We start from the raw sequence: 134585 nt of genomic DNA on the forward strand, positions 1-134585 counted from the left end.
ACGTGTAGGGAAATCTTAGGTCGCATGTTTCACACACAGGTTTAGACTGCTTTCTTCTCAGGCATGGGGTTACGACGGCAAGCAGCCAAATCCCTCCATCTTGTTAAGAATTGAGCCACGGGTTTGTCTAGTTCCTGAATCAAGGTGAGAAGCTCAATGGTTTAGACTTCTCTCTCGACCTCTGATGGAACAGTTTCTCTATTTCCCCTTAAGTATTTACTGAATTCGAGGGAAGTCGAGCATACCAATGAAAAGCCAGGCCATCAATGGTTCAAACAAACTGACGAAGAAGGAGTCATCCATCAGCCGCTATCTCTCGACATGCTGCTTAGAAATGCGTAATATGCTGATGCGAGGATGTTGTACCATCGAACAGGGGAAGCTTCCCTTTTTTATAGCCCGAAGGAAACAGAACCAGATCAATATAGGAGGGGTACAACTTTTGGTAAAGCGTTGTACCCTGTATACCCGAGATTTGTCTGTTCTTTAGGTTATGGCTTACCATGGCGTCGATGTCTTCCTGTGAGACGGGGGGGTGAGGGACAGAATTGTCCTGTGAGACAGGAGGAGGAGGCTACCTTGGAACTGCATCACCCAAGTGTGCAGCAGATCAGTCAGCAAGGGCTCAGCATGCCCCAACTGAACTTGAGTCTTATATGCCGATCACGTGAGGATCAGTTCTTGACGGTCTTGGGACCGTGGCTGCTGAGTGGTCGGGTCATCTCCTACAACACTGACCACTGTGCAGGCTTCTTGTACGTCCTCTTCGGGCTCTGTGATTCGAAGAGGGTAGAAGGGATTCTTATGCAGGGGGTCACCGGGAGAAGTTGCCTCAACCGTCTTGGTTGCTTCTCTAGTCAGGATTTGTAGACCTCTATCGCGTTTAGCTTTGAGGTTTTGATGGACCTCCCGCCAGAACTGCGATTGGGACTGCGGCTGATTGGCTTTTCTTGAGCAAGAAAGAGTCGTCACCATCAGATGAAGCAATGAGTGCAGACCATGTACTAGGGTCAACCTGGGCCGGGGAGGACAAAGGACTTGATCTCCCATCAAGTCTTTGCCCCAAGCTCTCTTATGGGCTCTAGTGACATGACCGAGCTTATGAAGCTGGCTCAAGATGATACTCATGAGGAAGGTCTTCAAGGACCAAGGCTGGAGGTGCTTTTCCAAAAGAGGTGGGGGAAGGATCGACTCATGACAATGCCTGAGTCAGGAGCGAGGAGCAGCCTGTGAAGGTGACATATGTGTGCCCTTTGAAGAAGGATAACAGATGACTTGGGGGTCAGCCCGGACTCGAACAGGTGGTCTGGCCTTAGGAGGACGAGGATTGCAAGCAGGTGTCTGTAAGAGAACAGGTAGAAGCCTGCCCCTTACAGCGTGCACTAGTGTGTGGTGAGAGGGAGGACGAGAGGGTCTTCTTTCATGTACTCAGGTTGGCTCAACGACGGCGTTGCCCCGAGTGGTGGGATGCACATGCATAATGTGTGCAGGACCTGGCCCGAGGAGGCCTGACCCTGGACAGTGACTCGAGGTAAAATAAGGATTGCCCCAAGGTGTGGCTCGAGTGGGTAACCCACGAGCTTTTGAGTGTGTGCGAGAGGATAAAGCCTCAAGGTCTTTGCCTCGATGTGTCGAGCCTCTAATCATAGAGACTTAAGGTGCTGTAGGAATGTGGGGGGCAACCTTGCGGCGACCCACAGAAGCAACGAAAACTTCCTTACCTTTTGCAAAAAGGGACTGGGCAGCCTTTTGGCGTACTTCGATAATATGACCGGCAAGTGACTTGTCGGTGACAAGGTGCATGTTGAGAGTGGTAGCAGATGTGCTACCGATGCAGAGTTCTTTGATGAAGGTTCCATCATAGCTAGGAGATAGGGAGTTAGGGACCTTTAAGTCCCCTCGCATGCCAATCCAGGTCAAGACTAGTGAGCTAAACACATGGTCTTTGTTCAGAAGGAAAGTTGGGAATGAAGTTCGAGGAACTTGTTCTCAGGGGAAGCTCAGGGATGAGAAAATCCCTGATCCGGATATATGGGTTAAGAAACCCAGAAGCCATGTGAGTGCAATACAAAAAAATAAAGGAGAGACTAGCTAAACAAGGACGATCCGACAAAAGGGTAGTAAGTCCCCAGTGGAGTCACCAAGCTGGCTAGGTTTCTCGATCTCACCTTCCGTGTTGGGATAACCTGGTGGCACGTGTCTCAGGTTTCAGGGGAACCCAAGACATGAGACCGCTATCTCAGGAACCTTGCTACAAAACGAGGGCAGGTATACTAATCGATGAGAGAGGAATTTTAATGTGAGGCGGGACACTCCTTACCTGGGTCTGTAACTCACTCGAGCTGACTCACGTGGGAGCCCTCTTAGATCACGTCAGAAAGCCCCCCAGTCCTACAACTGGTTCGAAATCACCTCCCTTGACCTGTACTCTTCTATTTTTGTAGTAACACACACTGTTAACTTACAAAACAAGTGGGCCGAGGGACCCACCTTGTCTTGGAGTGAAGGAACACAAGCGTGCGCATTCAAGGAAGAAAGGGAAGAAATGAGATGAAGATTGGGGTGATAAGAGGTGAAGTGAGAAATAGGATAGGGGGGACAGGACGAGAAGAGAAGAAAGAGAATTTTGACCAGGTGGCTAGACTAACACAGTAGTTAGACCAATACGGTGCTTGACCTGACGTGGTAGCAAGACGGGCATGGTAACTCAGACCGGCACAGCGGCAATACTACTCAACGACAGAACCAACACCGACTAGCTTGGCACAATGGCTAACCTATCGTGGCAGCAAGACGGGCACAGTAACTCTGACCTGCACGACGGTAATACTGCTTGACGATGGCACTATCATGACAGTGTCAATCTTAGCATCCTTTGGTCTAACAAAAGACGAAGAAAGGAAGAAGAGAGAGAAGAAAGGAGCAAGAGAGAAAAAAGAGAAGAAAAAAGAGAGACAAAAGAGAAGAGAGAAGAGAGAGAAAAGAGAAGAGCGAGAGATTTGAGGAGAGAGAAAGAAAAGAAAGAAAGAGAGAAAAAAGAGAAGAGAAAGCAAAAACAAGCGAGAAAAGAGAGGAGAGAAGAGAGAGAAAAAAGAAGCGAGAAAAGAGAAAAGAGAGAAAAGAGGAGAGAGATTAGAGGAAGAGATAGAAGAAAAGACAGAAAGAGAGAAGAAAGAGAGAGGAGGAAGAGGGAGAAAGAGGAGAGAGAAAGAAGAGAGAAGAAAGAAGAAAGAGAGAGGAGGAAGAGAGAAGAAAGGAGGAAGAGAGAGGAGGAAGAGGGAGAAAGAGGAGAGAGAAAGAGGAGAGAGAAAGAAGAGAGAAGAAAGAAGAAAGAGAGGCGAGGAAGAGAGAAAGAAGAAAGAGAGGAGGATGAGAGAAAGAAGAAAGAGAAAGAGAGAAGAAAGAGAGAGGAGGAAGAGAGGGAAAGATGAGAGAAGAAAGAAGAAAGAGAGAGAGGTAATAAGCATGGATGGCGATGGGATTCTGTTGTCCATGACATAGGAGAGAGAAGAAAGAAAGAAGCATGGACGACGATAGGGTTCCACCGTCTATGACATAGGAGAGAGAAAGAGGGGAAAGCATGGATAGTGATTGGTCCCATCGTCCAAGAAAGAGGAGAGAGAGGGCAAGAAAGAGCATGGACGATGATAGGTTTCGCCATTCATGATAGGAGAGAGAAAGAGAGAACATGAACGTGATATCCCACCATCCATGATAGGAGAGAGAAAAAGAGAATATGGATAGCAATAAATTTTGCCATCCATGATAGGAGAGAGAGAAAGAAAGAACATGGATGGCGATAGGTTCCTCAGTCCATGACAAGAGGAAGAAGGAAAGAGAAAACATAGATGGCGTTAGGTTTCATCATCCATGACGAGAGAGAGTCAAGAGAGAGAGAAGAAAAGACACGCACGATGACAGGCATTACCGTGTGCATCGAAAAGGGACTTAGACATGACCCGACACACCACTTGGGAAAGAGCCCGATTCAATGTCCTTGTTTGAGAATAGGGAAGAAAATGTCGTAGGTGGCGATGGACATCACTGTGCACGACAAGAGAGACAAGGAACTCTAACAAAAGGCTCGGCCCGTTGCTCGAGTTAAGGCCTAGCTCACTGTGCGTGTTTCATAGATAAGAAAGGAAGGTGGACATCATGCTCGACGATGAGCATCGTTGTGCACGCCAGGAGGGACAAGGAACTCAGACAATGGCCCGGCTCGCCACTCAGGTTCAAGCCCGGCTCAACGTGTATGTTTCAAAGATAAGAAAAGAAGGTGAATGTCATGCTCGACGACGGGCATCGTCGTGCATGATTAGAGATGAAAGAGAAAGGAAAGAATAAAGAAAAAGAAGGAAAGACAGAGAAGAGAGAGAAAGGGAGACAACGAAGAGAAAAGAGAGAGAGGCACGCACAGCGATGGTTACTATTGTGTGTTTGAGGTAAAGAAGATAGACACAGAGAGAATAAAAAGAAGAGAGAGAAAGAAATAAGTGGAGAGAGAAATAAAGAGGAGAGAAGAGGAGAGAGAAGAAAGAGAGACACACACATGGCGATGATTACTGTCGTGTGTGTTTGAGTCAGGGAGGAGAGAAACAGAGAGAAGAAAAAGAAGAGAGATAAAGAAAGAAGAGGAGAGAAATAGAGAGAAGAGGAGAGAGAAGAGATGAGAGAGAAAAGATGAGGAGAGAGAAAATTACCTTCATAATGGGGTACCAAATTTTTCTTCTCTCTCTCTTGGATGTGCCCACAATTTTAATGTTAAACTCTCAAATTTTATTTATGAGATTGAAGCAAGAGGGAAGCCCTTTACAATTAGGTTTAGTATGTATTTATAGACTCTGGCCCAAAACATGGGTAGATGCCCAAAATCTGACCTACTTGATGATAATTATAATTTATTTAAATTAAAATAAAATCTAAAAATAGGGACAAAATGACGGTTTTGCCCCTTCCCAACAATTCATAAAATTCCAAAGCAGTCTATGACGCTGCCCTAGAATGTGTGTGACCTTCCATGGATGATTCGAGGTTTCTCCGGTGCCCATTTTATAAAAAGATAATTACTTTCTCATTGGGCTTGGCATGACGATCATTTTAGTACCAACTATTTGGACGTATTTTTCAGCACCTTGGTCCCTGATGAGAATCAGGTCAATAAAGCCTGCAACATGGTGGAAATTCTTGACAGTCTCAAAATAGCCCCAAAATTGGTCAAGATCTTCATTAGCACTTCAAAAGATCACCTGCCAAGTTTCATCTTGATCAGAGATGTCTCACGCAGTGAACACAAATAAACAATATCCACAAAAATGGTCTCCAACACTTGGAAATCTACCCTATAACTAGAGTCACACTTTTGGTGTGTCAAATAGCTGCAGAACCATTGTCATTAGATCAGTCATGGTTGAAAACCCTTATGGGTCAAGTTTCACCTGAATCAAACGCTCCAAGACAAAGTTATGGATAAAATACCGAAAAAGGGTAGGCCGCACACTATTCTCTTGTGGCCTAACTGCATGAAAACACCATTAAAGGTGGTTGTCTTTACAGTCATGGGCAGTCACTTTTGGGGCCTACATCTCACTCGTTTCAAGTTGGATTGCTCTCAAATTTTGTGAGCATGTTCATCTCATCGAGACAAGAAATTCGATATGTCGTATGCCCCATGACGACGCTTGAGCAGAGAAAAAAAGTAAATGAAAGTCGCTAATCCGTGAAGGAAGTTGCAAAAAATTAATTAGCAGCATGTCTCATTCAAGCAGCCATATCACAAAGCTCGCATACCCGATCGACACAAAATCAATTGTATTATGTGCGTGAGGCCCGAGGTTATCTCTGTTCCGAACCTCATGTACAATGAACGGTTGGATTTCACACACAAAGGCATCAAAAATGCTGCAAATTTTGGTAGCTGGATTTCACGATTCCGATCAAAACTTAAGACGAAAAAATCTTCATCCAGACAAGAAATCAAGCTACATTTGTTGCAACATGATCATGACAGCATGCTCAATGTGATTCAATGAAGAAATCATGACGAAACATCAAGGAATGAGCACACAATCGATCCACCATTTTTAAGATTCATCCAAAATTCAAGTCTCATGATCATGGCTCAAAAACATGGTTCATGGCTAAAAAACATGGTTCATGGCTCGAAATTGGTATCCAAATGATCGTCATGCCAAGCTCTACAAGAAAACAATAATCTTTCCATTAAATGGGTATTAGAATGACCCCAGGTCAACCACAAAAGACGCAAGTTCTCGGGCAGCAGCAGGAACTGTTCTAGAATTTCACACATTGTTATGTAGGGGCAAAACAGTCCTTTTGAACCCATTTTTTAGAATTTCTTTAAATTTAATTAAATTGTAATTACCTTTTGTACCCATTTTTAGAATTTTTTTAAATTTAATTAAATTGTAATTATCTTCATATCTAACTAGTTTTGGGCATACACCCACGTTTTAGCCCAACTCTATATAAACTTGCAAAGCTAAATTGTAAGAACCTTCGGTTCATTTCTAATTGATTCAATAAAAATTTTCATTCTTTATTGAAGTTATTGCATATGTCTTGGAGAGAGAGAGAGGAGAGAGAAGAAAAGGACCAATACCCTTTAGGTAAGTCTCTTTCTCTCTCCTCTGCTCTTTGTCTCTCATATTCTCTTTCTTTCTCCTCCCCTCTTTCTCTCTATCTCTTTCTCTCTCCTCCCCTATTTCTCGTTTCTATCTCTATCTCTCTTCTTCTCGTCTTTATCTCTTTCTCTTCTATTGTAGTCAGCGAAGCCTAACACCTGCTAGATTTCTCTCTCTCTTTCTCTTCTGTGTAGTCAGTGAAACCTAACGCCGATTGGATTTCTCTCTCCTTATTTTATGTTGTAATCGGCAAAGCCTAGCGTAGATTGAATTTCTCTCTCTATCTTTTCTATTGTAGTGGGTGAAGCCTAACACCGGTTGGATTTATCTCTCTCCTTTTTTGTCACAGTCGGCGAAGCCTAGTGTCGACTCGATCTCTCTCTCTTGCTTCTCTTCCATCACAACCGGGGCAAGCCTAGCACTGACTAGGTCTCTCCTTTTCTCTTCTTCTGACACAGTTGGTGAAACCTAATGCCGACTGTATTTTCTCTCTCTTCTTTTGACACAATCGATGAAGCTTAGTGTCAATTATGTTTTCTCTCTCTTCTCTTGACAGAGTGAAGCCTAGTGTCGATTGTGTTTTCTCTCTCTTCTTTAGGAACAGTCGGCAAAGCCTAGCATCGACTACATTTTCTCTTTCTTCTTAAGACACAGTCAGAGAAGCTTAGCACCGACTGTGTTTTCTTTCTCTTCTTCAGAAAAAGTTAGTGAAGCCTAGCATCGACTGCATTTTCTCTCTCTTCATCTGACACAGTCGATGAAGCCTAGAGCCGACTGCATTTTCTTTCTCTTCTTCTGACACAGTCGGTGAAGCCTAACACCGACTGCATTTTCTCTCTCTTCTTTTGGCACAGTCAACGAAGCATAATACCGACTGCATTTTATCTCTCTTCTTTTAACACAGTCGGTGAAGCCTAACACCAATTGCATTTGCTTTCTCTTCTTTTGGCACAGTCGGTGAAGCCTAATGCTGACTGTATTTTCTCTCTCTTCTTCTGACACAGTCGATGAAACCTAATGCTGACTGCATTTTCTCTCTCTTCTTCTGACACTGTCAGTGAAGCCCATCGCCGACTGTGTTTCCTTTCTTTTCTTCTGGCACAGTCGATGAAGCCTAACACCTATTGTATCTTCTCTCTCCTCTTCTCTGTATAACATAGTCAATGAAGCCTAACGTTGCCTGCATTTTCTCTCTCTTCCTTCTAGCACAGCTAGCAATGCTTAGTGTCAACTACGTCTTCCTTCTCTCTCTCTCTTTTATTCTCCCGCCTTTCATACTCTTCTCTTCTTTTCTTCTCCCTCCCTCCTTTTGTTCCCTTCTTCTCTTACTTCATTTCTTATTCTTTCCTCATAACCATCATTCTGTTACTCTTTCATTCGACTAAAAGGAATTGAGGTTAGCCTCTCATAGTAGTCCTGTCGTCTAGCCGTAATGTTGTTGTGCTAGGATTATTTGGCCCTCTTTATTGCCACGACAGACTAATCATCGTGCCTTGCTAGTTGGTACTGATAATGATGTCCAGTAGTAATCCTGTGAGCCAGTCTTAGTTATCGAGCCAGTTTTACTACCACGTCAGGTCAATTACTCATCTGCTTAGTCACCGCTTTAATCTTCCCGCTCAGTCGAATTCTTCTCTCCACCATCTTTCTTCTCTTATTTTTCTTTTTGAATGCGCATGCTTGTGTACGTTCATCAAAGAGGAAAAGGTTGAGGTCTGACCCACCTGTCTTATAACCTTTGTCATATGTGTGTGATTGCAGAAAATAAGAAGAATACAAGCCAAGGGAGGTGAATCCATACCAGTTTTAATACTGGGAGGCTTTCTTTGTGATCTAAGAGGGCACTCACGCGAGCCAACTCGAGTAAGTCCCGAACCCACCTTAAATTCCTCTCTCACCTGTTGGTAACACCTGCCCTCGTTTTTTAACGAGGTTCCCTAGAGAGCAATCTCAAAAATGTCCCGGGTCTTCCCTCGAAACCCAAAACTCATGCCACCCGACCCCAAAAGGATCCAGAGGGTGAGATCGAGGCACTTTACCAGCTTGGCGACTCCACTAGGGACTTACTACCTCTTAGTCAGATCGTTCTTGTTCAGCTAGTTTCTTCTTTTATTGGATGCTTTCATTATCCATTCACATTTTATTTATGGCTTGCGGGTTCTGTAACCCATTTATACGGATCGGGGATTTTCTTATCCCCGCATTTGAGAGTGTCCCTAGGGAACAAGTTCCTTCAACTTCATTCCCAACCATCCTCTTGAGCAAAGACCCCTTGTCTAGCTCCCAAGTCTTAACCTGGACCCGTGTGACTTGGGACTTAAAGGTCCCTCGCTCCCCATTTCCTCGCTTTGGTGGAAACTCCACCAAGGCGCCCTGCATTGGCAGCACTTTTGTTGCCCCACATAGCATGCACCCAGCCATTGGCAAGTCACTTGCTGGTCGTGCTCCTGAGGTATGCCGAAAGGCTAGCCAGTCCCTTTTTGTAAAAGGCAGAGAAGCTGTCATTGCTTCTGTGGGTCACCATAAGGCTACCCCCCACATTTCTTCACCATTGGTCTCTATCCCTAGAGGCTCAACACATCGAAGCGGAAACGCCACGGTCTCTACCCCTGACATACACCAAAAGGCTCGTGGGTTACCCACTCGAGTCACACCTTGAGAAAACCCTTCTGTTACCTCGAGTCCGTGTCCAAGATTGAACCTTTCAAGGCTAAGTCATGCACATGCTACTCATATGCATCCCACCGCTCAGGGCAACGCCATTGTTACGCCAACCCGAGTACACAAGAGATGACCCCCTCGTCCTCCTACTCTGCACACACAAGCGCACCCTGTAAGGTGCAGGCCTACACCTATTCTCTTATAAACACCTACTCGTAGTTCTTGGCCTCTTAAGGCTAGATCACTTGCACGAGTCTGGGCTGACCCTCAAGTCTCCTGTAATCCTTCTTCATGGGGCGCACACGCGTTGCCATCACAGACGTCCCCTCGCCCTAGACTCGGGCCTTCGCATGACTCAATCCTGCTCTGGCCCTCTCCGCCTTCATCGAGCAAGCAAATTCAGCCTTGGCACTCGAAGGTTTTCCCCAAGAGTACCATCCTGAACCAGCCCTGTCACTTTGGTCGTGTCTCTGGAGCTCACAAGAGAGCTCAGGGCATTAACCTGATGGAAGTTCAAGTCCTTCATCCTCTCTGACCCAAGATGAGTTTAGTTCCTAGCCTTCATCTATTGCCACACCTGTTGGAGACAACTCTCTCCCGTGCCAAAAGAGCTGACCAGCCGTAACCTAGATCGCAGTTTTTGTGCGAAGTCCATCAAAACCTCAAGGCTAAACGCGATAGAGGTCTACTAATGTTGACTGGGGAGGTGACTAAGGCAGTCAAAACAACCAATTCTGACGACCCTCTTCACCTGAATCCCTTCTACCCCCTTCAGACAATGAAGCCTAAAGAAGAGATCCATGAGCCCTGTGCTGTGGTTACTGTCGTAGAAGAAGACCCAGCCACGCAGCAGCCACAGTCCCCCCGCTGACTGACCTGCCACGTACGACCCGTCAAGTTCGTAAGCCCTCAGTTGCCACTAACGTTGACCTCCATAGAGAAACGGTCAGCGTAATGGTTGTAAGTGAGCTCGGTGATGCACAGGAAGAGTGCATGAACAAGTTTGAGGATATGATGCACGTGACGATGGAAAAGATCGATCATATCAACGCCGCATGCCAGTCGGCTAACCATGAGGTCAATTCTCATCACTTTGATGGTGCACCTCCACGGCAGCCCCCTCCTTCCACCTCATAGGACAATTTTGTCCCTCATCCCATCTCTCAAACAAACATTGACGCTATGGTCACCCATAGCCTAAAGAACAGACAAATCCCGAGGATACAGGATGCGACGCCTCATCAAAGGCCATACCCCTCGTATATTGATCAGGTCTCGTTTCCCTCAAATTATAAGAAAGGGAAGTTTTCCTTATTCAACGGAACCACGTCCCCAAACCAGCATATTGCCCACTTCTAGACAGCATGTCGAGAAACAAAGGTTGACGGGAGACTTTGTCTCTGACAATTCATTGAGACCCTTGATGGCGCAGCATTTCAATGGTATGCTCGACTTCCTTCAAACTCAATGCATACATGGAAGGAGATGGAGAAACTGTTCGATCAACGCTTCTATGAGGTCAAGAGAGAGGTTCAAACCATCGAACTTCTTACCTTGACTCAAGACCCCGATGAGTCCGTGGATCAATTCATATCAAGATGGAGAAATTTGGCTTCCTGCCATCCTAATCCTATGCCTGAGAAGGAAGAAGTCCAAACTTGCATGCGGAACATGCGACTCGAGATTGCTCTACATGTCGAGGCCTCTAATCTGACCTCTATGTCCGTGTTGATCTCTAATCAGTTCGCATAGAAAGTTTATCACGCGACCATGGTGGGACACGACAACCATCTACAAGCTCAGCAAACAACCGAGGCAATAGTACCTCTCGGAATAACACACGGGTACCTCTCGGAATAACACACGGGGCAGCCAACAAAAGGGGTAATCAGTGCAGCCGACATGATCACCGATTCAAAGAAAGCTCCCTCCCATACTTTGGACCTCTTTAAAGGGGTAAGCACGGCAAAAGTAACACCCCAGGCTGGCAAGCAACAACAGTCGTACAATCGAGTACCCCCACCTTGATCGGGGTGATTATTTCACCAAGCATAGGAACAAGGTCTATCCCTTCGAGAAGGAATGGGTCACTGTGCTGTTTCGGTTATTACTGGAATAGAATATTATCCAACTTCCAGAAGTCAAGGCCCCTAAGCAAACCTATCCTTGACACTTAGGCGAATTATTGTGCCTACCATTGGAGGATCAATCATCCCACAGATGACTGCTACACGCTTAAAGATATTATCGAGGCCCTGATTCACAAGGGTCAGATAAAGCTTGAAGACTTAAAGAAGGCCTTTGGGGCAGCCGAGGCCTCCCATGCAATAACCATTCAAGAGGAAGACAAAATGCCTGCCATCTTTTACTCGTTCTTCATTTTAATGCTTCAGGAAGGCATAATCATACTGAAGCAGGCAAGGCAACCTTGTCGCCTTGCTAAGGGGACTAAAGATTGTTGGTGCCCGTACTATTAGATAACCTGTCGGAATGCACAAGCTTCCTTGATATATTCGCAAAGAAAATGCGAGTGTCAGGAGATTTACAATCTCCCTGTAAGTGATCCCCAAGTCATTCCTCTATCAGGGCAAGAACATCTTACAAAGAAGGACCTTACTATCAATGACTCGGACTCCACCGAATCCTCAACTTCCTAGCCATGGATAGTCTACCATGGTCAAAGCAGACTCAAGTCCTTAAGGCGAGAAGCAATTCGCTAAGCTAGAGCTGTTCGCAAGCACAGCGAGACGAATCAAACATCACCTCAAAAAACTAGAAAGAGACGACCACCAAGGGCTACTCGCCTAAGAAACAAGACCGCTCAACCCACAGTCGAGCAGGAATTTCTCAGGAATCTTCCTCCACTGGCAACTTTACTAGACTACATCCATGGCACGTTCCTTCTTCCTTCTTCATCCTGTCAAGAAGACGTTCACGTGCCATCTCCCACCCAGCATACGTCCAATGAGGGTGACAACATTAAAAGCACTCCCCAACGGTCTAAGAAAGGGAAAGACCTAAAAGACCCCCTGCACCCGTCCATCCCTGGTGATTAAGTAAAAATCTGCCCAGATCCGTCTAATGAGGGGAACGACCTTAAAATTCCCCCACCTTCTAACCCTTCTCCTTCTTCTTCTTCTGCTTCTCATTCTCCCTTGTCTACGTTCCCTGCAGGTACAACCTTGATATGCCCAGACTTCGAGGCTCTCAACCGAGAATTCGAAGGAATCAATATAAGCAGGAGGCAGCGAAAATGATTGAGAAAGACCCTGTTACAGGCAGTAGGGTTCCTAACAGTTGCTGATGCCCTTGTAGCTAAAGCCAAAGCAGAGCCATCGTCTTCAAAGAAGCACAAGGCGTCGAAGCCAAAGAAACGCCAGTGGCCCCTTGAGCCTAAATTCGAGCAGAGACTAAGAGAATCAAAAGGGCGAAGCTTCTATTCTCAGGAAGCTTGCCATATGATACAAGTTTGTGAAGAACCAGCTTGCTCGGAGCAAACACTCCAGGCATCCGTACAAATACCGTGTGATTCATACGAAGACACTCTACCTCACCATCACTCAACCTCAGTTTCCTCCTAACTCTCCAGACAAGCTTCTCCAACCTGATGTGTTTTCTACATTTGGAGTTGACGTCTTCGTCACTCAGTTTAAGAAAAACGCAGGAAGCATGACCAACCCTGGAGCCCTAACAGAGACAGAGATGTCAAGGTCATGGGTCTCCATGCATGAAGTTGGTGAAAAGGCCTCTGAGAAAAACGAGGAAGAGTTGCAAGATGCCCCGGAAGAATGGGAAGAAGGTGGTCAGGACACAGCTGACAAACTCGAAGAAATAAATCTTGGAGACGAGGTGCAACCCAGACCCACTTTCATTTCAACGAATATGTCTCCAGAAAAGAAAGAGGATTTCACTACTTTCTTGCGAGCAAACGGTGACGTCTTTGCTTGACATTATCATGAGATGCCCGGCTTAGACCCTCAAGAAGTTGTTCACCATCGCGTCATCGATCCGACTATCAAACCCCTAAAACAGAAATCGAGAAGGTTCAGGCTTGACCTCGAGATGCAGATAGATGCCGAGGTGACCAAACTCAAACAAGCAGTCTTTATTCACGCAGTCAAGTACCCGAAATGGCTAGCAAATGTTGTTCTAATAAAGAAGAAAAATGGTCAAATCAGAGTTTGTACTGACTTCCACGATCTCAATACCGCCTGTCTTAAGGATAACTTCCTGTTGCCATTCACCGAGATGCTCATCGACTCAACAGCTCACTGTCAAATCTTTTCCTTCATGGACGGTTACGCCGGGTATAACCAAATAAGGATGATGCCTGAAGATGAAGAAGCCACTGCGTTCTTAACTCCGAAAAGGGTCTTCTGTTACACAATGATGCATTTTGGATTAAAGAACACTGGTGCCACATACCAGATAGCAATGACGACCATCTTCAAAGACATGATGCACAAAGAAGTGGAATGCTATGTAGTTGATTTGGTGGTAAAATATGAAGAGACGGATACTCACATGAGAGACCTTGAAAAGGTATTCGAGCATTTTTGTGTTCATCAACTTAAAATGAACCCGCTAAAATGCGCTTTCAGTGTGCGCTCCGAAAAATTATGGCGGTTCATCATCAGACATCGAGGGCTTGAAGTTGAGCCAGTCAAGATCAAGAAAATCCAAGAAATGCTGTCACCGACTACACTTCGAGAAATGCGCTTCGTAAGTTCATCTCAAACCTCTCAGGTCATTGTAAACCCTTTACACACCTGCTAAAGAAAGATACCCCATTCATCTGGGACGGAGCATGTCTGGCCACCCTTGAACCCTCAAGTACTATCTACACAAGTATTGGGAAATCCCCTCCTTGTATACGTGATTGCTTTAAACGAGTCACTCGGAGAATTGTTGGCACAAAACAATGAAGAGGGAAAAGAGATTGTGTTATACTACCTTAGTCCCAAGATGCAAGGGGCCGAGAAGAATTATCCCCCTTTTGAGAAGATGTGCTTGATCCTGATCTTCACAGTATAAAAACTCCATCGTTACTGGCTTAGTCATGAAGTTAAACTTATCGCGAAAGCTGATCCTGTAAAGTTTCTCATGACAAGCTCATGCTTGTCGGGACGCCTTGCTAAGTGAGCATTATTGCTGATGGAGTTCGACATCACGTATGTCCCACAGAAGGCCATCAAGGGTCAAGCCTTGGCTGACTTTCTCGCAGCACACCCCATGCCGGTGGAATCTCCGTTATCAAGCAACCTCCCCGATGAAGAAATATTTTGTATCGATCTTGCTCATGCTTGGGAATTGTACTTTGACGGAGCCTTCCAATCAGACCGAGGAGGCACTGAAATAGTCTTCTTAACCCTAAAAGGAGGAATATTGCTAGTTTCTTTCTTTCTCTCTCAAGCCGGTTCTCACAATGAGGAAGAATATCAGGCCCATATAATTGGGTTGGAAATAGCCATCGACCTAGATTTGGGGCAGCTTAAGATCTATGGTGACTCCGAGTTGGTTATCCAGCAACTCAAAGAGATCTATGATGTATGGAAAGACACTCTCAAGCCTTATCACGATACTGCACAATCATAAATAGCCCAGTTTGAAGATGTATCCCTGAGTCACATCCCCAGGAGTCTAAACTTGCAGGTTGATTCACTTGTGAAACTCGGCGCTACAATTCAATTGTCCTCATCAAGACCACGCTTGTTTGTGTGATAGAATAGAGACACGTCGAACTAAGAATTGAGGTCGATGTGGATGACGAGAGAAATATCTTCCTCGAGTTCCCTCCTTATCCATTTGGAGCACTTCTATCAGCCAAATAAGTAATCAAGACTGAACAAGGAATAGCACAGAGTCAAGGAGCTAAAAGTCGAAATCAAGAACCAAAATTCTTTGACCCAATATGCACAGAAATTGAGTAGGTAGAAGATTGGAGAGAGCCCATTACTAGTTTCCTAAAACATGGAAGGCTCCCGGAAGATCATGCCGAACGTAACAGCATACGTCGAATGTCCACCAAGTATACCCTCCTTGAAGGAGATGCTCTCTTCAGACGATCGTTTGACGGTATTCTTCTTAGATGTGTGGACATCCAAGAAGAAAATAAGGTGTTAGAAGAAGTCCACTCAGGCATTGTGGACTACACCAGTCCGGTCCTAAGCTCTATGAACGAATACGTAGGTTGGGATACTATTGGCCTTCCATGATCTCTGATTCCTTAAGCTACGCTAAAAAGTGCCAAGTATGCCAAATACACTCCAGCCTGGTTCACCAGCCTCCAGAGCCCTTATACCCTACAATTGCATCATGGCCCTTCTCACAATGGGGTATGGACATCGTAGGGCCTATTGACCCTCCTTCCGCAACAGGCCATGTTTTTATCCTAGCCGCAATATATTATTTCTCTAAGTGGGCCGAAGCGGTCCCCCTCAAGTAGGTTCTTAGGACAGCGGTGGCCTACTTTGTTTGACATCATATCATATATCGCTTCGGAGTGCTCGACCGGATTATATCTGACAACATTCCTCAATTTAGGAGTCATCACATCAATCGCTTAGTTAACCAATTCAGTTTCGAATGGAGGTACTCGACTATGTACCACACTCGGGCGAATGGATTAACTGAGGCTTTCAATAAGACTCTATGCAACTTTTGAAGAAAGTCAGTATCAAAAACAAGGAAGAGCTGGCATGAAAATCTTCCTGAAGCACTATGGGCTTATCATACTACCATGCGAAATGCTACTAATTCCACTCCTTATTCTCAGGTCTATAGGGGTGAAGCAGTTTTACCTCTCGAAATACAAATCCCTTCACTGCGATCACTATTCACTAAGAAATAACCGAAGATGAGAGAGTCATGCTCCGGTATCAAGAATTGGATGCACTCGATGGAAAGAGGGTAGAGGCTCAGCAGAACCTTGAACTCAACCAAGGGAGAATGAAGAGGGCTTTGAACAAGTCTGCCAAGATCCGCTCATTCACTCGTGGTGATCTAATCTTAGCTATTAAGAGGGTTATTGTTATGCAAGTCCAGCGTAAAGGGAAGTTTGAGCCTAAGTGGGAAGGTCCCTTTATAATCAGAAAGGTCTCGCCCAATGGAGCCTACATACTGGCACATCCTGGAGGAGAGGAAGCAATGCCCCCTATCAATGGACGGTACTTAAAGAAGTACTACCCATAATGCATATTCAAGAAAAAGAGACTCAACGCGAAAATAAGCAAGACAGTCCAAATAAGTTCTAAGTCTTTGTATTGCAGTAAAAATGAGTTATGAGTTATAAGCTAAAGAAGTTCAATACTAAGGAGGTTAGAAGTCCTTTGGGCAGGACCTGTTGTGACTATAGAGTCTTAAGACTCCTCTTTTTCAAGGCCTAAGTTTCCAGACCCCCTTAATGGTCACACGATGTCCAAGGGAGACGGTTCACCTCCCACGACAGTTTACGTCCCATGACGGTTCACCTCCCGCAACGGTACACCTTCCTTGCGATGGTCTGCCGTCAGTAACCATTCGTTTTCCTGAACCTTTCAGTTTCCGTCGGAACTCCCCTACTGTTCCCAGAAAACCTCTGAAAAATCACTACAACCCCCGAGAAACCCCTTAAAACTCCCCGAAAAATTCCCAAGACATGCGAAAATGCCTACCACTACACTTCCTGCCTTTTCCACCTTCAAAATACCAAGGCCGGAGCTCTTCCCACCATCAGAAAGTCCTCTGTACTAAAAACTTCCTCTGCAACTTCACCAAACTCTTGGCAAAGTTTGCTCGCCGAAGGCCTTCCCGACAAAAACCACCTGGAATCCCACTGTTGTCAACTGGGCACCCTCTCCTCACTATTAAAGAAACATTTTGTTCAAGTTTTTTTACCCTTGATGAAAAGTGAAGAAAATGGGGTCTTGCCCCCCTTATGTAGCCTACACTACCCTCGAACACCCCTCACAAATTGGGAATCCCAGTCGCATCCAAGGGAAGCCCAACGACGATGGGCCGGAACGAGTCAAACTCGGGTCATGAATCAAGTATCAATCCATGCCCAACGCCGGTTGACTTAGCGCCGGGTTATTCCAAACAGCCCAAACGCCGGTTGATTTGGAGCCGGGTGAATTTCAAATGACCTTAATACCGATTTACTTAGCGTCAGTGGTGTTCAAACGATGTCACGACACGTTCTCAGTGCCAGATGAGTTTTAACAACCCAGCACCAGTGCTGTTTTTGAGAACTCAGCGTTGGTTGAACACTCACAAGAAACAATTATTTCTACACCTGGCACCAATTGTACTTCAAGCCGTCTATTGTCACCCATTTCCAGCTGACGCCGCGACTTGTCATCCCCAGTGCAGCTGCACCCAGGCCATGGTACCTAAGCCGCGACTTGTCATCCCCAATGGAGTTGCACCCAGGCCGTTGCACCCAAGCCATGACCTAACATCCCTAATGAGTCAGGAGTAAGCCATTATTCCTCATCCCCATAAAAGTTCCGCCCATACTATAGCCCATTATCCCCAGTGGAGTTAGGGTCATTCTTACCTCTTCAATTCCCGGTGGGTTTGTCTCACACCAAGCTATCTTATCCCCAGGGAGTTGGGTTACCTGTCATAAGCCAATTCTCCATAGAGTCTCATCTTTCACCTCAGGGAGCCACTCTTGCCCCCTTAAGCCCTAGTGAAGTCCGCTTCCCATCCCTCGTTGGGCAACCATCTCCATCTGAGGCCTTTGCTTATGTACGGCCTTAATCATTTTATCCCCAGGGAGTTGGATTGCCATCCATAGACCTATTCCCCATGGAGCTCCACCTACATGGCGACCCAGTCTCGGTCCGTGCTGCATGACCCTAAATTGCACAACCTTGATTCGTGCTATACGACCCTAAACTGGACAACCTAGGTCCATGCTGCAAAACCCTAAACTGCACAGCCTCAATCCGTGCTGCACGACCCTAAACTGCACAGCCTTGGTCCGTGCTGCACGATCCTAAATGTACAGCCTCGGTTTGTGTTTCACGACCCTATACTGCACAACCTTGGTCAATGCTGCACGACCCTAAACTACACAGCCTCGGTCCGTGTTACACGACCCTAAACTACATAGCCTCGGTTCGTGCTACACGACCCGGAACTGCACAACCTCGATCAGTGGTGCACGACCCTAAACTGTACAGCCTCGGTCTGTGCTACACGACCCTAAACTGTACAGCCTCAGTCTGTGCTGCACGACCCTAAACTGCACAGCCTCTGTTCATGCTGCATGACCCTAAACTTCACGGCCTGGCTCCGTGCTACCTTAAAATGCACAGCTTCGGTCTCTGCTGCACGACCCTAAACTGCACAGCCTTGGTGCGTGCTGCACGACCCTAAACTGCATAGCCTTGATCCGTGTTGCATGACCTTAGACTACACAGGATCGATTCGTACTGTATGACCTTAAACTGCACAGCCTTGGTCTAGCTGCACGACCCTAAACTGCAAGCCTCTGTCCATGCTGCACGACCCTAAACTGCACAGCCTCGGTCCATGCTGCACGACCCTAAACTGCACAGCCTCGGTCTGTGCTGCATGACTCTAAGCTACATAGCTATGATTCGTGTTGGATGACCTTAAACTACACAACCCTGGTCCGTGCTGCATGACCTTAAAATGCACAGCTCTGGTCTAGTTGCATAACACTAAAATTGCATGGTCCTAAGTGTATGACTTTAGACTACATAACCTCGGTCTAATTGCACGACCTTAAACTGCATGGTCTTAGTTGTACGACTTTAAACTGCATAACCATGGTCCAAACTATATGACCTTAAACTGTAGCGAAGGTCTAGTTACACGACCTTAAACTGCATGGTCCTAGTTATATGACTTTAAACTGCATAACCATGGTCCAAACTATATAACCTTAAACTGTAGCAGAGGTCTAGTTGCACGATGTTAAACTGCACGGTCCTAGTTGTATGACTTTAAACTGCATGACCACGGTCCAGTTCTATGACCTTAAACCACAGTGCATGTCCTAGCCGCATGACGATAAACTGCTTTGCACAGGTCCAAGAGGCATGGCCATAAACTCGCCCCCACATACGCGTACATGCCTTTACATGCACTTTCACGCACGCCTTCCCTAACGTACCTGTTAGTGTGCACGCACCACCTTCATTACCTCCCCAATGTGTTCATTCCTTTCATCATCCTACATTACTCCCCAGTGAGTCTCACTCTCTCTCACAAAAAGGAGAATCATCCTGCCATCCAAACATTTCATACATTTCATATGATAGTTGTAAGATAGTGGGTCACCATTGTCCACTCACATTTCATACATCATCCATCTTTTATAGGTAGCCTAATGTCATTTCCCCAAGTGAGTCAAACTACCACCATACTCGCGCCATGTCCTCTACAGACTGCCATCCATCTCCATTATGGTTCAGCTGTACGGCCTTAAACCATAGTGTACGTTCTGACTGCATGATGTTAAACTATTTCGCATAGGTCCCGAAGGCATGACCTTAAACACGCCTTCACAAAAAATGATGAAATAATGGGCATGGTGTATACCTTAACAAGGGAATGTTATTAGTAAAAATGACGGACGGGCATGGTCACAAACCCATGAGTAAAAGAGTTTCGTGAATAAAATCGGGCAAGGTGAAAAGCCGAAAGGGCATCGTGAGTAAAAATGGATGAAAAGGGTGGACATGGTCGAAAATTCATGGGTAAAAGAGCCCCAAAACATAAGTAAGTTAGTGAAAACCGTTTGTATGGCACCGCTTCCCAAGTCTAAGAAAAAATCCACAAAGAACCCTTAGACCAATAAACAGGTTGATGCGGCACATGCCTCGATAGGCGACTTCAGCCCTCATTCAAAAGAAGAAAATCCTTGGTAACACAATGCCAAGAATCCAAAAATACAAGCTTCAAGGAAAAGATTTCGACAGCCCGAGTCTAGTTGCAAAAGGACTTGAAAGACAGAAGACTTGCCAAGATGGCAAGACCAGTCTCATGAGGAAGAACGTTGTTCCCATGAGGTCACAAACACACTTTAAAAACAAACACTACAAAGGTAAGAAACTGACAAAGCTAGGGTGAAACCTACCATAGACTTCAGCTCGCCTAGCTAACAGGCCTAGACCTTCAGGATCGGCTAATAAAATTGCCCTCGACTGGACCCGATAAACAAGACCTATAGTGGTACTCTGATCGTCAAAAGCAAATCTAGTGTAGCAACAAACAACACCAACCAAAAGCAAACAAGTGAACCTAGACCAAATGGGAACAATGCCCTTCAACATGGCACTCAATTGCCAGATGGGCTTAATTCTGACTGACGAGGTCCGTACAAAATCCTCAGCTTCATAATCACCAATAGTCTGCACAAGGTTGAGGACTTCAACAAGATCCCTCAAAAAATTCTCTTCTCCCCCTAAAGTCTCCACGGACAGACCTGCGAACAATGCATCCCTACGTCTGAGCATCTTAGTTACACCCTTATGTGAATCTCCTTGGCGTTCCCATGGTCCTGTGGCTAGGAAGAAAAATAGTAATAGCCGAAGGAAATTTTTTGAATGATTGTCCTTCTCGCTTCTCTTCAAGCACAACATTGGGGCAAGCTGTTTGAACCTATTTTTCAGCACCTTGGTCCCTGATAAGAAGCAGGTCAATAGAGCCTACAAAACACTGGAAATTCTTGATAGTCTCAGAATGGTCCCAGAATTGGTCAACATCGTCATCAGCAGTTCAAAAGACCACCTGCCAAGTTTCATCGTTATCATACATGTCTAAGTTAGTGAACACAAAGAAACAATTTTAGCGAAATTGGTCTCTAGCACCTTGAAATGGACCCTGTAACTAGAGCCATACTTTTGGTGCATCAAACAGATGTAGGATTACCACCATTAGATTCGGTACAGTCGAAAACCACTGTGAGTCAAGTTTTGACTTAATCGGGCACTCCAAGATAAAGTTATGGGTAAAATACCGAAAACATGTATTCCCATGTAACCTCACTGCATCAAAACACCATTAAAGGTGGTTGTCTTTACAATCATAGGCAGTCACTTTCGGGGCCTATATCTCACTCGTTCCAAGTCGAATCGCTCCTAAATTTGGTAAGCGTGTTCGTCTCATCGAGATGAGCAATTCGATATGTGGTACGCCCGGTGATGACGCTCGAGCAGAAAGAAAAACTAAATGAAAATCGTTGATCCGTGAAGGAAGTTGCAGAAAATTCAATAGCAGCACGTCTCGTTCGAGCAGCCAGATCACGACTCTCGCATACCTTATCGGTACGAAACCAATTGCATTATGTGCGTGAGGTTCGAGGCTCTCTGGTCCGAACCTCGCGTACGATGAATGGTTGGCTTTCACACACAAAGGCGTCCATGCAAAAAAATCTTTATCTGGACACGAAATCAAGCTACATTTGTTGCAACGTGATCGTGACGACATGCTCAATGTGGTTCAATGACGAAGGGTACAACTTTTGATATAGCAGGATCCCTCGTATGCATGGGACCTTGTTCTTGAGGCTATGGGGCCACCATAGCATCTATGTCGGTTTGGGAGACCCCGCGGGAGGTAGAACTGTCTTGGGAGGCTGATGGAGCATGTCGGTTTGGGAGACCCTGCGGGAGGTCGAACTGTCTTGGGAGGCTGATAGAGGAGTTTGCCTAGGAACTATGTCCTCACCAGTCAGGGAATCGATCGAAGAAGGCGACCTTGAGTCCTCTAGGTGCTCCATCTTTCCAAGGATGGCTGGCATCATTTCCTCAAACTTGTTCATTTGCTCCTCCTGACATCTTGGTCAATGATCACCATGACATTGACTGTCTCTTCTGGAAGGTCAGAGCCTGACGGAACGGTGGACTGCCAAGGTCGAGGAGTGGTGTGTGGCAAGTCAGTCTGGAGGGGTTGATCCTGCCCCGACTAGACTCGAGCCTTGTATGCCGATCTTGTGAGGATCGGTTCTTTGCGGTCTTGGGGCCGTGGTTTCTGAGTTGTGATGAACCAGCAATACTCTTGGACTCAGCCAGGCTCTAGAGTTTGGAGAGGGAAAAAGGGGTTACGAGGCAAGAGATCATCAAAGGTGGTGGCCTCAACTACCTTGGAGGCTTCTTTGATCAGGATCTGAAGACTCTCTTCTGCTTAACCCTGAGACGGCTGTGGACTTCACTCAAGAGCCAAGCCTAAGACCTGAAATGCCCCGCCTTCTTCGAACATGCAAAGGCCGTGTATATGAGCTGGAGTAGGGAGTGGGGTCCAAGGATGGAAGGCAGCCTTTTTACCTTGGAGGCTGGAGGCCTCTGTCTGACATTAGGTCATTGCCTCAAGTTCCTTTGTGGGGCCCGTGTGCATGGCTGGCCTAAGGCTGGCTCAAGATGGTACTCTTAAGGAAGACCTTTGAGTACCAGGGCTCGAGGTGTTTGCTTGGTGTCTGCAGAGAGACAGAGGAAGGAGCTGGTTCATGACTCCGTTTGAGTTGAGGTTGGAAAGGAACCTACCAAGATGATGCATGTGCACCTTTAGAGTTAGCCATCCGGGTGACTTGGGGGTCTATCCGGGCCCGGTCAATGGGTTTGACCTGAGGAGGTCGAGACCCACAAGCTTGTGTCTATGAGGGATGAGGCAGAAGCCCATCTCTCACAAGGAAGATGAAGTGGTCAACCCTCATGTGCTCGAGGTGGCGTAGAGCTAGGTTTGCTCCTGGCTGTGGAAAGCAAATGCATGGAGCATGTAGGGTTCGACCCGAGAAGGCCTAGCCCTGGATGTGAGCTCAAGGCAATGTGAGGGTTGCCCTAAGGTGTGGCTCGATTGGATGGACCACGAGCCCTTGTATGTGCGTAAGGGGTTGCCTTTCGGTGAACGTCAGGAGTGACAGCAACTCGCTTGCCTTTCGTGGGAGTGACGGGGGCAGCCTTCCAGCGTGCCCCAACGATATGACCAGCAAGATACTTGTCGGTAGGGTGTGTGCAATGTGTGGTGGTAGCTGTGCCACCGATGCAAGAGGCCTTGGTGGAGGGTCCACCAGGGCGAGGCAGCGTGGAGGCAGGGACTTTTAAGTCCCCTCTCGCATCGATCTAGGTAAGAACCTGGGAGCCGAACCGTGAGTCTTGACTCAAGAGGAGAGTAGGGAAGGAAGCTTGAGCAGTTCGCTTTCCTGGGACAGTCACGAGTGTGGGGATAAGGAAGTCCCTGACTTGGATGAATGGGTTGAACAACCCAGGTGCCATAGAAATTAATGCAGAAAGTAAAAGAGGATACTAGTCAAACAAGAGCGAGCCGACTAAGGTGTAGTAAGTCCCCAGTGGAGTCGCCACGCTGGTTAGGTACCTCGATTTCGCCCTCCGGATCTGGATGATCTGGCGATACGTATCTTGGGTTTTTGACGAACCCAGGAATTTAGATCGCTCTCTCAAAACCTTGCTCGAGAGCAAGGGAAGGTATACCAACCGATGAGAGAGGAATTGAAGGTGGGTTAGAGACTTACTCTGGCTGACTCGTAAGAGCACGAATAAAGCCCCCCAACTACTTTAGTTGGTTCGGAATTGCCTCCCTTGACATGTAATCCTCTTGTTTTTTGCACAACACTTCTATGGTTAATTTGTAAGACAAGTGGGTCAAAAAGACCCACCCTTATCTTATGGCAACGTATGTTCATGCAAGAGGGCGAGGAAGCGTAAGGTTTAAATAAAGATAGAAACGATAAGAAAAGTTGGCGAAGAGGCGAGACTAGCATGACAACCGAAAGGTTATCGACTCGGAGTGGTAGCAAGACGGGCATGGTTCTCAAGATCAGCACGGTGGTAATACTACTCGAAACTGAGATTGATATGGAGGGGTTAGGCTAAGTGTACCCTCAGTCAAGTGAAAAGAGACAAGATAATGAAAAGAAGAGACGAGACGATAGAGAGATGATGTCTCAATGACGTTAGGCGTTGTAGCTCACGACCGTGGAGTAGCAGTGTCACGGTCCTTGGGCGGCGCTCGACATTACTGATTATGGCTAGAGACTGAGGAATGAACTACGGACGACGCTAGGCATCGCCGTTGGCAACAGAAGAAAACAACACGCCCCCGCACGGGCGGCAATAGTTTCTAGTGAAGTGCGCGGCGGTGGTCATTTGTGAAGTGCATGATGGTAATCCTCACGAGGCGCACGACGATAGGCATGGGACACAGGAAGGATGGCGATGAACGTCGAACATGAGAAGGAACCGAGAGGACGGCGGTAGACGTTGCCGAGGCCTATAGCAGGCAACGATGGGTATCGTCGTCTACTATAGATGCGCAATAGGGAAGGACCCTTACGAGCGGCAACATGTTTCACTGTCTGGGTTCTTCACTAAGACGTCCAAGCTATGTCTGTGGACGGTGATGGGCAATGTCATCTATAGGCCCCACTGGATGAAAAAGATAGAAGAAAAGAAGGTGAAGGAGGCTTGCGCATAGCGTTGCCATCGCCATGCGCGACCTGTGTGACCTCAGGGGAGGCATGCACGACACTGCCACTGCCGTGCATGACCCCTGCGAGGAGCTAAGGCAGGGAAGAGGCAGAAGAGAGGAAAGAAGAAAGAGAGAAGAAGAAAAAGAAAAGAAGAGAGAGAAGATTTACCTCGAACCTATAGGTACCGGTCAAAAGTTTCTCTCACCTCTCTCTCTCTCAAACGTGACTCAACAATGAGAAGAAAGAGAAACTTGTATTAAGTAAAAGCTCTCTCTTTTGTGAAAGGTTGAGTCTTTTAGTGCGTACAATGCTGGTGCGTATATATAGAATTTACCCCAAACATGGGTGGATGATTAAAAGTAACCTTAATTGCTAGAAATTAAGAATAAATTGAATTAAAAGAAATTAAAAAATAGGATATAAAATGACATATTCGCCCTTTCCTAACAATTCGTGGAATTTCAGAGCAGTCCCTATGTTGCTCTAGAACTTGTGTGATCTTCCATGGTTGATCCGAGGTCGTTCTAATGCCCGGTTGATCGTAAGATAATTGTTTTCTTGTAGGGCTCGGCATGGCAATCGATTTGATACCAACTTCAAGCCATGGATCATGTTTTTAGTGTACGATCATGTGACTTGAAATTTGAATGGATCTTGAAACTTCGAATCGATAATGTACTCATTCCTTGATGTTTTTTGATGATTTCTTCACTGAATTACACTGAGCATGCCGTTACGATCGCGAGTCAACAAACACAGCTCGATTCCGTGCCCGAACAAAGATTTTGCAACTTTGGAATTTTTGTAGGAATCTGGAATTCCAGCAATAGAATTTGCAGTCGCTTCATCGGCTTTGTGTGCAAAATCCGACCATTCATCACATACAGGGTTTGGGTCAGTGATAGCCCGAGACCTTACACACATGATGGAATTGGTCTCGCGACGTCAGGCTCGCAAGCGGCATGATCTGGTTACTCGAGCGAGGCACGACGCTGTTAAATTTTCTCCATGGATCAACAACTTCTCTTTAGCTTTTCTTCTTGCTCGGGTATCATCACGGGACGTGCCACATATCGAATCGCTCGTCTTGACTAGACAAACATGTTCACCAAATTTGAGCACGATCCAACTTGGAACGAGTGAGATATGAGGGTTGAAATTCACTGGTTATGACTGTCCCTTCTGTGGCGTGGAGTTTCAGGGTGGCCGCATGGGAATAGCGTGCGGCCCCTCCTGTTTCACTCTTTTGCCTATAACTTCTTCCTAGAGTGTCTGTCGGCTTAAATTTGACCCTTGGGGGTTTTCGACAGTACCAGATTTAATAGTGGTGGTCCCATAGTGATTTGAGACACCGAAAATATAACTCTAGTTATAGAGGTTGTTTCAAGGTGCTAGAGGCCGATTCTGTGCCTTAGACATGTCTGACTACGACGAAACTTGGCTAGGGACTTTTGAGAGACCTTATAAAGATCTTGACTAATTTCAGGACTATTCTGAGATTACCGAAATTTCCATTGTTTGTTATCCAACACGCCTATAGGTGAAGTTCTACAGTACTTCACATGCACATCATCACCCTCCAAAGTTCATCATACGGTCATAGTTGTCTAGTACTATTTGAATTTTTATAATTATTTTACTAAACAGATTTATCTAAAATTTGGATCATGTGCACATATGACTAAGTCGTTCCAAAATAAAATATTAAAAAATAGTAGACATAAAATAAAATGATGAAATTACCCCTGAAAATTTATAGGGGTATTTTGCATAATTTTTATGATTCAAAATAATTTTTTTATATTTTATTCATGTGCTTCTCACTAAGGTGTACACACTTACAAAATTTCAAATCATTATGATTTGTAAAAAACATATTAAAATTCAAATGCTATCATACATTTGTGACCATGTGATAAACTTTGAACGATGATAAAGCTGTAGGTAAAGTACTGTAGAACTTTCACCTGTAGGCATTTTGTAGTGTCTATATATATATATATATATAGTAATGATCCTTTGAGACCCTCCCACACCCGTGTGTATAAGACCCCAAAGGATCACCATTAAATTTGGCATAGATATCTAGAAACATTATCACATGGGTGTGAGACTTGACTTTTCAAGAGATCTGTACCAAATTTAATGGTGATCCTTTGGGGTCCTACGTGCATGGGTGTGGGGAGCGTCTAATAGGATCATTGCTCTCAAATATATATATATATATATATATATATATATATATATATATATATATATATATATATGGTTTTGTTAGGCTACACCACTTGGTGGTGTACACCCTTAAAGTCCTTAGATACCTTTTTGGATACTTAGATACTTTATCCTATAGTGTAGTAACTTTTTATCTAGAGATATGTTAAGTAATTAGTCAAGGGTAAAATAGGAATTTTTAATAGAAACAAAAATATTTATTAACAATAATGGACAATGACATCACCCTACATAGTGTGGGACATCACCCTCGAGATGCATTAATTGTTTTTTAACTATTAAAAGAATGTCACTATTTTTTTATGAAAATATCTAGTCTACACTTCTAAATGATAAAAAATGCCCCTACTTGAAAATTTTCATATTACACTTCAAGAGTATTTAAATGTCCAAAAATGTTGAGGACTTTAAGAATATACACCACAAGTGGTGTAGCCTAGCAAAACACATCTATATATATCTATAATGATGCCATATTCAAAAACCATGTTAGAGCATTTATTTGAGACATATTTTTAAATGTACATTCTTTTCATTCTAAAGATCAATTACCAAAAATAAAATTTTGAAAAAAAAGCCCCAGAAATTTATTTTTAACATAATTAATATAAGCCATCTATTTTAGTGAGATGGTTAGATATTGGTATCAGAAGGATATTTTTATTTCCAAACGTTTATACATTATTATCATCATTAGATTAACAATGCAAAAAAAGAAAAAAGTGATTTTGAATTTGTTAAGGGCTAGATCTTGAAATTCACCAAATGGACAGCCGAGATTCATTGTTAGAGTGTACTAATTTTGACCATATCTAGAGTGCAAGTTGAATTTTGTTTTTATAGGATTGATTATGAGGATTAATAGAATGTGTGCGCAAAATTTGAGGTCATAAAAATGCCAAAAACATGCTTTTTTAGAGGTATGGTTACATTATACTACTATACAACTATTGTATGAAATTAATGCAACCATACCTCTGGAAAAACATATTTTTGGCATTTGTATGACCTCAAATTTTGCACACATGCTCTCTTCATCTCACTAATCAATCTAAAAATAATAATAATTTGCACCATATATATGATCAAAATGAGTCCCCTTCAACAATGAATCTAGACCGTCTATTTGATGAACTTCAAGATCTAGACTTTTATGAAACCAAAATCATTTTTTTTCTTTTTTAATATTATTAATCTAATGATAAAAAAATTATCAAAAAAATTTGAAAAAGAAAAAAAATCATTCTAATGCCTAGATCTAAGCATCTCACAAAAATGGATGGCTTATAGTAATTTAGCTAAAAAAAAATACTTTATAGGTTACGTTTTTTCAAATTTTTCTTTTTTGTGAATATTCATTAGAATGAAAACAGTATATATTGTAAAATTTATATTGAAAAATGGGCGTAATATGGTTTTTGAAGGTTGTAGCATTATATTACTATACAACTGTTGCATGAAATCACTGCCCTAATATATATATATATATATATATATATATATATATATATATATATATATATATATATATATATATATATATATATATATATATATATATATATATATATATATATATATATATGGGATAATTTAAACTTCACAACCCTTCAAATTACAAAGGTTAAAGATAGAGAGAGTTGTGAATGGTAGATTTACTAATATTGTAGTCCATTTTCTAAAAAAAAGTTATTTTTTGTAATATATTCATCATTAAGAAAGGGTAATTTTGTAAATATTATTACATGACAGTGGGTACCTTTGTCATAGCTGACAACTATAATAAATGTCCAATGGCCTATATTAAATCTGGGATGATCCAATAGTTATGATTGCATTTCATATTTTAATTTTAATTGTTTTTACAAATTCAATTCACTTGAATATTTTAGTATCTACTCTTCAAAAATAGGCTTATCGATTAAAATATTTAAAAAATTATTTGTATAAAGTAAATTGATCAAAATACCCCTATAAATTTTGGGGGTATTTTAATCAATTTATTTTTTTACGAATAAATTTGAGAGATAGGAGAGTTATCCATTATTCGTTGAAAACGAGATTTTCTCTCTAAAATATTTTTAAAAATAAATAGTGAATAACATGCACAATAATTTTATGTGGAATCACCTACGCAATGCCTATGGCGAGATGCTGCAGTGATCTCGCCAATAGGCCCATCGCCGTCCAAAAAAATGGATGGTACGTGTTTTTCGACTGACATGGACCTAGCATGTCTGTGGCAGTACCGTCACGGACATACTAGGTCCGTGGTAGTACCGTCACTGACATACTAGGTCCGTGGCAGTTAAAAACTCAAGCGGAACCGTAATGGACAGCATCCGTTGTGGGTTCATTCAATAAACTGCCAGGACGTAACAAATATGTGGTTGTCGTGAAATACTGTAACACTTCACCTATAAACATGTTTAGATTTTTCTATATAAATATATATATATATATATATATATATATATATATATATATATATATATATAAATAACATATATATATATAGATAACATATATATACACAGAACGAGTAAGGCCCATGGTCACACACCAACTAGAGAGGGATTACAAAGAGTGACATAGAGAGATTGCGAGGGCGAGAAGAGAAAAGACCGCCCTTTTTTGTCAAGGCCCAATGAGCTTTACACATGTTCTAATCCTTTTTTGTTTGTTGGGAAATTTGAGACAAATCTTTTTTTAGCCATGTCGGAGAAACAAATTTTCTGTTTAATGCTCAAAATAGAAAAAACAATTATTGTTAGAAAAAATTTATGCCCCAATAATTTGATCCAAAAGGAGAAAGCGCTCAATCTTTCCTAGTAAACTATATTTTGATAATCTCTTTTTAGAGATTAAAACAACCCCGTGTTTCCCCTTATTGCTCATATGTGGGAAATTTCTTAAGACCTGAAATGAATGGTCGAAGAAAAATGCGCAAGGAAGAGCATTTTTAGAGCTCGAAATCAAAATTTTCCCAGGCCCTTGCTTGCTGAGATGGTCAATGGCTCCGGACATTGAGACGGCAATTCTCCACGAGGTTTTCACTACAACATTAATCTAATGTAGATACTATCACATTAAATACATTTTATTTAGATGGTTTATATTAGACACTATCTTAAAACAATACTATCGTAAAAGGGTGCAATTTGTATAGAGACTAAGGTCTAAACAATCAAGTTAGTGCCTACTTTTAAAAAGTGTCGACAAATGTGGTTTTAATACCGAAAAGTTTTGTAGCAGCCTTAAAATATATTTTCATTTTTATTTATAAAGCTTAAATATTAAAAAAATAATATAGATCGATAAATCTATAAAAACTTAAAAATTTTAAAAATTGACGATCCAAAAATATATTATAAAATATATTATTTTCATAACTTAAAATCCATTTTTTTTCTATGTCCATGAATCTTGATGTCGAGATGATCATTTTGAGGATATTTAAGCATCAAAACAACCTCTTAAATAATTGAAGTAGGCTCTCCTTTGATTGTTTAGAGCCTTGACTCTATATAAACTTTTCCCATCATAAAATACATATTAAATCTATACTGTCTAAATTAAATAAATAGTGTGCAATATCATAATATTGTGCCCGATTGCAACCTTATTGAAAGCGCACCCCACAAATCTATACTCGAATAATTTTCGCGCACAAATTCTCTCATGAGAAGGGCATTTATGTAACCTTTTCTTTGACGTGGAGACAGTTGCCGACCATGAAGTAATAAGTAATAAATAGGGGCATTTTTGGAAAAGGTAATAAAAGCAAGGGGTAGTTAAGGGAGGAAAAGTGGTGGGGATGGATAGATGAAAGGCTCCTATTCCATCATATTTCTTTCCCATTTGTGGATGCTTCCTCTTCCTTTTGCTTCCCTCCCATTTGCAGGGAAAGCGGCGTCCGCTCTCTCTCTCTCCATCCAACCACGTAACCCAATAGAGAAAGAAGAGAGAGAAAATAGAGGATTTAGAAATCTGAGGAGCCAATCGCGTCGCTCCATTGCCGGGCATTTCTCAGGTACGGCAGCTCAGCTCTTATGAGGCCGCCCACTCACTCCAAGTTCCAGCCAATGGGAAACCAGAGATAATAAACCTAACGAGGAAACCCCTTTTTCTTTTTTATTTCTTTTGCCATCCCCTTCCTAAAATGGAACTATTTTTCTCCACACTCTTGCTCCCCCTGATTTGGAAAAATATTTAATTTGGAAGAAAACATATCAGTAAGACGAGAGAGAAGCATTGATCCATCACCCTCCCTAAAGGCTTTACTGTGCTGCTTTTTTATTTATTTTTGTTTATGTTGTTGCAGGAAAGAGAGATGGCAAGAGAGAAGATTCAGATCAAGAAGATCGACAATGCGACGGCAAGGCAGGTGACGTTCTCTAAGAGGAGGAGGGGGCTCTTCAAGAAGGCGCACGAGCTCTCTGTATTGTGCGATGCGCAGGTCGGAGTCATCATCTTCTCCGCCACCGGCAAGCTCTTCGAGTACTCCAGCTCCAGGTACTCTCTCTATCTCTCTCAAGAAAGAAAACGAACCACTTTTCTTGTGTTTCATTATTCTAGAGAGAGAGCCACCATTCTGGTGTAGGAATGGAGCCTGTAAAGTTGTTGTTGCCATAAATTTTCGTTTGAGAGAGAGATTTTCTCAGGTACCTTAAAACTTATAAGAGCCAAGCGATCCTTACTCTCGTCTGTGCACCTTTTTAACCTACAAAACCAGAAACCGTTTATTTATTCCTGCAACCTTGGTTTTGGTTTAAACCACCGTCCTTCTCTACAAGTCCAAGTCCAACTTTACGTAAGCCGTCTTTTTGAAGACCGTCTCTTTCTTCCTCCCCTCTCGCCCGTTGAGAAACAGTGCTCAAACCTTCCTCTCTCTCTTGATCCCATCGAGGAAGTGAGCAAGATTCTTGAGCTTATTTCAATGGGGTCTTATCAGCTTTGAAATTTGGATGTACTGTTCTCTGGTGAAGGATGGGACTTTCTTAAATAGCTTTAGTGGGCGATTACTTTATGGTTCCTTGTTTATTCGATGTCATCAAACAGAAGCATGTGAGCGCCTGCTTCCTTTTGTGATTCCACCCAACTGCTTCTTTTCGTTTCTTATAAGCCGTTTTAGAAGTGCATTTGTACAGTGGTTTCCATGGTAATCTCTCTATGGGATTTTGGCTTTAATATCTATGATGGATGGGGTTCTATATCGAGCTGATGCCTTCAACACAAATGACAGTAGATTCAGTTCTACTCCTTCATTTCATACATTGATTCTTGCTGGGGAAATTTAAAGAGGAAAGCATGAGTGAGAAAGGGGAAAAATACCAAAAAACAAATAGCCTCCACTCGATTATGCTGCTCTCCCCGCATCAGTAGTATTCAATACTTGATTTTCGGCTTTCATAGAACAAACAACCATGGTTTTGTTCTTTTCGTTCTGAAGAAAGAAAAATAAACCTAGGTGTTCTTACAGAAGGAAAACCAGGGTGCTGACAAGTGAATTACACCTATTTGTTTAGTGTGGATATTGTGAAAGAAAAGCTAGGGAGATGGTCAATTGGATTTTTATCATCTCTTCCTTGTGGTAAAAATTTGGCGTTGATGGAATAGTGAGCTTTCCAAATCTTAGATAGAACTATTTGATACAAAATGATAAGCATCTTACATATCATAGGCTTCAGGTTTGCACCCTTGCTGTTCATCAGTAATAGTTTCTTTCATTTGCTGAAAAAAACCCTTCGTGACGTTATTTGACAAATTAAAAAGAAAGAAAGAGAACTGATGATTTACAGGTGTTAAATGCACTAGTGTGCACGACTTTGCTAATTTGTTTGGGTTATCTAAGTATTTTATGTATTATTATTGTATAAGGATTCTTTTGTTTTTAAAAGGTAATTCGAATTTGTTTTTTGTGTAATCTGCTAGCTTTCTTATGTCTAGGTGAGAGTTAGATATGGCATTTGTCGGTGTAATGAAAATTTTCTCGTTGTTATAGTTCTCATCGTGTTGGTGTTTGAAAAGTCATAGTTGAGGGATTGAAATGTCCTAAGATTCCACGATGCTCACTTATTTAACAGCCATGCAATTGTCGATGCGCCATGATACTTGTTATTCTATTAAGAGGAGATTAATAATGTAAAACTATATAAAATTGAAACTATGGTATGTAATTGTAAATTATTTTAAAGCCTCAAGACTGATATATCATATTTTATTTGACTACTGAATGTGAATATTTGAAGATGTATGTCTGTAATGTATAATGGTAAATCGAATTAGTGAGATTAGGATAGCATTCATGTAATAGCATATCAACATATGCATGATGTAACTTTATACTATGTGCCATCTAAGATAAGTTAAATTATGCATCTATCAAATTTATGATTATACAATAACATGGGTGTATCCATAAATCATAAAGGAAGGATACACTTATTTTGGTCCTTGCCCTAACTTTTTGGAAAAAGTTATTTTACTATGATACCATGCAGGAATTTTGCATTAGTTCAAGAATGAAGGAAGAGGAGGAGGAACATGTACGTCATATTCCGAGGAGCCTTTGCTTTTGGATAAGCTTCCTGGCCATTCCGTTTCTAGGGGAGATTAGCTCTCAAACTACACAATAAGATAGCACACCACTTACTCGGGGAAACACAGAAATCTTATATTATACTAATATTGTATATCTATACTTATACTTATATTATTAATATATACTTATAGGGTGCGATTTCTATAAGGTTGCAACCTTAAGCAATCCAATTAAGGCGCACCTCCAAATTTTATCGTAACATGTAATTTTGTTGTAAAAAATTCTAAGGATTATCTTAAAATCTATTTTCATATCTAATTAGAAAATATTTTAAATTCCAAAAATAGTTATAATCAAGGAGATCTATAAACATATGCAAATCTTGAAAATGAACGGCCTAGACAATGTGTTGCAAGATGCACTATTTATGAGACTCAAAAACTTTTTTTTTATATATTCATACATCTCGATGTCAAGATGATCAAATAGAGGGTTTTTCAACATTAAAACAGCCTTTCCAATAGATTTTTGAGGTGCATATGTAATTCTACATTTTAAAGTTTCAATCTTATATAAACTTTTCCCATACTTATATTGTATATAGCATATTGTATATTAGAATAATATACAATATTAATATTATTAATATAATATAATATATAATATTAGTATAATATATTATTATTTAATATTATATATTTATACTTATATTATTAATATATATTTGTAATATATTATATTATATATTTATAGTATTAATATATATTTAAATAGAAGGAAAAGAAAAATAGATGGGTATAAACTTTGGTATACAGGAAAAATTAATAATAAAAATGACGTAGGCATAACTGTAGACAAAGATTTAAAAGATAAAGTAGTTAATGTTAAAAGAATAGGTAATAGGTTCTTATTAATTAAACTTGTATTAGGGAAATAGCTAATTAATGTAATTAGCGCTTATGCACCACAAGTAGGATTAGATGATAGAATTAAGAAACAATTTTGAAAGGACATAGATGGAATAGTTCAAGACATACCAAATGGAGCGATTACCTTTTTAGGAGGGGTCTTAAATGGTTATGTAGGGAAGGATAGTACAAGATATGAAGGGGTACATGGGGATATGGGTTTGGGGAATGAAATAAGATGGGTGAGGCTATTCTAGATTCTGTTATGGCTTACGACCTAGCAATAACAAACGCTCACTTTAAAAAGCGAGATGAACATTTAATAGCCTATAAAAGTGGATCACATAAAAGCCAAATAGATATTTTCTTAGTTAAGAAGGTTTATCGATCATCATATAAAGATTGCAAGGTTATCACAGGAGGGAGTTTAACTACCCAACATATGCTCGTGGTTATAGACATCTGCATAAAGACATAGAAGAGAAGGGGTGAAAGTAATGGATGTCAAAGAAGTAGGTGGTAGAATTTAAAAAATGAGAAAATAGACTTATTTAGGGATAAATTGTTGGAAATTTGTAGAAATGTAGATACAATAAAGTAGTACAGAATGATAGTATGGGTGAAGAGGAAGCAATATCACCTCAAGGATATTTCATTATTTCATTGATACAATAGGAATAATTTTTTATAACAAGCAAAAATGATGGTCTTGAGGACCATAACCTTCTCTTGAGGTTTCATTTTTTGCAATATTTACCCTTTATGAATCTTCCACGCTTCTTTTTATATAGATTTCTCTGACCATCATATGCACCGTCTTTCCATTCAATTAATGGGTCTTCTATGGTAGTTTTACACTGCCTTCCAAGAGCTTTCTTGGGCGGTTCTTACCACCGCCTTTCTATAACTTTCCATAGCTGTTGTTGTGCACTACTTTAGTTCGAATAAGAGATAGAGGTAGAGAAGAGAGGTTTCTAGAGAGAGAGAGAGAGAGAGAGAGAGAGAGCAGGAGATTGACTGTGTGATAAGGAAAATTTTGAATTTTAACATCCCCTTAATTTGTCACTCTCATAATATCTCTGAATTGAATAAATTTGTCAGTTGAAATTGTCTTCGTGAAGATATCTACAAGTTGGTCATTTGTGTTGATGAATTTTGGCTTGATTTCTTCTTTTTCTGTCAACTCCCTGGTGAAATGATGTATTTTTATTTGCTTCGATCAACTTTGAAATACTAGATTTTTTGTCATTGCAATGGCTGATATGTTGTCGCAGAAAATTGTTGTGGGGGTATTATGCTTTTGCTACAAGTCTGAGAAAAATCTTTTGAGCTAAACAACTTTACATGTCGCACTTGTTGTTGAGATATATTCGGCTTCTGCTGATGATATAGCTACAGTGTTTTGCTTTCTTGATGACCATGAAATCTCTTTTGTACCTATGCAGAATATATAGTTAGAAATATTTTTTCGATCATCAATAAAATCTGCCCAATCACTATCAGAAAATCCAACAAGATTAATATTATTTTCAAAAAAAAATTTGATACCATGTTTCTTTGTTCCCTGTAAATATCTCAAAATCCTTTTGCTACTGAAAAATGCAGTTTGCTTGGTTCATTCATGAACCTGGAAAACATACTAACTCCATGCACAATATCTATCATTTTGTTAGTCAAATAAATTAACGATCCAACCAAGCTTCGATAAATCGATGCATAAACTTTTTCTGCACCATCATATTTTGACAGTTTTTCATTTACTGCCATTGGAGCAATTTGACATTTTGAATCTTTTCAGGAGATCTTTAACATATTTCTCTTCAGAGATAAATATTTTTCCATCTGATTATTTTATTTGGATTCCAAGAAAATATTTCATGATTCCGAAATCAGTTAGTTTATATTCTTTCATCATGACTTTCTTAAACTCTTCCACCATTTTTTTGTTTGTACTAGTGTATATCAAATCATCCCCATAAAGGCATACAATTAGGGAGAAATTTTCATTTCCCATTTTCATATAAAGTAAAGGTTCACTTGGGCTCTTTTCAAATTCATTTTTCTGTAAATATTTATCAATTTTGTTATTCCAAGCTCGGAGCTTGGTTTAGCCCATGCAATGCCTTTTTTAATTTATAAACTTTTTTTCGTTTCTCTTTTCAACAAAACTCAATGGTTGTTCAACATAAACTTATTTTTCAAGTTCCCCATTCAAATAACAGATTTTATATCCAACTGAAAACTGGAATTTTTAATTGGGCATCGATGGCCAAAACAGTTTGAATGGTTTCTATTATGGCAATATGGGCAAAAGTTTCATTGAAATCTATTCCAAGTTGTATTTTAATAGATCCACCGGTCAATCTTTGTCATATTTTAATAGACCCATCTTCATTATATTTTGTTGGGAAAATTTTGCATAGAACCCTAATTCCTCATTTTATTTCATGGTAGACTCTCTTTCCGTTTTTCTTTTACGTAGCATAAAGAAATCCCTTAGGATTTCACCGTACCCCCTCATCTCTTATCTCCCTCTTTTATTAACTTTTGACCATAAAAATTAGCCCCTACCAATATTTTTATACCATTTCATCCCAAAAACGTTTTTAACCCTCTTTTTCTCTTTTCACCCATTAAAAAGGTTTTTGGGTTGAAACAGTATAAAAAAATTTGTTGGGGCTAATTTTTATGATCAAAAGTCAATAAAAGAGGGAGATAAGAGATGAGGAGGTATGGTGAAATCTTTAGGGGTTTTCTTATGCTGCTTGAAAGAAAAACAGACGGAGGGTCTACTAAGAAATAATATGAAGAATTAGGGTTCTATACGAAATTTTCCCTATTTTGTTTTGTAAAATCCATTTTAAACAAATTATTTCCTTTCCTTTTGGGTGATCTACTAATTCCCATGTAATATTTTTCTTTATAACAGAAATTTCTTCATTCATGTCATTTACCCAAGTTTTATCTTTAGCTGCTTCTTCAAATTTTGTGGCTCACTAGAAAAGAATGCGACATCACATGATTCATACGTATCTGAAGATTCCTTACCTTTCTTGGAGGCGTCTCTAAATCTGAAGGACTTAAGTTTGGACTTTCTTGTCTTGGACTTGAAGGGCTTGGATCTGAACTTGTATTTGAATCATCATTCTCTAAAAATTTTGTTTCTTGGCCAGAATTTTCATTCCAGTTCTATATAACATCTCTGAAAATTGCCAATTTATTTGTTTTTGGATTGAAAAGGCGATAGGCTTTTGAAACTTCACTGTATCCAATAAAGATATATTTTTTGCCCTTTTCATCGAATTTTTCTTTGTTTAGAGAAGTACTTTTCCCATAGGAAATACACCCAAAAACTTTGAAAAATTTTACTTTTGGTTTTCTCTTAAACCAGGCCTGAAAAGTTGTTTTATTTTGGAGAGATTTAGTAGGAGACCTGTTCAAAATATAGACAGCAGTATAAATGACTTCAACCCAAAATTTATTAAGAAGGTTCTTACCTTTCAATATACTCCAAGCCATTTTGACTATTGCTCTATTTTTTCTCTCTGATACTCAATTTTGTTGTGGAGTATATGTTGTTGTTGTTAACTCTCTTCTGATTCTATTCTTTTTACAAAAATTCCAAAAAACTTTATGTAAATTCTCCTCCTCGTTTTGATCGCAAGGCTTTTAATGGAAAACCACTTTGTTTTTCTGCATCAACTTTAAACTGAGTAAAAACTGAAAATGCTTTTGATTTTTGAGCCAAGAAATATACCCACATCATTATGCTATAATCATCAACAATTAAAAGAAAATATCTTCTCTTATTAAAAGTTTATGTTTGAGTGAGTCCACATATGTTTGCATGGACCACTTCCAATGGAGCTCTTGCTCTTCAAGATGATTATGAAAAATCTATGTAGTTTTTCATAGATACACCCTTCACATATTTTTCTTTCTTCATTTATTGATGGTAGTCCAATTATCATATCTTTTTGATTCATCAATTTCAAACTTTGAAAATTTAAATACCCAAATCTTAAATGCCACAAGTAAGATTTATCAATATTTTCATAACTCAATGTATAATTTACACATAACGGCATCAACATAGGAAAAACCTTATTTGAGGTCATTTTCACCTTGGCTATAGACAGTTTATGTTTTTTATAAAAAAATAACACATCCATCTCTGTTGAAATTGATTGAATACCCTTTTTTCATCAATTGTCTAAGTCTTCAAAGATTTTGAGTCAAGCCAGGAACATAAAGAACATCATGGATGAATTTAGGATTACCTCCTTTTGGTTTTACAACAATAACTCATTTTCTTTCAACATTTTGAAGCTTGCTATCACTAATCTTGACTTGAGAAGTGACTTTTTTATCTATCTCAACAAAATTGCTTCAATTTCTTGTCATATGATTACTACAACCACTATCTAGATACCATATATCATGTGAATTCTATTGAACATTCATACATGAATAAAACATATAGCCTGTATTATTATTTTTATCAGAAAAATGTACTTCATTTTTCTGTTGAAACCAACAATCTTTTGAGAGTGATTGGGGGTCTACATTTTTTACATCTATATCGGGAATCTCTTGATTCATGTCCTGATTTTTTGCGAATAATACAGTAAGATTCAGATTTACTTTTTTTATCTGGATTTTTGTGGCTGTTGAAATTATTTATTCCTCTTCCTTGGCCTCTAGAAAATTTTTGTCTTTGACGACCTCTTTGATAATTTTGAAATGTCCCATTTTCTTTATTTTCTTTCTTGAAACGTCATTTTTTACTAAAAGGCTTGTTCCATATTCTGATTTGAAAATCTGTTTATTCTTTGCTCATGTGCATTAAGAGACCTACTTTACTATCGTTCATCATCCAATTGTCAAATTCTCTCCATAAATTTTGGAGTTTTATAGAAATTACTTTTTCAAATCCTTGAAATTCATTTTTCAAAATATATCAACTTCTTTTGATTTTGAGGAAGTTTTTATTCTAGGAAAGATAAATTTACTTACAGCTCGCTGGATGAAGAGAAGGGCTTTTATGTCTCTCTTTTTATTTTCCTTGTATTCATTGTACTTTGCTTGTGATCACGAATCAAGTGTTGCTACATCTTCTGGCATTGGATGACCTTCTCCAACAATATCCCACAGATATTGTGAGATAAAGAGTCTTCATTTGGAGATTCCATGATTTATAATCTTCTCCCTCTAGGATGGGTATTAGGTTTTGGGTATAATTCATACCCCGAGGTTAATGGCATGAGTAAAAGTTTTTTTTTTTTAGGAAGCACAAATTAGGCTCTGATACCAAATGTTGGAAATTTGTGGAAATGTGGATATAATAAAATAGCAAAGAATGATAGTAGGGGTGAAGAGGAAGCAATATCAACTCAATGATATTTCACTATGTCATTCAACGATAGGAATAGTTTTGATAACAAGCAAATATGATGGTCTTTAGGGACCATAACCTTCTTTTGAGGTTTCTTTTTTTGTAATAGTACTCCATGGATCTTCCACGCTTCTCTTTATATAGATTTCTTTGACCATCATATGCATCGTCTTTCCATTCAGTTAATGGGTCTTCTATGGTGGTTTACACTACCTTCCAAGAGCTTTCCTTAACGGTTCTTACCACCGCTTTTCTACAACTTTCCATAGCGGGTATGCACCGCTTTAGTTCTCATAAGAGATAGAGGTAGAGAAGAGAGGTTTCCTAGAGAGAGAGAGAGAGAGAGAGAGAGAGAGAAGGAGATTGATGGTGTGATAAGGACAAATTAGTATTTTAACATAAATTGAAGAAGGAAAATGGAATTCTCATCATGATGTCAATGTAATATGGAATGAGATAGCTGATTGTATCAAGAAAGTGGCAAAAGAGGTTTTAGGAGAATTTAGAGTAAAAAAAACTCCGATAAAAAAACTTGGTGGTGGACTGAAGAGGTTTAGAAGGCCACTAGCGAAAAATGATCATAGTATAAAACTTAATAGTGCAATATAAATGATCCAAACTTATAAGAATATAAAAATGTTTAGAAAAATGCTAAAGAAATAATAAGTAAAGCTAAACTTAAGGCGTATAATAATCTATACAATTAATGGGGAACAAGAGAAAGTGAAAATATATCTTCAAATTAACAAAAATGATAGAGAAAACATGTAGGGATCTAAATCATATTAAATGTATTAAGAGTGGGGATCAAAGGGTTTTGGTGAAGGATGACGAGGTTAACGAAAGGTGGAAAGTTTAGTTCAAAAAATTATTAAATGACGAACACAATGGGAACATAGCGGTAAAAGGAATTGTTTGTAAAAATGAGGATGGTGGTCATAGATACATTCGTAGGATTAGGATGTGGGAAGTGAAAGAAACTTCAAAAAGGATGAAAATAGGAAAGGATTTAAGACCAAATGAGGTTTGGAAGTGTATGGGGAGGTTGGTATTGACTAGCTGACGAAATTGTTCAACAAGGTGTTGAGAACAAAGAAAATGCTAGACTAATGGAGGAAAAGTATTGTGGTACCTATTTACAAGAATAAAGTAGACATACAGAATTGTGTGAACAATCGAAGGATCAAGCTCATGTATGAAGTTCTAGGAGAGAGTAATTGGGTTACGACTAAGGCATGAAACGAGTATATATGAAAACCAATTTAGTTATTTGCCAGGAAGGTCAATAACTGAGGATATTTTCCTACTTAGACAACTGATTGAGAAGTGAAACGACTTCGACATAGTCTTTATTGATCTAGAGAAAACTTATGATAAAGTACCTCGAGATTTGATTTGGCAGGTGTTGGAAACGAAAGGAGTCTTCGACTTGATGCGAGATATGTATGATGGAGTGCTAATTAGTGTACAAACAACTAGTAGAGAAACGAGTTTTTAGTGACAATAGGTCTACATCAAGGATCGGTATTGAGCCCGTACCTCTTTGTTTCAGTTATGGACGACTTAACTGGGCACCTACATGATGAGGTACCATAGTGCATGTTGTTTGAAGAAGAAATAGTTTTGATCGACGAGACCCAAAACGGTGTCAACACAAAGTTAGAACTTTGGAGGGATGCTATAGAATCCAAAAGGTTTTAAAATTAGCCGGACTAAGGCATAATATATAAAATGCAAGTTTAGTAATAATAGGAGTAGAGATGAGAAAGTAGTTAAGATTGACAATCAAAAAGTACAAAAAAAACTGCACTTTCGATATATTGGGTCGATAATCTAGGAAAATTGAGAGATTAAGGAAGATGTCATACACAGAATTCAAGTTGGGTGGGCAAAGTGGAGATGTACAACTGGAATTTTATGTGTTCGCCACATACCAATGAAGATGAAAGGCAAGTTTTATAGGACAGCTGTGAGACCAGCTTTGTTCTATGGGGCAGAATATTGGGCAGACAAAAAGCAATATATCCATTGAATGAGTGTAGCAGAGATGAAGATGTTGAGATGGATGAGTGGCAAGACAAGAAGGGATAGAATTTAGGTGTGGCACCAATAGGTGATAAGATGAGAGAGACTAGACTTAGGTGGTCTGATCATGTGTGGCGCCTACCAAGTACAACACCTGTTAGGAGGTGTGAGTTAGTTCAAGTAGAAGGACTGAAAATAGCAAGGGGTAGGCCCAAAAGAACATGTTTGGAAGTGGTCCAAAAAGATATGGGGATTTATGGCCTCACTGAGGGTATGACCTTTCATATAGTAGAATGGCGGACCAGGATTCATGTAGTCGACCCCAATTGATTGGAAAAAGGCTATGATGATGATATTTGTATTGTATATAATATAATTTACCATCCGATAAATATCAAATTGTGGAGATACTATGGCAAAACAGCTTGAGATTTACCTTAAGGGCCTTTACCGTACCACATATTCATCTCTCTCTACAATGTTCTCTTTTTTTATCCTTGCATCTTCTACACAAGCGCTTCTATTTAGAGAAGTTTTTTTATAGTTTGCACCTTCTTTATATAGGTTTTTCGACAATTTTCCACACAATGGATTTAACCCATTTAAAATCACTGTGATACTTTTGAGAGCATTCCTTCCTTTTTCAACAACTCCAAAACAGTAGAAAATCCTAGAAAACCTATAAAATCAAAATGGGAAGTACTACCCATTTAAATTCTTGAATTATATTTCCAACCTCTTTGAAGCAATTTTTTTTTCCTTCCCTTAAATTTAGTAAATAAATCTCCAACTGTATTTTTGCAATATTTCCTTCTTAAGCTCGTATATATTTGTTTCAAGTACTTCGACTTACTTGTCCATTATCGATTGCCAAATCTTCCTTTCATTATGGAAATTATCCTTCTCTACAAGGTACACGTCTTCAAATTCATTTCAAAACTCGTTCTTCTCCTCTGTTTCATATATGCCTTCGGTATGAAATACTAAACAGAAAGCTAAATTTTGTTCAACTTCCTTCCTTGTATACTTGGGGAAGCTAACAAGTTATGGTTATCCTACACCAAACTCATTTTTAAGATTAGATCATGGTTGTGTCTCTCGGATGTTTTGCAAATCTATTTTTCCTTAGTATTTCAGTTCGTTCATTAAGTCTGCTTTAGCACAATATTGTACCACTGAGTTCTTGAGCCATTTTTTTAGTACACAAGCAAAAACCTTTAGATTTTTCTTTTAGATGAGTGCAACACCACTTTTATAAAACATAGTAAGAGAACTTTTCTGAAAAGGGTCAAGCTTTCTAAAGAGGTTCCGGAATATTGCTTTCAAGCTGTCCCCAAAGTAGAAATGGGGCAAATGGGAAGTATGATGCAAATTAAAGAAAGAAAAAGATCTACGAAACCATGAAACTTGGCAGAAGAGATTGGTTTGCCCCAACAAATCTCTGTGCTTCCACCAGTATAATCAAACTTTCAAAATGAAGTCTTCTAGACATTTGAAAAAATGGTTTAGAAGCATATATTATGAATAGGGCCACTAGGGAATGTGTATATCATTGACAATGTATATGGAAGGGGTAGGTGTAGTATCTCGTATTTATAGTGAGATTGGATGTACGGTGGCAGTCAATATATCGTCGTACTTGTTATTCCTTGTATATATATTTAGACTTTTTATACTCAATTGATAAATCAACATGTGTTTGCTTCATAGAAACATGAGACTTTATCATGGTAGTAGAACCATAGATCTTTTCTACTGCTAGAGTCTGTTGATATCCTGTTACCTGATTCTTTTATGTTCTCCTCTATTGTTCCAAAGGCCATTGAGTCGGTCTCAGTTCTTTATGTTCCGAGCTCCAATTTGCACCATTCGAAACAAGTGAGGTTGTCGATTCCTCTTGGGTCTTACGGATCTAGGCTTGACCTATGCCAAAACCACAAACCTCATATCTTTTTGTTGATCGTTTGTTGGATCTCTTTGCTTGCTACTTTTCCTTGCAGTTGCTATTCTCTCCATTTTTCTTTACACTATGCCTTCATCTTGGTGATTCCTAGCATAAATCGGTATGTTATTTGTCTATCTTTTTTTCTTTTCTTTTTCTTTTTCTCGTTTTTTTTTTTTTTTTTGGGTGAATCAGTTGAGATTTCGAACCTCTACCTGTTTTATTAAAAGAAATAAAAATATGTTACATAAACAATCCTTTTACAACCCTCGGGAAGGGGACATTGGCAATATCAAATAAAAGAAAACGCATTAAAAAAAATCTACGGGGAGAGCACTGTTGCTTCATCTCTAGAAACAACCTCTTTGGCCAAGAGATCAGCAGCCCTATTAGCCTCTCTATAGGTGTGTATGATCTGCCATTGATGGGCAACAAAAGACGTGAGCTTAAATATGCAGTTTGCCAATATAGTACACAGTCCTCACGGAGACCTACAACATTGATTCAGTAAATCAACTAAGACTTTGGAATCACTTTCAATGAATAAACATATGCAGTGCAACTCCCTTGCCAAATCGATCCCCTTGTCCATTGCATGGAACTCAGCATCATTGTTTGCATTGTTTCTCAAATGAGATGCAAATGCCGCAATGAAACCACCTGTATCATTCTTGATGACACCTCCACAACCAGCCAAGCTCAGATTCTGCCTGGAAGCCCCATTGATATTGAATTTGAAGGAGCATGTAGGAGGGGCAACCATCCTACATGAATTTGAACCAGAAGGCATTCCAGACTCCTGTGAAAATTGAGATTAATGGCTATATTCATTCTTGACGAATGGAATACCCAATTTTTAACTTTAACCATGGAATTAACCAGATGTATAATACATTTTAGTAATTGTTCCCTGGGTCTCCTCCTGAACATGTGAGTTTTGCTCCATCCAAAGACACCAAATGGTAATCGAAAATATAGAAATCCATGCATTCCTGAGGATGGAAATCTAAATTTAATCCCTTTAGCCATCAAAGTTGTTTGCTCAAGGGGAAAGTGTTTTCCAAATCTATGAAGGATAGATCTGCAAATCAACTGTGAATACGAGCATTGCACAATAATATGATCAGAAAGATCTTCCTCGTTTAAACAAAGGGTGCATGTTGGAATAATTGTTTCTCTCCTATATCGAGTCCTTAACTCCATAAAAATACAGAGAGAGAAATGGAGACTTTTGTTCTTGGCCTTTCCTCTCGATATTTTTACAAAAACTTGAAGATCAGCTATAAAGGGAGTGGGGTAGAGGTTAAGTCATCTTGTGGTTCCAAAGCTTCTTCATCCAGTTGTTTTGGTGTACCTTCAGGCACTTTTACCCACTTTAGGACTTTTCTGGATTTTTATTAAAGGTTCTAGCAAATTCTTTTCTGATAAGGCTTCTGGTGGCACTTAATGTGCTTGCCTTTCTCATATAATTTTTTTATTTTAGTACCTTTGCCCTAACTGGACTATGTCGATTCAGTTCTACCCAGATCAAATGAGATGGATTGAACTATAGTCACTAGTCTTATCTAATCCAAAGAATTGTTCAAAAAGTCGGCTGCCCGACCGCCTAGGTGGCTATTTTAAAAAAAGCCTAGGTGTTCTTAAGGCCAGACTAATTAGGCTCGAGAACTAGGCAGTCAGGCAGCCGATTAGGTGGTCAATAAGGCAGAACTAGGCACCCCCTAGGCGGCATGCCCCTTTGGTGGAAATTTTTTTCTTGGGTGGGGGCAAAAATGACATTTTACCCCCTTAAAAGGGAGGATAAGGGTTTGGGGGGTCATTTTTGCCCCCAAAACAAATTTAGTGAACTTTAGAGAGATAAATAACTTGAAAAAAAACTAGATTTGAAGATTTTTTGAGAGATCGATTTTTTTTTCGAAATCCTCGAATGGTCACGATATTAAAGGATTTTCAACCTCAATCTTTGTGAGGTTTATAAGGTGTTGTAAAAGAGGAGATTTGGGATACCAAACATTTTGGTTTGGCGAAAATCGAGTTCACTTCTAGAAGGTTAGTGTATTTCAATAGTTTTCATTAGGTTTTGTATTTTTTGTTCCCTTAATATCTAATGATGTTATTTTTTGCTATTTGTATTTTTTCTTTAAGTTATAGTTACTTCATTTACAATCTAAAGTTGTAAATGTTTTGGTTTGATCTATGCTTCCGACAACTTCATAAAATGGGGGAAGGTGTGGGGCATCCAAATATTTTAAAAAAAAAATCACCGGTTTTTTGGGTCTGGGCACCTGCCTAGGCAGCCGCCTTATCGCCTAGGCGGCCCAGCCCCCTCACCGCCTAGGTCACCACCTTTGCTTATTGAACATTGATCCAAAGTTTCCTTATGGGGGAAGGACTATGGAAGTTCATACTTGTGCCAAATTATATCCGGAAGCATCTCATACATGGAAGGGAAATGATTTGGAATCTAAGTTGGAACCATGGGAGATAAACAATCATAAAATTATTACATGGACTGCCACATGTATTATACCATCAATTAATGTGCAACTTGGAATGTTTGAAACTGCTAAAAATGTATTGGCCTTCCTTGCCTCTCGATATGTCCAAACCAACTTTGCTCGAATATATAAACTCGAGATGCATGTTCGAGTAGTGACACGAAGGAAAGTCAAATGTCTCATTTTCAAATGTCAGTAACTTAGGATCAAATGGCCCTAATGGAACCCGAATGGACCACAGATGTAGAATTCTATTATAAGCATAGGAAGGAGATGCATTTGATACAATCTTTTATGGCACTACAAGATGATTTTGAATCAGTCTGAGCATCGATTCTCTATTGTACCCCTCTTCTATCTATTGGTGTTACCCCTCTCTGAGTTGATGGCTGAAGATACATGAAAAGGCACAGTTGAATATTTTCCATTAGATGGAGAATCCATTCTTATGACTCAAATGCAGCATCCTAAGACTATTATACAAACTTCCTCTTCTTCAGTGGTGATTTGAATGAAGGGCTCAGACATGTTAAAAGTTCGATGCAACTATCGTAAAAGATTTGGATACATGTGTTTAATAGTTTTAAAAAAATAGAAAAAGAAGCATTTTGATCAAAAACCTATTGCCCCAGACCTCATTGCATGGCTCCATTTCAAACCACATCATCTCCAAGCTATCTCTTTAAAAAATGATTAGACAAGCTCTCCGTGGTATTGGTAATATATCTGTTGTTCCATTTGCTTTGTCAGGAACCTCAGCTATAAAACAATGTCTTATTGCTTAGTTACCATGATCTTTTAAGGATGGGGCCGCTTCCGCTCCAGAAGCTCGATCCCATGCTTTGCGCCATGGGATCTCGATTTGAGAAATCAAGGAAATTTCATCCCATGCAATGGGATCCGGATCTTTATGCACAAAATCAAGGCTCTATGTTTAAACAGAATTATGATTCCACCAATTTGGAATCGAGTTCCTTCTACTTTAGGGTCGAGTTTTATCAGCACTTTCATATAAAATATAGTGTGGATCTCCAATTTTTTATGACCTAGAAACATTCCTAGTACTATAACTTTTTATATATATTGCAATATGCAACTTTACATGCCTTGTGAATTGTGACGTGCATCTAGTCTCAAAGAAAGGCAACAAGAATGAGCAAGGGGTGAGAACAAAGTAGTTGAAAGGAGATTTCCTTAGGGATACTTCATTAGGTCCTTTCCACCTCTCGAGGTACGTCTATCACTTGAGAGTTGGTCAACCAAATCGAGCCACTCATGGGATTGCCTTATGGGTGATAAATGTGAGGTCTCTTTTGTGTATCTGTATTTAATCCCTTAATAATCCTCAATGGAGGGGAGCTATTGGGAATTATATATCGCAATGTCTTCTCTTGTTTCTTTTAATTCAATGGAATTCACTCCCTATTTACAATGAAGTGGATAAATGAACTTCGGGAACCTCAATCCTAATATAGAGGTACGTTATCCCACTTTGTGGAATTCACTCCTTTGCAAATATGGAACATGCTCCCCAGTAGTTAGGATTCTCGATCCCTATACCTGATCATATATGGACCTCGTTCTCCCAACCATAGATCTTCAAGCCTACCTCACATCCCGCACCCGCTCCCCGATCCTGGAGCTCTTATTGCTTCCATTCCCAATAACTATGGTTCATTGACTTTGGTTTTCCCCTATTTATATTACTAATCCTCTATTAATTTATAAGACTAATGATTTTGTTATGTATATAAGTGATGTTGGTCAGTGTTTTAAAATGCGGCCGCATCGCCGAATGGGCGGCCGCATCATGCGGTATGCGGTGGGCGCCACATCTAAATTGACTGCATATGCGGTTTTGAGCTATGTGGCCGCATATGCGTTGCATCATAGTCGCATCGCATCGCATCGCACCGTATCTTTTTTTGCCGAAATGGTTTTTGATCGTGCCTATCGAGGAGGGCCAAAATGGTCTTTGTGACCATCCAAAAATGGGGGAAACAGTTTGGGGGTATTAAACCCCCTAAACGATGATTTACAGCCACTTTTGTGGCTTTTTTTGGATCAAATCGAGCAAAAGAAAATTAGGCGGAAATTTTTTTTCATTTAAATCTTCGATTTGGCGGTTGTATGATACTTGGATGTTGATTTGATGCTTTTGATTTTAATTTGGGTAAGTTAGGGTGAAAAGACGATGATTTATAGCCACTTTTGTGGCTTCTTTTTTATCAAATCGAGCCAAAAGAAAATTAGGAGGAAATTATTTTTCATTCAAATCTTCGATTTGGTAGTTGTTTGATACTTGGATGTTGATTTGATGCTTTTGATTGTTAATTTGAAAAAGTTAGGGTGAATTTGTGATAAGAAATTGGGGGTTTTAGAGGTCGTGAAGAAATCAAGCATTGCTTCAAGAATCTGTATCTTTTTATTCCTTCTTATATAGTAATATTGTAATACTTATTTTTGGAGCAATTTCTTCTTCCCAAACTTCTAGTAATAAGGATTCGGCTTGGAAATATGCCAAACTAAAAAATTCGAAAGATAAAAATTATGTGATATGCTTGCTCTGTGGAAATACTTATATAGGTGGTATTTTTCGACAAAAAGAGCATTTAGCCAACATTTCTGGGAATCTAAGAGCATGCCTATAAGCTACAGATGATATAAAAAAGGAGATTAGAGAATACAGATTAAAAAAAGATAAAGAGAAGAAACAAATGAAAAGAAAAGAATTACTTGATGATATGCAATTATTTGATGATGATATTGATGATGATGATGATGATGATGAATACGTGGAGGCCGTCGAGGATGATATTGATGATGCACATGACAACTCTCAATATGACTTTTCTGATTAATATTTGAAACATTGACTTCAAAATTGTCTGGGATGATTGTATTAACTATTAACTCTTCTTGAGCTTGACTTCAAAACTCTTTAATCTTCATGGAGACATGGACTTTTGGTTTGTAGTATCACTATTTTGTAAGTTTGAAGTTTGTGGTTGCAAATTTGTGTTTATGATTGTTGAATGTTTTATGAAGCTAGTTTCAAGTTTCTAGTTTTTATCAGGGGATAGTGGATACAAAATCTCTGATAGGTAATATTTTTTAACTTAATCATTAAACTAAAATACCTACTATCACTTATATCACCTCCATATTTTTTTTTATGCATTAACCTATTTTTGAAGATTTTTAGAATTTTTTTATATTTATTGACCGCATTATCATGATGCACCCGTATCCGGACCGCATCAAGCCGCATCGCCCCCCCCCTCCCCCTCCCATCGCTTTTGGCTGCATCCCGCATTCAGTTAGATCCTCTCAACTATCCCTTCTTGATGAGTTCTTGGTTGTGTTTGTTTTTCTGCATTCCCCTATTTATGTTACTAATCCTCTATTAATTTATACGACTAATGATTTTGTTATTTATGTAAGTCATGTTGGTTCAGTTGGATCCTCTCAACTATCCCTTCCTGATGAGTTCTTGGTTGTCAAACTGTCAATGAATCTGATCTTTATAGGATAATTATGTGACAAGGTTTTGACATTATTTACTCCTCCAGTTGTGTTGTGCGAGATCGCTTGATAGGGAAGCGAATTGGGATGGGTGTATGGTTGGAGGATTGTTTGTCTAGAGGACTTACATGTTCTACGACATCCTAGGGATTTCCTACTCGCTGGTTCAGCCAACTCTATATCTTTCTTCAATTTGGCATAGCAGACTAGGTCATGTTTCATTTTCCTAGGAATAGCAATCTATAGTAGATGAATTAAATTGGTTTCACAAAATCCATACTTGGTATCTTGTTGATTTGCCTTCTGAAAAATTTGACTATGGGTCTACAAAATTAAGGCTGACTTAGATGGAACAATTCAATAGTACAAAGCATGATTAGTTGCAAAGAAGTCACTAAAGAGTATGAGATTGACTATGAAGAGACCTTTATACCAGTTGCCATATTAACATCAATGAGGCCCTTAATTGTGTTTGGGCCTTGTATCAAATGGATGTCAAGGCTTACTTCCTTCATATGGAACCTCCTCTTGGTCTTCCCCACCAGCCTCATCAGATTTGTAAACTTCAATGAGCATTATATGGTCTTAAACAAGTACCTCGTGCCTAGTGTTAAGATGTTTTGCTTTGTTCATTACACTGGGTTTCATTCAAACTGCCCATGATTCCATACTTTTTGTTCGACTAAAGGCTCAAAGTCTTACCCTGATGATTCTTTATGTATGATATGGTATTCACTGATAATGATTTTGAGAACGTCAAGAATAGGCCCAAGTCTAGGTAGTCAGGTTGGCATGGTGTCATAAGGCGACGTCGAGTTCCCCTACTATTGGTAGGGGACCCCTTTCTTGTTGAACTACCCAAAGACAAAAAGATTTTACTAACATCCGTGATGCTCAACTTCACGTGAACAAATAATTTAAAATAAAGGATGTTGGACAATTTCGGTATTTTATTGGCATTGAAGCAGATCTATCAACTCGTGGGTATATTCTATCTCAAGTGAAGTACACATTGGATCTCTGAAATTGGGTCGCTTTAGCAGGCAACAAAACAATTGACTCTCCACTTAAGTCGAATGTCAAGATTTGCCCTACTGATGGCATGCTTTTCTATCTTACACGATACTGACATATTGTTAAAGGTCTTAATTATATGACCATTACTCACCCTAGTATTAGTCATGCTGATTATGTGGTGAGTCAGTTCATATCTGCACCCCGCTCTATTTATTATGTTGTTGTACTTTGAATTTTACACTTTATTTGAAGTACGATGTTTCAAAGTTTGCTAATGTCTTCAATCTTTGTTCTTGAACTCTAATCTTATTTTGATGGGGATTAGGCTGCGTTTGTTGCTGGTTGCCAATTGACTAGTGGGTTTCTTATTTTTTTGGATTCACTTTTCTCTTGGAAAACTAAGAAACATAAGGTGGTTGCTCGCTCAAGTATCGAAGCTGAGTACTAAGCTCTTGCATGTATTGCAATTGAAATTGTCTAGTTGTGTTGACTTCTTCAAGTTATGTGTATTGTTCACACAAAAGTGCAATTTGGATTACTCATAATGATGTGTTCCATGAGTAGACAAAGCATATTGGAATCAATTGTCCCTTTGTTCGCGATCATGTCGTTAGGGCACTCTTACTCTAAATTTTGTTTCTTCGAATGATCAAATAGAAAATCTTCGTACAAAGGCCCATCTTGAGTTTAAAGGTGAGAAAAATGAAAGGTATAGCTTTACTTAATGCATATTTCTACATTCCACTATATTGGCTTCTTACCTACACTCTCTTTTGTAGCATTTTCTCAATTTCACTGTCAACTTTTAAGAGACACCATTTCCTTTCAAATAGATTGTATCTTGGCTTTTGTTATAAGTCAGCAATCTAATAAATTACTAGTAAAGAACTTGTGTGTTACACGAAAATTTAGACAATCTCATCTAATAGAATAATATATAAAATAAGGTCTAATAAGTTAGAATTGATTTATAAAATTAAATAATGGCGCATCTTTTCTATAGTATGGACTTCTACTTTTGATTTTTCAAGTATAACATGTAAAAAATATAACAAAATTTATAGACATCCATATATCATCCAAATCCCCTTAAATAGTATAGATAATTTCTAAAATAAAGCCCTAAACTTTTCCCAAAATTTTAGTAGGCTTGAAAGTAATGCAACTTTATGTGCAAATGTTATGTAATATTACACAAATATTATAGTAATAATAATCCATCATACATTAGTTTTATATTATATAGGATGGTAATTCGGCTAGTAAAAGTATTTGCATTGATTCATAAGGCGGTCAGCCTAGTGCCTAGGCGGCCGCTTAGGCAGGCCATGGGGGCATGTGGGCATCATCCAGGCCTAGGCGGCCCTTCTGGGTAGGGGTCCCTAGACTCCCGCCTGGGTGTGTGCCTAGGGATTGTGCCCACCTAAAGGAGAAAATGCCTGTAATGCCCTTCGTGGAGTGGCATTTTTGTAGTTTTTTACCCCTAAATGAAGGGTTTTTCATATTTTCGTATTTTTTAACTCTTAGAGTTGATTTTTTTTGAAAATAATCAAATTTTTGCAATTCTTAGAAATCAATCATGTACTTCAGACTTTTGAGAAATCGATCCAAACATCATTTTTTTTTGTTTGGATTTGATTTTGATAATTTTTTAAGCTTATTAGAGGTTTTTAGGAAGTATTTGAGATTGGATGACATCTCAAACATATAAGATTGAAGATCGAGCAAAAACGTTAGTTAAACATATTCATATTTGAGATTTTATTTGTTATTTAAATATCTTCTTTGGGTTATTTTAGAAGTGGTGATCCTGTTTGGAAGTATAGTTATAACCTAAACCTAAATAACAAAAGACATATAAAATGTAATCACAGTGAAAAATATACTATTGGGGGTATAAACTGGTTAAGAAAATACTTTGCCCGTATTAGGGGGAATGTTGCCCCTTGTTAAAATGTTCCTGAATCTATCAGAAGAGAGATTAAGAAATATATGAGTTCGATAAAATACAAAAAGGAACGAAAGGAGCCTTGTCATTTGGATGTCTTCTACTAGAAGTGGTGATCCAGGTTGGAAGTTTCTTCTAGAAGTCGTGATCCAGTGTTGGAAGTATGGTTATGACCCAATCCAAATGATAAAAAATGTGTAAGGTGTAATTTTTGTGAAAAAGATACCAATGGGGGTATTAACTGATTCAAGAAATACCTTGCTGGTATTAAAGAGATTATTGCTTCTTGTAATAATGTTCCTGAAGCTATTAGGAACGATATTAGACAATATTTGAATTGGTAAAACTAGGAAAGAAAGAAAAGGAGTCTTGTTATATAGAATTATCTTCTCTAGATTCTCTAGAAGTGGTGCTTGGGGTTTGAAGTATGGTCATAACCCGAAGCCGAATTACAAAAATTATATAAGGTGTAAGTATTGTGGAAAGGATACTATTAGAGGTATTAATTGGTTCAAGAAACATGTTGCCGGTACTTAAGGGGATGTTACCACTGTAAAAATGTTCCTAAGGCTAATAGGGAGGAGATTAAGTAATATTTGAGCTGAATAAAACACAAAAAGTAAGATAAGGCTGAAGAGTCACCAAGTAGAGCAGCCAACACTCTTAGGGCCTCTAAATAATCTGCATAGAGTAAGTGGCGGTAAAAGAGGAGGAAGATGCAGATTCAGAAGAAACGGAGGAGGGCGAGCGTTATGTTGAAGAGGGATATGACTTTGATGGTGGTAGACTCTACTCCGATGCATATGATGAGGCTTACCCCACTTTTTCTGCTGATCATTGAAGACGCTTGGCTCTTGAGTCTTAAACTGTCTATTTTTTTTTCTTATTTTCTAATTTCTACTGATCTACTCGTATGTGGATGCATGTATGGTTATATCATTGTATAAAACTATAGATTATAGAATGGCATGAACTATAGAACATGGAGTATGGTATATGGAGTATAAATTATGAATTGTGCATGTATAACTAATTTACCATATATTTTATTTAGTATTCTATCTATTACAAACTTGCAATGGTTTGGAATTTAGGATTGTGAGATTTTTAATATTTTATGGTGTACACTCATATTCTCCTGCCCCTTGCCCCTTGCCCCCTGCCCCTTTTCTTCAACCTAGGTCCTAGGCCGCCCAGAAATTTTGATGCCCACCTGGAGCTAGGCGGCTAGGCCCCATGACCGCCTAGGTGCTGCCCGGCGTTTTTTTGGAACACTGAGTATTTGCAATATTATTTATATATTAATTATATTCTAATATTATTACAATGTTACTTGTAGTAAAATATTTATAATAAACATTTTATAATTTACAATATAATAATTATTGCTATTTCAAATTACAAAAAAAATATAGCTCTCTTTAGGCACGCATGGGTTTTGAGAGGTGCTGCTTGTAGGACCTCCTAAATTTGATACGCATAAACTTTAGGATGGCTTCTTGTAGCTCTTAGGATTTGTAGATATCCGGTAAATGATCTCTTATAATATGTCTCTCACATCCATTCTTCTTAGAATTTTCTACCTCTTTTATGACATCTTTCTAAATCCTCAAATGGAAACCCTAAACTCTATCCACACACTCTACATTTTTCTTCTATATATGTCATCTCTCTAAATCCTAAAAAAAGGAATCTTATTCATTTAATTAGAAAGATAATATTCCTTAAAATCCCTCTATTTCTAGGACATCATGTACCCTACTTTATCTCTATGTAGAGGGTCTCTTTTTATTCTTGCAACACATGTCCACCAATTAACTTCAGCTTAATAATTATGATGAATATTGATATAGATATCTACGTGGGGGCACTTGTATTAAGTATTAGATAATATAAAGTTTAATAATATCTCTAATAGTTTATATTCTGATTATGTGTGCGTATAACGTATTAGAATTTCATCGTCATCTCAATTGTGCTAACAACAAATATGCCTTTTGTAATTTCATTGCATGGCAAAGGTTAACAGCATTTAATTTCAGCCTTTCCTAAATAAGATACACAATCTAGGACACTTAAATCACAACATTCTCGGCATGAACATAAAGTCAGCTTAATAACCATTTTAAGAAATCATATCCAAATCTTTTGTTACTCTCCTTTAAAGGGTCTTTCGGGTTGTTGCATGATTTAAAACAATGTAATCGTTATTCCTCACTATTTACCTAATTTGAGACTCCCTTTAGCTCTAAACACACTGAAAATTTTATAAAGTTATTTATAAGTACTTATGTCCAACAAATGGTGTACTACCTAATATACTGGTATATTGTACCTTTTTTTTTGGGTACCTTCATTGTATTATCTGTATTTCCTGCAAATTATTAGGATTTACAGATTATAAATTACCTACTATGAAATGATGGTATTTCTTTGTATTTTTCATATACTATTAGAGTTATTATTTGACCACTGACTATATGATTAAAGAAATCATTTGGGAGTTAACATTTAGCACTGAAAAGTTAATTACGTGATGAAGTTTATGCATTTGTTTCCCAATTAAATTTGCTTCAATCTCAATTTGAAGTTTTAGTCTGCCATTGAGCATGTCATTTTCTAAAATAGTATTACTACTAAGAATGCTTGATTTATTGTTGCTTCTTATATCAAGAAGAAGAAGATTATGGTGAGGGGTTCCAAAACTGGTTTCTTATCCGAACATTTAGAATCGCAGCATTTACTTTGCCTCATTTAGCTGTCAAAGATGTATAGTTCGAATTTTCACATGCTTTCTTTCTCTTTTTGTTCTCATTTATTACAGAGACAGAAAAAGAGAGAACGAGACTGTGAAAAGAGAGAGAAGGGATATAGTATAAAAATGTGTTACACATTACTTGAAGAACTGAAATTTTCCCATGCTTTCTTTCTCATTTCTTTCTCATTTATTATAGAAATTCTATTTCATATGGAAGAATTTGGGAACACATTTATCATATGTTTCTTTCTCATATATTATAGAAATTCTAATTCATATGGAGGAATTCGGGAACACACTTATCATATGTTTTTATGAGCGTTTAAATTTTGGAATTGATGGATTTTGAAGCATGGAAGATATCGTTGACAAGTATTTTATGGATTCAAAGAACCTTCAAAAAGAAGATTCACCATCTCTTGAATTGCATGTAAGTTTTTTCTCTTTTCCGCTTTCTACTATTTTGCTCCTAAGTATTGCACTTGAATTTATTTCTAAATGTGATTTATTGTACTTAAGAAGTGATATTCTTGTTCCTACTGTTATTGTCGTTTTTATTCGACGATGTTCATTCTATGCTTTTGCTTTCCGACATGCATTTTTCATATTTCGTTAACTGATAAATTTTGCCAAGTACTTTGCCTATGGATATGGAGATTAGATAATCATGGTAGTCCGGCATTGTCTCTTGTTTCCTCATGCATTGAAAGTAGTGTTGGGTTCCTCCAAACTTAAAAAGTTCGAAAAGAGACTAATCAATATATAATAAGTATATTTAGTATGCTTTTTCAGACAAAAAAAGCCTAATCACATATCTAGGAAGTCAATATTAGTGGCCATTACTGTTATGAAACTTGAAGTGTTGGAAAGAAAAATGAAATTGGGAAGAAAAAGAAAAAAAATGAAAATGTTGAAAAATTGGAAAATAATGGATTTAAATACTATTTTAAATAGAAATACCTTTGTCGTGAAATTCAGGGTTATTATGTCTGTTCTTATGAAAAGGAAGAAGTTTACCATTTTCTATCATTTTGAAAAAATGGTCTTGATATTATGTTTTAACAGTAGAATTAGATCAGCCGACAAATATGAAAAGTGTTTCATTTAGGAACTGCTTGTCAAACTAGACGAATGACAATTCGTCAAATCTCTAAACTATCATCATGATCATGATCATGATCATCATTGGAGCCTTATCTTAACTAGTCTCGTCAGCTATAAAATGCTGCTTGTTTTTCCAAGATCCAGTTTTCTAGGTGGCCAAAATTGTTCAAGATCTCTGCTTGTTTTTCCAAGATCCAGTTTTCTAGGTGGCCAAAATTGTTCAAGATCTCTGCTTGTTTTCCAAGATCCAGTTTTCTAGGTGGCTGAAATTGTTCTAGATCTAATCAATAAACAACTGCTACCACTGACTGGTTTGATCAGTTCTTGATTACACATTTTTTATTTTCATTAAAACATTCATGACTCTTTTAATAAGTGACACCTTTGTAATATTTGGCGACACCATCCAAATTACGCTTGACCCGATACCAATACCTAACACGATGGTAGGACTGAAAAAATATGGTTAGGGTAAGTCAAACCACCGGTTGCCAAATCAAAACTCTTTTTTTCAATCGACAAGAAAAAAGAACCAAACTTTTGAGCCCATAATCAATTGGATCCATCTAGCAAAGACATGCCAACGGATCTTCACTAATTCCATTCTTTTTTGTGATAGGTTCGTTGTAAGATACAAACCAGGTATATAGTGTTGCAATCGGCAACATTTTATGCTATACCTGACTTAGAGCGGGGTCTTCATTTTTGGCTTTATAAGGAGATTCTAAGCCAGAAAAATAGCTTTCATATGTGTGTGCTTATGTAAATTCCTACACCTGAACCAGGACCTAGTGGGTTGCCAAGGTGGGCATATCTAATGGAATTGACCATGTTGGTATTTTTGGAAATGTTAATAACTTTATTGAAACTTTATGCTAATATTTACCATAATTGTAAATGTCTTTTGTATTTTATATTCTATGTTCATGTCTTCTTTGTGTTTTTTTTTTTTTCTTTCTTTCTTTTTCCCCCAAATAATTTAGAACTAACAATTCTAGAACAGACCTGCGATACCATAGAAAAACATCACAATCCCTTGTGGAAAAGAAGGATTTGCTGAGATGGAAGTAAGGATATCAGATTCCTGCCAAGATAATTGGAAGTTTGGGTTAATCAATTGGAGAACCGGGAACTCAACTAACTTTAAGAACATTTCATTCCAGTGGAGTATTTACAGGCAGTATCACAAAATATGTACGAGTTCCTTCTAATGGAAAAATCAAATTCAATGAAGATTTAATTCATCCCACACGTACACGTCATGGACATCCTGCTATTTGGGATTGCTAGTTCTGAGCTGATGTTTTCATGTGCAAAATACCGTTCAGAAGTAGCAGTTTCTAACCAACATGTTACATGTTTTCGTGTTTTGTACACAAAAACACTAATTCGGAACTCACAATTTCGAATTAGTGAAAAAAACATGTTCGGGACCGTCCAAACCAGTGCTATGTACATGAAAACATCAGTTCAGAACTAACATTCTTGAACTATTGATAAAGACATCGACAACGGTTAGAGCTGGCAGCTCTAAGCCTGTACACAATCATTGGTTTGGAACTAGTAGTTCTGAAATGGTGATAAAGACATCAATATCAAAGTTTTGGGTATATTGAAGAAAAAGAAAAAAACTCAAAACAAAAAAAGGATATGAATGTGAACTATAATATATTAGGGGCTCTTTTTAATTTGTTTGAATTAAAAAGAACATTTAACAACTATAATAAATTAGAGAATTTTTTTAATTTGTTTGAATTATATAGGACATTATCATGAATTTCTCTAGTTCTGTGTTATGTTACTTTTCTCAAAAGAACTAATAAAACCTAGTTTGGGTTGGCAAGCTATTAGCGTGAGGCCCTTTAAATTAGTGTTACGGACATTAGACAGGGCTCCAGGGCCAACACATTAAAAAATCTTACTTTGGATTGAACCAAGGGAAACCCACAAGTACCAGCTCTTTACAAGCAACGCAAAGCACAAAATCTATAGGAAAAAACCCTTTGTAAGTTTATTAATATTCATAAAGTATGAGAAGTATGGAACAAAACTCTTTGTAATTTTATCCAATATTTCTTCCTGAAATTAGTAATTCGTGGTGAAAGCTATAGGAGAAAACTCTTGGTAATGTTTATTCAATAATTCGTGGTGATAAAGATAGAGAGAAGAAATCTTAATGCATATAGAACTACAGAAAGAAATAGGAATAAAATGAAGGGTAATTAATTGAACTATTACTCCTTGGTATTACTTTAGAATATGTTAAGATGTGGTGCATATCAAATCATGGTATACTACAATTACGGTATTAAAAACTAGTCAATTGATAATATTAGTAAATTGTACTATTATAGTAAATTGGAATACTATAATGGATTGAGTGGCATTGGCATGATCTTTATTTTATTATTTACAGTTTAATATCATAGTAAGTCAATTGATAATATTAGTAAATTGTACTATTGTAGTAAATTGGAGTACTATAATGGATTGATTGGGCATTGATGAGATCTTTATTTTATTATTTACTATAAATTGATATCGTTTTATGTATAGTGGAGCTTAGATATCTCGAAGTCAAATCTCTATCCCAATGACATGGGATCTCGCTCCTAGGTGTCTTAAGATCTAGCTTCTTAACTTGTTAAATAGATGGATGTTGATCCTAACCCCAGGGAGCTTCCATCCTATGGCGATTCAGCGTTCCCCGAATTGATCTTTGCTCTTAGACCCGCTCCTACCTCCAACAACTATGGTACAACCTTCTTCCCTTGAATAGGTCCACCTAAGAATGCTTTTCAAATGGCGAAGTTTGACATAAGAACTTTCCATCAACTCACTCTCCATGTGTAACACTGTGTTTCTTTTGGACAAAGAATCTTAGGTGTAGCCCATACTCTCTTTAGCAATCAGGCTCTTGAACTTGATCTAACAACTTTTTAAAAATTAAATCATCAACGACATAAGATGGGTTATCAGAACGAAGACATAAGATGTGTTATATCTATGGTCTATGATTTTTTGCTAATATCTCTCTCCACTTTGGCCCTACCTACTATCTCTTGTTGGGCTCACTCAATCGTGTCTCTCGCACGAATGCAGATGTGCACAGCAGAACCCAAATTAATGAGACACAAAATTACACCAAAACCAATGTGTGTGTGTGGGAAAACATGCAATAAAACAAATAGCTTACTGGCACTGATATTTTATGTGGTTCACCTTTTCAAGCAATGTCCACAGTAGAAAGAGACGGATCTACTTTTAAAATAATGGTACCTTCCAAGAAAAAAACTTTCTTGGGCTCTTTGATTTCTTCTAGAGTGTTTTCTCTCTCTCTAAGTTTTCCCTTTAAGGTTCTCTCTCTTAGAGGTTTTCCTTTTGTCTAGATATATGACTCTCCTAGGCTTTTCTCTCTAGGAGGCACTATGATAATCCCATAGAAACACTATCTTTATCTAACAGGCTTTTCTCTCTCTTCTTTCTTCTTCTTCTCTGTAAGAGAATGGCTCTCTTCTTCTTTTCTCTAAGAGAAGGTTTTCTGTATTTCTGATACACCAAGAGAGGTACGCTCACATAAATGGCCCAAGGTGGGGAGAAATGACCAACCGAGCGAGCACACAAATGCCTTATGTGATTAGCTTTACATGGGCCAATGCGATGATCATCCTATAACCTCCTAAAATGTGGCTCATATCTATCTCTTTTCAACTAAAAGATAAAAGGATATATCTACCCAAAACCATCATGTGATATCCTATTTACGTGTGATGATGACTTGGTCAACAGGTCATCTTTTTGACTTTACATGAGAAGCCCCCAAAAATGGGGAATCCCACTAGTGCCCTTCATTATCGGACGAAACACCCAACAATATCCCCCTCCAGTCCCAGGAGGGAGGTTTCCCCATGCAAATCAACCAGTTGCTCAAATGGCACCCGTGCCAACCATGCTTCTGCACAGCTTTTACTTGTCTCTAGTCAAGGTCTTCGATATCCTATCTGACATACTCATGTCAGTATGGATTTTCCTTAGTTGCAACAGTTTCTCATTCTTCTGCAGCTTGGACTGCCATGAAATAACTCCTCTTGCTAAGAAGGTATCCCAAGATTGACTTCTTTGAGTCCAGTTCTCCAGCCATGTCTTCATCTTTGTATCCATGTAACACAGGTTTACCTCCCCCAAAGCACAAACACACTTTGGATGTTCCTCTAAGATATCTGAATATCCAATGGACTGTTTCCCAGTGTTTCTTGCCAAGATTAGCGATAAATCTACTCACGGCACCAACTTCGTGTGTGATATATGACATCATGCACATCATGGCATACATCAAACTTCCTACGGCCGCTACGTAGGGGACTTTGTGGATTTCTTCCTCCTTTTCGATTGCAAGGATCGGCGTGGCACTTAACTACCGTGCCTTCTTGCCTTTAGACAACTTTACCGAGTCATAGGTGTGATTCTTATCCGAGGATTCTCTCTTCTTGCATAGCTTTAACCCACACCCCTTTGTGTTTGTCGGCCTTAACTTCTTGGTAGCTTTCCAGTCCGCCCTCTTCAGAGTAATTGGTAGAGGGTTTAAGTCCCTTAAAGGGCCTTCTTAGTTGAACTATAGGTGACACTTCTTGAACATGCTGCTCTCCTTGCTCCACATCACCCGAAATTGGTATGTCGAACTCTTGGGACCTATCCTCGTGTTTCACTTCTCCCCCGTTCTTCATTTACCATCGTAGGAGGAACAATGATTGGTTCTAAACCATTGAAGGTTTGTGGCTTTTCGGACTTCTTCACGTCTTCAATGATAAAGTCTTCCTGAAAGACCTCATCCCTACTCCTGATCACCTTCATGTACTTAGGATCTTATAGTCTAAAGCCGAGCTCTTCATCTGAGTATCCTAAGAAGATGCATAGGAGTGCTTTCTCACTCAATTTGGATCTTTGTTCTTGGGGCACGTGCACCAATGCTTTGTACCCGAACACCCTTAATTTGTGATAAGGGCTTGCAAGTTCGATATGTCGAAGGATTTTCTTCTCATCTCCTAATTCAGCAGGCGGCTAATGACCTAACTCATGATTATTATCTCATCAGGTGCTAAGTTACTTACGGATACTACTAAGGTATCCCAACTGTTTGGTGGTGAACCGAGCAAAAACATAACTATCATCTTCCAAGGATAACCTCATTATTGTGAGTTGGTTAACAATGTTTTGCACCTCATTCAGGAGCTCTGCAACAGATCTACCGTCCTTAAATTTCATGATCACCAATTTTCAGATCAAGAATGCTGTATTTCTAACAGGCTTCCTCTCGTGAAAGTCATTTAGCTTATCCCACAATGACTTGGAGGATGACTCTGTCGACACATGGTGGAATATATTTTCTTTCAACCATTGTAGAATAGTTTCCAGAGCCTTTTGGTCTAGTCTCTTCCTTTCATCGCCTGTCATACCTTCGGGCTTGTGTTTTACCCCTTCAATGGGTGTGCAAGTCCCTATAGTATAATAGATCTTCCATCTTTAGCTTCTAGATGATCCAGTTATTCCCATTGAACGATATCATCCTACTCCTGGTATTGGAATCCATCTTTAATCCATATACACTGTCTTTCACTCTATCTTTTCTATTCAACAACGATCAGGGAGATTTACCGTTTGTCAAGCTCTATCGTCGGTCAAGCATTCGTCGACAGTCAAGGATCCGTCGTCTATCAAGGATCAGTCATCTGTTAACTCATCGGTGTTCAAGCTTCCACCGGTTGTCAATTCGTCGGCGGTCAAGTATCCATCGGCGGTCAAGCACTCATAGGCTGTTAATAAATCGAAGGTCAAGTATTTGTCGATGGTCAAGCACTCATCAACAGTCAGGGTGTCACCGTCATTCAATAGAGTCACCAGTGGTTAAAGTGATCACTGTTGGTCAAGGTGGTGACTGATGGTCCATTGGTCAAGATGGCTATTCACTGTTAATTAAGGTGGTGACTGATGGTCTGTCGGTCAAGAACTGTATTGCACAGTGGCTACTCACCAACAGTCTCTGACTGACGACAGGTCTCAAAATTCTCCGTTCAACGGTAATTTTTCAAAAAATTTGGCAGAGGTTCCACATGAGAGACTGAACCCCAAAAAAATATCCCAAAAGCTCAAGTACTTAAAAGCTAAAGTCGGGGTAGAGCCCAGAAGCAGTGATTGTGATCAAAGAGTGGGATTAATAGAGAGCCACTGAACCTTGTCCCCATTGTGAGCATATGCTCAGGAGTCAACTTGCGGTTATGGAATAATTTGATACCACTTGTTGGGCTCACCCAATCGAGCCATCTCGTACGTATGCGAATGCACGTAGCGTAACTCAAATTTATGGGACACAAAAATGCCAAAACCGACGTGTGTATGAGTAGGAAAACATTCAATAACAAATTAACTAATTGGCAATGAGATTTTACGTGGTTCACCTTTTCAGGCAATGTCCACAGGAGAAAGAGATAGATTCACTATTAAAATAATGGTTACATTGTTCTTTCAAGAAATAAACTTTCTTGAGCTCTCTAATTTCTTCTAGAGGATTTGCTCTCTCTAGGTTTTCCTTTTTTTGAGGTTCTCTCTCTCTCTCTCTCAGAGGTTTTCCTTCTGTCTAGATTTATCTCTCTCATAGGCTTTTCTCTCTCTAGGAGGCACTATGATAAACCCACAAACATTTAACATGCTTCTCTCTCTCTTCTTTTTTCTTCTTCTCTCTTAGATAAGGCCTCTCTTCTTCTTCTCTCTATAAGAAGGTTCTTTGTATCTCTGATACACCAAGAGAGGCATGTCAAAAAAATGGCCCAAGGTGGAGAGAGAACAAACCGAGAAGGCACCCAAGCGCCTCACGTGACTGGGGGCCAATGGGATGAGTATCCTATAACCTCCTAAAAGGTGGCTCATCTCTATCTCTTTTCAATTAAGAGATAAGAGAATATCTCTATCCAAAACCTTTTGACTTTCATGAGAAGCCTCCACAAATGGGGAATGCTACCATTGCCCTCCCTCATAGGACAAGACACCCAACATCTCTCACAAATCTTGTTCTTGAAGATCTTCCATATAGGGTAAGCCCAAAAAATGGGAACCAAGAGAAGCCCACAAACAAACACATGTCCTCTTAACGAGCAACACAAAGCAACGAGGGAAAGCTCCTCTATGATCTTAATGTTTCTTTCTCTAAAATCTGTAGGATAACCTCTTACTAAAAACTGCACTTCCTATGTAACCGAAATACAAATCTGATAAAGAGCTCACCATGAAGCTCCGGTTTTTATTTTTTTTTAACAGATAATAGCGAGAGATATTTTGATCCTTCTCACGAAAAAAGGGGAACAAACTGAACTGTCATAATGTTTCTTCATTAATAAGATGTCCAGCTTATTATTTTAGTATGACCACTATGTCACTACAGAGTAAACTATCAAACAACACACCTTCAAGTGTGAACGTTTCCTTGCTAAAAGAGCTTATGGTGTAGCCTCCATAGCATTTCTCTTGGTCGTGCCATATACCAGAAACAAAATTTTGGAGCCTCCGGTTGATTCTCATTTTTTTCCAGTGTATATGCATTTTTTTCCTTGTAAGACTTAAAAATTTTGCTTGTTAATTAAAATGTGTTCCTTGTGAGGTAACTAAAAGGTATGATTTATTTGTAATCAGACTTATCTGTCTTACGCCTTAACGTTTCCTCCCAATTTAGACTTCATGGTATTCTAATCTAAATTACTTTGTGAACAATAGATAACAAATAAGGAATTTTTCCTTAATATCTTTTATAAATACACTATTTTTCCCGTTTTTCATATTTTCTGGTTCATGTTGCTTTTCTCGGGATCTTTTTGTAAAAATCAAAATACCCTTGTTGTCTACGTTCGAGTTATTGGGGTCCTTTTTCTAAGCCAGACACTAGTTCAAAATTTGAACACTTCGTATGTTTGAGTGATAGATGGGTTTGGAGAAGTTCTGAGCCAGGTGACTCGTTTTTATTAATGTCATAGACCAATTCGGAACTCCAAAAGTAAAATCTTATAAGAGTACGAGTATAGTGTCTTCCCATGGGAACACATTGTGCAGTTAGTCCCTCAAATAAAAGCGATAAAAAATCTAATTTTATTTTTGTTGTACTCATAAAAGTCTGAAAATTTCAGAAAAGGGAAAGAAAACATTTTGCCAAATAGCGCATGTGTATGTGTGTACCAGCAGTATACTAAGAATAAAAATAGCAAAAAATAAGTTTGCACATGAACTCTTCAAATGTTGTTAAATTTATACCTAAATTGTGCTCTTCCAGGTGTGCCATGTACAATTAATCCTACGGGTAAAATGTCTTTTTATTTAAATTTTGTAATCTACTTTTAAATCACACAATTATTCTAGAAAACAAGAATTTTGAATTTTCAAACTCAATAAGTCTTTATTCGAGGGATTAACTTTGGGGAGCACACGTACTCTCTTCTATCACTCAAAAAGAAAAATATAACTAATTTGGAACTTGAATATATCTAATTCAAAACTTGAAATTCCGAATTGCTATCTCAATTAGAAAGAGACCCTAGTTTGGAATTTGAAGTCCTCCGGATATTTTGGAAAATGAAAAAAAAATTCAAAAAAAAGAAGCAAAAAACATGAGTATGAAATATGAAAAATGATGATTTTTAAGTACTGCAAATAAGGGATGTTTACGTAAAATTCTCTAAACAATAAAATAAAAAATTCCAAAGTACCCCTTGATGAATTAATTTCCAACAGAAAGCACCTTGGTCAAGCGAAATAACATTAGGAAGGACTTGGAAAATGGATCTCTAAGAAGTGCATCGTATAGGCTGCTAGGGTGGGATCATGTTGGTGGCTTAGGAATAAGACAGATAAGACAAGGCCTAATCAACCTTCAAATGTGAACAATGTAAAAGAGATAAATGTAAAAGAGATAAGGAAGACTTGGTCAAGTAACAATTTAAATAGCAAGGTACAAATATAAAGCTTAAGCAAAAAAATTTCATGCTCCCGCAGGAGTATAATAACTATCTACTCCCTCTAGTAATACCCAATCTAGGAGTAATTTTAGGATCATAAATTTTAGGGATGTAACATTATCGACCTATAGACTAAGAAAACTTATAAATCACACTCTCTATGCACTTAAAAATTTAATGTATTAAAATTGAACCAAGAACATCTAATTTTTTGAGTGTGAGATCTAGGGTTACTGTCAAATTTACTCTTTTGAAAATAATCATTTAATGATATGCTTAGGTAGTTTCCTAAATTTTAGATTCAAAAAATCCTCTCAAATATATTTCCACCCGAGGTCGTATATGTACAGTATTCGCCTACACGAGCATAATATGCATGGTGTAGTAAAATCTAAACCTCTCAAATTAGAAGCAATCAAAAGCGTATAGTGAAGGACCACGGGACTTTCGAGGTCAAAAAAATCGAAAGAATAACTTGACGGGCGAGAGTTTACGGTACTCTTGTAGGTGTAAATTGTGCACTTTCTCCGCAAGCAATACTCTTGCTTGTGAGGATTGTATTTTTATAGAAATGTTGATGCATATAAAAATTAGGGTTATCAAAATTTTATTTTATTTATTTTAGTTTAAGACATTAATTTTTGTTTTAGTGAATAGGGTATAGTGTGTGAGTTGTTTAGTGAATACCGTAGTGCTTGGGTTGTTTCGGGAATATAGTTGGTTTTAATATTAGGCAAATGATTAAGTTGGTTTTAAGGAGATAAATGTTAATTAAGTTTAATTAGGATAAGGCTTACTTGAGGTGGTTTGATAAGGTCGAGTTTAAGAAAGAGAGATTATTTTTGTAGGTCTATTTACTTATTTAGTATTCTAATTGTATTAGACGGGAGATGTCTCTTATTTGTAACAAAGAGAGATTGGAATTGAGTTAAAAATTTGGGTCTTGTGAAAAGATCTTTGGGATGGACTCCCTTGCTGATCCAGAGAGAGGGTATATTATCTCACTTTTTATTATTATTTTTATTTATTTCTTCATCCATTTTTTGTTGGTATCAAATCAAATAAGATCCATCAATCACAATGATATATTGCCGCAAATCATGGAGTTTGTGGGTCAACAAATTAAGAAAAGCATGAACACAGTCATGGAGGGTATCTGAAGAGACATAAGCGAAATTAAACAGAGAGTGCAACAGTTAGAGAATACTGTTATTAGAAAAGATGGTGCTCGCAACCATGAAGATCCGATACCAAATCTCACTATAGAGGTGAATCGAGTTCCCCGACCGACTCGGGCAATTGATCCAGAATGTTAAGAACAAATTTACAGATAAGATCCATGTCCTATAGAGCATCTACAAGATCTATTTCATGAATTGCAATCAGAAGAAGAAGAACATGAAGAGGTAGAAGATCAAGAATCAACTACCGATCTAAGCATTAATTGCACATCACATCTTACTTCAGACATTGAGTTGAAGGAAACTCATGAAACACTAGTGGTGGAAGGTGCAAGAGATTTTGATATCATAATTGATTTTTTAAACGTATCATGACTTAGTTTGCTTAGGATCACCAATCAAAAGTTCGACAAGACAAGGATGAAAATTTCCAATTGGAACAAAGTAGAGAAGATAATGAAGGAAAATTTTTGAATTCCATAAATTCGAGGTGAGCTTCTCCCAGCCCTGGGAGAATGATGTAAATAAAAATTGAGATTATCAAAATTTATTTTTATTTTAGTGGATTAATTTTGCTTTAATGAATAGGGTAGTGCATGAGTTGTTTAGTGAATAGGATAGTGCATGAGTGGTTTTGGGATATGGTTGGTTTTAATGTTAGGCAAAGGATTAAGTTGGTTTGGAAACGATAAATGTTAATTAGATTTAGTTAGGATACGGTTTACTTAAAGTGGTTTGATAAGATCTACGTGAGTTTGAGAGAGAGAGATTATTTTTGTGGGTTTTTCTGTTTATTTATTTATTTTTCTAAGTGTATTCGAAGGGGAGCTGTCCCTTCTTTGTAATTGAGAGAGATTTGAATTGAGTAAATAATTTGGGTCTTGTGAAAGTATCTTTGGAGATGACTCCTTGCATACTCAAAGAGAGAATATTCTCTCACTCTATTATTATTTTTATTTATTTCTTCCTCCATTTTCCCTGCATCAAATGTTTATGAAACAATCCTAATTTATGCAGTTAACTAGTTTTCCTAAGCTCTTAAAATCCCACGTCATATAAAACTCCATTAAATGAATTAAAGATGTTCTTGAAAGCTTCGGGGGTCAAAGAAATCTCTTGCTCTAAAGTAGGTTTCACCCTACAAGAATGCAATTTGCTCCTATAGGAGCACCAAATCCTTATCTAAAATGAAACGTTGATTTAACCTGCTACCTTTTGCCCGTTAAACTCAAGGGAGCTCAGCTGTGTATGGGTCTTATCTAAAATCCGGATTTCTCAAGTGTAATTTTAAATCAATGTTTTCGATATAGGTTTCTGTAATTTGAGACCATTTATCTTTATTACAAAGAGTGGGCTTTCGATGCGTCTCAAATTTTATGAAATTCATTTTTGAACTTTGAGTCTAGTCTATTACACACTTACAACCACTTGATTTGAAATATGAAGGATAAAAATGATTGTGACTTTCTTATATTAAAAGTAAATAGTCACTTTAAATACTTTTCCTTTAGATGCAATCATTTGGTTACCATCCTGCTAGACCCATGTTTTAAATTTTCATTTATAGGACTTATACGTTTTACATCTGAGTTTTAGGGTTTTGAAATAATAGGTTTTGGAGCCCCAGTACTTTAGGCATGGAGTAGCATTCCATGTTGTATTCGTACTTGGAGTAGCACAACATGTTGGAGATCAAGATATCACATTGTGGCTCTCTGTTATCTTGCCATTCTAGGCCTTGAGCCCTTTCCTTTTTCGTAGGGCGTTCTTTTTCATTTCATTCTTCTCCATCTTTCCTTTTTCATACCGTGTGATATATTAGATTGACATGATTTAAAATCAACCATTCTCATGCTTCACTTTAAAACTCAAGGCGTGAACAGTTTCCATGATACCTGGTCAAGTATTTACAAATATTTCAGAATGGTTGAGACCAGCACACGAAGGCTTTCTTATTTGTCTTTCCATGATTATCTCATTTTTGTTTGTCGGTTGTTAAGTCTTTTCTACAACTTGTTGACACACAACATTGCTACATTGTCAAGTGGATTCACATGGAATTTTTGTTTTATTTTGAAATTTGCATGAATTTCAATTTTCTAAGTTTCTTGTAGCTTGTGTATGAATTCCTCATATATGAGAGAACCTAGGCACATGCACATGCGCACACACACGCACATGAAGACACATACATGACCACATACTCCACACACTCAACTTTGGTCCAAATTGAAAAGGAATGTGCTTGATAATGTTGTCTCCCTTTCTCTCATTGAAGAAAAAGGAACCAATTTTTGACCTTTTGCATTTTAGATGGAAAACAGGGACCTCAGTTGGTTAAGTGCGCAAGCTGCAGAATTGACCCATATAATAAGGTAAGTGTTAATGTTGGAAATGTTTTCTTAAGTAGTTCATTGTTGAGAAATTCAAAATTATGTTAAATCAGTTATGATTGTAAGATCTTATTGTTTATAACAGGCAGATGAGGGGAGAGGAACTCCAAGGATTAACAATCCAACATTTGCAAAAGCTGGAGAGTACTCTTGAATCAGGGCTAAGTCGTGTCCTATCAAGAAAGGTTGGTCTCCACCCTCTAGATGTAGGAGAGGCTATGTTTGATAATGCATGGGGAGATGCTTTATGATAATGATGTTTTACAGGGCGAGGTGCTCATGAAGGAGATTGATGACCTTCAAAGACAGGTATACTATTTCAACCCATTCCTAATTCTTTTAAATGCTACCACATGTTATGTTTGCATCATCATCATCATTATAACTTTTTTCAACTATTTGGGATCAGCTACACAAATCTTGGTCCGCTATTTTGCTCTATCAAGGGACCACATGTTGTATTATCAATTAAGCTTTGAAACTAAACAAATGCAGATGTCAAATTAATTTTTTATTGGCATTTTATTTTTGAGAAATTTGTGATCAATATTTTTGAGCTACCTGATTAGAGCCTTCATGTCCTTATGGAACATATCCGTAATCCATACAACTAAGAGTGCACCAACTGGTTAGTACCACATATCAGCAATTCCTTTTGTGCAACAGTAGTTGTTATAGTTCTTGTTGTGCGTTTTATTGGAATGATAACTCCTGGTTAGTTGGTCATTTTGGGTGACATAATCATTCTATTTCAGCGTAAACCATAGTGACATGATCTAAGGACCATTCTCTTGCCTTGTCCTTAATTTATGGAAAAACATGAACCAAATGCTTAGTATCTCTTTCTTTGTGGAACAATCATTGTTACAATTGGCTTCAAGGGAATTCTGAAACAGTCAAGTGCTCAGCACTCATTTTATTCATCTCTTAATTTTACACCATGAAGTCAAATCTAGAAGTCCTAAAACTGTGCCCCTCTCAAGTGGTTGGGGATATCGTTTGGAAACCTGCAAACAGCTTTCTAATACAACATTTCAGAAATTCTAAGCATGGATATCCTTTGGAGACTCTTGAACAGCCTGATCAGAGTCTTGAATTGCCAGGTCCTCCAAGATTTCAAGTGGTGAGTCTAACTAGACGGCTATGAGCATCTGCTTCAATACTTATCCTAAGTGTCCTCTGAAAGGGACCCTAAGAGTCCTTGAAGAAAAGATAACATCTCAGGGACTTTCTAAAGGTTCACTTCTTTAACTGTCCATTCTCCATCTTCCTTGAAATCTTTCAACCCCACTAAATTTTCTCTTGGTGCTACATTATAAAGAAACATTATAAAGGAATAGTGAGAGAAATGCCCAGTATTCTGATCTCCCTCATATAACCTGATTAAGACATGATGATCGCCTTGGTTGTTCTAAAGAGGTTCCAAAGCCACTTGGTCAAGGGAGAAATTTATTTGGCCAAAAAAAGACTCGTCATCTTTATCATGGTCAACCATCGGTCATTTTCTTGCCTTCCTTGTAAATATGCTGAGCTTTCCAATGGAAGTTGAGAAGGAAGTAGGTGTGGAATTGTAACCGTCCAAACTGATCCTTGCCAACGTAAATGGCCACAAATTGTAGTCAATGATAATTGAAGACACTTTTTAAATACGTGTGCAAGTGTATAGATTTCGAAGCCATACAAGGCACGGTTTCCACATAAGTTGGAAGTAAGTACCAATCCACCTTCCAATGTGATACTGCGATATAACTCTACACCTAGCAAGACTGGGGGCAAGATACATTTGGATGCACCATCTAATTCAACTATTCAAGTACTTATTGGTATGGAAGTACCCTTCTCTTTGGTGTCTTACATGTTCTGCTCGTTAAGCAGATGTCAAATGATAATGAAGTTGAGTTGATAGAGGGGGCTTAGTGGGTAGGAACCACATGAGACAACTTCATCAACTATAAATGATACATTCCACATGTTATCGAGCATTCTTGAATCTTGGACTTGACCTTCTGGTTGGTGTTTATCGCTCAATGTCTAGTATTATTCTGATTCTTTCAAATTTTCCATTTTTTTTAGAAATGGTAACTTTGGTTACCAAAGTGTTCCTTTTTTTTCCCGCCCCCCTTAAGGTTACTTTAAAACCAAGGTATTTTTTTTTTGATAATGTTAACTTTATTTTAGAATACCTTTTATCTCTCCCTTTTCTTTTCCCTACCAACTTGATACTTGAACATGTTGGGAGACAATAGCACGAGCTATCAATCACAAGGATCACAGTAAAAAGTTGGATAAGGGCAAAACGTGTAACTTTCAAGAGAGGCAGCATGTAGGGAGGGGCTGACTCTTTGGAGTCAGAGAAATTGAGTGCAGAACTCCCGTTATAAAGGTCTGTCACTATGAATGCAATTCTCTTAGCTATTGTGTCATGTAAAAATAGGTTATCAGTACTCCTATCTGCAGCATGCTATGTTTGTATAAGAAACCAGATGCAAGGACTGGACCCACCTTCTGCACTTTTTAAATCCACTTATTATTACCTAAGAAAATATGCCCACAAATATGTACTTTTTCTTTTATTTGGATAATCTTGGCAATATATTACCAACAGAAATAATTTACATTGGTCCTTACAAGTAGTGTGCTTAAGGCAGCCAACAAGCCGGGTGCTCCACACCTAGAATGACTTTTGTATTAACAAAATGCATGTCTGGCATCCAAGTAATGGTGTTGGTGACTGCGAGTGGAGCGAGAGATAAAAGAAAAAGCAAAGATGAGGCAAAAGAGGGATATAAGAGGGGTTCGAGAAGTAGACATGGAGACAGAAAAGTAGAGGAAAAGAAATAATAAAGAGAATAAAAGTGCGGGAGAAGGTGTTTGAGAAAAAAAGTGTAATTATAGGAGAGAGGGTCGAAGATAGAGAGACTTTTAAAGAAGTTTGGAGAGGGGGAGGGGGAGGGGGAGGGGGAGGGGGTGGGGGTGGGGGTGGGGGTGGGCGGGGAGCCAATGGTAAAGGCGAAATCGAAGGAGGCTGAATAGATGGGAGAGAGGATTTTTATGAAGAGATTGAAGATTATAGGGTTGCAAGAAATACAAGGGGGTGAGGTTTTGATGCGTGTAGTTCAAAAACCTCAGTACTCATAAACCAGCAAAGACCCAAGGAACCTGGATCTGCTCAAGACCAGGAAAGTTAACTTATGAAATAGGGTAGGAAAGTGTGAGATATATATATATATATATAGGAAGATACTACAAAACGCCTATAGGCGAAAATGAACAGTGATTTCGCTTACCCTCGTCACCATCCAAAGTTCATCGTACGGTCACGATTGTTCGGTAGTGTTATATTTTTCATTTTTTTCTACAAATCGGAATGATCTGAAGAAATTTAGACCGTGTGTTCATAAAAAATAGGCGAATCTACAAACAATATCAAAAAAGTATTTTACATGAAATAAATTGACCAAAATACCTTTAAAATGTTTCAAGGGCATTTTGGTCAATTTATTTTTTACGAATTACTTGTTTTATATTTTTATTAGGTGTGCTCACTAAGATGTACATATGCTCCAAATTTCAGATCATTCCGATTTGAATAAAAACAATGAAAAATGAAACACTACCGGACGATCGTAACCGTACGATGAACTTTGGACGGTGATGAGGGTTGGCCAAATCACTATTCATTTTTGCCTATAGGAGTTGGGAAGACTTTTCCATATATATATGGAAAATGACCTCATGAGAGCCTCCCACACCCATGTGTGTAGAACCCCAAAGGATAACCATTAAATTTGGCACAGATCTCTAGAAAAGTCAAGTCCTACACTTGGGATAACTTTTCTAGAGATATATACTAAATTTAATAGTGATCCTTTGGGGTTTTAGGCACATGGGTGCGGGACTGTCTCATACGATCATTACTATATATATATAGAGAGAGAGAGAACAATGATCCAATGCAACAGTTGTATCATAGTATAATGCAACGACACTTCTAGAAAATCATGTTTGTGGTATTTGTATGACCTCAAATCTTGCACACACACTATCTTCATCTCAATAATCAATCTCCCCAATAAAAAAGTTCAATTTGAACCCTAGATATGGTCAAAATGAGTCCCCTCCAAAAACAAATCTAAACCATTCATTTTGTGAATTTTAAGATCTTAGCCTTTATAAACTCAAAATCATTTGTTTTTTTTTAACATTGTTCATCTAATGCTAATAAAGCTATCTAAAAAAATTGGAAATGAACTTCAAAGGCCTAGATCTAAGCATCTCACCAAAATGAACGGCCTATGTTAATTGGGGTAAAAAAATACTTTTTAGGTAGTGTTTTCAAATTTTTCTTTTTTTATGATTATTCATTTGAACGAAAAGGCTTCTATCCTTGTGTCATCAATCTTAATTTGATAGAGCATATTTAAAAAAGGAGTCCCTAGAATAACAGGCTAACTTAAACCTTTTACCATTATAAATGGAAAATTGAAACAAGCACCATTATTGCAAACTACAGTATCTGATAGTTTATAGTTATAAGCATTTTGCTGCCATCTGCAGTATTAAGGATTTGGTTAGTCTTGCTGAAGTATTTAGTTGGTATTAATTCTTCATTAATACAGTATAGGTCTGCTCCTGAATCTATCAGGGCGGTAGTTTGGAAGTTGTATTCCTTTTGAACTACGATTTTGATATTTGTAAACCATTTTTGGGTTATAATTTTGTCTACAAGGTTTATATATTTACAATTTTGGACCTTTTCTATTACATTCATTCCAGCTTTGGAGGTTTCTGGTTTAGGAAGGGTGTCTTCAACCTCAGGTGGTAAAAGCATATTATACTCATTGATTAGATTATCAAATTCACCTTCTATATTTTTTTCTTCAATTGCCTCATTGATAGGATTCTTGGTTAATTCAAGGATTTGAACCGTTGATTTTAGAGCTATCAACTCATTTTTGACTTCATTGATCTCATATTTTAGCTCAGATATTAAAGGTTCCTTTTCTGTATATGTTTTATTTTGTACCCTTTCTAAAATATCTTGGAAACTATAATCTCCTTTTGTTGGGACAAGAGAAGACTTAGGTTTTCTAGAAGGGGCTTTGGACATATTGATATACTGGGTTAAGGCTTCTTTTTTAGCCTCTAGGTCAAATATTTTGTCGATGAGGTCGATGATCAGGTCTTCTTCTTTGGTGATGGTAGTGATGCTTAACCTATTCATATCTATTATTGCCTTGTAAAAATCACATTGACAATTTTCTTTTTCTTTCTCTGGACTATTTTTATTATCGGAGTCTGAATTAAAACTGCTGATAATGATATTCTCATCATTTATTTCCCCAATCAACATTTCCTCTTCTGATTCAGAGGAATCAAAGGTTTCATCCTCAATTTGGAGTATTTGGAATAATTGCTTTTAATCAGAAGAGGAAATGTTGATTGGGGAAATAAATGATGAGGATATCATTATCAGCAGTTCTGATTCAGATTTCGATAATGAAAATAGTCCAGCGAAAGAAAAAGAAAATTGCCAATGTGATTTTTACAAAGCAATAATAGATATGAATGGGTTAAGCATCAATACCCTCACCAAAGGAGAAGACTTGATCATAGACCTCATCGACAAAATATCTGACCCAGAGGTTAAAAAAGAAGCCTTAACCCAGTATATCCAAAGCCCCTTTTAGAAAACCTAAGTGCAAATTAATATTTTCCAGAGAAGACTTATTTCTATTGATAGAGCAAATCTAATTTGCGTCTAAATTTCCAGATAAAATTACAGGAAAAACTGAATTACAAAGATTCCTTGGTTGTTTAACCTATATTTCGGATTTTTACAAAAATTTGGCTTTAGATGCCTCTGTTCCAAAGGTTAAAAAAGAATCCTCCAGAGTGGACTGAAGAACATACCAAGGCAGTAAGAAAAATTAAAGCCAAAGCTAAAGAATTTCATTGTCTAGCTCTGTTAAGTCCCACAGCATTTAAAATAGTAGAAACAGATGCCTCGAAAATGGGACTTGGTGCTGTGTTAAAACAAAAGGTGAATAATCAAGAGCAATTATTCCGTTTAACGTCTAAAACTTGGAACCCAGCTCAACAAAACTATTCAACAGTAAAAAAAGAAATACTCGCAATTGTTCATGCCATTACAAAATTTCAAAGTGATCTGCTTAATCAAACATTATTTCTTCATTATTTTCTATGGCTTCCCAGAGTTTCTTTTTAAACTCTTCTTTGGATAGTTTGGGGTTTTGTTGTTGAAATAGTGCAACATATTCTGATATTTCCATCTTTTGAGGTGAGGTTGAAGGTATAAACTTCATTTTTATTTTGTCTGAATTTAATGAGTCATTCTTATAACTATCCCACCATTTGATATAGATTTGTCTTTGTAATTCGGGGATATAATCCCATCTATCCATATCATCTGCTGAGACCTTAAACTCCATTTTAAAATTCAAGGGACTTGATATAAGGTCATAAAATATATGTAGTAGTCTCTTTTTAAACTCTTTCTATTATACTCAGATAATTTTTTCAGTGAAATTTGCAGTTCTTTTGGTAGTACTTGGTTTGTGGATCCTCATATGGAGAACCAATTTTTAAACCAATTTGGAAAATTATTTGGCTCAGTTATTTTCAACTGAATATACCAGCTATGGGAATTTTTTGTATTCTAGTATGAAAAGACTTCTTCCCAAGCCTTTATGTATTCATAGTAACGATAAGATTTAATTTTAAATCCGTTCGTATTCATGATCGTTGGCTTTAAAGGATCTGACCCCATTCTTTGTAAGTAATAACTTTTTTGATTTGGAACTTTGAATATGCTATTTCATTATCATTATTTTTGGAATGATGAACTATAAAAATTGATCCTGTTTCTATCAGGATGCATTCGTACCATTCTCTGTTTTTTCGCCCATATTAGGATGCATATGCTGCCTGAGGTATAAAGCAGCTATTTCAATCGAATGTTTGGACTGATGCTCATTTTCTATGATCAGCAAGGGAATATATGCTGTCTTTAAGTATATAGATTTTACACTAGGAGTTTGAGTGTCTATTGGTGTTTGGAGAGGAGATATATCAATATCTTGTATTTGCCTCCGTATTAAAGCATTTGGTGTTGATGGAGATGCCAGGGATGATCCTGGACAAGGAACTATTTCAGTTTTAATATAGTTAGACTACTGGTGATACAGATAGACCACTATAATTGTAACTAATGATACAGTTAGCCACCAGCCGACAACATCTTACTATAGCCACCAGCCGACTGTCCACTGTAGCCACCAACCGAAGGAATCTCACTGTTGTGTCGGTATGGACTTCAAACATCTTCAAACCCGCCTAACTTCCGAGGCTATAAAAAGGGAGGACTCCACCCATTTGAAACATCTGAAGTTAGCTCGAGTTTTCCTAAGTACTCTCTACAGTCTTCTCTTTCTGCAACTCTCTACAGTCTTCTCTCTCTGCAACTCTTTACAATTTTCTCTGTTCTCTCTCTGAAGCTCTCTCTACTCTCTGCAGCCCTCTCTACTCTCTGCAGCCCTCTCTCTATACGCTTCTCTCTCTGCAACTCTCTACAGTCTTCTCTCTCTGCAACTCCCTACAGTTTTCTCTTCTCTCTCTACAACTCTCTACAGTTTTCTCCTCTCTCTCTACAGCTCTCTCTCTATTGTAAACGTGCGAGATTGTTTAGTTTTCTTTTCTGTAGAAGTGTGAGATTGTTATGTGTGACTGTTTTTGGGAAGAAGTTCCTAACTACATCTCGGAGCCGCTAAAGTTATTTACCAGCTTCTGTATTTGTCAAATGTGAGTTTACTTTTTACGCCTTGTATTCTGTTGTTGTATTAGTTTCTGTTAATATTTTAATGTGTTATCTCTTGCTTTAATGTTTAATTCCGCTTTATAATATTTTACTGTGTTATCTCTTGCTTTAATGTTTAATTCCGCTTTATGGTATCGGAGCCAAGTTACTATTGCAGTAGTCTAACTGTATCACCAGTAGAAAACTGAACTATTAAATAAAAATTATGAGAAAATTTGTAGCAGTAAGTTCAAAGTTGCCGTGATCCAAAGATCACTAAGGCCAGGAAGAGCCAAAAAAGTGTAGGGACTGTTTCCGGTTGACTCGAATTACAATGGCAAACTTTATCAGAACTATATCTAATAGGTCTGCTACTACTAGTAATACATTACGTGTTAATAATAAAGAGGAAGGAATAATAGATAATATAGAAAAACAAATCTAAAATTGGAATATACCTAAGGTACCTATTTCAGATATCTATAGTAAAGGAGCTTTTGATTTTAAAAGTCGTTTTTCTATAAAAACTATTGAACAAAGTATTTCGGTCTTGGAAACTCAGGACAAATTCCAATTACTTTCCCCAAGAATGCTTGATGGTCACAAAAGGAAAGATTTCAAATACTTACACATTGGTTTAGTACAAATAGCTGTTAAACCATTGACGAGAACAGGATTAAACAATTCTGTTTTGCTCTGTCTAAGAGATAGCAGGCTTAAAAGATTCAATGATTCCTTGTTAGGAATAGTAGAATCCAGTCCCTATAACGGCCCTTTTTATTTCAACTGTATTTCAAATTTCTCGGTGGCCTTAACAGATCCTAATCTATTAAAGGTCCTGACCCTAAACTTTAAAACTAGAGGTTTTGATATGGACTCAGGTTCTCAAAATCTAGCATTTATTTACCGAATATGTTATAAGGTAATGAATACTCTTTGCCCAAATGCTCAAATGGATTCACAAGGACAAATCATATTTTTCCAGACCAACATGGAAAAATCGAATCTAGTCATATCAAAGTCAGTGGCATGGTCTCAGGTAAAATTACCAGAGAGATGGTCCTTACAAACTGAATCCCAAATTAAAAACCCTGAGAACAAAGACCTTGAACAAATAATAGAATATTCAGATGGAGAGATAGAAATCAGATTTCCATCCTCCAGAAGAACTACTTTAAGAATTGGTGAACCTAGCATAAGGGATCCTCCCAGAAGCTCTACCTCTTTGATCCCACTGTTAGAATATGAAAGATTATCTACCCATAGGAGAACTATTATCGAAAGACTTAATAGGACTCCAAATCAGGTTTAACAACCAGTCTATAGAGTAGATACTCCAGGTTCTTCTGAAATAGAAGAACAAGAGCCAACTCCTTCTGATTTAGACTTTGATATGAGTGTTATTCAAAACGAAGAATTTAAGATTGATAAAGAATGGATCAGAAAAGATTTCTACTCTGAAGAAAATAGATTAATAAAAGAATGATTCTTTAAAGAATTTAAAGAACCTTTGAGAGATGCCTTTCATCTAAAATTTAATCGTTTTATGATAAGACATAAGGCAACTGTCAAGTTTTTTAAATGGTTAAAATATATAGCAAAAGATTATTAAATAAAAATTCCCAACTTCGAGGTAAATATGGTTGAAAAATCCTTTCAAACCACAAAAGGGGAAACAATTGAGTTTATTCATCCCCCTGAGACTGGCTTACAACTTAAAGGAAAAAAGTTAAGGGAGAAATTAAAATTAGAGCGTCACCTCTTAAGATAGGACCCAAAGAAAGCGACCATAATATGGCTAAGCTTGATGGAATACCTCATATTATTGAACAAAATAATTATACAAATATTTTCCTCCAAACAATAGGCAAACAGACTACAAGAATAGAAAATGCAGTAAACAAATTAAGACCAACTCCTGAACCCAGAAGTTCTGAAAAACAAAAGGAAGCCGTCCTATTCAAACCGCTTCCAACTATTGAAAAAGGAAAATTCAGCCTGTAAGGAATAAATAAAAAAGAGGAAAATAGTTAGTTAATTGATGAGCTAGTCAAAAGATTAAAAAAATTAAGCATCGATGAAAAAGGAAAGGGCCATCCTTCCGACACCAAGGAAGGGAATGTTCAAGTTTTGCAAAAAGCACCAGTAGATCTACAAATAGAAGAAGACCTAGTCTCTGCCTCGGTCTCCTATTCAGGTAAATCCATAGTAAATTGGAATATAGATGGCATGGCTGAGAACTAATCCTAGATCTCATGAAACATATGACTATCTATGTCACTGCCTGTTAGGCTAGTGGAAACCAAGATCATGAGATAGCCAAGGCCATAATATGTGGATTTACAAGATGGTTAAGAGGTTGGTGGGATTTTCATATGGATGAAGACTCAAAAAACCAAATATTAAATGCCTCAAAACAATGGATAGTTAAGAGAGAAGATGGACAAGATAATATAGTACAAGAAGGAGATGCAGTCAATACATTGATATATACCATTACTCTCCATGTTGTAGCGAGTACTGCTTTGTTAGCCGCAAGATCTAAAGATTTGTTAACAAATTTAAGATGTCCAACACTCTCATTATAAATGGTACGAAGGCGTATTTTTCTCTAGACTACTATCAAGAGAAGATAGTAAGTCAGACCATTGGAAGAAAATTTTATAGCTGGCCTACCACACCTTTTTGCGGAAAAGGTGAAGACAAGGCTTAAAAACAAATATGGTGGAGTTATTCCTTATTTTCTGTATACATTAGGAGAATTATCAACTGAAATTTGTGCTGAGGTCTGGCTTTATGTACAGACTTGAATATATATATATATATATATATATATATATAAATATGGACCCGGTTTCTATGCAGCCAAGCCTGCATATGTAGAAATGCAAGCCTATTAATAGATCTATTTTTCAGATGGATTTTTGGATTGGTTAGGGTTGCAACCTTATAGAAACCACACCCATATATATATATATATATATATATATATATATATATATATATATATATATATATATGGACCCGATTTTTATGCAGCCAAGCCTGCATATGTAGAAATGCAAGCCTATTAATAGATCTATTTTTCAGATGGATTTTTGGATTGGTTAGGGTTGCAACCTTATAGAAACCACACCCATATATATATATATATATATATATATATATATATATATATATATATATATATATATATATATATATATATATATTGTAGACACCCTATTTTAAAACTGGCAAATTTTGTGATTTTTCTGAACCCATGGGACCACACTATTTCAGTCCCCTAGACCATAGACCACCCTAGTCCATACGGCCTCCCCTGTGATTCAGAATCTTGTAAAATGCCCCGTTTTAATAAAAAAAATCATTAAAAATAGCAACACACCTTGTTTTGATCCAAGTTTTGGCAAGCAACATCACAAGAGCTTGTAGATCCCCTCAGAGCTGGAATTTTACGATTTTGGGCTGATTTGTTCTAGGCGACACTGGGAGCATCGCTCAGCTCAGACTGAACCAAATCGGTTGATTTTTTGTAAGTAGCATCCCAACATCTCCAAAATCAGCCCAGAACTAGAATTTTGGGCAGATTTGGTCTTGGCGACGCTATCAGTGTCACCCGGCCCAAACTGACCCAAATCGGTTGATTTTTGGCAGGTAGCATTCCGACAACCCCGAAATCGACGCTCCTAGTGTCGCCTAGCTAGACTGACCCAAATCGGTTGATTTTTTGCATGTAGCATCCCAACGGCCCCAAAATCGATCCAAATAGGAATCTATCGATTTTGGACAGATTTGGTCTGGGTGACACTCCCAGTGTCACCCAACCTAGACAGACCCAAAACGGCAGTCCAGGCTTGAAAATCTTCTGGTTATGGTATGTTATCCATTCCAGATGATTTTTCAGATTATAAAAAGGTCTTTTCGGGATCATTTGAGGTTAGACTCTAAAGACTCTTGAAATCTGATTAGCTTGTGTGTGCCCAACTAAAACTGAGAGATTGTGAGACCTGAGAAACCTAGACCTAGGAAAAACCTTAGCTTTAGGTCACTTGCAGCCCTTAGATTAGGAGATCCATACAACCAAGCCAAAGCTTGGTAAAAAACATGAAGAGAAACAAAGAGGACGCACGGCGTAAAACTCCGCCGGTACTGATACAAACGAGGCCTCGCAGCTTTGGGAGCCTCAGGCCAATTGGCTCAGTCTGGTACATTTTTACTCTTTCCTGTGTTTCTTTTCATTTTGTTTATTTTACAGTAATTAAATTAGTTTTATGGTATTTCATATTGTATTTCATATTTCGGATCAATGTTGGCTCTACCACTGATCTGAGAGCAAATCTGCTCACTTTTGAGTAGATCTGGCTCATATCAGAATTTGATTGTTCCACTTTCTATCACTCTTTTAAAAAATCAATTTGTGGTATCAAGCTCTGAGGGATCTTCCTCTGATGATCTCTTATATATATATATATATATATATATATATATATATATCAAGGTTCGAAAAATCGACTCGACCAATGTACTCGGATTTTGGCCGAGGCGAGTTAGTCGTCTGAGTCCAAGTACTCGGTGAGTTCATCTCATGATAAAGAAAAAAAGAGAATAACAAAAAAAAAATAAAGGAAATTGTTTGAGCGTATTTTTGACGCACTAACACCCGGATCAAATAATAGAGGAAGTGGTTATAACCCAGGCCCATAGGTACTAGTCACACCTGTGGACCACGAAATCCCGCAACAATAAGCCTAAATTTTGAGCAATTTTGAAAAGGTGTCCCCTTGTCCCCAAAAGCATGAGAAAGGAAGCATTTGATGTTCTACAAGTGTTCGCCAATTTTCGTCCCAATCCGATCAAGATAAATCCGATTAGAATGAAATTTAAATTTGCAGAACCGCTCTCTATCATGTCGAAAGCTACCTCATAACTAGAGCTATGTCTACAAGGTCTCAGATGAGCATCAGACCATTGCCATTGGAGTAAGAAGGCCCAAAAAAACCCAAATGCCAAATTTCGGCCCATTTGGACGCTTCTGGACCATTCTATGGCCAACTTCCCCAAAATGGAAGGGTTTCGCACTATTCACATGTTGCCCCAATGAACCAGTTTTCATTTTGGGAATTGTGCCTTTCAATTTCGAGATTGAATTTTAATAACCATAACTCTCTCATCCTGACGCCAATCGAGCTCAAATTTTGCTATGTGGTAGATCCCATCGAGAGGGGTGTTTTGATGTAAGGTACGACTTGAGATGACACTCGAGATGAGAGAAATCGTAGAGAGAAAGTGAACATGAAAACTCATGTTTTGCAAAATTTTTAAAGTGAGACATCCTCCCATTCGAGTGGCCATCTATCAGAGCCCCGACATCTCTTTAGGGATGGTTTTGTCATTTCCATGAAAGTTGGAAAAGGCAAAACAGTCATTTAACATCAAAAACAAAATTCACTTTGAATTAGAAAAAAATGTAATTTTTAGTAATTTGGCATTGTTTTGATCATCCAACCATGTTTGGGGGTGATCTTATATGAGCACTTTGGCACCCTTTGTAACCTAAGTTGGAGATAATTTAAAAGCTAATGTTTGATAGTTTGAGTTTTTGTGTTGAGCTTTCATTCTTCACTTCAAAGAGAAAGGAGAGGGAATATTTTAGCATTGAGAGCAATTCCCCTAGAATCTCTACACCATATTTCCTACGCTACCTTACACCATACACCCTAGTCTACCCATCCTAGTCCACTCAACCCTACACCATACCATACTCCATACCCATACTCCCTACACCCCACTACACCCATACTCCCTTCACCCCACTACACCCATACCCCCTACACCCCACTACACCCATACCCCCTACACCTCACTACACTCATACTCCCTACACCACACCTCACCCTATCCGTACTCAACCCATCCATTATACAACCTACCCTCATACTCCCTACACCATACCTCACCCTATCCGTACTCAACCCATCCATTATACAACCTATAAGCTAGCCCTCACCCTAACCCACCTTAGCCAACCCTCACCTTAGCTCACCTAAGCTAACCCTCACCCTAACCCACCTTAGCTAACCCTCACCTTAACCCACCTAAGCTAGGCTCCACCCCAATCCCAAGCTTCAAAATCTAACCCTTCTCAAGAGTACTCAAAGGACCCAAGGAGTATGTCGAACCCGACTTTTTCGAGCCCTCGTTGGACCCATCTAGGTAACCCATCTATCTCTCTCCTTTTTCTTCTTTTTCTGCCTTCTTCCTTTCTTTTTCTCCTTCTTCTTCTTTCTTTTTTTCTTCTCTCTATACTTATCTTTTCTTTTTCTCTTTCTTTTCTTCTCTCTCTACAAAGGGGACGACCTAGCCTCCCCCTTGCTTTCCTTCTCTCTCTCTACAAAGGGGATGGCCTAGCCGCTCCCTTCTTTCCTTCTCCATCTCTCTTTCTCTCTACCCCTCAAAGGGGACAGCCTAGCTGCCCCCTTTCTTTCTTTTTCTCTCTCTTTCTCATCTCAAGTTCTCATCTCTCAAATTAAGAGCGATGGGGGGTACGCCCCACCTAGTTCAAAGAAGGGCCACGCCCTACTTATAGATTAAGGCATTGAGACGTAGATGTTTCATGCTCTCATATATGTAAGGGTAATAGATTAAGGCACCCTTTTTTTTTAAAAAAGAAAATCCACTTCCCAATAGTCATATGTTGGGTGAGAGATTTGTAGCCTTAAAGCATATGGGTTGTTGAGAGAGCTATGGTGTTTTAGTCTCATTCGTTACTCATAATTCCTCTTTCTCATAAAATTTCAGAGGTAACTTGATCAAAAGGGAGTATCCAAAAAGCCTTGTTAAGGTCATTTTGAGATAACCGATTGCTGAGGCACTTTTACACCATTTAACCATCTATTTCTCTTACCCAAAACATCCTATTGAATTGTTGGGTGATTTTTAGAATTTATCAAAGATTTGGTGGCTAATATTAGTGAGGAAGTTCCTTTCTGTCCCCCTTTTTCTATTCACATGCTATTAATGTAAGTGTATAGTTGGGCATACCGCTGTATTTGGAGAGCCCATTTGGATGTTGTTTGCATCCTAGATTTATATTGATTGAATGCCAAAAAGAAATGTGTGCGATATGTTTGATGAAATTTCTAAGTGGTTCCAATTAGATAGACCTCATGACATAATTTTGTTTGCTGAATTTTCCGTTAGTAGCCTTTCCATAGCGATTCTAACACAAGCTGAACATAGCTTGTGAACTAAAAATTCTTGTTGGAGTTTAATATTGCAATACCCTATCAAAGCAAGATAACTAGCTAGTTCGTGGTTTAATTTGTAATTAATATGTTAGATTTTAATGGTCTCTCTTTCCATTAAAATAATGAACTTCTTATACCATGCTATAAAAAGTTTATTTATATCTTTGGAGGAACTGTAATAGTTTCTGTATTTGGTGGGGATAAACAGTGATAGATTCTCCGTATTCTAGAATGTAGTTCACCTGTACTGTATATTTGTGGAGAAGAGAATAGAGTTGTTATAATGTTTCAATATGTGGACAGGAAATGAAACTAATGGAGGAGAATGCAAGGCTATCTCAGCAGGTGAGTCGTAATGGAATGAGTGGGAAGGATTGGATGCTCTACTTTGCTTCTGTAACATGTGGTGGGTTTTTGGTTTTCTGCTCAAATTGGATGTATGGTTGTAGATTGAGAGGATGAAGACTACAACAGAGATGCAGCAGCAGCAAGGCATGGTCGTCGATTCGGAGGGGCAGTCATGTGAGTCCATGACCAACACCAACAACTCTGGTCCTTACAGTGACAGTTCTGACACTTCCCTCAAGCTGGGGCAAGTAGTTTCTTTGCCTATTATTTCCATTTCTATTTGTTACATGTGCTTCCCATGATTTACCTACTGCAATAACGTCAAAAAGGAGCCAGCAAAACGCTTATATGCATATTCTCTGCATTATTTCAAGAGGTTTCAGAATTGTTATAGTGATCTGAATCATCAGATTCTGAACCAATTTCTTTTAATGTTGGATTAAAAAAAAAACCCAAAAGAAAACCATCAACTAAACAGAGAAAAAAGGGATGATAAACAACCTAGGATTGCTGCTGCATTTGTATAGAATACAGTGTACAAAAATAGTAGCTCACATGTTCATATTTTATTCATTAATTTTTTTAATTGGGATGTGATGTTCATTAAAATATGAAAAGAAAATAAGTATTTCAAATTGAGATTATTAATCATTAAACAAAATGTTTGAAAATATGTTTTGATGTGTTTGTGCAAGCACTCCGTTAACAAGGTCATGTGTTGAGGGAACATAACTGATAACCCCAAGCCGATATGAGTCGATCAACAAGTTAATGCACCCATATTCTTTATATTTTAGAGGGAAATGAGCAATGAAAGCATATCAAGTAAAATCAACAAGAAATGCATATCCATCAAAGTTAAGAAAGCAATGACTATTCAAGTTTTTCTTTTTGAGGAATATGTTAACTTTATAGCTATAAAATAATATTACCAATTAAAATTAGAGGAGGCAACCCACAAGTTGGGTGCTCAGACTGCCGGTGGACAGGGTATAGTGAAATAAAATAAAATAAAATAATTGGAAAAAACTCAAGATACAGGAATAGAGTTGTAGAAAGGGTGGGTGGCATTGGAGTGGAGAGCCTGTGAGCACCAAAGAGAGAGGAAATCAGTTGCTTCATCAGTGGATGGCTTGAAAAGTGCTGTCGGTATTTAGGCGAGAACACCATGGGGGTGATATTGCACCCGGCTGCAGGAGGTAGAGCCAGAGCAAGTCAAGTCGCACCTATTCGTAAGGTCACTGCACCAGATGTGAAAAGGGAGAGGCGTGTGGTAGGAGTGGAAGAGAGAAGAACAAGGATGAGAGAAACGGTAGTCAAGTCGCATCTGTTCGTGAAAAGGGAGAGGCACGTTGTAGTCGAGTGGCACCTATTTATGAGGTCTCATTTTCGTTTTGTTTTTTCCCCCCCCTCCTCCCCCCCTATATATGTTTTTGTGAGGGGAAGGAGAGGATGAGAGAACGAAAAGGGATGAGTGTTTCAAAGGGGTGTGCACCTATGGTATTGCGAGCACCGTCTTTGTCCAACCTATCTGCTTCGGTGTTGGCCTCTCAAAGGATGTGCCTGAAGATTACGTATGGAAGGGAGCTGCATAAAAAGAATATATGCTAAAAAATGGAAGTCAGGCGCCAAGGGGGCTGTGGAAATGGTATTGCTGGAAACAGACTCAACAATAAGTCCCTGAAATTGTAACCCTAATTGAGTAACTTGCTTGAGGCCTTCTCTGAGTGCCAAGGCTTCTGCTGTGGTAGAGTTTGAGATTCCTTTATGCCTCGAGAAGGAGAGAAATATGCCATATGAATTTGCCAAAGTACCTTCAAACCTGGAAGGTGCCAGAATTTCCTAAGGATGAACCATCCATGTTAAGTTTAAGGAATCCTGGCAGAGGAGGGGTCCATTGAGCTTTGATACTGGTTGAGTGGGCCGAGAGGTTTAGGAGGGAATCCCAATGGCTAAAAAATGAGAGATATGAAGGTTGGCAAAGATAGGGGTGACTTTTGCCCAAAGGGAGAAAAAGGTGATAACGTAATCAAATATAGAACGTTCACGCCTAGAGTTTTCTCTAAAGGTCCTAGGGTTCCTTTCCAGCTAGAAGCTCCAGAGAAGAGCTGCCACCGACAGTTGCCACAGTTTTCTGCCACTTCTAGGAAATGTCTGGGAGAGTGGAGAAAAGGCTAGCTAGAGAAGGGGGGTGACCCATTGAAGGCCGAAGAGTTTTAAAAGACAGGACCAAAGATGAGAAGAGACTTCACAATGGATGAAGAGATGGTGGTTGCTGTCATGTTCTTGGAGACACAGAATTTATTTATAGGTAAAGAGAGTCCACGTCTCTGACCTTACCCTGAAGGAGGACCCAAATGAAAGCCTGGATCTTGTGAGGCACAGGCAGAGACCGGGTTTCATTGAGGATGGTTGAAGGGGTTTGTTGAAAGTAAGGAGTAGAACGAGGATACTGTGGAAGTGCCAAAAGGAATAGGGGACCAGATGACAAAATCATGACCAAGGAGTGTGTTGAAAGTAGGTGCAACTACTGGGTGCAAGCATTTGAAGCACGACGTTCAAGGTAGAGGTTTCCTGGTCAGTAAAGTTCCTCCTAGAAATAGGAGTCCAAACTAGGGAGGCGCCTCTAAACTCAGCATAATCAGCCATCATTGCTGCCTGATTGTGAGCCAGGAGGTAGAGGGAAGACCTTTTTAAGGGGTAGGTCTCCAATCCACTTATTTAACCAAAATCTAATTCTCCGACCATTCCCTAACCTGAATCTAATGCACTTTAGGAAAGCCTTACTAGAAGAGATACACTTCCAGGTTCCTGAAGATCTGTGGTAGGGGGATCTGGGCAACCACCGTTCATTGCCATGCTCGTACTTCGCTTGAATGACCTGCTTCCACAGGAGGGGGTGGGGGGAGATGAACTTCGACCACCATTTTCCCAGAAAGGCTTGGTTCATGGTTCTAAGTCTCTTAATGCCCAAGCCTCCTAATTTCTTGGGGGTATGAACTTTCTCCCAGGCTACAAGGTGAAATTTGTGACCATCAGCGGACCCAGCCCACAAAAAGTCTCCCATGAGCTTTTCAAGGAATTGGAGAATAGAAACTGGGATTTGAAAGAGGGACATGTTGTAAATGAGGATGTTTGTGAGTGTGGCTTTGATAAGGGTGATTCTTCCCCCAAGGGAGAGGAATCGACCATTCCAGCTGCCGAACTTCGAATTGAACTTCTCTATAAGGTTATCTCAAAGATTTTTTTTGGGTTTGCCCAAGCAGAGAAGAAGCTCAAGGTGCGAGGACGGGAGGGACTCCGTAGCACACCCTATATGTTGGGCAAGAGATTCAAGTTCAGCATTGTCAACCTGGATTCCCAACATTTTGGTCTTAGACATGTTAACTTTCATCCCTATTAACAACTCGAAACTTCTAAGAAAGAGCCAGAGGTTGTCTACTTGGTTGGGATTGACGTCACAAAAGATGAGGGTATTGTCTGCATAGAGGAGATGGAAGAGGACAGGTCATCTGGGGAAATTCTAAAACCTAAGGAAACCCCTATCATAGAGTCTAAAGATGGCTCTAGAGAAGACTTCTCCAATAAGCTTAAAGAGAAAGGGTGATAGAGGGCTCTCTGTACGCATTTTTGGCACTCTCGCCCCCTATGTGAATAATAGAGGAGACGGTTGTAATCATGGCTATTGTGTGCCAAGTATGCTCGAAAAGCCACAGAAGCACATGCGTAATAAAGCCCATATTTTGAAGAGCCTCTATATGACATCATCTCGGCTCCAGAAAGAGCACAAGAGTGAGCCCTAGTAAGCCGGAGATATCCCCAACTTTCAGCCCAACGGGCGTGGCAATGACACTAAGTGAGGAAAGTAAGGTTAAGGAGTACCACACTCCATAGGTGTACGAATGAACAATATAGTAAAACTCCTGGAAATTGATTTCAGATGGCTTCTGGACTGTGACATATGAGTTCAGAAACAGACCTTTCTAGGCCCTAGTTTCCAAAAATGGGTCGTTTGTATACTATTCAACATTTCACGCTTTCAAAAACAAGGGAAAACTTTGTGCCCTTGAATCTCTCGATCCGCAAGTCGGATCAAGCTGAAATTGGCTATGTCGTGCTCCTTGACGAGCATGTTCTTTTGGTATAGACCTCACGACATAATTGTCAATTGGATCGGAAGAAATCTTAGAGAGAAGTCGGCAAGTTTTGGAGTTCATGCAAAAACCCATTTGTGTGAACCTTTCTGCTTTCTCTTGATCAAAACTCAACATCCGACTGTCAAATCAAGCTCAAACTTAGTGCATTTAGATCTTGACTCGATTATCTTTGATTTGACATAAGAAAATTCTTGATCAGGGTCCTGATCGATGGCTATTCGTGACTTGAAATCGGGCATAACTCTAAATGTAGCAAAAATTTGATTTTCCAGCGATTTGACAGAATCATAACTTATCGATTGGAGGTCTTTTTGCACGATTCTTGATGCAAAATGATCGTGTCAGGTTTCCCTTCAATTTACCACCAAAAGATCCCAATAACCTCGGCATTTTTGGACTAATTGATGGAAGAACATCAATAAAGGTTTGCATGAAAACCACGAAACTCAAAACTATCAAGAACTTCATGAAATCCTTATGGTTCTTGCAAATCAGATATATAAACGTTCGTAGCGGGACAATTTACATTTTTCCAGTGATAGATCATTTGTTCCAGTGCCGACGAAGCCAAAACCAAGGCCTCATATGATGTGGTTGGGAAGAGGCCTTTTTTGAGGGTCCTAATTGGAAATTTTGGACATTATGCATGTCAATTTTGGTCAATTTTCCATTTACACGATTTTTTGTTGTATTGTTCCTATTTTTCTTTTTATTCAATTCTCTAGGGTTTTGAGCATCCACCATTGTTCAAAGGGGAAGCTCTATATAAACCCTTCTAATGTAACTAAGAGGACTCTTTTTGTTTTCTGGTTAATGAAATTCTATCTCTTTGTGCAAAAGAGCCTTTGCCTCTCAACCTTAGGTTAACCTCCGCTAGTTAGTTTAACCTAACCCCAACCCACTTTGGTTAAGTCTCTACACTTAACCAAGGGTTACCTAAGCCTAACTTAACCAATACTCCCATAATCTAACCACCTAACCCGCACCTTTTCCTACTCCATACTCTATATCCCATCCTACACCCGACGTCATGCTCCCATACTTTACCATACTCCCTACCCCCATACCCTCTTATATTTTGTAGTCCACACCTACCATACTTCACATCTTATACTCTGGTGTACTCCAAACCCTACACCCTCCTATGCACCCCAACCTAACCTAAGCCATTGCGTCTAGGTTAACCCTTAAGGGGGCTCTTCCTTGATGGCTCCTAGATACGCTTAGGCCCGATGGACCCCAACCTCGGATTCCTCAGGGTGCTTCAGCTAATTGCTAAGCATCTTTTCTTGTCGTCTATAACCCCTAGGGGAGTTGTTGTTGGAATTCTGTCGGATTCCGGTTGGCCTTCTTCCATCTCCCACTTTCCTATGCTTTTAAGTTGACCCAACCCATCCAACCCTTGTAGACCTACACGCTCTAGCACGTCCTTCCTAACCCACACGCCCATTACACCTTAACCCACTTGAACCCTCTTCAACCTTACTTGAACCCATTAATATCTACCCTAATCAACCCAAACTAACCTTGAATCAAACAAAACTCGAACCAACCAATCTCAACCCAAGCCAACTCCGAATGAAACCAAAGCCACAATGAGCACTTAGGGTCGTAGGCAATCACTAGCACGCGACTTGAAGACTTTAGCATGATGAGAGGTGCGAGGGAGTGGAATAAAACCACATGCCGCTCACAAGTCATGAAGGCATAGGTCCGACTGCCCTTGGGAGAATCTCCGCAACTTATACGCCCCCGTACCCTGGTAGCTAACGGATGTAGGAAGGCTTTCTTTGGCGACTCTAAACCAAGATTTAAGAATACCATTATTGGGACGCATCCCGAACCCAATTTCCGAGGTAAGTCTTACCAATTTGTAGGTTTTCCATTGCATTGCACCGCATGTCTTATCCACAGAAGCGCCCCATAGCACTAGGGCTACACGCACACACACAAGCACAAACGAGGCAACACGGCAATGTGGGGGCCAGCCGAGCAAGGGTCTCCTTGCCTCAGACCTCTAGCAGCAGGGAAGAAACCAACCGGGGTGCCATTGAGGAGGATAGAGAAGTTAGGGTTGGAATTATAGGCCTTGATCAACATTCTCCATCTCGTTCCAAAACCCATATGGGCCTCTATGAAGATCCCAATTGATGCAGTCATAGGCCTTGTCCTAGTCTAGTTTGATAACAAGGTCCTTCTGTCCAGAGATAACTCTAGAGTGAATGGCTTCATGAGCCGTGAGAGCCCCATCTAAGATTTGTCTGTTGGCGACAAAGGTGGATTGGATTGGGGAGATTATTGAGCTAAGCACCTCTTGGAGGTGAGAGGCCAAAACCTTGGCAAGAATCTTATAAAATGAGTTCAAGAGACTTATAGGTCTAAAGTCTCTAAAATTTTTTGCTCCTCCTATTTTGGGGACCAAGGCTATGAATGTGCAATTTAAGGCTGAATTGAGACGACCTCTGACGAAATATTCTTCAAAGAAAGCAAGAAGGACAGGGACAACTATGTCTCAAAAGTTTTGGAAAATAACAATTGGAGAAACCGTCGAGTTCTAGGGCCTTATATTTGGGTAGATTAAAAATGGCCTTGTGAATTTCCTCGAGGGTAAAAGGTCTCTCTAACCAGATTGCTTCATCTAGAAGGAGAGTTTGAAAAGAAAGATTACGGTGTTGGGGCTTGGAAAAGAAGTTTTTGAAGTATGTGATAAAGATACGTTTTATATGATCAAGTTGATAACATGAACGACTGCCGGGTGATAGCTTTACCCCTTATCCTAGAGTTCTATGCCCTGCTTTAAGCTATTTGATCCTAGATCTCTGGTACCAGTAGGCATCCTCGAGCTTCAGAGTATGATGAAGGTTGCATTTTGCAGTTACCCTATTAGATCTTTCCTGAGGCGTGAGGGCACGAGATTCTTCCAAGGTGTCTAAGGACTGGATAGTAGTAGAAAGGCCATTTATCTGCTCCTTGAAGTTAGTCGAAAGGGATCGACTCCATTGCTCGATGGAAGCCTTCATCAGTTGAAGTATCCTAGACAGTCTAAAGCTGACCCACCCTATAACAGACTGGAAGGTCCAACATGATTTGAAAAGGTGGGAAAAGGAAGTCTCTTCTAGCCAGAAAAGCTCAAGTCTAAAAGTTTTGACCGAGCCTTGCATGGGATTGGCATCCAAGAGAATGGGCTTATGGTCAGAGGCATAGTTACCAGAATCTCTCCACCAACCTCACGATTCCTGTTCTGAAACCCGATTCCGTGTTTCCGTTAACAAATCTCCACGAAAAACATTTTTCGGAACCAATAAAACTCGATTCCTTAATTTTGGAATCTCGATTCAACACATCTTTAGAAGTCATTTTTCGGAACCAAGGAAGCTCAATTCCTTAATTTTGGAATCTCGATTCAACACATCTTTAAACACCATTATCGGAATCGAGGAAACTCGATTCCTTAATTTCATAATCTCGATCCAACTCATCTTTAGAAACTTGAACCCATTAATTGTGGGTAGACGTTCCCAAATATATCGAATCTGGATTCCAGCGAGGATTAAATCTTGACTAAAAAATAAATAAATTCAAAGTATCAAAAAAAGAAACCAATTGAAAGTACATGATGTCCAATGTCTATGATGGTTGTGTACTTCCTAAAGGAAATTGGAGTAGAAATCTTCCTTCGAATGCTTCTAGTGGTTGCAGGTTTTCATTATTTTACTTGTACCACCCTAGACAGCTTTTACTTTAAATTTAAAGTATAATTGGTAAATACAACACATACAATTAAAACTATGGTGTAGAAATAATCCAATTTTGTCTTTATTATAATGAAGTCAAAATCACAATTTAGAAATACTTATCTTTTGTATATAATGACCGTAAGTTCATTAGTCAACACAATCACTTTAAAATTTGGGAAACCTTCTAATAGGAGAATCTAATATAGGTTCTAAAGTTGATAAGGCTCAAGATGTGCTTGGGGCTTCTTTCTCCATAAAAATGAAATCTCGATTCCTGGTAGGGGTCGTCAAACACATTCAATAGTCCATATTATTGTAAATCTCAATCTCAAATTGGCATGGATCTTTGATCCATATACTTCAGAAACTTGATTCCAAATATGTTAGAATCACCATTCGAAATAACAATATATCTCTACTCCACATATGTCAGAAATTCGATTTCATAGATGTTGGAAACGCGATTCCACATATTAATGAATATTGACTCGTGGAGTGTCGATTCCACGGGGATGGGAATATCAATTCCAAGGGGGATGGGAATCCCGATTCCATATGTGGATGAAACTTGGATCGATCAAAACACGATTATCAAAAACTAGGAATCTCGTTCCCCACGATTCCTATTGTACGGACAATGATTCCTAAGATAGGAATCTTCTAACTGACAGTGATTCCACGATTCCAATTCTTAAAACGATTCGGATTCCTAGACGTTTCCAACAACTATGGTCAGAGGTGGCCATAGGCAAGCCAAGGGAGCAGGTCCCCGGGAAGATAGATTCTAAGATTGGGAGACTTGGAACCTATCAATTTTAGTAATTATAGGGTGTTGGTTGCACGATTGGACCAAGTGAAGGAAGCCCCTGAGAGGGGAATATCAATGAGAGGAATATTGTCGAGGTATTGGAGGGGTTAGGGGTCCCCGGAAAGGCTTTTGAAAACACAAAAAGAGGGGAAGGCAGGTATCAAGGAGGGAGCATCAGGCTTACGAACAGTGTGGTCCGGGTTTGGGTGTGGACCACTAGACGCAGGTGGTACCTGAGCGCTAACTTGATTACGTTTCCTGCGATTTACCATAGTCCAACCTTCATTGTCTGGATTGGGACGCTCATGGCAGGTTGAGCCCTGGATTGAGATCCTAATGTGGTAGGAGAAGCCAAGTTGCAAAGATTTGGGAGATGGAGGGGGGACGGTAACAGCAGCCACTTGAGCAACAGTTTTCGAGGCCAAAGGGGCTTAACAGGAGGTCTGAGTTTAAAAGAAGTGTTTGAAGGGTGACTCCAATAAAGGGGAGGGGAGAGAACTATGGATCCCTTAGGTTGAGGAAGAGTAGAAGGGGAGGCTTCATGGTTTGGAAATTTGGATCTTTCCCACATACCACGTTACCTGGTTGTTAAATATTCAAGTTCATATTCCATACAATATTCAAATGAAAAGAGATTCTTAAATTCTCGTCAATAGCAAAGAGAATTTAAAATTTAGTACACCCGAAACCACATTGAATTTAGGGTAAGGTGGGTCACACATTTGTCATAATGGTCATGCGGGATTTTAACATGTCATTTTTTTAAAATGTATATGGGAGAGAGAGATTGAGAGAGAGAGAGAGAGAGCGATTTCTTTTGTCTTTCTCTATCCCTTTCTTTCTCCATATGTTTGTAGTTATTTGCTTGATTTGCCTCATGCTTTAATTTTTATTTTCTACTTTTTTAATTTGAAATTAAGGGGGATATGAAGAATAGGGCATGACTTATATATGAGACGACTCATGTAAATGAGTTATTGCTTCTCAAATCCTATTGAGTAAATTTATTGTAAGTATGATTAGAGATATTTCTAGTATATCAATTTCACATTTAATACTTTTAAAAGTTATGATTAATCTTTTACTTTAGAAGGTCTCTAGTTTTACGCATTCATTGCATGGGAAGCGTCATGGAACTTATAAAGTAGGGAACTTCTAGCAAGCAACCATCCCTTACTCCCCATCCCCCGAAATATGGTGTCTACATGTATACATTGTATGTATTTTTGTGTGCATTTGGTCAGATTCTTGTTTACCTTACTGTAAATCAGGGATTCGCTTTTGTTGTTGAAAATAGACCTTTGAGTGATTTTAGTAGTTAAGTGAAAGGGAATTTAGCTTTCTTTTTCAATAGTTATTGGTGCTTTTAATAGTATAAAACCAAAGGTCATCTTAATCAATGTGCATAAAGTACTTCGAGAATTTGTTTGGTACAATACAACTCTAGTTCTTTCATTGGGTGTTTAGTGTCACCAATAAGGCCTGCGATCATGTGTTTTTTTTTACTGTGTTGTGGCTTAATAAGCCTATAATTGTTGAGAGAGTAACAGTAAATGGCCTTCATGATTGTTTGCAAAACTTACTTGGTCACATGACAGGATCATGGTGAACTTCAAGCAGTACATTTCCATGAAATTTGGCAACATTTCAAATTTCTAGAATTTTATCCTTGTGCAAATTGGTTGTCTAGCATGTGATGTCAGCACAACATCTCTAGGTGTAGCAACAAACAATCAAGGGTATCGTTATTGATTACTTACACTAACACATGGTTGCAACAAGGCTGCACAGTGGTTGCAATATTGCACCCACAATATCATGCAAAATCAAAATCGTTATGATCTTTCATGATACTGCAGGCCCAAGTCACCTTGTTGTTAACCTGTATTTCATGGAAGAACCACAAACTTAAAAGGTATTACGTTGTGATCAGTTGGTATTTTTGCTAAATTTCATCTTACACCTTTTGCTATAGGTAGATGAAACACATTTTAGCAAAAGGCTATCCAATATGATGTTTTTGGAGTTGCATGTGGGAACTTGGCAATCACTAGAGAGCATCAGTCTTTAGTGGGTGCCATGAGAGACTTTTGAACTCTCTAGAAATAGATGAATCATTAAGAAAAAGGATTCCTTATTTTGAGGAAATGAGACTTTATTTAGGTGGCCTTGTTTGTTGTTTATGCTAACCTTTTCTTTACTTCATTATCTGAAACATTTGTGCCAACAAGTTCTAGTTCATATCGATCTAATATGCATGGCCATATGTCCTACTTGATTGGTAAAAATGACATGGGAGGAATACCTTCGTGATCAAAACTCTCTAGAATATATATATATATATATATATATATATGGTTATGTTAGGGTGCTCACACTATGGAGTAATTTATCATTGTACTCAACAAAATTTGGACACATATATACCCTTGTTCTGTATATGGAACTTTTCTTAGTAAGGGCATTTTTGAAATTAAGAGGGGTATGACGTCATCTGCATGGGTGTGACATCACCCACATGCAGCATTTAATGCCACTAGTGTGGTCCATTTTGGTGATGTCATACCCCATGTGGATGACATCACACCCCTTCTAATGACCAAAAATACTCTTATTTGAGCACTCTAACATACATATATATAGAGAGAGAGGAATGATTTCATTCAACGGTTGTATAGTAATATAATGACACCATCATCAAAAACTATGTTAAAACCATTTGATTGGCACCAAGTACTTAATATACACTCTTTTCATTCTAAAGAACAATCACAAAAAAGTAAAAATTGAAAAAACACCTTAGAAAGTATTTTTTTAACCCAATTAATATAGGTCGTCCATTTTAGTGAGATGCTTAAATATAGGCCTCAGAAGGATTTTTTTTTTCCAAAATTTTGGAAGTGTTTATTATCATTAAATTAACAATGCCAAAACAAAAAAAAGTAATTTTGAATTTTTTAAGGCCTAGATCTAGAAACCAAATGGATGGTCAAGATTCATTTTGGCGGGCACTAAGTTTGATCATTTTTAGGGTGCAAATTGAATCTTATTCTTTTTGAGATTGATTATGAGGATGAAGAGAGTATGTGTGCAAAATTTAGGGTCATACAAATGCCAAAAACATGGTTTTCTAGAGGTGTGGTTTCATTTTATTACAATGACATGGTGGCATGAAATCATTCCTCCCCCCCCCACACACACACACACATATATATATATATATATATATATATATATATATATATATATATATATATATATATATATATATATATATATATATATATATATATATAGTGTAAATCAGTGGGGATGACGAGCCCCTACCCATTTTATTGCTAAACAATGAAAAATATTACTAGTATAATCATCAAACATCCCTTTATAATGTTACATTGTAAATATCATGCAAAATGAAAGGGTGTATAACATTTGGGGGCGAGCCCGCTATATGGTTGCTTCTGTGAATGATATGCCAAGTAGTCAGCAACCATTTTCGCCTCCCTAAAAACATGAGAGATCTGCCATTGGTGGTCTACAGAGGAGGAGAGTTAAGCCCTATAATTAGACAAAAGTGTGCGCAGCTTCCATGGGGGTCTACTCCCCAGGGTCACAAATTCAACAAGTATTTTGGCGTCAGTCTTAATTACTAAGGGTCTGTCAGTCAAGCTCCCTTTTTTCGAGAGATGCCTCGGTATAGAGCATAAAGCTCAATGGCATTGTTTGAGGTGAAACCAAGGGGGACTGCAAGGGCCGTCACAAAACCACCTATGTCATTTCTGATTATTCCCCCACGACCAACTGCACCAAGATTTTGAAGGGAAGAGGCATCAATGTTGAGTTTGTTGTGGCCTGTGGGAGGGAAGGACCATGCAACATAGATTGGGATGAGGGGGGGGGGGGGGGGGGGGGGGGCGCATACACCACTTTAGCTTGAGATTTGTGGAAATGTGGTTCTTTGAAGGATGGAAGTCCCAACCCTTCCCTTTTGCAAGCTTATTGACGAGGTGGGTAATCTGTTGTACAAGGTGCTTTCTAGAAGTCCTCCCTTTGTGGATGCATGCGTTGCACTCAGGCAATAGATACTAGATGGTAGTGGAGAAGATGGAGAGCCAAACATTTTTCATGCCACTGGATTTAAAACAAAATTTGATCCACTTTGCAATCATCATCATAGTTGATTGCTCAAAGCGGCATGGTTTGCCGAATCTCCAAAGTAAGGATCTCCAAAGGACCTGTGAGAAAATGCTCTACATAGTAATATGGTTAGTGGTCTCCTCTTGGAGGCAAAATGGGCATCTGGACACCAGAGGTAAGCCCTTAGATTGGAGCAGACGTATGGTGGGCAAACAAGAATACAGGGCGAGCCATGTGAACCATTCCCTCTTGGGTGGGATGGGGTTTTCGACAATGCATTGAAGGCTGTCTGGATAGCGGTATTATGTCTAATGTAATCCCAAGCACTGCCTACTGAAAAATCATCGTTAGCAGAGTGGATCCAGATCAACTGGTCCTGTGAATGGTGTAGAGTTAGCGCATGTGAATACCCTCTGCCCGGGCATGGATGAGTGGGCTAGAAGAGCCCATGTTTGCGGTGAACCTTCGATATAGTCAGACACCTTAAATTTTGCCAAATTACTCAGGGTGATGTGTGCATCTACCTTGTATTTCTCCCATAAGGGTTGCTCTGACAACCAGGGATCTACCCAAAAGCCAATTAGCTTTCCATCACTAACTATCCATGTAACATTATTCTGCAATTTGTTTAACCCCAAGGTTACCCCCCTCCATTCATGTGAGCAACATTTGGCCTAGGCTAACCAAACCGATTAGTGGCAGAAGTATCTATGCTTGAAAAAATGAGATGATCCAAGCGAACTTCATCATACCAGCCATGTTGAAATCATAAATATGATGAATCCCAAGACCTTCAGTTTTCTGGCATACGGTGTTCCAATTAACAAGATGAAGTCCAATGTTATCAGTTGTCCATACCCAAAGAAACTTGTGCTTGAGTCATTCAATAGCATTGCATGTGCGGCTTGGAAGGGAGAATGAGAGCAACCAATGGATAAAAGAAGCATTTATGAATAATTTTAAATGCTGTAGGCGCCCTGCAAAGGATAGAGAAAGAGCTTGTAGGGAGCCAATCCGAGATATGGCCTTTCTGAGTAAGTTGTGACAATGGGAATGCCTTAGAGGACCATGCAAAAGAGGAAGGCCAAGATATTTTGCTGGAAGGTCGCCTATCCCAAACTAGAGGGTATCAAGTACGTGAGCTCTCTCAATCTTGTGCCAACCCCGGAAAACATCGCTTTACTCTTTCTTTAATTAAGTTGTTGACCCGTGTCCGTAAAAAAAAATCAATAAGGTGTCTAATGGTCGCTTCTTGAGTTGCGGCCTTACAAACAATTAGGGCATTGTCCGCATAGAGAAGATGATAAACCCCATAGTTACATCCAATGGGACGCAAGAGGGAGGTATTTGGTTGCAATAGCCACATCAAGCATTTTATTGAGCTAGTCCATGACAAGGAGGAATAAGTTGGGGGAGAGAGGGTCACCCTGTCTCAAACCCATTTTCCCCTTAAGATATCGCACAGGAGATCCGTTATGTAGTATAGAAAATGATGGGGTAAGGATGCAGTGCTGAATCCATAATATAAACATATCTGAGAGCCCCATGGCATTGAGTTTGTCTAGAATGAACTTCCAAGAGACCTTATCATATGTCTTGCTTCGATCCAGTTGAAGGCACACTTTGGGTTTGGCTGAGGCTTTATGGCACAAGGAGATAAACTCATTAGCTATGAGAACATTGTCATTATTCAACCTTCCTCTTTGGAAAGTTGCTTGGTAAGGGTGAATAAGCCCATCAAGAACAGTATTAGGCCTATTTGCCACTCTCGCTGATGATTTTAAAAAAAAATATTGCACAGGTCGATGGGTTGAAAATCCTTCATGGTGTTTGGACAAGTCACCTTAGGAATCAAGCATATGAAAGTTGAGCGTACCTCCTTTAAGAACTTGCCTTTCCTGAAGAAATCGTTGAGCGCATTCAAGAGGTCCACTTTAATAACATACTAGCTGAACTTATAAAATTCCACTCCAAAACTATTGAGTCCTGGTGCACTCTCTGAGCATATGCCACACACACTTCATGATCTCTACCAAAGAGAGATGTTTTTGTCAATTCATTGCATTGGTCCTGTGTGAGCCACCCTTTTGGAAGGAGGTCTTCAGCTTTTGGCCCCCTAAAGGGTCTTCCTTGTGTCTCTAAGATCCTTGGGATCTGAAATATGGTTACCTACAGAGTCCTTAAGATAGATAATTCTGTCATTCCACCTCTTAACAATAGTGGACATGTGAAAAGATTTTGAGTTGGAGTCCCCCCTTTTTAAGCACGTTTCACGAGATTTTTTTCTCCACATACTCTCTTCCTCGGCAAGAGCATGCTGTAAATGTGTTGCAAGCTGTGCTTCTTCAGACATAGGGGAGAGGTCACCGGGGCTAGTATTTATCAAATCATGCAACACTGAAAGTCTTTCTCTTGCTTCCCTTATCCTTCTACCTACTATACCAAAGGAGATTTTGTTCCATCTACATATCTCCACTCGATCTTTTTAGTTTGGAAGCAAATCTATACATTGGAGTGCCCCCAATCTTCCGTGCCATGATTGTGTGATAAGCTCCATGAAGTTCGGGGCATTGTGCCACATTGTGGAGTATCTAAGAGGCTTAGGTCCTGATGGTGGGATAAAGGAGACATCAATAAGGGAGAGTGATTTGAGGTGCCTTTTGGCAATGGTTCCACTTTAATATCAGGCATAACCATCACCCAATCAGTATTGGCCAAGGCGCTATCGAGTCTCTCATGGATGTGGCGAGGGCCAATACTATTGTTTGACCATGAAAACCATCCCCCCAAAGAATTCAAGTCCAGAGATGAGAAAAGAGACCTTTGCAGAGGAATTATAAACCCCAAGCGTGTAGACCATGCTACGTAGAGAGACCTTTGCAATAATGGCATGATCTTGGACATCAATGACATTAATGGACAGGATACTAGGGTTCAAAGCCAACATAATTCTGGATTTTCCCTCCATCTTATTGATCACAGAGGAATTATAAACCTCAAGCGTTTAGACCATCTTTGAGCTGATTGTACTGTCAATTTGTTTCAAGTAGGAGACATAAACCGACATTATGATTAATTATAAGGTTTCGGGATGTCCTACCTGCTTTATTTGTTCTTCAAATATTCCATGATAAAATTGACATGGGCATTGAGCGGACGCATCCCTTTTCACAACATTGGCTTGTTTTTTGGAGTTCTCTATGCCTTTATTGTTGTGATTATCTATGTCGCTTGCTCCTTAATTTTTCCCTCAAACACTTTTGTGGTTGGGAAGAGCCCTCCATGTCCTGTTGGATTTCACTGGAAGTTGGGGACAGCTTGTTTTCGATAAAAAGGTTAACTGCATTAAAATAATAAAATTACATTTTTTCTAAACGTGAAGAAGTCTATCCCACAGATTGGGTGCTCAGACAACAAGAGTTAGAGATAAGGAGAGAGAAGAAGGGATGAAGAAAAAATAGAAAAACCTAAAGAACAAAAAATGGGCAGAGCCCAACATATGTATAAAAGATGTTAGAGATAGGGAGAGAGAGGATGTTAAGAAGAAAAAAGAGAAAAAAAACCTAAAGAAGAAAAAATGGGCAGAGTCCTTCATTTGTATAAAAGATGCGTATCGTGAAACAGAGGGCCTTGAGGTTAAAGATAAGGGCCTCCAGTAGTGGTTGCTGACCATGATGAAAAGAAGACCTCTCCGAGCTGACGGTAGTGAGGTTTGGACCTCAGAAACCTGATGGAAGAACTGGTGAGAGCATCAGGCCACTGCAAGTTGGTAGAGAAACTGGTGGCTCTGTTTTCTGGTGAGAGAGCTGATGAGAGCACTTGGCAGCATATAGTGCAGCGTACCCCACGATAGTAAACATTGAGAACCATGATGTAAAAGAGAGGTTGATGTAGAGGAATCGAGGACAGGTATGAAAATGAGATTCCCAAGGAGGTGTCATTGTAGTCGATGAGGATGTCCAAGGGACACAACTGTCCATAGCGTAATGCTCCTCCCTAGATTGTCTATACTCATTACTTGGAGTTGTGTGTGGATGGGTGGAGGATGAAAAGAGAGTTGAGAGAGGGAGTATGTGACACTCCCTAGATTATCTATTCTCATATCTTGGAGTAGAGTGTGGATGGGTGGAGGATGAAGAGAGAAAGGATGAGAGAGGGAGTATGTGAAGTGCTTCTGCAGTGGATTAAGTGGAGGGAGGGGTTGGAGCCGGCTTGGTAATTGAGGTGGAGCTACAATGAATTAGCGGAAAAAAGGTTGGAGCTGACATGATGAAAGGGGAATTGGAGATAGAGAGATACGTGGAAGAGGGAAATGGGTGTGCGATAGCACTGCCACTGTGATAGAGTTTTGATAGGACGTTTAATAGGAGTAGAAATGGAAGAAGAAAGTGGGGTTGGGGGATATAGGTTACAGCGATGCATACCTGAGATAGTCTCTGATTGAAGCGAGGACTCCAACCGTCAGAACAGTTGGTGATGAAGTAACGATAGGGTCAGGTAAGGCTATGTTAGATAAGGGCCCAAGGGTGTGAAACGGAGCAAACTGCCCCAGCAGTCGGGAGAATAAATTGAACCTCAGAGAAATTGTTTTTTCCTTTATTTTTTAGTGCAGCTGTTTTGATGTGGCCACCCTTCATAACCGAAATATTGCCTCTCCCAGTTTCACCCGAGTCATCCGCTAAGGTTCAAAATTTTGCCCAAGTGACTTGGCAGTCGTGGCGCGTTCTTACGAGCATGTTCACCAAAATGGCATTCTTGTCGTCACTACCACCAGCTGTAGAACTTTTGGCAACCGTTTCATGTTTATCATCAGTTGTGGAACTTTCGGTCACCATTTCATGTCTTTGTCGCAAAATATTTCCTTGGTCCCTGCCCATTCCTCTCTTTTCCCATTCACCTGCATGCACTACATTCGTGTTCTTCAACAATAGTTGCATGTGTTTATTGGACGAATTAGGCTAATCATAGGAAGTCAAGGTTAACAAATTGGTGTATGCCTTGACTTCATCTTCCACACCACCTAAAGCAACCATGTCCCCCTCATTGGACCTAGTTAGGACAAACAGCACCACCACCAGCTGTTGGGCTCCAATGCAACAGAGCAATGGCACCATCTCCAAAACTTCCAATGAAATTTCACCACTAGATGTTGAAGTAACCAAAATCATCCCATCTAAAGATTTCGTTGCCAAGCTGCACTCGTCTGCTGCCCTTGCAGCCAATCCCATGAGTAAGCCATCTGACCTGGGCAGAGTCACTGGCAAGCTAACAGCAGGGCTAGTGTCAGCAATATGTCCTTTTGCCACCAACGGATTAAGAGGTTGCCTTTCGCTTGACCTCGAAAAACCATAATAGTGGTCTCTTTCCACGTTCGTGACATTGCCCTCCCTCTTCATTCCTTCTTGCTTCTATAGTGGTCACCGTCATTAGTGCGTGGCTCAAGCTTTTCAACCTTTTCTATTAGGGGTTCTTGCAAAAGAAAAGCTCTTGCCCTTGCTTGTTCACCCTCCACACCTCCTTACCTTTAACACTTTCTGGTTTAGAAGTTTCCTTGGCAAGAACATGACCCCTTGAGGTGCTTCAAGTGAAGGAACCCAAATGCCTCTTGCATAGATCGCTTTTGTGCCCTATAATCTTGCATTTCGAGCAAAATATAGGGATGAACTCATACATTACCTTTTGATGCATTAAGTGACCAACCATATTAATCAAAACTTCTTCCGGGCATCTGTCGATTTCCATCTCGACACAAACTCTAGCTTCAGGCGGCTTTTGAGATGTGCGGGCTTATCCATGAAGATGGGCTTTACCGACCAAAGCCACCTCTTTGAAAAGGATTTCTGGCTCCCAACAGAGTATAGGAAGGTCGGGAAGCTTAATCCAAACTGAAACAGTGTGAAGAGCCTTCCTCAATGGTAATACATCCAGGATCCATTTCTGAAGGACGAGACATTTTTTTTAATAAAACCACGGCCTCCCGGTCATCTCAGTCTCTTTGTACTTGGCCGATTTGATTTTGAATAATAGGAAGCCATCATCGACCGACACCATCTTCAGTTTGGAATGAATGTGCCACATTTTCACCAGGTTTCATGTACGTCCGTTGAGGCCTACTACCAAGAAAATATCTCAGCTGTGTATGTTTGTCGTTAATGGTGGTGCACCTCTTGCCTTCAAAAGCTTGTGGAGGTTCCATGGGAAGATTATTGAAATAAACGACCCCATTTTGCACACCATGTTGTCCAAATAGGAAGACCAAGGAGAAAAGGTTCCTCTGCCATGCATTCCTACTATTCTCAGGACCTTCCCTAGAGGTTTTTGTTGGATGACCATCATTCCTCGCCTCTCCCTTCCTATCTCCTATCTCAACACGACCCTCAGATTTGTGTGGGGGGTGCAGATTGCTGTTGAGAGAAAGGCACGTTATTTGCCGAAGGAGAGGTCCTTAAAGCAATGTTTGAAACATCGGCGATTTGATATAGAAACGGGCGATCCGGATCGGGTATCACCCAGCACATTCCGGTTTCAGTGACAAAACGGGATTCCTAGTCGCAACATTGAACATGGAATTTTGAAGTAGCTTTCATATAAAATTATAGTGGTGGGCCCTAACCCTCCACCCACCTGCCACATTTGAATCACACTTACCTCATCATCGGTCAAAAGTCCCTATTCTCACATTGTGTTCACCTCAGGGTCCAAGGCACCATTGCATTAATGATGACGTTGTGGCCACCTTTTATGGTGGCATTCTCTCCAAAATCTTTGATGTGGGAATATTCGAAGGGTAAGTTTTGCACCTTATGAATCTCTCTCTTACTTAGATTTGTCATGAAATAATCAACAAAATAAATTTTTTTAAGATTAATAATATTTATTCCTTTTTTTATAATGTACAAAAAATAAAAGTACATATAGTTCAGTTTTAATTGCATATAATTACATAAAGAAATTTTATTTAATTCATTTACAAAAATTAGTATAATTATATTGAAAGTTGTATTGTTTATTTATCTTAATAACTTGTTATCATATGAATATGATTGCATTAAAATTTATAGGGGATTTTATTTTGTTTTGAATCATATGATATGGAAGCATTTTCTAATAATTTTTAATCATGTTAATTATTATATTATAATTAACAATATACATTGATAACCAAATCTTGTATTTTATTTATTAATTTATTTATATTATAAATTTTGTTATATATTATTTTTTCTTATAATTGTAAATAAGATTTATTAAATTAGATGATATTATACGACATTTTAGATTTTTTTTAATTGTATAATAAAATAATTATAAAATATAAAGTTATAAACTAACAACTTCAATTTCAATATTTAGTTAGGTTGTAATAATTTTGGATGAGTAAAACGAAATAATAAATGTTTGATACTTTGATGTGATGCTAATTGCACTTCATGTGTATGGTAAAATGATGATAAAATAATAAATACAAACCAATAATTCTAATTTCAATATATAATATTGTACTTAGTTAGGTTTTAATAAATGTTTGATGAGAATCTTAATACATGGAAAGAACATCTCAATATTCGCTTATTGATGCAAAAAAACAAAAGTTACTAATGTAGTACCCTTATTTCTTATTGGATTCCTAAAACGCAATATTTATAATGATTTTTAATAATTTTTTGAATTTTTTTTAAGGCCAATTCCCGATCCGAAACGCCGCTTCACCGATCCGGATGGGTTTTTGGGGTGCCTGATTCTCGATCCGAAATGCCGATTCACCGATCCGGATGGGTTTTTGGGGTGCCCGATCCGTGACACCAATCCGTTTGTTAAACCACTGGCTTAAAGCGCCATTCACAGTAAGTAATGGCGAGAAGTGCCTTGGATCCAACAGCGTGGAGTCTTGACTAGCAGATGTGTTCTTGGCATTACCATTAGAAGAGTGTTTGCTGGAAAGATATAAGTCCCAGCCGTAGTCATGTCCACAGTAGCATGGTTGGAGGAGAAGAAAGAAGGGTCCGGAGGTTTGGGTTCAGCCATTGGAGGATCATCACCATAGCTGCACTATGTTGTAGGTGCAGTGAGAGTCACGCAGGTCCACAACCATGGCTGAACTCAGTCACCATGCTTTCTCCAGTCACATATAAGCTGTTACCTTCTACAAACCTCAAAGCAGATTTAACAATGGAGATAAGAGATGAACAGCTCAAGGTCGAAATGAAAATGGAAAGTAGAAAAGTTTTCTTCTACTACTGTCTCATGTGCTTCTGCATGGTGATTCAACGAGAATACGAGAATTATCAGCACTATTTTGCAAACTCATGTAATTATTGGAAAAAAATACTTGCAAAAAATACTCATGTGCTTCTCATGTGCTATTTTGCAAAAAATACTTGCAGCCTTATTAACACATGCATGGCCTGGTGAAGTTCCCCCTTCCCTCCAACACTGCAATGACTATCAGTGACCAGGAACGTTGATGTGATTAACCCTTTATTTTTTTCTTCTCATGGGTACTTAATCTTTAGTAGTTCAGTAGTAGGAATCGAACTTGAGATGTATCATTACTTTTTTGTCTCTTGGTCACTTGGCTTCCTCAGTGTTTACGTTGTTACAACATTGGTTATACATTTCAACTGTCATTAAACTAATCTATCCCTCATTCCTATCGGATGGATAAATTCATATTTTTGTTTAACTTTGGATTAACCTTCTCAAAAAAAAAAAAACTTATTGGGATTGACCCATTATACCGGTTCTAACTCTTTTTCCTTGTTTACAGGCTACCCTTCTCTTAAAAGCGTTCAGTTAGAAGATCTGTTATTTCAGGTACATGAACTTAAGAGTCTGTCACTCAACATGGTGGACAAGAAATAGCATGGGAGTACATGCATATAACACGATGTTGTGAAACCCATTTGAGGCCTGCCTCGTGCCACCTTCATCTGACCATCCTTACCCAATTTCTGGTTACTCTCATTGCATGTACAATGGCTTTGTTTCCCGTCAACATCCATTTAGCTTCCAAATTATTGCTTACAATGGACCTCTTAATTATCAGAAATAATTTGAATGAGAGCAATGAAAAAATGTTGATATTGTGGTTTTACTCTGGAAAGGAGGGTACTGGCCAAAGAGGATTAGCACTCATTTCACCAAAAGGATTCGAATGTTCGAATCACAAGAGGATTAGCACTCATCACCAAAAGGCTTCGAATGTTCGAATCATAAAACTGGGACTTAAAAAGCAGATGGCTGCCCATCTCAGCCATTTTCCAGGATAATCGGGAGTGGATTAATGGCTGATTTGTACCTTCTCTATACCGTCAAATTTGCCTAATATTTTTTCCCATTTGAAAAATGGAGGGTTTAATAAATTGAGGAGTTAAATCACTCATTTCATTTATCTTTCCTTTTTTTAGTTTTCTTTGAACCCTTACTCATGAATGCTCACTGGAAACCTTGGACCTAACCCATAGGCCTCAAGCGACGCTCAGAACCTTTAACTTCCATCTCTAGGTGATATATCACTTTGTTTTAATGCAGATGAGCAGTAAGAAGGGTAAGTCTGCTTTGGTTTGTTTTTAGGGGAAATCTGAACCCTTAAACCTCCCGAACACAAGCCAGGTGTCCGCATTTGTCCAGACTAAGGTAGGTTACCTTCCACTCCTCACACACGGGCAAATCAGGTAGACATGGTCCCAGTAAGCTAGAATCCCTTCCTAAACCTTTCCTCCGGAATGCAGCAAAGTGATCTCAAAGCATTAGGAAAGAGTCTTTGAATCAGATCTCATCACGAATTTTTGAACGTGCCGTGCTTCAAAGCTGAGTAAGCCGTCACATTTTACCTGTCTCGTACATCCAATATACAGTTTTCCAAGAGGCACACTTCAATTTTAACATTTTCCCATCGTCTTCTACGGGTTGTCTGGGTAACCTTATTTGATGAACAATCTTCATCCTTTGTTTCTTCTGTTTGTTTTTTTGTTTTTTTTTTTGGCATGTTATCGTAGTTCAACATTATCTCAATGACTACACTTACCGTCTAAAAAAAATAAAATGAACAATTTGCTGGACTCAATTATAAATGACTTAGCCAGTGCCCTTTGAATTTGGTGCCGCATGGCTGTTTTCTCAGCCATAGGAAAACATGCACCTTAGAGCTGTTGTTGGGAACTTGTGTTTGCAAAATCAGGCGGTTCAAATTGGAACATCCAGTTAGATCGAAATTGGTTCCAGTTTCAATCGATTTTGGTGATCTGGTAGGTTATTTTAAAAAAAATGCAAAAAAATTTATAAAAATAAAAGATTTGTTTATAATTCATTTTTTAAATGTCATTTTGGCAAAGATTGAATGATGTTTTAGCCATTAATACTTATTTTTACATTGTCCCATCTTTTTGGAAAAGCTTCAAAAATACCTATGGGCATAAATTGATTTTGTAAAATCTATTTTTTCTCCTAATTTTTAACTTCATTTGGATGTTATTTATTTAAACATGCTTTATGTATACTTTTCATATTTGTTTAGATTTTTTTGGCATCTTTTTTAACAATTTTTTATCAATATTTGCTGTTTAAGTCGGTTGAACTGGCCGGTTTACTGGTTACTCGATACCAGCCCTTGGCTGGTTCAATTTTTTGTACACTGTTGGGAACCCAAGCTCAAAGGCTCATGATTCCATAACATTTTGAGACTGATACTAGTGCTCGTGAAGGTTTTGAAACTCTCTCTCTCAGTTTAGGCTTGCGTCCGCCCATGCTAGCTTTGTGAGCATTGGAAGCAATTTAATGTGATGCGATCGGTTTCATACCATACAGAGATGCTAGGGCACCGTGACAAAAACACATTAGCAAAGGGACACAACAACACGCAAAGGGAAAATGAGGCCATCTCAGACATAGATAACAGTGCTATGTCGAAACACAAAAAAACCGCTTAGACAAATAAGCATCGATGCCAAAAATATATAGTCATTAATAAAGAAGCCAGTTTTGATTTTTCACAATATTAACACTTAAGAAAGTACAGGACTAAATGTAAATAAAAAGCTATTTCGGATAAAAATGAGTCGATACAAGAAAATATTTATGTACATAGCAGGGGCCTTTGGTAGGACACAGCTGAAAACACTAGAAGAACACAAATGGGTTAATACAACGAAATTTGAATGGACCAACGACATTCCAACAATAGTTCTGTTTATGGACGACAATCGGTTATCACCCACCTCATATAACTTTAACAAAGACCTTGCTCAATGATAATTATAAGACAAGCATCAATCTTCATTCTGCAATGGACTAATAGTACCCATTTCAGAGAGCTTTTAGGATGACCTTGCTTGATGCATGGATCCCCTGAGCTGCTATTTTCAAAACAGCACGATGCCTGTACAACCTGCAAGTAAAGAGAGAGGTTACCTTCAATCACCCTTTCAAGAAAACAAATAAGCCAGAAGATATTCTACTCCGTCAGGAGTAGAACATTCATTTACTCCCTCTGGTTAAATCCCACCTAGAATTAATTTTAGGACCACGAAACCCCTTCAAGCCATATATTAACCTCAATTAAAAATATTCCTAATTGTACCCTCTATGCACTTGCGGAAGAATAAAAATAAATAACATCTCCATATTTGAATAGAAACCATCGAATTTTTAGATGGCGAGATAAGTTTTCGGAAACTCAAATTTCAAATTATTTTTTTTGAGAATAATCATCTGGCAATTCTTGAGTAGTTCCCAAAATTTCAGATTGAAAAAAGATGCTCCCAAGTAAATCTTCTGACCAAGGGAGTAGAAGTAAACTATGCTTCCGAGGGAGCATAGCATACATGCTCAACAAATAAAAAACAAATGCAATAAGTGCCAGGCACTTTTCAATTTAGAATGCGGCCTTATTCTTGAGAAGAAACTGTCTCATCCCTTGGACTGTGAAACCATTCTCTTTCAGAAGTAGAGGATGCCACTGTTCCTTTCTGTAAAATAGATCCTCAACCACGGCAATTTTCTTTATCAAGAATTAACATAACCAACTTTTGGCCTTTCAGTATTTCACAATACATGGGATGGGCAGATTTTACAATTAGAGATAATTCCAACGTTCTGTCGAATTAAACATCAATATAAGTTTCTTGGAAAATGAAGACATGCTTTACTGAATTAAATTTCATCCATGTAGAGAAAGCATATATATGGATGTAACTGGGAATCTCACACAGCTTATTTCAGTGAAACATTACACAGCAGAAGCACCAATATGGCAGTGTCAAGATTCCTTACCCAGCCATAGCAAGACCCCATGTAGACAATGTGTACATTATCTTGCCAGCATGCCATATTTTCAACATCTTCTCAGCACTGTTCATCCATCCAAATGCTCCAGCTACAGCTGCAATAGTGGGCCCCAAATTAAGTGATCAGATAAAGTAGTGGTATATCTTCTTTTCAATAGTAAGGATGTTCCTAGAAATTCAGTAATGCAAAATAACTTATAACGACAAACATGTTATTGCTAATGCACGGGAAACTCAAAACAAAAAATAATGGTTAGGGAGGTAGGTCAATCAAGAATTCTACTTTTTAGGGTGGATGGGAAACATCTGACACATAATGCTCATTGGAAACAAACAAATGAATAGCAACCACAAAAGTAAATGGGTAACAAAACGGATAAGTGCATCTAACCTTTACTTTCTAAAAAGCAAAGATAATTTGGATAGAGACATACAAAACTAGAATCTAGGTTTTCATCATTAACATTCAATAATCAAATCACAAGTTAAATGAAGATTACAAAACATTCTCCTGCGACCCTTGGTTCATTGGTGAGAAAGTGGCTTCGGCATGCCAAGAGTTATCTTCAAAATATACCATAAAATTCTGAATTAGCAAAAGCATGTTTAGATTGATAGAAGTGATATGATCAGAAAAAAGACGAGTGAGTTTAGGACTTACTCTTCTGCAACTCCTCTGGGGTCATCCTCTGCATGGCAATTCCAGGCTGCTCGAAGTTAGACACTATGGCATAAATCAAATCTGAGAAACCTGAGCTAGTTTCTAGGTCCCCGTACCTGAGACCTTGGGTTTAAGATTATGCATTGGGCCATAAAATTGGCAATTCCATCCACTATATCATCCTCACTCACAATCACGTAGCTTTCATTGTCAATTCCACTCAACTCTTCCATACTACTTGGACTTCTTTCATCCATAATCCACACCCAACTTGGTTTTTCAGGGTCGACGCTAACTAAATATTCCCCTACGAAATCAAGTCAAAGCATAATAAGAAAATGAAAGACCATATTCATTCCCAAGCACAAAGAAGCTTCAGCAACAGAAAATATACATCAAATTCAAAAGGAAAGAGATGAACCTTCAACTTTCTTGGGAGCAAAGTCATTGTGTGTATGCATTAAGGTCTGATGAATGGAATTTAATTGATCCCGAAAGCTTGAGGACTCCACAGTATTTACAAGGCGTTGAAAGAGCTGGAAATAGAGAGAGCAGGTTAGTTATCAGTATGTAAGTAATAATAGTATGTCATGATTCTAGTAATTGATTTGCACTAGCACATAATAGAACCTTCCATAAGCATCAGATTACTCTCTATCTCACACCAAGAAACTGGTGATATCACACCTAGTTATCAAGATATACACGATTAGGAACACCATTTATTCACGGAGTAGCAGGTGAACCTGCACTATATGGTAAAGAGATCAATAGTATCATTAAATGCCACCAGAGAGGAAAAGTGAGATAAGATGGATGAGATATGAGCAAATCTTCCTGTCAGGTCACAATTGCTTAGACAGAGTCAAGAAAATTCAGTTTCCTCCAACAACGCCAAGAGTCAAATCTAAAAGGTCTCGCGCCTCCAACAATGGCTTATGTGCCTAGGAGAATTCAAGTATGCTCCGAGATTGATTTGCGTAGGTCAGACAAGCATCCCCTCGTATTGATTTGGGTAGGGCAGACGAGTATGCCCCTTGCAAGTGTTCCATTCAGGAGTCACAAGAAATCCATCTATATTAGTGAGGATGGGGCTATGAACGATTCAACCAAATAAAGGATGCAACATTGAGAGGTAAATCTATGAGGTTTTGCCATATTAGAAGAAGACAATAAAAAAAGGAAAAAAAAAAAAAACAGAAAAAGGAGGACAAGGCTGATATACTTGCTGTTATCCAGCTTCCCCTATTCTTCTCGAATGACCACCTGGTGATGCACAATGGCCACTGATGCACAAGGGAGGGGGACAGAGGGACTAAGCCAACTCTGTCCAGAGAACCATCTTGAGGTTTGGTTGGCTTAGATTGTAGAAATGAGAGGGTCGTGCCACTCTGCAGTGAATAGTCCTCCTCGTATCCCTCCAGCACCATCTTCTGGAACAAACAATGGGAATGGATACAACTCTGGCCCCGGTGCTAAGAAAGAGAAAGTCTGCATGGCGCTTGAAGCAATGGTGGCAAGTGATGAGACTCATGTGTGGTGCCTAGACTATGGGGCAACCGTGCACGTCACCAGTCAGAAGTCAGGTTTCAGAACATTTAAAAAATTAAAATCAGGAGAAACCAAGATCTATCTACAAGGTAGGAAATAAGGAAGAACCGGTCCTAGCTATTGAAGATTATGTCCTCGTTTTGAATAATGGAGAAACCCTAGTCCTTAAGGATATTCTTTACGCTCCTGGAATACGTCGAAGTCTCATCTCTGTTTCTCAACTCGGTTCTGTTAGCTATCCTACTCTCTACAAGGGTAATTCTGCTATTGTTTATAACAAGAAACCTGCTGGTCTAGTTATCTTCGTAGGCCGTTTAGCGAATGGTCTGTTTGCTGTTGAAATGAAATCCCCAGTTGCTTGTCTCGGAGCCACAAAATGACTATATTCTATGGCATCTTAGATTAGATCACATGGAAAAACTTATGAGAGAGCTTTCTTAAAACCCTTAATAGTGATTTCCAAAGTACATATGAACCATGTCTGCAAGGCAAAATGACCAAGACATCTCATAAAAGGTCTAAAAAGTTACTTGGCTTTTAGAGCTAGTCCACTTGGATATTTATGGACCTATGAGTGTGGAAACCAAAGGCCACATAAGATATTTCATCACCTCTATCGATGATTTTTCCTGATATGGTCGTCATATCTACCTTATTAACCAATAGAGTGAAGCACTAGACAAATTTCAGGAATATTAGGCAGAAATAGAAACTAGACTAGGCATAGGATCAAAAATCTAAGATCTGACAGAGGTGGTTAGTTCACATCCCAGTTATTCAAGGATTATTGGGTGGAACATGGGATAGTACATCACACCACAATGCCCTGCTCACCCAAACAGAATGGGGTCGTCGATAGAAGAAACCGAACCCCGTTAAAGATAGTGAGGAACATGATGGCCATCACAAATCAATCTCTGGATTTCTGAGGTGAGACTGTTCTTACCGACACATACATCTATAACATAACTCCTACTAAGGCGGTCCATGATATTTCGAGTCAACTCTATATAGGAAAATCTCCATCTATTGGTCACCTCAAAGTTTGGGGTTATTCAGCCCATGTTCTTGTCCCTTCTCAAAATAGAACCAAGCTAGATCCCAAAACGGTTAAATGCATTGTTATATATTACCCAAACCAGGGAAAGGGATATAGATCTTACGATTTCTTCGATGGGACGGTCATTGGAAGTCTGGATGCACACTTTCTCAAAGATGAGTTCCTAAAAGGTAAGGTGACTCATAAGCAGGCTCATTTCTATGAAATCCAAGACCTAGACCAACCCAGCCCAGCCCAACCTATGACCAACTTGGGCAAAATAACAGAATTATAAGGCCACCTATTTAGGAGAAGTTTATGAGAGAATTAGTGAAGAACCAGACAACGAACCATCCACCTATGATGAAACCATGAATTGACCATAGTGTAGTTACCCAAATCGCCTATGAGGGCAGCAATTCCGTTTCGGAATCTCGACTAGGCGTTTCCCTAGGCGAAAGTCGATTCTAAAAGAAAGGAATCACATTTCCATTTTTGTAGAATGCGATTCTACCTAATTTAGGAATCTCGATTCCTGGATTGCCGGAATCAAGATTCCATATCGAGGACTTTATGATTCTTAGCTACACAAGAATGTGATTCTTCTTGTGAGAAACGTTCCAAATTTTTTGGAATTGCAAATCCATGTTGTTTGGAATCAAGTTTCTACATCGCAGACATCATGATTCCTTGCTACACAACAATGTGATTCTACTTATGCTAAACGTTTATTCAAAGTATTAAGGAATTGTGAATCCATGTTGTCAGGATGCAATGTGAACATAGGGAGAGCAGAAACCCTTCGATGTGTGCTCAACTATGAGTGAGTGTGACATGTATGAGAGCATGAGAGAATTTGAAGTTGTTGCACACGGCAACAAAATCAAAATTTAAAATATCAGTAATAATTGAGCATAAGGAGAGCAGAATCAATCATGAGTGAGCACATGTATGAGAGCGTGAGAGAATTTGAAGTTGTTGCACACGGCAATAAAATCAAATTTTAAAATATAAGTAATATGTTAAATTTTTTATTTTCTTATTTACTAATTTCCATTCGTCATTCCATGTTACTTTTTAAGAACTCTTACCAAGAATAAATAATACTAAAAAAATATGTAGCTTCAAATTTAATAATGTTTGGTAAATGGTGTGGGTACTAAACTTCTAATGCAATAATATTTAATATATGATTGGCACTCTCATTTCTTCAAGTTGAATAAGAGGATAAAAATGTTTTTCTTTAAGTAAAACAAGAAGATAATAAGGATATGAGTGAAGTGCCATGTCTGTTGTTTTAGGTTAAATTAATCATTAAATATCAGAGAAATTGACTAAAATTGAATAACTCAATTTTCAAAAGTCAAAAGACTCACTTATTTTATAATTCAAGGAAAGGAGATAAAAGGAGCTTGCCCTTGTTCTCACTGCTTGTATATCGTAGACTAGCTCCAGACTTTGTAGGCATAATAGGGTTATGGGTAGACCGAGTCCACTGTATAGGATTGTCCACAAAGATATCATAAAGGTTGACATTAGTACTTGGAATATTGGACTGAGTATATATAGACCAAAATTCGATCTTGTAGTAATGGGTAAATTACTATATTTTTTGAATACTTCTCTCATATACCGGAGGGAATTGGTTCGATTCTAGTAAGGGTAGAATCTCGATTCCAATATGGGGAGAATCACGATTCCAGAATGGGGAGAATGTTGATTCCAAATTTATGTGGACAACGATTCTAGAATTTTAGGAATCACAATTCCTTATTTTTAGGAATCACGCTTCCATAGTCTTAAGAATCACGATTCCACCAACCATCGAAACAAGTAGGGTCATGTGTGATTCCATATAGGTATGAAACACGATTCCAACATGAAGGGCATCGATTCTTGCAAATAGGAAATACGATTTCTAATTTTTTGAATCGCGATTCCGAAATAGTGAGAATCATTTTTCTCAAATCCAAATAGTACGGATAGCAATTCCTAGATTTCGAAATTTATGATGCACGCGATTCCGATTCCAGAAACGATTCGGAATCACAGACATTTTCAACAACTATAGACCAGAGCACAAATAATGGCTAGAAGCAATGACAAATGAGATTAAGTCAATTAGTGAAAACAAAGTACGGGTGTTAATCTGCCTTCCTCCAATTGCAAAGCGATAGGATCAAAAGGGGTGTTTAAGAAGAAATTGAATTTTGAAGGACAACTTGCAAAATATAAGGCAAGACAAGTAGCAAGAGAATTCACCCCAAAAGGTGTAGACCACCAAAATACCTTTTCGCCTATAGCAAAACTAGCATCCGTTGGATCATCCTCTTTATCTCAGCCCACTTAGATCTTGAACTCCATCAGATGGACATCAACATGGCATTCGTTAATGGAGAATTAGTATAGGAGATTTACTTAAAACAACCTGATGGATTTGAAGTCAAAGGGAAAGAAAACCTAGTATACAAACTCTATAAATCCCTTTATGGCTTAAAGCAAGCATTGAAAAAGTGGTTTATTAAATTCCATGAAGTCCGAACTACACACGATTTTAAACCCAATGCAAATGATTACTGTGTCTATGTTAAGGTCCGTGGGAGTGATCTATCATTCCTAACACCATATGTGGACAACATTTTGATTGCCAGTAGCTTCCTAGGACAAATCAAAGAGACAAAGGTCACGTTATCAGAAAATTTTCATATGAAGGCGTTGGGAGAAGCCACATACGTATTAGGAATCAAGATCCTTAGAAATAGATTAGCTAAACTGCTTCACCTATCACAAGCAACTTACTGCAAGAAAGTACTAGAAAGATTCCAACTGATCGATTGCAAGCCTATCAGTAAAACTGTGGCTACAAGTATCAAATTGAGTTTGAAGATGTGTCCCAAGAATGATGAAGCTATATCGAGAGTATACCCCACAGGAGTGCAGTAGGATCATTGATATACCTTACCCAAGGAACAAGGCTAGACTTAGCTTTTGCCCAAAGTATGATCCGTAGATTTCGGTGCAACCCAAGAATACAAGATTGAAAGGTTATCAAAAGAAAACTAAAATATCTAAAGGGTACTATGAACTATGGAATCACCTTTGGAGATGTCACAGACTTAGATGGACTTTGATATACTGATGTTGATTTCCAGGGCTACCCAGATGAGTTAAAATCCACATCGGGATATATGGAGCATAAATGGAGGAGCGGTATCGTGGTTGTCGAAGAAAAGGAATATAATAACTCTATCCACAATGGAGTAGGAATATGTGGCAACTTGCGTAGCAACCAAGGAGACAATGCGGATCAAGAAGTTCCTCAACCAACTTAGATATGGGCCATTAGCATGTGGAACAGTTAGAATTATGTGTGACAATCAGGTAGCAATTGCAATAGCAAGGGAACCAAGGTTTCACAGCAAGTCAAAACACATTAGAGTTGACTATTACGACATTAGATGGTGAGGTTGACTTGGCTTGCATGCCCACGGAGGCCATGCATGCGGACTCTATGACAAAAAGGATTAGCACCAAGTGTATTCAGTAGACATGTACATTGTATGGGTTTGAGAGATTGTGATAATTAGGAACTAAAAGAATGCAAAAATTAATGCAATGAGAGAGAATTGAATGAGCATATGTTTGTTTGTATGGATATCCATGTGAGCATGTATGTATAAAGGGGAAGAATCCGATAAGTGTGTGTTTTCAAGAGAATGTTGGAGTCATGGCCTCTCAAGACCTTCACTCCACCGTGTTCGAAAATTGTTCTTAGCCACAGTGGGAGTGTACCATTACACTGTGTATAATGGATTCTAGCTGTTTGGGATCCAGAAAGCCTAAATACCCTGAGTCATTAGGCAAGACCTAAAGGCCTTATTCAGAACCAAGAGGTTTGAGGGTTCTCTAGTCAAGGTTGGTCAGAGAACACCTCACGAGTGTATTAGTCAGGGCATGAGAGTTTAGATAGGAGAATTCCAAATTGTGAGAGCAAGTGTGTGAAAAGAATGCCCTATGTGAGTAAACTAGGCTCTGAGAGGATATAAGCCTAAATCCCTGGCGAATTCAATTTATTCACAGCATGTGCAAAGGACAATCAAAATGGGAAGTCGTTCTAACAAGGTAAGATCCGCCTGAATCAAAACCATGAACATGTGCAGAGAGAGTAAGCCCCACAGCCACAAGAGTGCATGTCCTCAAGGTTTCACTTGCAATCCATTGAACACCTAAAGACCGGACCGCCGACTGTGTGACATGAGCCTGTTGAGCTAACTTTAGAAAATGATCTGGGACTCCGAAGCTAGCCCAGTGGCATACCATACAACCCCCAACCTACTTAAGGATCTTAATTTCCCTAACTGAAATTTTCCTAGGTGCCAAACTGAATTATTTTAATAGAAATGATTAAAAATGATTTACTATGATTTTTGAGAACTTTTGGTAATTTTATTTTGAGCAAAAATGATTTATTAAATTTCTTGGTACAAAATTCTAGAGGACAGTCACATATGTGAATGGGTGGCACACAAGTAGCCAATGTGTGCCACCACGTGGACCCAACTTGGACTGCCCAATTGGCATAACATGGGCAATGTAAGTAGGGGTGTAGCACTTCGTTTTTTTAGCCACATATCAATGATAGGTTTAATGTAGTGCCACATGTGAGTGCATGTGTGTGTGCACACATGCGAGTAAAATAAATTATTTTCTTAAAATATTTTATGACATGGAATTTATGAAACAATGTGATTTGATAGTCAAAAGCATGGGTGTATTAATTTGCGATTGGTGAGAATGCTTAAGAGGGAACATTTTACGACAAGGGAATAAGAATGTGAGTCCTTGTGACAGTGATCCCATAACAGTAAGCAAAACTTCTTCCTTTGGTTCCCATTTTGTGTTATATTGTTTGTGATACTTAGGGTTCTTATGCTATCGTATTCTGATGAAGTTTAGAGCATGGTTTTATGTACTGTCGTGAATGCTCCCTTGCTGTAAATCTGAGATCATTGGGTCATAAGAGTGATCTTTAATAAAGTAACAAGGGCTCCAAACAAGATACATAAAATAAAAATTTTCTACTAAACTTACTAACTAATACAATTTCCTTTGATCACATTTACAATACCTTGGAGAAAACCCTTCAAAGACAACAAATTCATAAATGAAAATAAAATAGAAACAAATACTCTACTCAAGTCCTTCCACTCAATCAACTACAATAGACTCAAAACTCAAAAATTACATCAATTCTAACATCTCCTCTTTCATTACATCCATTGATCATCAATTACAAGTAAGTACAAGAAGTCAACTCAAAAACAAATAAGAAAGACACATGCACTGCTTTGATAGACTTGGGACGCCAAGTTATATGCTCAAGGTACCAGGTTTACGGCCTCAAATTCTGTACAGCCCTAGTTATATGCTCCAACTGATAGCACAAGATTTAAACGCTTAGATTTCTTATAGAGGGAAGCATCATGCCACACATTTTGATGCTAATGCTCTACGTTTAAAACTCAAAATAAGGGCCTAGCATGAACCTCGTATAGGAATGAAGGTGAGATAGAAACGTTGGAGAGAAGAGAGTGAAATAGGATCCAAATGAACAAACAAAGGGTGCTAGTGGGTGCTCTAGGTATCATGTCAGAATGGCATGAAAGCGTGCTACATTAATCTCAAAATGACACCTAAACTTACTGTTATGACCTAATATTCTCAGATACAGCTAGGGCACATTCATAAAATCCATAAAAACATGCTCTAAACTTCATCAAAATACCATAGCATGAGAACCCAAAATATTAGAAACAATATAACTCAAAATGGGAAACAAAGGAAGGAGTTTTGCTTACTGTTATGCGATCATTTACGGCAGCATAATGGCACCTAGATGAAGGTCTTGCCATGTCAAAATGAATGGGTGTAGGTGCTTCAAGAGCTTCAAGGCTATGGCTTCAATTAATGATAGAGAACCATTCATTCACTTTCTTTAATGCACAATGAAGGAGATGGAATGAGAGGGACATGCCACTCTCCGAGGCTCTCTCTACTTTTATTAAGGATGTGGGAAAAAGATGAAATGAGTAAGGGTTGATGTGGCTTTATATGACGTTCATGTGTGGACCTAAGCCTAGACTCAATCTAAGCCACCAATGCCACCAATGTGAGCCATACAAGGGTTGAGAGAGACAAAAGACCTAGCCTAGTGCATCACCATCCATGGCTATCATAGGATACTCATGATTTAATCACCCTTATCACCATCTGCCCCATTTGCCCTCCTAACTTCCCTTATTCTCAATGTGCCCTTGAAAACCCAAATTTTGATTTTAGCCTTTCATGACCATCCAATATTCCAAAAACACATCACAAACCTCCATTTTATAAAACCTATTGAGTGGGGTATCCCACTCCCTCTTTTCTCTCTTCCATTTGAAACTTGGCTTGTTACATTATTTAAAAAAATCAGTCATAAAACATTTTAAGAAAAATAATTTCTCATGCTCACATGTGCACACACACATGCAGTAACACATGGCACCACAATATACATATCATGGATATTTGGCTAAAACAAACAAGTATTACATGCCCCTACCTACATTGTCCATGGCCAGCTGGGTAATGACATGGCAGTCCAAGTGGACTCCACGTGGTGGCACAAATTGCGGGGTCCTCATGGTGGCACACATTGTGGGGTCTACATGGTGGCACACATTAGTCATCTTCAATCCAATGAAATCTGGCTCTTGCAGTTGCAAGCTTCTTCTTGACTAACCAAGTGATGACTGTGTTCCCCAAATCCTTTTTCTTGTTACGCTAAGAATGTTTCCCATATGAATTGTGATAAATAAAAAGGGAAAAAAAAAACTCCCTTTCATGTCCGTAAAGTTTAGCCATCACATTCTAGAACAGAGACATGTAATGAGGCAGCAAGTTGTAATGAATAAATCAACATGGTTGATCACTTGCTCCAAAAGAGAGGAACTGAGCTCTATCAAATCAATGGTTGTGTCCTACGAAGTGCAATCTTTCGTTAGCTTTACCCACACAAATTGAAAAGCCAATATGGTTGCTGTGCAGGCTTTCAACATTGAAATCCAAATTGCAAGAACCCTCGCAACCAATACCCAGAAAGGCCCCCATATTCCAGTCAATCCCAAAGCACCACATGAAATACATGACGATATATCAACTAAAAAAGGGGGGATAGAAAGATTCATGCTCATGGTTGTTGGTGTCTGTCAATGCTGAGAGTCATTTTTCCTCATCAGTAACCACTTGTGAACGGTTTGTTCATTGGCACTAAGCTTTTCTCATCAGCAGAAGCAAATAAAATATTTGCATACAATTTACCAAGGAATCTATCTAGTTAGAAATCAAACAGATTTAAACATCCAAATTTTAGCCAAAAAGAGGGAAAAACACAAGTAAAGGAAGCACATTCTCTTCATAGTGAACCAAAGCCCATGCGTTCTATGTTTTTCCGCAAGAGTCCCTATTATAAACACGCTCGAAATATTGAAATCGAAATGAAATACAATCCCAGCCAAAACTAAACGTAATAAACAAAATGTTGTAGCAATTCGCTCCAGAAAAAATAAAATGTTGCAATAAACATAAGGGAAAAAAAAAACACAAAAACCAAGTTAAAGAGGGTCTCCATAAGCCCAAAACCCAGGGAAACGCTAAAAAAAACGTACATCAGGAGGAACATCCTTGGAACCATCATGGGAGAGCGATCGGCGAAGCTCTTGGAGAAGTTTGATGTTCTCCTCAAGAAGAGATCTCAGCCTTTGGTTCTCCTTCAAAATTTCATCCTCAGTGGGTTGTGCACTATTAGCGCAGTGATTGGTTTCATAGATGTGTTTGTGGTGTTCAAGAGCTGTCCAGGCAACGTCTGCAACCTCAAGAACCGCCCCCACTACCTCGATCCCACCGCCCACCATCCTCCCAATAATGCTCTACGATTTTTCCCCTTCCCCTTATACAACTCCTTGTCTCTCGCTCAGGACAGAAACCCTAACAATTGTCGTCTCCTGCAATTCGAGCATAGACTATCTATCAAAATACAAGAAACCCTAAGTTTGCGATGCTGGTTCTCTGCCCTGAAATTGACAATACGCGGAAGGAAGAAGACGGCAGAGGAACAAAGTGCTGCGATTTGACAATAGCAGTGCTCGTGTTGATAAGGAGGAAGGAAAAGTCGCTTATACGTCGGGGGACGCATAGGGCATGACTACGTTTTCGCCCCACGAGCATCGCACATGGAGTAGCGGTCAAACTCAACAAAAAAACGAGGGGTAATTTTGTATAAGGCTGAGACTGTAACAATCAAAATAAGGCCCACCTTCAAGTAGTGCCGCAACTTGTTATTTCAATGTGTTTATGATGGCCTGAAAATTTATTCTCATCTCTAATTATAAAATGTAAAATTGTTTCATGCGGGCTGGACCGTGTTTCTATATATGCGGTTCAGAAAGAGTAAAAGCATCCATCTTAAAGATAAATGTAAGTAGGTGTTCCATCTAAAAATAATAGAAACTAACAGTCCAAATGTTTTCTTACTAGGATTATTATTTTTAGCTTTTAAAATTTATTTGTTTATTCATATTCATGATCTCCATGTTAGGTATTATATGCCCTTAAAAATTAAGTCTTAAAATCCATCTCAAAAATAGGCTTATTAAGAAGCCTGCATTTCTACATATGCAGGCTTAACCACATAGAAATCAAGCAAACCTGTGAATAATTTAAAATCTTAAAAAATAACAGTCTAGATAATACAATACAAAATACACTGTTTTTAAGATTTAAAATTTATTTTTTCTCATGTCCAATATATCTTGAGGTCGAGATGTTGAATTGAGGGTTCTTCAACATCGAAACAAACTATTCTAATGAATTTTTGAGGTGCACCTTAGTTTGATTGTTAAGGGCGTCACCCTAATATAATTTTTTTCCAAAAAAAAGGCAAATTCAATTGTTTAAAGGATAAAGGTTCAATGAGTTGGCCAACTCATCTATTTAAATGAGTCATCTCTCTTAAATCTATCTCTCTTAAATATATTTTAAAGATGGATTTTGGATTCAAACTTGAAAATCTAACCATGATAAGTGGGAACCATGAGAGAAATAAATTTTAAAATATAAAATAAATTTCTTTTATATATAATTTATACACACTTGTTTTTTAAAATTTTGGAGGTGGCTATTTCCTAACATCCGTTCCCACTTACATGCGTCAGGGGATGCTCTTATAGAAGTATGCCCATTGACGTACGGACTACTTTCCCTTATTTATTTATTTTTCCAAAAAAGTATCATTTTGTTTATAGAAATTAATTTTTATACATTTGTCACCTCCATGTTAGAGATGGGTGAGGATTGTATAAGTTGCCCCTCTCATTTTATACAAGTAAGGCACATCTCTAAAATTTGTCCGAAGATGTAGTTTTAGTGTCATAAACCTTTTTATGGCTTGAAACATGTTCTAGTGTCATAAACCCTAACTATGAAATTTAAATTTCAAAAAGGGTGCGGTTCAAGTAGATCTACAAACAATTGAAAATCTTGAAAATAGACCGTCCAAATAACTTGTTACAAAATGCATTATTTTTAAGACTTGAAATTTCTTTCTTTCTTTTTTTTATATCGAAACATCTCGATGTGCAAAATACTCAATTGAAAAAAATTCAACTTTGCAATAATCTTTTTTTAATGATTATATTCACCTTACTACTATAATATAAAGTTGCAACCTTAAATAAATTTTTTTCGTTACAGATTATTTGTATTTAAGATATTATGTCCAAAATATATACCAAAAATGGACCATGAAGAGGGGTCTTGGGGTGAGGGTTTTGGACTTAGTCTTAAGTCTAGACTTTCACCATAAGATGCTATATTGGTCTTACAAAAACCATACTCCCACTAGTGTACATATCCGTTATGATTATAAGTTTTGCATGCTCTCAAGGCCTTTAAATCCCACAAACCCCAACATCTAGCGTACAATTGTAAATATCCCATTTTAAATCTGGTAAATTCCATGGTTTCTTGAACCTTTAGGATCACACTGAACCTAGTAAACCCAAATTCATAGTTCACACAGTATACATTGTGACCCGGAACCCTGCAGAAACTTTGTTTTGACCTAGATTCCTTTAAACGCCGTGTTTTATCAAAACAAATTAAAAAAATCCATTTTGACCCAAATTTTTTCTAGTAGCTTCACAAGAGGTTAAGGAACACACCCAAAGTTAAAATTTTCAATTTTGACCAAGTTTGACTTGGGTGACACTAGCAGTGTCGCCTAGATTTGAGCAACACGACGCAAGTTGCTCAGACCATTTTGTCCCAAATTGAAATTTCTGATTGTTTTACCCTTTGGTGACGTTTTTGCTCACTTTCTTGTGTGACACTGGGCGTGTTGCCAAGATCCAAGGCCCTCAAAATGGCATCTTTAACTGGGGGATTTGTTTGTTACAGGAGTGTATCCTTCCCAACAAGTTTTGACCCCTATAAGGCCTCTTTTCATGGCCATTTGAGGAGGATGGAGATCGAAACCTTAGAGAGATTAGAAACTCTAGAGATAGCTTCAGGAACCCTAGCCTCCTGAGATCCTAACCCTTAAGCCTGAGAAAACTTAGACCTAGGGGACAACAGTCCTAGATCAAAACCATTTCCAGGGCACAAAAACCACTTTTTGCTGGAGAGGTTTGCTGGTCAACATCCGAATCAGAGAGACAAAAAGAGGCTCGGTTCTGACACGAGCGAGCCCCAGAAGTCTTAGGAGTCCCAGGCCATCGGGCCCAGTTCTGTATCATTTACTTCCATTTTATTTCTTCTGCTTTATTGTTTTCATTTTGTTTTGATCTGTTAATTTTCTTAAATATTTTATTGTTATGTCTCGAATCATGTTTGCCCTGCCACAGATCTGAGAGTAGATCTGCTCGTTTCTAGGCAGATCTAGCCTCAGATCTAAATTCGATTTGTCCCACTTTCTTTACCACTTTATTTATTTCATTGTCATCATTTTAAAGTGTCAGATCGGAGAGATATTCATTCTGTCAAATTTTGCATTGTAAATAGTTTGGCGCCCACCGTGGGGCATTTTGAGCTCGATCAAACCCCAAATACGGTTTTCATTCACTGTTTTTCACTGTTTACAGTCACAAAAAGTCTCAAGAATCAATTGTGATCAGGATCCAAGGTTTCAGTGCTCCAAAACCTGTCTATTCTGGGCGGCACTCCTTGTGTCGCCCAAATTCAGAATTTTTTGAAACTTTGTACATGTGTTTTAGGGCCTCTTTTGTGATTGTCCACAAAATTTCAGAGAAAAATAAAATTTTTAAAAATACCAAAAAATATTTTACTTGATATAGATGTGTTATATCTACATTTTTCTGTTTACTCTATTTTAATTTATTTCATCATAAATATTTTTTTTTACTTCTTCTTCCAAGTTTATTGTAGCCTTATTTCATCAATTTTAACAAGATAAAAATAATAAAAAATAAAAAAAAAATATTTTTTTGGGCGACACTGCTCATCCTGCAAGGGAGACACTAGTAGTGCCGCCCGGGTGACACCACCCTTGTCGCCCAACTGCAAGTGTCCCATAAATATTCTGGTACCCCACATGCCTATTCCAAGGAATTTTGGCTCCATTTTGACCAAGTTTTGACTTAAACTATTTTTTAAAAAAATATAAAAAAAATATTTTTCTTCAGTTAGGTCTATGTTGTTTCTGACTTTTTATTTTATTTTAGTCCGTTAATTTTGACTGTTCACCATGATTAGTTTAACTGTGTTTCATCAAAGTTAAAAAAGATAAAAACAATTAATATATATATATATATATATATATATATATATATATATATATACACATTGAGGGCTGCTTGCACCCTCCTTGAACCGTGTCCCGTTCGAGTCCCCCTCGACTCGAGTCACGCTCGACTTAGCACGGACTGTGCCTGGTCTCATTGTTCTGACTTCACCTTCTTAGGGTTGCTTACCCCTCCATCTATATTGTGCTTCGAGTGAGTTTTTCCTCGAAGCGCGCATCGCTAGGCACAATCAGTGCCGAGCGCTCACTTATTTCCTTTCTTTCTTTGTGTGCATTGTGTGCTTGACTTTATTTTAATTGCATGCTTCTTTACACGCTCCAGCACACACCGGACCGGAAGTGCCCCGGAAACTAGCAAACAAATATTTCGAAAACCCCCAAAATCCACGTTAACGGTGTGAGGGGAACCTAGATTTGAGAGTCAAGGCAGTTGGGATTCGTGTAACTCTAACTGTGAGCGCTCTTCCGTAATCCTCTACCTCAAAGCAACTCCACGTATAGTAGGACCTGGTGAACATCCTATAACAGGAAGCCAGGATCTATGCAGGGACCTATATCAGCCTAGCCGTATTTCAATAGTTAGGAACCTACTCTCAAGCCCAGCCTACGTATAATACGTGGTCAAAAGTTTTCGTGTGTTGTGCTTGTTTATTATTGTTGGTTACTCTTAGATCTCAGTTCGGACCCGCTGTTGGTTCGAGCTGAACCGTCTGGGTCCAAGTCCAGGCTTGTACCCAGTCTAACCCAGGTCCGAACCAGGTTCACTCCCAGGTCCGAACCTAGGCCCCCTTTTGGTCCAAGCCAGCGCTCGCACCTAACCCAACCTTGGTCTAGTCCAGGTCTATTCTCGGTCCGATCTTAACAACCCTCTTGTTCCAAGCCTAGGCTTACACCCAGCTAAGTCCAGGTCCGAATCAGGGTCATACCCGGGTCCGAACCTAGACCCACTCTTGGTCCGTGTCAAGACTCGTACCCATCTAGTCAAGATCTTAGTCTAGGCTCTAACATAGGTCTAAGCTTAGAGTTGCCTCTAGAGCTAGACTAGGCTTACCTTAGTTCAAGGTTTGAACCAAATCCTATTGAGTCTAGCAAGTCTAGGTTCCAGTCTAGTCTTAGCCTAGGTCTCAATTAAGGTTTGTCCCTAGAGTCACTTTGCCCTAAGTCGTTGGGTCTAGCTCTTACTTAAATCTAGATTCTAGAACCCCATCAAAAGCAGTCATCATGTCGGTCACCCAAGGCGACTATGATGATTGCTCCACGGCCGACTCTAAGCCTAACCTGGCCAAACTTAAGGACCAATATGCTGCAATCCCTTGGAATTATCAATAGACCTCAGGCCAATCCATTATCCAACGCCCAGGTCTTCAATTAGAGGCAAAGTCCCAAGGGTCCACTCCTAACCCTAAAATCGATGTGATCTGAAAAGCTAATTCAGCCCGAAAGACTCTAAATAGTCAGGGGGTCCGACTAGGCGTCGTCCTATAGGGGATTTTAGGTAACGAAAGTAGAAGTCGAGTGAGGAAAGAAATTCATGTAGCATCTAATACCAATTCCCACAACTTGAACCAAGATAACCCCGAGGTGCAGCGATCTCAGAACCAAGACCCACTTAGGTCTAGAGAATCCAACCCAACCTCGAGCCACCATAGTACCATTCATGATGTTCTTACCACTGTACGAAGCAAAGGCGTCAATCTAGACCGACCCTTAGGCGAGATGGGCATCCAAGCTACCCTTAAAAGTCTGGTTGACCTAGGTTACACTTTTCATGCCCCAGCTCATGGGTCGATGCCAAACCAACTTGGTGGTATAGGTCAACCCTTAGCACAACCGAGTTAGGTGATTCTTCAATCGGTCCCCTTAGTTCACCCGGTCCAACAAACTGTGCTATTTTCGCAACCGGTGGTGATACCTATGGGTCCTTACGTCCCTCAGGAACAAATATATCAAACCGTCTCGGTGACCGTGGCCCGTCAACCTCAAGCCCATGCAGGCCAACATGTACCCCAAATCTCAACTTACCAATCTATGCTTGGGAACCCACTAACCGGTGGGCCTACTATCACGCCAAATACTCAACAAGAGGGCACCTTAAAAGTGATGCAGGATATGCTCGTAAGAATGGACATGCATGAAATTCCACCCTTAAAGGCCTATGTTCAAGAGACCCTTGGAGGCATGGAGGACCTTCCTTTGAGATTTGTTGTCCCAGAATTTAGAAACAAGTTTAATGGGAAGAGCGATCCAGATGCTCACATCAACGCGTGTCTCCTCGCCGTGAGAGCTTTGCGAGACAGGCCTAACCAACTGAAGGCCATATTTTTGCAAACATTGGACGGGGCTTTGAACTGGCATCGGAAAACAATGTCCGCTCAACCACACATCACTCCAGACGAAATGTTCAACCTATTCGTCTCTCACTACTGCGGGTCGACACCAAGATCTCTCTCCCTGGGCAACCTCAGTTCAACGAAGCAAAATCCAGGAGAATCCTTCAAGGATTTCATCTGCCGATTCAGCAAGGCGGCAATTTGGTTCATAAAATGCCCACTGAGAGACTCAGCCAAAGGCTCTATGTCCTTGAAGAATGCCGCCCCTGAATACAAGACTTTTTTTAGCTAAGGTCTTATCCCCCACTCCTTCAACTCCATGATCGAGTGGGTGGCAGGACATGAAAGGGCAAGAGGGAAACCCCTCAGCACCAGGCCCGACAATAAACCAATAACGACTCCCCAAAATAAGAGAAAAAATGATAACAAGGGGAAGGCTTCCGGTTAGGTTAATGAGATTGTTGTTAACGGACCGGCTCAAGGTTCAACCACTCAACACAACAATTAGAACCAAAACCGAAGGGGTCAGCCTAGAGCTAATGCTCGAAATAATAACCAAAGGCGAGAGGATAATTTCACTGCTCTCAAAGACCCACTAGAAAAAGTGTTGGAATTACTCCTGGCTAGAAACATGGTTTACCTCCTGCCACCATCCGAATCACCGTTTCAAGTCACCGATAAGAGCAAGTGGTGCAAATGGCATCAAAACCATGCTCATGATACTCAAAACTGCATATATTTGAAATAAGTGATTCAAGGGTTAATCAATACGGGACATCACTGTCGCACCTAGAAAGCAACCCGTCGAAGAGCCTAACCAAAAGATGGGTATCTTCACAAATCCTCTCCCTAAAAATATGGTCACAATAACCGAAAAGCCTAGAGCTCAAGACAACTCAAAAGAGAACATTGTCATTCACATGGTTGAGAGTAGAGATGAAGAAGAAGAGGATTCTAGTCAATTCATATTGGCTTGTGACCATCACTTTCAAGATCCTGAAGAAGATCTCTTGAGCATTCTAAGAGGAAACCCTTCGTCTTCAAACCTTGATAACCTTCCCAAATGAAACCAATATGGTGAAGATGATACGTTAGAAATTGATATGGTCAGAACCAAGGAAAAGACGTCATCTTCCAAACAAGGGGCCAACACCACAAAGTCTCCCATTACTCTTGCTAGGGCTGACCCTATCGAACTTCACGCTGGTAATGTTAATTCCTTAACCCGAAGAGGGCGAGTTTTCAAACCCATTCAATTGATGGCCGACACTCTCGATGAAAGAATGGGAAATACCTTAAAAGCCAAACAACCAGCAGGGGCCGCAGATCACGAGCCGAATAAAGAAACTCAAGGATCTGCAACTACTTATGATCTACCGGCTCATCTCGAGAAGATCTAGGCTCAAACCTCCATCTTGAAGCTACTCGCCAACTCAGCTGCACACAAAGCCCATATCGAAAGGGTTCTCTCTAAGACACACATTCCGAGCAATACACAGCTGGATCAGTTGTGTAGAATGGTCAACCAACTAATGGCACCAATGCCAATCGTGTTCACAGACAATAATATCCCAGCCAGCTTCAACCGCTTTCACGTCCAACCTCTGTACATCATCGTTTTTATGCAACGATATGAGATACTGAGAGTGCTTGTTGATAATGGGGCGTCCTTAAACATATGCCCTATGAAAACAGTGAAGCAGATAGGCAAAAGCCCGGATGACTTCAAGCCATGTCAACTAACTATCACTATAAACAACAGGACCAAGAGGCAGGCTGAAGGCATACTGCTTTGTGTGGTTGTTAAATCTGGACAAACCTTATCTCTAAGGGATAATCTAATCTTAACTACCCTTGAAATTATAAAGGTTAAAGATAGTGAGAGCTGTGAAAGGTGGATTTACTAATTTTGTAGTTTATTTTTTTAAAAAAATTAGCTTTTGTGATATTTTCATCATTAAAGGAAATTTTGTAAATATTACTCCCTGACATGGGGTACTTTTGCCATCTCCATAAATGGTAAAGTTGTAATTTTTACTAAAAGAAAATGACACTCTACAAATAAAATTCTAGGATACTCACTTCAAAAATACCATTGTACTTTTGTAAAAATTTCAAATTTGCTCTTGCTTAATGCTTCAGTTACTTATTAAAATACTTTTTTAAAAAAAAGTCGTGATCATTTCGATAAACATACCCATCACAACCCCTTCTAACTTTAACCTTTGTATTTTGAGGGGTTGTTAACTCTAGACAATCCCTACCACTAAGGGATAATCAAACTCACACACAAGATCGACCCCACCATCCAAGTGATAAAGTTTTATGTCTTTGACATAAAACCTTCATTCAACATGTTGCTAGGAAGATCATGGTTCCATGAAAACCTAGTGGTCGCCTCTACGCTTCATCAATGTCTCAAATTTCCAACTAAAAATGGTGTCGTGAAGGCATGTGTTGAACCCCTTGCTTTTCTCAATCCTAGTATACATAACGGGAAGCTAGCCATAGAGGTCGAGCTTGGAGAAATCCCACTCGCTTCCTTTGAGCAAGCCAATTGTGCCACCTTATGCCTAGAAACTGGCGACCTCGTTCCTCAAATTTTTTAAACTTTTGCATCGATGGATGACATTATCCAATGTCAACATCGATACGGTTTCGGGTCCCTCGAGGCTTGGCACATGCTCTTCTCCCAAGTCTTCCAACCAGGCCAAGGCTTGGGGAGTCAAGGGCAAGGCGTAATAGAGGTAATTTCTGAATCATTCCAAGCCAAAACTAAAAACAGGGATCGAAGAGGTCTCGGGTGTTCTCTCACCTTATTTCAAAGCTGGATGAAGCCTTCAAGCTATCCGAGCTTTGTATTTGGAGGCATTGAAAGCCTCGATCCTCTCAATGCCCATCCTTCAAAACAACCTAAGGTGATCCTTGAATCCTCGTCCGTATCTCATCACACACAAGAACTAAGAATTGAAGACCTTTTTGTTGACCTGGGTTTGAAGTTATGCACAATCGACTCTAACACAACCAAGCGTGCTCATCCGCCTATCCAAACCCAAGAATTGAATCAGTTGATCATTCTTTTATCTTGAGAATCGCTGGAAGCATACTAGCGACACCTTCAAGTCTTGGTGCCAAAAAATGGATAGGCGTCTAACCACTCTGAGCGTCCAGTCTCCAACATTTCTCTTGCGAGTCCCATAAGGGACACCTCTTGTGTTATTTCAAAATCCGCTGAAAATTCAAAACATGATAAAATTGATAATAATAAAAAAGAATTTTCAAAAACAACGAACACTCAAGATAGCCCAATAACAGTGCATAATACCCAAGACGACGAATTGGACGACCAAGACGAAGATCAAGAGAGCTAAGAGTCTGAAGAAATCTCTCAACCTGAGGAACTCACTGCCCATGTTGAGCAATTCAAGAAGAGGTTTGATGGTGACCCAACGACTATCATCGAAGAGATGATCAACGTAAACCTAGGAACTGAGAAGGACCCAAGGCTAACTAAGATTAGAACCTTCCTATCTCTTGAGGAGTGGGAAAACACGGTTTCCTTTCTCAAGGAATATTGCGATGTCTTCGCCTGGTCATACGATAATATGGCAGGGCTAGATCCCACATTGGTGCAACATCACCTAATATTCAACAAATGGGCAAAGCCTATAAGACTGAAACTCCGACGTCAAAAGACCCACTTTGAGCTCAAAATTAAGGAAAAAATTGACAAACTACTTAAGGCAAAATTCATCACCCCCGTCGATTATTCAGAATGGTTGGCCAACATAGTGGCCGTACCCAAGAAAGACGGGAGGATCCGAGTGTGTGTCGACTACTGAGACCTCAACAAGGCATGCCCAAATATAGATGCCTTGGTCGACAACATTGCGAGGCACAAATCTAGGCGACACGGGCCGTGTTGCATGGGTGACACGCCTAGTGTCACCTAAGAAAAGTGTAAAAATCATCTAAAAAGTGCCAAAATTCAGTTTGGGGCAAAAGGGGCTGGGCGACTCGGGCCGTGTTGCCCGAGCGACACTAGGTGTGTCACCCAGTCCAGGCTGGGCAGCACTGCCCGTGTCGCTCAAGTCAAACTTGGTAAAAATCCGAAATTTTCAATTTGAGTGCATTCCTTATCCTCTTGTGAAGCTATTAGAAAAACTTTGGATCAAAATGGATTTGTTCAATTTTTTTAATGAGTTTTTTGGTAAAACAGGACATTTACTAGATGACTTGAGCGACACTGTCAGTGTCACCCCGGCGACACCACTGGTGTCACCCAAACAAAAACTTGTCCAAATTGATTTTTTTTCATGTCTTATTTAGCTCCTTATGAAGCTCTCCGAAAACATTTGGGTCAAAAAGGATTTGTTTACTATTTTTGGTAAAATAGGGCATTTATATAAATCTAGGTCAAAACAGGGTTTTTGCAAGGTTCGGGGTAGGCCTACTGGTTTCGGGTCACAAGATAGGTTGTGTGAACTATGGATTTGGGTTTACTATGATAAGTGTGGTCCTAAGAGTCCAATAAATCATAGAATTTTCCAGATTTAAAATGGGGTGTCTACACCAATATTTAGCAATGGAGAATGATGATTTTGCCATTAGCACAAAACGTTTTAGGGGCGTTTTAGTCTTTGTACCTATTTTAAATCCTTTTAATGCTAATGAAGCTTATTTTTTGAGCATTCACCCCTGTTTGGTGAGTTCTCTATATAAACAAGCTTAGGGCAATTGTAAAAGGGTGGATTATTTATCACTCATATAGAAGCATCACACTTGTTTTCACTCATCTTTTGCTTCTAAACCTTAATCTCGCCAAGATGTGAGAGAAAATTTTTAAAGAGAGAATACCCCGGAGTGTGCGGTTCCATTCTCTCTCTTTCCCAAATCAGGCTACACCCAGAGCCCTCTCTCTCTTCTCCTCTAATCGCCACCTGCCCTCATGCAACAACCCCGTCCACAACGGACGCGTGGTCACAAGTGAACCCAAGAGTTCTAACCCTCTGACCAGTACTCTAACTTCTTCTCATACAGTCGAGTTGAGCTAAGAAACACATACACTCTCTCCCTCAGTCACTCGGTAGGAGTCAACCTAATCTAGTAGCTAAGAGGGGTCTAACTCCTCAGTAACATCAATATATCCTTCTTGTCAGTCAGTCTTCTTGAGAGAATCATCACGGAGAGGGACAATCGAACCCCCATCGAATTGCAAGCACTGAGAGAGAGAGAATAGATATTTTGAAAACCTGAAGAGAGTCCTTGTCCAAACGACACTGGCAGACACCTGAAGGGCTTCGTTATTGTTCTAAGAGGGCGAACCGCCCAGGTGTATCCCCAAGTAGCGAGGCAAGAGCTTGAACGTACCCCCACCATAAAAATCTCTCTTGTTGTTGGTTCCTATCCGCGCTCATGAGAGCTCGTGTACGTGCACCCGCAATGCTGCGATGCGCTTGGACCCTCCACGGTTGTTTGAGAGAGGATTTTCTTCCCCACGAGTGCCCTCCCATCCGCACGAGGACCAACATGCAAATCAGGCCCCGACCAAGAGGTTATATAACAAATCAAAAAAAAAAACTGAGATAAGCATTAATAGGAAATGATTCAAGATGTAAACATGATCAACGACTGGAAAAGTCCTGGACCTTGTATCATCCCCCCTTGAAAAGGATTTAGTCCTCTAAATCATACATCTGTTATTTAAATAACTAGGGGTACTTTTCTCGGATCTCATCTTTCTGTTCTCAGGTCGACTCCTCCCTCTAATGGTACTGCCATAATACACGGGTTAAAGAAATCTCCTCCTATCCAGTATCTAAACCGGCTGCTCAATGAAGGTCTGATATAGCACGGCTCAACTTCCCTTGCTTGTCGAACCTCATGATTCCCTTTGTTGGTGATACTTTTAGGAAGATCCGATTACCCACCTAAAACTCGAGGTCTCTCCTTCGGTTATCGGCGTAACTCTTCTGCCGACTCTGAGCCATCCTGAGCTTCTCTCGAATCAATGTTATCTTATCTAAGGTCACCTGGACGATTTCTGGTCCATACAGGGCTTCAAATAGTACCATCTGAATACTGTCTTGGAAGTTGTTATTATAGGCAAACTCAATCAAGGGTAAATGGTCATCCCAGCTTCCCATAAAGTCAGTGAAATAAGACCTTAGCACATCTTCCAAGGTCTATATGGTTCTCTTCAATTGCTCGAGTCTGAGGGTGAAAGGCAATGCTAAAGGTAAGACTCGTCCCCAGGGCTGACTGCAGAGTTGCCCAAAATCTAGAGGTAAACCGAGTGTCCCTGTTTGACACAATACTGACCGAAACTCCATGCAACCTCACTATCTCCTTGATGTACAACTGCGTCAGTCGGTCCAAAGTGTAGGTCGTGAGGATCAGTAAGAAGTGGGCAACTTTGGTCAGCCGGTCCACAATGGCCCAAATGTTGTCATGCCCTGAACTTGTTCTAGGCAAGCAGGAGACAATATCCATAGAAATGTGCTCCCATTTCCATTCCGACACAGGTAAGGGCTACAACAACCCAACGGGCTTCTAATGCTCAACATTCACTTGCTGACATGTTAAGCACTTAGATACAAATAGTGCCACCTCCCATTAGATGTCATTCCTGCAGAAGGTTTTCTTCAAGTAATGGTACATTTTAGTACTTTCGGGATGTGTAGTATAACAGGTGCAATGTGCCTCTTCCACGATAGCTTTCTTCACACCCTCATCATTCGGGAAGCAGACCTGAATTTTAATAAATGAAAAAATCAGTTTTGGTGCAATATATAGTAGAAATTATAAATTTGCTCTTTAGTTTAAGAATAGTCTGTCACATCCGTGATTTTCTGTGTTTCCTCATATTGTTCGATATCTTTTGAATTATGTTGCAAATGTGTATTTCTGTTTAAGAATTTGAATAGATCTCCATATGTTTCAATATGCACTCATTTAGAAAATAACTACATTTTCCAACCATGATTATTAATGATTATGATGGTCACTTACTGAATAGCCAAACTCAACAACAGGAGTAGCTTGGAAGAGATTTGTAGGCAGAGTTAAATTCACCTCTGTAACTTTTGTTCAAGTTCACCTTTGTGACTTTTGTCCTATCAAAAGATATATATATATATATATATCAGTTGTGAATAGACTTTGTACAAATTTGAAAATTTTAAGAAATGAAAAAATTGCTTTCGGTGTAATATATAGTAGAAATTCTGAATTTGTTTTATAGTTTAAGAATAGACTGTCACATCTCAGGAATATCATAGAACTTGGGATGTGACAATTTTAGTATCAAAGCAATAGGTTTAGGATTTCTAAGAAATCTAAATAGGATTGTACTCTAAGTCATACTTATTCTAAACATACAATTACAATGTCAAGATAAC

At 39.0% G+C, this 134585-nt stretch overlaps 2 protein-coding genes across 10 annotated transcripts; one reads left to right on the forward strand and one right to left on the reverse strand.

Moving 5' to 3' along the window:
• The first annotated feature begins 30779 nt into the window (after positions 1-30779).
• Positions 30780-106554, forward strand: SVP (K-box region and MADS-box transcription factor family protein). Of its 6 annotated transcripts, none has more exons than XM_020661998.2 (10): positions 30780-31009; positions 31301-31491; positions 55888-55966; positions 69128-69189; positions 69293-69392; positions 69475-69516; positions 84577-84618; positions 84723-84865; positions 95183-95238; positions 106228-106554. In XM_020661998.2, the coding sequence occupies exons 2-9, from the start codon at positions 31310-31312 to the stop codon at positions 95202-95204; spliced, it is 672 nt and encodes a 223-aa protein (XP_020517657.1). In that variant the 5' UTR covers positions 30780-31009; positions 31301-31309; the 3' UTR covers positions 95205-95238; positions 106228-106554. The 6 variants fall into 6 exon arrangements, with proteins under 6 accessions (XP_020517657.1, XP_011629321.1, XP_088721233.1 ...); XM_088865104.1 differs by lacking the exon at positions 30780-31009 and adding an exon at positions 31061-31211; XM_011631019.3 differs by lacking the exon at positions 95183-95238.
• A 1847-nt stretch (positions 106555-108401) lies between these two features.
• LOC18425356 (elongation factor) lies at positions 108402-121164 on the reverse strand. Of its 4 annotated transcripts, none has more exons than XR_002279465.2 (7): positions 120705-121164; positions 110827-110941; positions 110522-110712; positions 110406-110433; positions 110245-110308; positions 109731-109839; positions 108402-108846 (listed from the first exon to the last, which is right to left on the reverse strand). XR_002279465.2 is itself a non-coding variant. In XM_006829909.4 (6 exons), the coding sequence occupies exons 1-6, from the start codon at positions 120948-120950 to the stop codon at positions 108765-108767; spliced, it is 771 nt and encodes a 256-aa protein (XP_006829972.1). In that variant the 5' UTR covers positions 120951-121164; the 3' UTR covers positions 108402-108764. The 4 variants fall into 4 exon arrangements, 2 of the variants coding, with proteins under 2 accessions (XP_006829972.1, XP_011629318.1); XR_002279464.2 differs by having other exon boundaries at positions 110406-110451; XM_006829909.4 differs by lacking the exon at positions 110245-110308.
• Between the last annotated feature and the right edge of the window lie 13421 nt (positions 121165-134585).

Source organism: Amborella trichopoda, chromosome 4, assembly GCF_054954075.1.
Source record: "Amborella trichopoda isolate Santa Cruz 75 chromosome 4, AtrichopodaSantaCruz75HAP2 v2.0, whole genome shotgun sequence".
NCBI lineage: Eukaryota > Viridiplantae > Streptophyta > Magnoliopsida > Amborellales > Amborellaceae > Amborella > Amborella trichopoda.

Bases quoted from the DNA above. Each gene is read 5' to 3' on its own strand.
- SVP (XM_020661998.2), top strand. From the start codon at position 31,310: ATGGCAAGAGAGAAGATTCAGATCAAGAAGATCGACAATGCGACGGCA. The intron at 69,517-84,576 runs GTATACTATTTC...ATATGTGGACAG, and splicing joins TTGATGACCTTCAAAGACAG to GAAATGAAACTAATGGAGGA. The intron at 84,866-95,182 runs GCAAGTAGTTTC...ATGATACTGCAG, and splicing joins GACACTTCCCTCAAGCTGGG to GCCCAAGTCACCTTGTTGTT.
- LOC18425356 (XM_011631016.3), bottom strand. From the start codon at position 120,950: ATGGTGGGCGGTGGGATCGAGGTAGTGGGGGCGGTTCTTGAGGTTGCA. The intron at 109,840-110,405 runs GTAAGTCCTAAA...CCACTATTGCAG, and splicing joins CCCAGAGGAGTTGCAGAAGA to CTGTAGCTGGAGCATTTGGA. The intron at 108,847-109,730 runs GTAAGGAATCTT...CTTTACTTGCAG, and splicing joins TGGGGTCTTGCTATGGCTGG to GTTGTACAGGCATCGTGCTG.